This window comes from Dendropsophus ebraccatus, chromosome 5 (assembly GCF_027789765.1).
Source record: "Dendropsophus ebraccatus isolate aDenEbr1 chromosome 5, aDenEbr1.pat, whole genome shotgun sequence".
Lineage (NCBI taxonomy): Eukaryota > Metazoa > Chordata > Amphibia > Anura > Hylidae > Dendropsophus > Dendropsophus ebraccatus.
Genome location: NC_091458.1, coordinates 16,537,927 through 16,682,105, shown reverse-complemented (window position 1 = coordinate 16,682,105; position 144,179 = coordinate 16,537,927). Strand labels below are relative to the sequence as shown.

The window sequence follows — 144,179 nt, the reverse complement described above, 5'->3', positions numbered from 1 at the left end:
CTCCTTACTGGGATGAAGTGTTTCATGTTAATACTGAGGTGGTGGAATGGATGTGACATAATCCACGGACATGTTGGGTCCTCCAGAGGGAGGGACACTCTTTGTAGCCGTTGTCGGCTAGATGAGCATCTTGCACCACCACGTACTCAGTATTCCCTAACAGGATATATATGATTGTGGCTATTATTATCTGCCAGGATTATGGCCTCTATGATTCACCTGAGCGGTAGGTTTGGCTCCTGTCACTGATACGGTGCTTGGCTCTGTACACATTATATGTGGGTGAATTATCGGCTGGATTGTGTGCTGAGTCTGAGTAAACACAAATCCCCGGACATTTCCGCAGCAAACTCTGTCACTTATCGGATGTGATAAATCTACGTTCCCATACAATATAACCCCAGCTCACTAGATGAGACGAGAGCCATAAATCTGAATATATTCCAGACACTACATCCAACCATTGTGCAATCTGTGCTAGACATCACGTCCATGGCAGTGCTAGGTGTGCAGAGACTGTGCCAGGGCATCTCTGTGCTATACCCATATAGATGCCCTGTTGTATGGGGTCCGTACACAGTACCATGTTATAGTGTCATCCTTTCCTGGAATCAGTATCGTCTGACCACCAGTGGAGTATGTCATGTTTTTTATTACATTCAGGATATGTTTACACCTATGTAATCTGCTGTAGATTTTATTCTGCAGATTCGAATCTGCAATATTTTATTCTTTTTTACTTAGGATTTGATGGTGCGGATTTTATACTGTACAGCCGTAGAAGATTGTCAGCACAAAGAGCCCCCCTCTCCGTTTATTTAGTCCATCTTATATTATTTATTAAGAACCTTTTACATGGGATGATTATCGGCCAGGAACATAACAAGACCTACCAGGTTTAGTAGGTAAGGATAGTGACATAGGAGAAGGTTTGGTAGGTAAGGATAGTGACATAGGAGAAGGGTTGGTAGGTAAGGATAGTGATATAGGAGAAGGGTTGGTAGGTAAGGATAGTGATATAGAAGAAGGTTTGGTAGGTAAGGATAGTGATATAGGAGAAGGGTTGGTAGGTAAGAATAGTGATATAGGAGAAGGGTTGGTAGGTAAGGATAGTGACATAGGAGAAGGTTTGGTAGGTAAGGTTAGTGACATAGGAGAAGGTTTGGTGGGTAAGGATAGTGACTTAGGAGAAGGTTTGGTAGGTAAGGATAGTGATATAGGAGAAGGTTTGGTAGGTAAGGATAGTGACATAGGAGAAGGTTTGGTAGGTAGGGATAGTGACATAGGAGAAGGTTTGGTAGGTAAGGATAGTGACATAGGAGAAGGTTTGGTAGGTAAGGTTAGTGACATAGGAGAAGGTTTGGTGGGTAAGGATAGTGACTTAGGAGAAGGTTTGGTAGGTAAGGATAGTGACATAGGAGAAGGTTTGGTAGATAGGGATAGTGATATAGGAGAAGGTTTGGTAGGTAAGGATAGTGACATAGGAGAAGGTTTGGTAGGTAAGGATAGTGATATAGGAGTAGGTTTGGTAGGTAAAGTTAGTGACATAGGAGAAGGTTTGGTAGGTAAGGATAGTGACATAGGAGAAGGTTTGGTAGGTAAAGTTAGTGACATAGGAGAAGGTTTGGTGGGTAAGGATAGTGACATAGGAGAAGGTTTGGTAGGTAAGGATAGTGACATAGGAGAAGGTTTGGTAGGTAAGGATAGTGATATAGGAGTAGGTTTGGTAGGTAATAATAGCAATGTAATAGAAGGTTAGGTAGGTAAGAATAGCGACATAGAGTAAGGTTTGGTAGATTTATTTCTTGCTAACCTTTTCCATAAATGGACAGTTTTACAAAAAAAATGCAGTCTTTGCTTTCAGACTTTAGAGCATCGTCATTTCAAGTTGACCCCATTTGTTCCCTACATGGGGGCTGAGGGAGGTAATAACATCACCAATCCCAATCTCTGTGTCTGAACATGCCTAGAGATTCTTCAGAACCCGGACACTCTCATGATGTGGAACAGATGTGACTCACCCGGAGCTCATGACCTCGGTGCACCAGAAAGACGTTTAACGTAATGTTTCGAGTTCTGTCCTGTCTGTTCCGAGAAATGCGACGACCCAAAACCAAGTAGATGATCGGTGTTTAATGGGGAATTAGTACTGGCATCTAACACTATTATTCATAGCTGTCATGTTTGTTTTACCTTATCAGTGTTTCTTTACGGATTATGGGATATATATTAGGCTGGGTTTACACACAGAATATTTCAGTCAGTATTTGGTCAGTATTTTGCAACCTCAACCAGGAGTGGATTGAAAACACAGAAAGGATCTGTTCACACAATGGTGAAATTTATTGGATGGCCGACATATAATGGCTAACTCACTGACATTGAGAAACACATGATGGTGTCTCTGCAGTATTTTTGCATATTTGATTTCCCAGGGGGCAATGTTCCTAGATTCACTGATGTTGAGAAACATGTGATGGTGTCTCTGTGGTGTTTTGGTTGATCTCCCTGAGCTCAACCATCACTGCTTCCTTTGATAACTAGTTGCCCCTGCTAATGGTCCGCCAGGCATCCACTTTATTGGGTCAATCATACTCAGTCATAACATGATCTGTCTCATTAGTACTGGCAGTTGGTTTTCACTTTACATGCAAGCAAAGGGGATTGTGGGAAAATGTCTGTACTGTTGCATGGCAACCACAGGGACACTAAGAGAGGAAACCAGGAAGTGAATAGATACATGGGAATAAAAAAATAGAACAGGGATGTAAGTTACTTTACTAAAAACAGCACATTTGTTCTCCTTTAATATAAATGTATGTGGATCTGATTGTTCCTTCTTTGTTTCGTGGCAACACCCCTTTAAGTGTTTGCGGCTGCTATCTGTATGGAATTAAGATATAGCAGTTTTATACCTCCCCTGACCTTTTGTAGTGTCCCGGTACGGGTGGTCCACTAAGCTTTAATCCACCTGGGTTAAGTATCTCTGTCAGGTATCGCACTAAAGGGGATGAAGGTGTTGTTCTGTGTTTCCCCACTAGGTGTCACTCTCTGTCTCTTGTTAAAGTCCTTTGTATGTGCACAGTTGAAGGAGAGCAATGGGTTAAACTTTGGTGTCATGTGTTATGTTATTATTCAATCACAGATTTGTTTCCCTCTCTTTTTCATATATTACACTACTTCTCTCTCCAGTCTCCAGCATCCCCACCAATCAGAGAGTGCCTTAGGTACCCCTATAAAAGGAAGGTTAGTTCCTGTGGGGAGGTCCTTAGATCTTCAGTTAGTGGTGTGGAGGGACACACAAGAAGGGGTAGCCATCCTCCGAGGAAGCCCTTGTCCACGTCGCGGACCCCTCTCCTGAATTCTCCTAGGAACTGACCCCCAGCATGACAAATAGCAACCAGCTGAGGTATCTTGCCGATTGTGCTCTGCTCTTCTGGGAATCCTTGGAAAGTCTGCTTTGCCCAGTTGTAAGGCCTGGGGCTCTCGCTGAACTAGTTGGGCAGAAGGCGGTCAGACAGCAGTCTGTCTATACATAAGTACGGGTAATGGAGAGCAAGCAAAACTAAGGGTCAGTTCTCATGTTGACATGTTTCTTATACAGTTTTTTGACACCAAAGCCAGGAGCAGGTAATAAATGGACGGCTTTTATAAAGAAAAAAAGGTAAAAATTTAATTAATAAACATGCTGTTGGTCTTTAAAGGAGAAGAAAGGCAAAAATTGTTATTAAAGTATTGAATTGCCCCCCTAAAGTTATACAAATCACCAATATACACTTTTCACAGGAAATGCTTATAAAGTGCTTTTTCCCTGCACTTACTATCGCATCAAGACTTCACTTCCTGGATAAAATGGTGATGTCACTTCCTGGATAAAATGGTGATGTCACTTCCTGGATAACACGGTGATGTCACTTCCTGGATAACACGGTGATGTCACTTCCTGGATAACATGGTGATGTCACTTCCTGGATAAAAATGGTGATGTCACTTCCTGGATAACATGGTGATGTCACTTCCTGGATAAAATGGTGATGTCACGACCCGACTCCCAGAGCTGTGCGGGCTGTGGCTGCTGGAGAGGATGATGGCAGGGGGACACTAAGGGACACAGGGTGCTGGAGGAACACTGAGCATCCCCCTGCCATCATCCTCTCCAGCAGCCACAGCCCGCACAGCTCTGGGAGTCGGGTAGTGACATTACCATGTTATCCAGGAAGTGACGCCACCATGTTATCCAGGAAGTGACATCACCATGTTATCCAGGAAGTGACATCACCATTTTATCCCGGAAGTGACATCACCATTTTATCCAGGAAGTGACATCACCATGTTATCCAGGAAGTGACATCACCATGTTATCCAGGAAGTGAAGCCTTGATGCAGTAGTAAGTGCAGGGAAAGAGCACTTTATAAGCATTTCCTGTAATAAGTGTATATTGGGGATTTGTATAACTTTTGAGGGGCAATACAATACATTAATAAAATTTTTTGCTTGGCTTCTAAATAAAGATACACCCCTTGCAATGTTCACATCAGAACCCCGGCCACACCTTACCCAGTAATAAAACAAAAGCTGCATGTAATGTTGAATGTGAACATTTTTTATTGTGCTTCACAGATAAAATAAATATTAAAATACAAATTTTTACTTTCAAACAAATACAATATAAAATATTATCACTTCATACCGGTTACAAAAAATAAATTTAAATTTAAAAAAATTCTATGGAAACAATAATTTAAAGTTTCAAATGTTTTCTCAGATTGTTGGCCTTGGTATTGCTACATTTTATCCAGCTGTTGTTTTTCAGTAGACGGGTGACTCTCTTCTTAGAGGAGCTGAATTCATATTGGCGATGTCCATCAAAGAGGTAAAGGAATTCTAAACATGAAAAATGTAATATTAATATTCAGTTTTTTATATTTTTTTTTTAAAAAAGAACTATCCCTTAAATGCACAAGTTATGTCCTTTAGTACCCTAAACATTACAATTTTCCTTTTTATTTCAGCTTCCTTATGGCACAGGTATTCTGTAGTACTAGTTTGGAGTATGTGAATTGCTATGATGATAATTGTTAGAATGACAAAAAAAAAATTCAAAAAATTGTTTGTTTTTCTTACCGTCTTTCTGGAAAGCCGCTTGAATCTTGGTTAGACCTGGAAAGTTGTCCACAATTTTTTTAGGGAAACCACTGTCCATGCGCTGTGTCTTTTCATCAAAACTGCGGATAGAATTTTAGGATCACCGTTAATATGATATGAACTCTTTAACAGTACAGATTAAAAATGTGAGGCGGGGGCTGTAAGGTAATTTTGTGGACAATTTCATTTTTCTTAGTATTGTTTATTTAATTTTATGTAAGTAAACGGATGTTTTGGGAGAGATGTTACCTCCAATATTGATCGTTCACAAAGAAATAAGTTTTTCTGGAATTTTCGTCATGGACGGCAGCATCAATTCTTCTGACGGTCCGTGGAAAACCCAGATTGTATATACTCTTAGGAGAATCTTTTGTGACTTCATAACCACTAATGACCCAGTATTTGGCACCTAGAAAATAATTAGATTGTTTTGTTATTATTAAGTATCTATTATCTATATCCTGTCCATTATCTATCTATCTATCTATCTATCTATCTATCTATCTATCTATCTATCTCCTATCTATCTATCTATCTATCTATCTATCTATCCATCTATCTACTGTACCTATCTCCTATCTATCTATCTATCTATCTATCTCCTATCTATCTATCTATCCATCTATCTACTGTACCTATCTCCTATCTATCTATCTATCTATCTATCTATCTATCTATCTATCTATCTATCTATCTATCTATCTATCTCTCTATCTATCTATCTATCTATCTATCTATCTATCTATCTATCCATCTATCTACTGTACCTATCTATCTATCTATCTATCTATCTATCTATCTATCTATCTATCTATCTTATTTCTATCTATCTCCTATCTATCTATCTATCTATCTATCTCTCTATCTATCTATCTATCTATCTATCTATCTTATTTCTATCTATCTCCTATCTATCTATCTATCTATCTATCTATCTATCTATCTGTCTGTCTATCCATCTATCTACTCTACCTATCTCCTATCTATCTATCTTATTTCTATCTATCTCCTATCTATCTATCTATCTATCTATCTATCTATCTATCTATCTCCTATCTATCTAACTATCTATCTATCTATCTATCTATCTATTATCTCCTATCTATCTATCTATCTATCTATCTATCTATCTATCTATCTATCTATTATCTCCTATCTATCTATCTATCTATCTATCTATCTATCTCCCTATCTCCTATCTATCTATCTATCTATCTATCTATCTATCTATCTCTCTATCTATCTATCTATCTCCTATCTATCTATCTATCTATCTATCTATCTATCTATCTCCTATCTATCTATCTATCTATCTATCTCCTATCTATCTATCTATCTATCTATCTATCTATCTATCTATCTATCTATCTCCTATCTATCTATCTATCTCCTATCTATCTCCTATCTATCTATCTCCTATCTATCTATCTATCTATCTATCTATCTATCTATCTATCTATCCATTATCTATCTATCTATCTATCTATCTATCTATCTATCTATCTATCTCCTATCTATCTATCTATCTATCTATCTATCCATTATCTATCTATCTATCTATCTATCTATCTCCTATCTATTTATTCAATAATTCCCCATCTACCCACGTAACATATATCTATCAATGTAAACTAGAATATTATTAATCTAAAATAGGTAAAAGTTAATGACTATAAAATAATTCCAACCTTTGAAGACAAGAACTTGGTCCCTGTCCTGGAACTCATAGGCGGCCTGGATGTGATTCGGCAGAGATGGCCAGAAGACTTTGATTAAATGATGTTCGACTTCAGTGTTTTGGGAAATTTGGCGCCAGAAACCACTGTGAAATAGAAGCATACATTAAAGCATTGCATGTACCCGGGGATAGTTCTCTTTATAAATGTTGCAGGCTTGGTTAAGCTAAGTCTATAGACATCAATTTTACTTACTTTTCTTTAAAAAATAAGATTTCTCCGCGCAGAGTTGTCACAGCGTCAAAAGTGATGTTGGGCAGACAGGTGGATGGGGTACTCGGCTCAACTGGCTTCACGGGGTCATTTGGCTCCACTGGGGTGGTTCTGGCTCCTGTATCAATGTAACAATTAAGTTGTTAATTTAATCCTCTCTAAATACAACAACTACATTTTTATAAATTTTGCAAAAAAAATTTTAATTTTGCAAATTTAGTTGTTATCCTTGTACACACAAGACATGCAATACTATCAATAAAGCATGATTTGTGCATTGTGCAAGTATACTAGGAGGGGATGAAAGGAGATTTATACGCCAATGATAGTCACATACTACTTTTCTTACCATAGAGTGATTGGATTCCATTGACATCATCTTCAGGAAGGCGGAATTCACTGGGCTCAATGAAATGGTAGGTGGGATACATCAGAGCACTGGGATCCCTGGAGTGGAAAAGGCCGAGGGAATGGCCAAACTCATGAGCAGCCACAAGGAATAAGTTATAACCTGTAAAGAAAGCGATTTCATTAATAAAGATTCAGCTTCACTGACAGAAATTGAAAATTTGCAATTATTTGTAAAAAACAATAGTGACTGTAAATATTGGAGAGATCATGACAAGTGTGACCAAAGCATCCTGCCCCCAAACATAGCTGAAGAATGTAGTAATCTGAGACTCGTTGCTCATGGCAACATCACCATTTAACATCTATGGTTGTTAGGCCGCATCTCCTTAGCAACCTGTTTATCTGAAATCTAGATTCGCATTTACAGCAGTAATTCGCCCCCATTATATTTATGATGGAACACAGGACCTACCATTTGAGCCACTTGTCCATGTTTCATCTTCATCAAAATGGGCATCTCCACCGATTCCACTGGAAGGGGCAAAGGCATGAGCAAGAGTTCCATGTGGGCCGTCAAATGGGTAGTAGTCATTATGGACTGTGGAAGAGGATAATCACATCTTATTATATTGTTCTGTGCTTTATTAATTCGCACTAATACATGGGATACGTTCGGGTTCCTACCTTGGGCAGCAAAGGAGATCTCAATGTCAGAAGTTCCACTGTAGATTCGGGTAAAAGTCAAAGGGGTCACATCGCTCCAAACCTTAAATGCCCTCTGAATGGCGTAGTCTACGTCAGTGCTGCGCATATCGGGTGTGTAATTCAGTATTCTAGAAGAAGAGGGAAGAGAGCATGAGATCATTCATGCCTAAATGTTGGCTTGACCAGAGGAAGCCATCAAGTCCTTCAGCATTACCTGTAAGTCAGGTCTTTCTTGTTCCATCCATTGTTACCGGGGAAGGTGGCGTATTCACCGACATCAACAAACCCGCACCGAGGTTGGTGCATCAGTTCCATGGTGTCCGCATCCAGTTTTCCTGTCACTGTTAGACCGAGAGATTCCTGCATTTCCTTGATTTTTACAATAAATGGATTTTCGCCTTTCATTCTTGACTGTCTTATTCCATTGGATTTAAGATTATAATATTTCTTCAGATATTCCTAAAGTGGAGATAATGGCAGAACATGAAAAAATGTAACCCAAAATTCCCAGTAAAGCAATAAAAAGACAAAAAAACAACCGCCCCAAAAAAAGAATAAAAACGGAAAAACAGTATAATTTTTTTCCACTCCGTGGAAGTGTTCCGTGTCACTGTAGCGCCACCACAGGATAAATGAAGCATTACAGTTTTAATTGACATACGAGTAGACTTAGTAGCCACGTCCACTTTAGCTGATAAACGGGTGACCCCCTTGTAAACACCAAAAATTTACCAATATTGTAGACAACTCCTATAGGGCCTATTACCAACAAAAAATAATAATAATCCTACTACAAGTAAATCAACTCATCAATTATGATAAAAAAGTAATGTCTAATAATGGATCATCTTTTTGCTTTCCAATATTTGTCATACTAGTAATAATGTAGAAGCCATAACATAGACCCCCCCACTAATACTACGTATAAAAAATTACATAAATTCCCTCTAATTCTATACAAAAGCAATAACATACACTCCTAGTAATTCTATTTACTTACAATTACCATAGAAAAGCAAAAGCATAAACTACAACTAATTCTATACAAAAGCAAAAACCACAATCTCCCATTAACAGTATATAAAAGCAATAACAAAATCTCCCACTATTACTATTTATAAGTCATAAAGTAAACTTCCGCTATTACTAATGTTTATAAAGAAAATAGCATAAACTCTCGCGAATGCTAATAACATAAACTCCCACTAATACTATGTAAACTCAAAAAGATAAACTCCTACTTATACTATAAAAAATTACATAATCTCCCATATAAAAGACAATAACGTACAATTACACTAATACTATATAAAAGACAAAATCATACTTTCCACTTATACTATATAAAAGACAATAACGTACAATTACACTAATACCATATAAAAGACAATAACGTACAATTACACTAATACTATATAAAAGACAATAACGTACAATTACGCTAATACTATATAAAAGACAAAACCATAATCCCCACTAATACTATATAAAAGTAATAATAATCCCCACTAACAGTATATAAAAGCAATAAAATATATATGTAATAGCATAAACTCTAATACTATATAAAAGTAACTATATAAAATCCCTCGATACCAGGTCATTCTATAATAACCGGCATGTAATATACTTACCTCAGCGAATTTGGCATCATTCTCCTCGTTGTCTCTGGGAGGTTCTGCTGGGAAAGCCGAGCTGTAGGCTACAGAGAGTAGCAGGACAAGCAGCACCTTCTTCATTGCTCGGTCTCCTTAGGTGTCTAGGGGTTATCACTTTCTCCTGGTCTGTGAGATCCTGAGTGCAGAGCCGCCCTTTATATACCGTACCTGGTGCCTCATCAAGACTACACAGAGTGACTCACTGTTTACGACTTCCTACAAAAACAGCAAAAACCTTCTAAGTTTTTTTCGCTGCCAACATGTTATGACAAAGTGCAAACTAAGTAAAGCCCGCACTTGTGCAACATTTTTTCATGATTAATGATCAGGAAGAGGTTTGGGAGAGAAGGGGGAAAAAAAGACACTTTAACACCGCAAAACAAATGGGAGAAACAACTGTTTATTTAAGAAAAAATGTAATGAAATTTTTTTTAAAAATGTGAATTTATATACATTTAAGGACAGGGAAAAAAATGATGTACCAAAAAGAAGTTGTTGGAAGGGAATGAAACTTTATAAGTGGGACTGTAATGATGATCTATGTGCGACTCCAATATTAGAGGAAAACTGAACAATGGAATGGAGGCTCTAGGACCCCATTGGGCACCTCTAGGCGGGATACAAGATGAGATACAGTTGGGCATGGAGTATACTAGATAAGATATAGTCAGGCATGTAGTATACAAGATGAGATACAGTGGGCATGGAGTATACTAGATAACATATAGTCAGGCATGTAGGATACAAGATGAGATACAGTGGGTATGGAGTATACAAGATAAGATACGGTTGGGCATGGAGTATACTAGATAAGATATAGTCAGGCATGGAGGATACAAGATGAGATGTGGTTGCACATGGAGGATACAAGATGAGATACAGTGGGCATGGAGTATACTAGATAACATATAGTCAGACATGGAGGATACAAGATGAGATACAGTGGGCATGGAGGATACAAGATGAGATACAGTTGGGCATGGAGCATACTAGATAAGATATAGTCAGGCATGGAGGATACAAGATGAGATGTGGTTGGGCATGGAGGATACAAGATGAGATGTGGTTGGGCATGGAGGATACAAGATGAGATATGGTTGGGCATGGATGATACAAGATGAGATATGGTTGGGCATGGAGGATACAAGATTAGATATGGTTGGGCATGGAGGATACAAGATGAGATATGGTTGGGCATGGAGGATACAAGATGAGATATGGTTGGGCATGGATGATGCAAGATGAGATATGGTTGGGCATGGATGATGCAAGATGAGATACAGCTGGGCATGGAGGATACAAGATACAATATGGTTTGGCTTGGAAGATACACAATGAAATATGATTGGGTATGGAGCATACGAGATAAGATATGGTTGGACATGGAGGATACAAGATAAGATAGGGTTGGGCGTGAAGGATACAAGGTGAGATATGGTTGGGCATAGAGGACAAAAGATGAGATATTGTTGGCCATGAAGGATACAAGATGAGATACAGTTGGGCATGGAGGATACAAGATGAGATACAGTTGGTCATGTAGAAAACAAGATGAGATATTGTTTGGCATGAAGGATACAAGAGGAGATACGGTTGGGCATGGAGGATACAAGATGAGATATGGTTGAGCTTGGAGGATACAAGATGAGATATGGTTGGGCATGGAGGATACAAGATGAGATATAGTTGGGCATGGTGTACATAAGATGAGATACAGTTGGGCATGGAGGATACAAGATGAGATACGGATGGGCATGGAGGATACAAGATGAGATATGGCTGGGCATGAAGGATACAAGATGAGATATGGTTGGGCATGGTGTACATAAGATGAGATATGGTTTGGCATGGTGTACATAAGATGAGATATGGTTTGGCATGGTGTACTTAAGATGAGATACAGTTGGGCATGGAGGATAGAAGATACAATATGGTTGGGCATGGAGGATACAAAATGAGATACAGTTGGGCATGGCGGATACAAGATGAGCTAAGGTTTGTCGGTCAATGGCCTCTCACTGAGAGGTAAACTAGCCAAATGTAGCCTCTGAGAGCCTTCATATAGGGCAGTGGCGGAAGTGCAAGACCCAGCATAGAATTGGAGCACATCTATAATGATTTACTTTAATTGTCGGGCAAGTTTTGCAGCGATTCAACATTTCTCTCTAGGGGAATTATTTTTTTCTTAATAGGTGTATTAGGGTAACCGTGTACACATATAGCAATTCCCTATTACACTACACCTGTATTCTCTGAAATATGTCGGAAGAATATTATTAAGGTGTTTTTTTAAGAGAAATTAATGCCATATTTTTGTAAAATTTTTGAACTTTTCTTTTATCAAGTTGTTTACTGAAATCTAAGCAAACTTACCCGTCCTCGAGGCTCCGTTGTGCCGCTCCCAGGACTTCGTCTGGAATCCGAGAACCTCATGTACCCGTCTCTTCCAGCTGCAATGTCACGGCCCGATTGAGCGATTCCCCGATCAGCCAGTATACTTTGTTTATTATTTTCCCCCTGCCTGCATTTTCTGAATTTTGTGGGACTTCTCTTTTAATATAAAGTTCAATACAAACCATACATTTTTGTGTTTTTTTTTTTGTTTTTTCACGTTACTTTATGGATACATGGCCTTACAGAGGATTTACTGGTCCTCAGTGACCTGTGAGGCCTTCATCAGCCTTTGATCAGGTCCTAAACAGAGAAAGTATTACATTAAGAATCACTCTGTGAGTTACATACTCACCTGTCCCCAATCCCCCACCAGTACCGTTCCAATTTTGCCAGTTCTGCTGCTGTTTCCACTTCTCCATTCTTACACCTGGAAAATACCATCTAAACCAATCCCTTTCCTATGTGTCAGGGTACAGAACATGAATCTCTAGGACTGACACTTCCGGACAAGCATAGGCAGGGGATCAGTGGTAGGTGAGTATAGTTTTTTCTTAGGTTTTACTGACACCATGTAAAAATGTTTCCGCTGCATTCATAATTATATTTACCTCCCGGGGCCAATCCTGGTACAGTGCAGAGACCTTCTGTAAACTGTTGCTGCTTCTATGTGGAGGGCGCTCCTCTGTACATGATATACATGAGCTACTCTAACTGTAGCTGGAAGGGCTTGGGAGCTGAGCTGTAATATCGCACACAGCAGACGTGGTGCCATTGTTTTTAAGACAGAAGCCACATTCCCTGAATCCAGTAAACTCATAAAGTATTAAGCAATTGCAGATTTTTTCTTTTTTTTGTGAATTGAAATAGAGCAGTGATCTCTAACATGTAGCTTTACAGCTGTTGCAAATGCATTTGTAGTTGTACTTTTGCAACAACCAAAAAGCAGCAGGTTGGCACTGGTGTAATTATAACATTACGGATCGTACCATCACTTTAGGCTATGAATATTTTTTAATGCATTTGTTTTTAATGATTTCATGTATTATCACATATTAGGCTGGGTTCACATTGTGTTTTTGCAGTCTGTTTTCTTCCATCTGCCTTATGCAAAGAAACAGATGAAAAAACTGATGTATTTGTGTGCATCAATTTAGATTTTTGGTCAACCAAGTTTTTGTGTACGTTAAAAATTTTTTTTGGGGGGCTAAACATAGTTTTATTGTTTGTTTTTTGTAGGTGGGTTATAAAGCATTAATCGACCCCTCTTATGCTGCGTTTACACGAAACGATAATTGGCCCAATCGTACGATTAACGATGTCGGAGTAACGTTTTTTTTTTTTCATAACGATCAGCGTTTAGACGGTACGATATATCGTACGGAAAATTCGTTTTGCGATCGCTTAAGCCTATCTCACACATTGGTTAAATCAGGCGAACGACTGTTCACACGGAACGATCTGAGAATTTTTTGCGAACGATCAACGACGATTTGAGAACATGTTCAAAGATCAAAATGAACGATTTCTCGCTCGTCGTTTAATCCTTCGCTGCGTTTACAGGTACGATTATCGTTCGAATTCGATCGTTATCGCGCAAATTCGCACGATAATCGTTACGTGTAAACGCAGCATTACAGATTCTCACAGCCTCTTGTATCATTAGGTTCATATTGTACCATAGATTGACCAATCTATAGGATATTTTGGTGACAATCACCCCGATCACTCTTCTTCTTCCGCTGATACAATAAACCATATCCTATGAGACACTTACACAATCCATATTACTCAGGCCTTTCGTCACCTTCCCCCTCCAGCTCTCCACAAGAAGCTATTTTAATTACGAAGTTTTCTTGCTGTAAACATTCCCCGTTTCCCAGTTCTCGTTTTTTTTGTAGACATCAGAATGAGAAGTCTCATTATTCATCCAATAGGAAGTGATGGGCGACAACCACAAAACTTTATTCTCATCTCTAATTTTTATCTATTTACAAATATGTCAGCTCTGTTCTTAGATTGTCTGTGGGTTGGATGTTATATTTACTATATTGTATTTTACTATATATAGTATTGTAGCTGATTTTATCTATGGAAATCTATATGTACACCGATCACCCATAACATTAAAACCATCTACGTAATGGTGGGTGGGTATGCATCCTGCAGCCAAAACAACTCTCACCTGTCAAAACAGGGACTCTACAAGATTTCTGGAGGAGTCCTGTTATACCGGGCACCAAGATCTTAACAGCAGTTGTTGTGTGTCCTCTTGGTTCCAAGGTGGATATGGTGACTATTCCTATCATATGGTCACTTTAAAGGGGTTGTTCACTCCCCAAAAAATTTCTTTCAAATCAACTGGTGACAGAAAGTGCCAGAGATTTGTCATTTACTTCTATTAAAAAAAAGCTTACATCTTCCAGTACTTATCAGCTGCTCTATGTCCTGCAGGAAGTGGTATTCATTCCAGTCTGGAGAGCAGGAGAGGTTTTCTATGGGGATTTGCTACTGCTCTGGACAGTTCCTGACATGGACAGAGGTGGCAGCAGAGAGCACTGTGTCAGACTGGAAAGAATACACCATTTCCTGCAGGACATACAGCAGCTGATAAGTACTAGAAGACTGGAGATTTTTAAATAGAAGTAAATTCCACATCTATATAACGTTGACACCAGTTGATTAGAAATATTTTTTTTGCCAGAATTCCCCTTTAACCCCTTAACCCCTAGACGACCCAGGGCGTATAGTTACGCCATGGAAGTCTGTCCCCAGACGACCTAGGGCGTAACTGTACGCCCTGGGTGTTTCTCCCGCTATGAAGCGTGCTCCGGAGCGGAGCGCGCTTCATAGCAGGTGGGGGCCGGCTGCAATCAGCAGCCGGGACCTCACGGTAATGACACGCTGCAGCGACCGCGGCGTTTAAGTGTAAGTGACAGGGGGAGTCCCCTGTCACTTACTGATCGGGACCCCCGCAGTGTGACTGCGGGGGTCCCGATTGGTAAAACGGACCGCCGGAGGTCTCTCACCTGCCTCCGTGCGGTCCGATCGGCGATCTGCTACACTAAGCCTGCACAGGCAGGCTCAATGAGCAGAGCGCCGATTACACTGATGAATGCTATGCCTATGGCATAGCATTCATCAGTGTACAAATCAAACTAATCTATGTAAAAGTCCCCCAAAGGGACTTCAAATGTGTAAAAAAAAAAAAAGTTAAAAACACTAACACACTACCCCAAAACCCCTCCCCCAATAAAAGTTGAAATCACCCCCCTTTCCCATTATATAAATAAAACATATAAAAATAAATAAACATATAAACATATAATATACCGTAGCGTGCGTAATTGTCCGATCTATTAAAATATAACAAGCGTCATTGCGACCGGTAAACGGCGTACACGAAAAGAGGGGGAAAAGTGCGCGGATTACCGATTTTATGTTACATTATATATAAAAAAAATTAATAAAAAGTGATCAAAACGTCTGATCTTCACAAATATGGTATTAATAAAAACTAGAGATCATGGCGGGAAAAATTACACCCCATACAGCCCCGTAGGTGAAAAAATAAAACCGTTATAAGCGTCACAATAGGCCCATTTTATTTATAATTAATTGCCAAAAAAAAGGATTTCATTTAAAAAAAATATATAACATTAGAGAATCTGTGTAACCTGCATATGGTTGTGTTCGTGCTGACCTATAGAATAATAGTGTCATGTCGCTGTTACCATATAGTGCATTACGTAGACACAGGAACCCCCCAAACGTTACCATATTGCATTCTTTTTTGCGATTTCACCTATTTATATCTTCATAAATAATATATTTGGGATTCCGTCATACATGTTATGGTAAAATGATAGACGCCATTACACAGTACAACTATTCCTGTAACAAATAAGCCCTTACATGGCCTGTAGATAGAAAACTGAGAGTGCTGGAGCTCTTAGAAGGGGAGGAGGAAAAAACGGAAACACTAAGATTAAAATTTGCGCGGTCCACTGGGTCATTTTGGGCCTGGTCCTCAAAGGGTTAAGGACAGAGCCAATTTCGATTTTTACGTTTTCGTTTTTTCCTCCTTGTGCATCAAAGGCCATAGCACTTGCATTTTTCCACCTAGAGACCCACATGAGCCCTTATTTTTTGCGTCACTAATTGTACTTTGCAATGACAGGCTGAATTTTTGCATAAAGTACACTGCGAAACCAGGAAAAAATTCAAAGTGTGGTGAAATTGAAAAAAAAAAAACGCATTTTGTTTATTTGGGGGAAATGTGTTTTTACGCCATTCGCCCTGGGGTAAAATTGACTTGTTATGCATATACGTCACTTAAAACCGCTCCATTCCCAGGCTTATAACGCTTTTATCCTTTGGTCTATGGGGCTGTGTCAGGTGTCATTTTTTGCGCCATGATGTGTTCTTTCTATCGGTACCTTGATTGCGCATATACGACTTTTTGATCGCTTTTTATTACAATTTTTCTGGATTTGATGCGACCAAAAATGCGCAATTTTGCACTTTGGGATTTTTTTGCGCTTACACCGTTTACCGTGCGAGATCAGGAATGTGATTAATTAATAGTTCGGGCGATTATGTGTGCGGTGATACTAAATATGTTTGTTTATTTATTTATTTGTTTACTTTTATTTATAACCTGGGAAAAGGGGGGTGATTCAGACTTTTATTAGGGGAGGGGGCTTTTTATTGACAACAACACTATATATTTTTTTTTACACATATACTAGAAGCCCCCCTGGGGTTAGGGTTATTCCCCCTGGGGTTAGGGTTATTCCCCCCTGTGGTTAGGGTTATTCCCCCCTGGGGTTAGGGTTATTCCCCCCTGGGGTTAGGGTTATTCCCCCCTGGGGTTGGGGTTATTCCCCCCTGGGGTAAGGGTTATTCTCCCCTGGGGTTAGGGTTATCCCCCCTGGGGTTAGGGTTATTCTCCCCTGGGGTTAGGGTTATTCCCCCCGGGGTTAGGGTTATTCCCCCTGGGGGACTTCTAGTATATACACTTTGATCTCTCATTGAGATCTCTGCAGCATAGATATGCTGCAGAGATCTATGAGATAGGCACTCGTTTACTTCCGGCTGCTGCAGCCGGAAGTAAACGAGTGCCGAGCCGGGGACGGTGCCATCTTGGAGCGTGCCCCGGACGGCTTCAGAAACGGAGATCGCTCCTCCCGGATAACATCTGCATCTGATTACTGTATTAGCGGGCACGGCGATCGGACCGTGCCCGCTAATATCTACGGACCTGGGCTACAAGCGGCACCAAGGGACCGCCGCGGTTCAGAGCGGGGTCGCCGTGCGGCCCCGCTCTGAATGCCCTTACCGGCAATAGGGCGTACCTATACGCCCTTTGTCGTTAAGGGGTTAAAGGAGAAGTCTGGCAAAAATTTTTTATTAAAGTATTGTATTGACCCCCAAAAGTTATACAAATTACCAATATACACTTATTACGGGAAATGCTTATAAAGTGCTTTTTTCCCTGCACTTACTACTGCATCAAGGCTTCACTTCCTAGATAACATGGTGATGTCACTTCCTAGATAACATGGTGATGTCACTTCCTAGATAACATGGTGATGTCACTTCCTGGATAACATGGTGAAGTCACTTCCTAGATAGAATGGTGATGTCACTTCCTAGATAACATGGTGATGTCACTTCCTGGATAACATGGTGAAGTCACTTCCTAGATAACATGGTGATGTCACTTCCTAGATAGAATGGTGATGTCACTTCCTAGATAACATGGTGATGTCACTTCCTGGATAACATGGTGAAGTCACTTCCTAGATAGAATGGTGATGTCACTTCCTAGATAACATGGTGATGTCACTTCCTGGATAACATGGTGAAGTCACTTCCTAGATAACATGGTGATGTCACTTCCTAGATAGAATGGTGATGTCACTTCCTAGATAACATGGTGACGTCACTTCCTGGATAACATGGTGATGTCACTTCCTGGATAACATTGTGAAGTCACTTCCTAGATAACATGGTGAAGTCACTTCCTAGATAGAATGGTGATGTCACTTCCTAGATAACATGGTGATGTCACTTCCTGGATAACATGGTGATGTCACTTCCTAGATAACATGGTGATGTCACTTCCTAGATAACATGGTGATGTCACTTCCTGGATAACATGGTGAAGTCACTTCCTAGATAGAATGGTGATGTCACTTCCTAGATAACATGGTGAAGTCACTTCCTAGATAAAATGGTCATGTCACTTTCTGGATAACATTGTGATGTCACCTCCTGGATAACATGTTGATGTCACTTCCTAGATACAATGGTGATGTCACTTCCTGGATAACATAGTGATGTCACTTCCTGGATAACATGGTGATGTCACTTCCTAGATACAATGGTGATGTCACTTCCTGGATAACATGGTGATGTCACTTCCTGGATAACATGGTGATGTCACGACCCGACTCTCAGAGCGGTGCGGGTTGTGGCTGCTGGAGAGGATGATGGCAGGGGGACACTGAGGGACACAGAGCACTGGATGGACACTAAGCATCCCTCTGCCATCATCCCCTTTAGCAACCACAGCCCGCACAGCGGGCTGAACTGTAGCCAATGAGAAGTTAACATGTGTATTCTTGTCCATTTTGAGCCCACCCTGAACTGTATAAGACCCCTCTGTATTTGCAATAAAGTGGTGCACCCTGCTGAGAGAGGAGCAATACCAACGCATGTGTCTGGTGTTAATTTTCTCACTGCCGGCCTCAGCTATTTAATTTGAACAGGAGTAGTCATTCGAAGAGGGGTGATAAAAGCCAAATCACCCTTTCAACATCACCATGTTATCCAGGAAGTGACATCACCATGTTATCCAGGAAGTGACATCACCATGTTATCCAGGAAGTGGCATCACCATGTTATCCAGGAAGTGACATCACCATGTTATCCAGGAAGTGGCATCACCATGTCATCCAGGAAGTGACATCACCATATTATCCAGGAAGTGACATCACCATTGTATCCAGGAAGTGACATCACCATGCTATCCAGGAAGTGAAGCCTTGATGCAGTAGTAAGTGCAGGTAAAAAAAGCACTTTATAAGCATTTCCCATAATAAGTGTATATTAGGGATTTGTATAACAAAACAATACTCTAATATATATTTTTGCCAGAATTCCCCTTTAAGCTTATGCCTGGGTATATCATTTAATTGTTATTACAGCAAGTTGTATACCTATGATACTTATGCACATATAGGAGCCTCCTATAAACAATCCAGAGTATATTTTGGTGACAATCACCCCGATCACTCTTCTTCTTCCGCTCATATAATAAACCATATCCTATGAGACACTTACACAATCCATATTACTCACGTCCTTTCATCACCTTCCCCCTCAACTTCTCCAGAAGATGCTATTTTAGTTATAAGGTTTGACTGTTGTAATGAATTATTGGCACGCAAAAGATCCTTAAAGGGGTACTCCGGCAAAGATATTTTTCTTTCAAATCAACTGGTGTCAGAAAGATATATAGATTTATATAGATTTGTAACTTACTTCTATTTAAAAACCTCCAGTCTTCCAGTACTCATCAGCTGCTGTATGTCCTGCAGGAAGTGGTATATTCTTTCCAGTCTTCAAACAAGAATCAGTTATTTAAAACAACCTTGATTCCTAAATGGGATCAGGACTTATGAAAGCAATTTCCCTTATCTGAGTGGCAATAAGCTCTTGATCTAATCTACAAATGCATTAGATGTGCCTCCCACCAAGAAGCGGTCTTTAAAACATTATGAAGATGATACTATCCTCCCTCCCGCCTCCATTTAATTTACCCTAACACATCTTTGTTGGGGAGGTTGTGGTAAAGGGGGCGCTCCAGCACATTCTATGGTACTGCTGGCAATCATACCGTTAAATCCAACCCTAATATTAATCTCGACCTACAACCAAAAATCACATGAATTTTCTTGAGTTTACAACAAGGATCATATAATCGCCCATTGGTTGATGGCAACTAAATTATCTATAACTTGGAAACAATCATTCCATGAAGTCATAACTACAATTAGTACGACTTGTAGGTATGAAATAATATTCCATATACAAATCCAATTCCCAATCTCTGAATACAACCAATGGAATCCCTGGATAAATAGTCGTCTATATTCGGCCCGATATGGTCGATTACTTGACAAAACATATTACTGTATGGACCAAAAATGTTTCCTTTTGTCTACCTCCCAAGGTCTATATAAAGTTTGACTAGATCTTCTAGAACCTACAATTACTTTGTATTTATTTTCTTCTTCTTAATGTTTACACTTTCTGTAATACCTTTTTTTGAAAATCTCAATAAAAATATTGAAATATAAAATCTCCAGTCTTCCAGTACTTATCAGCTGCTGTATGTCCTGCAGGAAGAGGTGTATTCTCTGCTCTCTGCTGCCACCTCTGTCCATATCAGGAACTGTCCAGAGCAGCAGCAAATCACCACAGAAAACCTCTCCTGCTCTGGACAGTTCCTGACATGGACAGAGGTGGCAGCAGAGATCACTGTGTCAGACTGGAAAGCATACACCACTTCATGCAGGACATACAGCAGCTGATAAGTACTGGAAGACTGGAAATTTTGAAGTAAATTGCAAACCTGTATAACATTCTGACACCAGTTGATTTGAAATAAAAAATATTTTCGCTGAAGTTCCCATGTGACAGCCACAAAAATGTTGCCTATGGCAAATCTGTATGTGTTAGAGTTATTATAAGCTCAGACAGAAAGTTATGTTTATGTTGCTTTCATGTTATCTTTAAACTTCCTAAAATTGCAGTCTAGGATCTTTGCTCTTGTTGTTTTTACCCCATTCACTGTGTACTGTAATGTATATAGCAGGTTTACAGGGACTATAAACATTTTTACAGCTTGTTAAAGGTTATGAAGGTGTCAAATGTATATCGTTATTGTTTTCAGATGAGCTGGTGTTGGAAAGTTATACACATTTGTAAATTACTTCTATTTCAAAATCTCCAGTCTTCCAGTACTTACCAGCTGCTGAATGTCCTGCAAGAAGTAGTGTATTTCAGTCTGACACAGTGCTCTCTGCTGCCACCTCTGTCCATGTCAACAACTGTCCAGAGTAGCAGCAAATCCTCATAGAAAACCCAGTTCCGACAAAATGCTAATTCTATTTCTTGACTACTTCTTTACCTGTTGTTTCAAAATATTTTTATAAATCTGGCTGAGTTTGATAGATTTAAAGCATGGCCACTTTCTTCTAGAGACAGCATTACTCTTGCCTCCAGTTTGGGTGCAGGTTTTGCAAGTTTCATTGAAGTGAATGGAGCTTAAATAGGATGTACCATCAGGTACATCCTCTTTAACCTAAACCCACTGATCGAACGCCGTTCTATGCACCGGTGCTCAAGCACTGGAGGCCGGCCAGGCCGCCCCCAGTGGGAGGGAATTCCCTCCCCTTTATGACGCGGCTCCATTCATTCTAACGGAGCCGCATCATACAGGGGAGGGAACTCCCTCCCACTCGGGTCGGCTCGGCCGGCCTCCAGTGCTTGAGCACTGGCCGGTTCCGGTGCATAGAACGGCGCCGTGCACGGGAACGGGCCTCGGTCCAAAAAAGGGACCGCGGCACCAGCTTCCCCGTGCCGGCGCCGTTCGGTCAGTGGGTTTAGGTTAAAGAGGATGTACCTGGTAGTACATCCTCTTTAATTGCCGACCACACCTAAACTGGAGACAAGAGTCCTGTTGTCTCTGGAAGAAAGTGGCCATGTTTTTCTAATACTGCCTCATAGTCTCCTCCATAGTGCACAGCTATTTCTCATTCTGTTATAGTAAGTGGGACCAGTGGAGGGTGGTTTTCCAGTTTCCCTCTATGCTGTAGCACTAAGCAGCGATTTGCTGCTAAGAAGCTAAAGGGAGGAGGAGTTTACACTACAGCAATGCAGACATATGGCAGTACAGATGCACTTTTTTTTGCACAAAGGACAGCTGTCCTTAGTTTTATGGTTGGTGACAGATGACAGGAAAGCCTTGACTGTCCTTAGTTTTATGGTTGGTGACAGATGACAGGGAAGCCTTGATTTACCTTTTAGGAGCCGTGTGAATCATCCTTAGCAGACAAACTAGCCCAGATTGCATTACACAGCTCAGGCTCAGACATGATGTGCCCCATCCCCGCTTGTCATCTGTCCTGATATAGCTGGATTTTATTAAGTCTTAAAGCGACTCTCTACCCACAATCTGACCCCCCCAAACCACTTGTCCCTTCGGATAGCTGCTTTTAATCCAAGATCTGTCCTGGGGTCTATTCGGCAGGTGATGCCGTTATTGTCCTAAAAAACAACTGTTAAACTTGCAGCCCCGTGCCCAACGGGAGTATCTGTGTCCTAACTTTGCACCACCCCTCCGTCCCTCCTCCCCATCCTCTTCATCATTAGGAATGCTCCAGGCAGATTGCCTCCTATTCCCCACCTATGTTAGCCCGGAACATGGGCTGAATCATTAGGCCACCTGTGCAGTGTTTAGCATGGAGAAAATGTTTCAGTGACATTCCTAATGATAAGGAGGGTGGGGAGGAGGGACAGAGGGGTGGTGCAGAGTTAGGGCACAGATACTCCTGTTTGGCATGGGCTGCAAGTTTAAAAGTTGTTTTTTAAAGAAATATCTGCATTACCTGCCAAACGGACCACAGGACAGATCTTGGAATAAAAGCAGCTATCCGAAGGTACAAGTGGTTTGGGGGGGACAGATTGTGGGTACAGAGTCGTTTTAAGCTTTAAGGGTGGTGAAAGATAGGAGGGAAGCCTTGATTTATCTTTCAAGAAAAGTGTAGCTTGCATTGTTACTTTGCTTATAACCAGTGGCGGTCTTTGGCACCAAGCACCGCAAGCGATCGCTTGGGGCCCCCAACATCCAGGGGGGCCCCCATGCCCTGCTCTTGTGCTCAAGACCGCTGGACAGGGCCACTGCCCCGCTCGCTGCGGCCATCTGAACTGTAACTATGAGCACTCGTAATGAGCACTCATAGTTACATGCAGCAGCACTGACAGGGTGAGAGACATTGGCTCCCTTCCTGTCAGTCACTCTTGTGGCCGCAGGAAGGGTTTTCCCTGCGGTCACAAGTGGCAGCTTTGTCCTTGTGGTGCCAGCGCTCCAGTGACATCACTGGAGCATCGGCGCCAGGACAAGGGGAGTGCGGCCTCTTGTGATCGCAGGGAAAACCCTTCCTGCGGCCGCAAGAGTGAAGAGAAGATGAGACGCCCGGACCCAGGTGAGTATAAGTGTTTGTTTTATTGTGTTATATACTATATGGGAGGGGGAGCACACAGGGGTCTGTTTAACTGGGGATGGCACATCGGGGGTCTATATAAATGGGGAGAGCACACAGGGGGGGCTATATAACAGGGAGAGCACACAGGGGGGCTATAGACTACTGGGACTTCACAGAGGGGTCTATATACTACTGGGGGCAGCACACAGGGGGTCTATATACTACTTGGGGCAGCAGAATGGGGTCTATACACAACTTTGAGAGCACACAGGAGGTCTATATCCAAGTGGGGGAGCACACAGGGGGGCTATATACTACTAGGGGAGAACACAGGGGTCTATATACTACTGGTGGGGCACACAGGGGGTCTATATACTACTGGGGGAACATACAGAGGGTCTATATACTACTTGTGAGGCACACAGGTGGTCTATATATAACTGGGGGAGCACACAGGGTTCTGTATACTACTGGGGCAGCACACAAGGGGTCTATATAATACTGGTGGGGCACACAAGGGGTCTATATACTACTGGGGGAACCACACAGGGGGTTTATATACTACTGGAGGAGCACACAGGGGTCTTTATCCAAGTGGGGAGCACACAGGAGGTCTATATCCAAGTGGGGGAGCACACAGGGGGCCTATATACTAGTGGGGGAGCACACAGGGGGTATATACAACTCGGGGCAGCACACAGGGGGTCTATATACAACTGGGGCAGCACACAGGAGGTCTATATACTTCTGGGGGAGCACACGGAGGGGCTATATAACTGGGGGAACACACAGGGGTCTATATACTACTGGGGGAAGCAAACAAGGGGTATATACTACTGGGGGCAGGACACAAGGGGCATATACTATTGGGGGCAGCACACAAGGAGTATATATTACTGGCGGTAGCACACAAGGGGTATATACTACTGGGGGCAACACACAGCAGTCTATTGTTTTGGAATGCGTGTCGAGGGGGGGCCCCAGACATAACTTCGCTTGGGGCCCCAGAAATGCCAAGACCGCCCCTGCTTATAACACACCCATTAACCTCTGTGGTAGTTTTTTTTTAGAATTCCAGATACTAAAACCAGACTGGACCTTAAACTTCATTAGTTTTTTAATCCTGAAGTCCCTGAAAGTAATGTTCCCCAAGAATGAGTGCGTGTGCTTGTCCCCATTATGATGTTTGCTGTAGGACCCCATCTTCTCTGTATTGACCCCTAGCTCAACTTACAGAAATGGGAGGGGGGGGGGTTCTACTACATTGAAAAAAATGTCCTGTGTACTTGATCCCAAATTATTAAAAAAAAAAAATATATAAGACTTTTATTATTAATAAATGAATAAAAGGAAATTTTAGAATTTTAAAAAATTGAAGAGCTTGTGGGAATTTATGTGCCAAATGATTTCCAGTTTCTTCTTTACATGGTGTGCACAATCCTGTGGTGTGATAAAAGGATGTAGACCGCACTCAAAACAATGAATCAAAAGCTATGGAGTGGTAATGTTAGCAAAAAACATCTGTTTGTATAAACGTGAGAACTACTGACCTTAAAATAGAGCTGTTATGGGGTCAGCGACCGAGAAATACAAGGAAAGTCATCATAACCATATCATGTGGGGTACCCCAAATGCACAATAAGCTTATGGGAGCACTCGCTGATGCTCATAGTCCCAGATCCAAACATTTAAAAATGATCCCAGTTTTCCATCATGGCATCTGGCCGGGAAACTACATCTCCCAGCATGCATTGCACCTCAGAGCCAACTGCCAGGAACCTGCCCCTGTCTTATAGTACCTGCCCACCACTGGCTGCTTACACACTATCTATCTATCTATCTATCTATCTATCTATCTGTCTATTATCTATCTCCTGTCTATAAATTATCCATCTATTTCCTTTTTATCTCTCTCTCTCTCTCTATCATCTATCTCATATCTCTCTCTCTATCATCTATCTATCTATCTATCTATCTATCTATTTATCTATTCATCTACATAGATAGATTACAGAAAGAGATGAAACAACAGTGTCTCCTTTCCCCTATACTACTCAGGAGATGCTGTTTCCCCGCCCATGGACAGGTGATCATTGTGTGATGTCAGTGGTGGGTGGGGTTACAAATGAGGTGTTACAGCTTGCCTGGCAACAGAGAAGTCAGATCCTGTGACCTCTGTCTCAGAAGGGAGGGGGAGGACAGAAGAAGGGAGACAGAGTGGACCAGGAAGTGAGGATTTTCTGCAGCTTCAGAGTGTGTGTCAGGATGTGCTGCAGACAAATTGACCAATTCATGTAACAGAAACCTATTACACAAAAGCTTAGATTATGGGTGGGGACTAAACAGGGTTAAATCTTTCTTACCCAGAGTTCCCCTTTAAAACAAAACCAAATGTAAAAGGATGTGTAAAGTTTTGAAAAACCTCTGACATGTCAAAGCGACATCCAACAGAAACCGCAGCACTCAGAATGAAGTCACTGCAGTGTTTATTTTCTGATGTGCACTCGCTTTACCACCAAGGGAACACAATGAACAATGTTTTGGCTCACTTTGGACTCTGATCACAGCCTGGTCTATCTATGAAGGGGGGGGGGGGAACAGTGTCTGACATATATTATATATCTGGTGTCCCACCACGGGTGTTCCTTATATGGCACCTGTTGCAAAGTTATCATCACTAGGTGCCAGTATTGCATTTGAACCTTGTTGTATGTTGCACAGCTGTAGCTAGTAAAGGGTTACTGTTATTACTGTACCACATGGTCTGTGCTGTCCTATAGGAGATATTCTTTTTTTTTCTACCTATCCCTGCTCTTCACACACACAGACACAGCCCCTGGGGAAGTGGTTAGTTAGTCCAGTGTTAGCTTGTTGGTTCAAGACACATGTGTATTAAGAGTTCAGAGACTTTCCCTTCTAAGACTACCACTACAGATACTATGCAGTGTTAGACCCCAAAAAGAGGACAAGTCAGAGATCACCCCAACCCATGCCTTAAACCTCTTGAAACAGTGCAGGGCAGTATCCTTGGACAGAGGAACTGACCCACATAGAGCAAAGCAACCATAATGAAGATCTAAGTACTCTTATCTCGCAGCGCAGGTGAAACCGGGAAACCCTCGGACACTTAGCTTTGCCCAGGAAACCTAGTCTGGGGCTTGTGTCACCCTAGTAGGATGGGTACCCCCACACTGTAGGGCAGAAAGTGGTTAGTAGAGTATCCTACTCTCAAATATTCTTATCTCAAGTGTCTCTCAAGTTCCGTCAGAGCACACTATTACCCTGGGTTGGGGCTCTCACGACAAACTCCTCTACTCTTCTGTTCACTGCTCAACACTAAGCTACACCAGCACCGCTATTCTACCTCAGCACTTAAAGTGTCTCCCAGCACAGATCCAGTGAACACAAGTCTGTACCCAAGAAGTTATCCAGCATATCCTGTATCACAAGAGATTATCAGTAAAGCCATTTTATTTATTCTACTGGGACTTAGTGATCATTGCACCAGCACCGATACACTCCTTGGGCTACTCCCCTTTCTGTGGGTGACGGTACCGACAGTCCGGGTGGGTCATGTCTCCACTCCAGACCACTGTGACAAGAGCCCAAGGGACCCCCCACAACCCGGCAGGTCACTTTCAGGGGGGTACAGCCAGCCACCACTTAAAGTAGGTATACCCCACCAAACCTGTGTGCTGAACCAGCACTGGTGTCACAACAGTACCATCGCCGGCTAAGCTGTACTATACCACCGACCAACCACCATAGAAGTAGCGTCACCTGGGACAACCATGCAGGTGACCAGTTGAGCACCACATATACACTTGTATGTTCCTGCTCCTCCCTATCATTCTTCAAACACAGAGAAAGCCATGAGTAAGGTCTAAAGTTGGCCGTAACGTTGGCCATTGTGTTTCTTATGTTCTTTGGTGGTGTAGAGCGCACACTGGGTAACAAACATACTTCATTTCACGTGTCGTGGCTTCTTTTGTGTATCGACTTTGGGAGTTGTCTATCGTACCTCTGATCACCGATCTTTATTATTTAACCAGAGTGTCGGCCATATTCTGTTATACGTCATAACGCCAAGTCAGAAGTCATTTGTGGAGATCCAGGTGCTTATTCCCCCTCCGAACCTACATCGGAGCTCAGTTGAGTGCTGTGTCCACTTGTGTCTGCTCAGAAAGGTTATAAAAAGTTTATGGACTTCCAGTAAATCCCTACACCTCTCCGAGCAGACATCGTGAACTTTAGTGGTTTCGCCTTAAGTGTTTTCATGTATATATATCTGCTTTAGGTTACGGGGTTCTTCGCAGTGAATGTATTTCCTCCGGATATATCTGCTTTAGGTTACCGGGTTTGCATCGATATCCTAATTTCCAATCTTTCATGACGACTCGTTGCGTTTGCATTCTTCCTTGTTCCGGCTGAAGGACGTGTTTGTGTTGTGTCATTTACTGTATATACATTGAGAAGCCCCAAGGCTGCCTTCTGACAGGATCCTCTCTGCTCAACCCTGGAGGGATTTCCTAAACAAGTCGAATACCTCAAAGCGAGGGCTGGATAATGTTACCGGCAATGAGTCTCAGCTGTGAGCTAAGTGGGAATTTTCCCTACTGAAAGGTTTACAGACATTTCATACTGGTCATTGCCAAACACAACAGAGCCCGCTCTGCCGGGCTTCACAAGTCAATGGGCACATTGCTGCAGATTCATCAGGGGAAAGCACTGACAGCTCGAAATTAGGTTATACAGCAAAATTAAGTTATTCTTTCTATATTCTGTTACTCATTCCAACCCCACTTTTCGGAAATTCTGGAAATATCTAAAGGGCCACAATGCAAAATCTTATACAGTGCTCCCACCTACCATGTACCCCTTATAATACTGGTGTTGCCGAGAAGTCTTTGGGCCTCTTTCATTCCTGGAAATACCCAACTCAGTTTCAATCATTTTAAAAAATATTGTTCTTAGATTTTCCATTTTACTATGTATATTATAGAATAATCCTGATATCTTGCAGTTTTCCTTCTGGCCACTAAGCCTAATAATAAGCTGACACTTGCTGCTTTGTAGAGAGAAACATAGAGAGGGTTATAATAAAAGGTGACCGCAGTATGTAGATAAGACAGGATCCGATTATTCACATGGTGATGGTCACAGCACCCCTCCTCCCTGCACAATGGCCTCTGCACAGGTCATAGAAATCCCCCTTAGAAGTCCCTTCAGTCTGTTGTTTCTTGTGTTCATGTAGCTGCTGTAAAGCACATCTCTAAATGCTGTTGTCACACTACTGCAGGTAGAGAATGGTCAGGGAAAAGACAAGGAGGACACAGACAGTAAGCTCTGAACTTGTCCCAGCTCACTGTCCCTGCCTTCTTGCCTTGGACAGCCCTTGGTGACTGCGGACAACTGGGCGACAGTCCTTAACTTGCAATATGTGAAAAACACAGAACAAAGACAAACTAACATATAAGGAGTAGTCAACAGGCCGGGGCCAAACCAAATGAGGAGCAAAGTACTAAATCAAAATCCAGAGAATAGTCAGATAAACAAGAGCTGAGCCTTTCCCTTCTTCCTCATGTAACATAAATAAAGGTTTCCATCATTACCCTCCTTTTCTTTCTTCCTCCTGTAACATATATAAAGTATAAAGGTTTCCGTCATGTCCTCCCTTTTCCTTCTTCCTCCTGTAACATATATAAAGGTTTCCATCATGTCCTCCCTTTCCCTTCTTCCTCCTGTAACATATATAAAGGTTTCCATCATGTCCCCCCTTTCCCTTCTTCCTCCTGTAACATATATAAAGGTTTCCATCATGTCCCTCCTTTCCCTTCTTCATCCTGTAACATATATAAAGGTTTCCATCATGTCCCTACTTTCCCTTCTTCCTCCTGTAACATATATAAAGGTTTCCATCATGTCCCTCCTTTCCCTTCTTCCTCCTGTAACATATATAAAGGTTTCCATCATGTCCCTCCTTTCTCCTCTTTTCTTCTGTAACATATATAAAGTTTTCCATCATGTCCCTTCTTTCCCTTCTTCCTCCTGTAACATATATAAAGGTTTCCATCATGCCCCCCTTTCTCTTCTTCTTCCTGTAACATATATAAAGGTTTCTGTCAGGAACTTACCTTGTCCGGCTCCAGCGGCGTCTTCTTCCAGCTCGGCTCCGGCTGACGGCTCAGGAGCGCGCCGCTGCTCCGCCCGCCGGAGCCGAGTGACGTCACGGAGACCCGACGGCGTCCCTAGCAACCGGGGACGCCGTGGTGTCACGTGATCGTCAGCCGGCCGGCCGGTACGCAGCTGAGGTGTCTTGCACTCAGGCTGAGTGACAGGTCGCCCGGCCACTCAGCCTGCAGTGCACCAGCTGCAGTGAAACTGGACTCAGGAGGCCGGACCAATCAGCCTTTGGTCCGGGCTCCTGGTCCAGTATAAAGTGTCAGTATTGCCAGCAGGTTATCGCTGGCTATTAGTTCTTCTAGTCCCAGCTCCCCTGCTCCGTCCCAGCGTTCCCTGCCCTATATCCCATTCTGCTTGTCTTCTCGTGTTCTTGACCCTCCGCCTGACCTGTGACTATTCTTTGCTTGCCGATTCTGTACTGCGTTGCCCGTGTGGTTTGACCTGGCTTGTTGACTACTCTTTATTGTGTTTTGTCCGTCTGTCGTGTTTTGTGTTCCACGTATTCAGTCCAGGGAACGTCTTCGTGGTTGTCCGCGACCGCCTAGGGTCGACTGAGGCAATTAGGCAGGGACAGTGGGTGGGATTAGATCAGGGCCCACTGTCTGGTTGTGTTTGCCGTTGCTGACAGTTTCCATCATGTCCCTTTTTTCCCTTCTTCCTCCTGTAACATATATAAAGGTTTCCATCATGTCCCCCCTTTCCCTTCTTCTTCCTGTAACATATATAAAGGTTTTCATCATTTTCCTTCTTCCTCCTGTAACATATATAAAGGTTTTCATCATTTCCCTTCTTCCTCCTGTAACATATATAAAGGTTTCCATCATGTCCTTCCTTTCCCTTCTTCCTCCTGTAACATATATAGATGTTTCTGTCATGTTCCCCCTTTCCCTTCTTCCTCCTGTAACATATATAAAGGTTTCCATCATGTCCTCCCTTTCCCTTCTTCCTCCTGTAACATTTATAAAGGTTTCCATCATGTCCTCCCTTTCCCTTCTTCCTCCTGTAACATATATAAAGGTTTCCATCATGTCCTCCCTTTCCCTTTTTATACCTCACACCCACCACCATTTTTGTAGCCCGTCTTTGGACCAATTCTATTTTATCAATATCTTTCCGTAGGTGACACTGGACACAGTATTCCACATGTGATGTCACTAGAGCCTCAAATAGTTAAAGCAAGGACTGGGTGCACAACATCAATATACAGAAATAGCCTAAAGATACAGATAAAACAAGGAAAAAGTGTACGTCACAATGACAATACTGGCACACGGATGATGGCACACTGAACTCCATGGGAATGCATGGTGTGACAATTCCCAGGACAGCACTGAGGCCCTAGGGGGGTGTAGCTTCATTTGTTTTGGGATTCTGCCCTGGGAATTGTCGTCACACCATACATTCCCATAGAGGACTAGTCACGTCCCCCCCCCCCCCCCCCCCATATAGATTGTCCTCTTTGTCATTGGGGATCCTCCACCTGACCCAGCCAGGAAGTTCTCCTATATTTCTAACTTTTTCTAAGGAGTTATAAAGCTGTATGCATAGTGGTGACATACCCCGGCCAGCGATGTGGTGCAGAAACATTGCTTAGTGGGAACAGGCTCCATCTGATGGACATGGTGGCACCAGGACGGTTTAGCTCACATTTTGTAGGGATGCACAAAGTGCACCTTCACTTTGCAACCACTGGGCGGTACATATCCATGAAATAATCATTGATAGCCAGGGGATAAGTTAAAGAAGGTATCTATGGCTGGTTTCACACTGCGTTTTTGCAATCCGTTTTTTGCAAAAAACGGATGAAAAAAAACGGATGCATTTGTGTGTTTTTCCATTGACTTCCATTGTAAAAAAAACGGATCAAAACGGATCCGTTTTTTTGGACGGACACAAAAACGTAGCTGACACTACTTTTGTGTCCGTTAAAAAAAAACGGATCTGTTTTGATCCGGTTTTTTTTTACAATCGAAGTCAATGGAAAAACGGATCAAAACGGATGCACACAAATGCATCCATTTTTTTCATCCGTTTTTTGCAAAAAACGGATAGAAAAAATGGATTGCAGAAACGCAGTGTGAACCCAGCCGAATCTTCTCAGGTTATGTTCCTAGGAATCCTTTCTTCTTCTAGTTGTCTCCATATAAGGTGACATTGGGAGATATCATCATAACTATTGCAGCCATTGAAGTAAAACCAGTCACTGGGAACCACAGGGAAGTTTCATCACCTTTCCCTTTTCCGTCGATTTCATAGTAATGTGTAAGAAAGCTTCTATACAATGCAGTTACATCACATCCCCTTATTGTTCTCCGCATTGATTCATTAATATACATGCAACATAGGAAATGATTATAATGGTGAGAAGAGTCTGAACAGTTCTTCTTCTTATTGGACTGATCTACCAGATTAACGCAATAATGGATGCCCCAATGGTCCTCCAAAACACAGCCCTAATGGGACCCACTATAGTCATATTTAGTATGGATTGATAGAGTCACTTCCACCAGTGGACCCAATAAAGCTTAGCCTGGTGCTCGCTCTTATGGTGCCCAAGACAGTGGATTTGAAGATGCCTTCCTACCTTCTTATTTTTGATGGTTGACCTGGCTTGGTAGGCACAGTTTTGGGATGAGTTGGGATTGGCTACCATGTGTGTTATGGCCACAAGGTTGAGTCACTATTGCCAGGTTGGGATATCACAAAATGAAAAGATGATATAGAAAGGATCCAAAGACTAAAAAGGGGTATGAAGTAAAAACTGACCTGGCCTGGAATGGCTGTGCTGGAGCAGCAGGGGATTTATTGCATAAGAAATGGGCATTTGGTGATGTTTACAGGGTGGTCATATACATACTGTAAATTATATCAACCTCTATCGATATCATACCAGCCCCTACAAAGGTCATCTAATCAGCCCTTACCAGTGGGGTAGTGGGTATTGTAGGCATTCATAACTGTATAGGGGACAATAAGGGCCTACATAAGTTGTATCGACCCTAGGCTCTGTCCATGTGTTGTGTTTTTGTTGGTATAATGGTGATTTTTTTTCAGCTGCAGACTTCCGAAACTCTGTTAAAACCAAAATGTTTTAACAGCACCATAGCAAAAACTCATGTCACATGCCATGACTCACAGGTGACATCTTTTCTGACCTTTCTAATAACTGCTGCCCATTCCCCCTCCACCTTACTCTCAGGTACATTATACTGCCTTAATTACCTCCTCCTCCTCCTTGTGCTCTGGCTGGAAGCGAAAGGACCTTTGATGACATCATCAAAGGTTCTTAAGCATCAGACGTTCTTAAGCTTTAAGTCCTTAGGCTGCTGATGGGAAATCTCTAATTATGCTGCAATTTGTGCAAAATCAGGGTAAAACACTATAACTTTACACAAATTGTGGCAAAATTTTAAACTGTGCCTGTTGTCCCCTCTGTTCTGGTCAGCGCCTCACTAGAGATGATTCTATGTCTCTCCGGACAGTATGGACCCCATAGCAGGTGTCTTGACTGCTTTGTCAGAGAGTATCCTACACAGGACACTGGCACATCTGGCATTCCCAGAATTGCCAGATGGGGAGTCTTTTCCTGGTGTGACCCTTGTTTGAGGAGTTTAGAGGAGGAAGAAAATCCAATCTACTGGCCCACCTATGAATCATAGAGCTTCTACACATGCCAGAGCCATAAATGTAGGCCATGTTGCTCCTTAGGTTATTATGTTTCTTTTATCCAAGAGGCAGTGTACGTATATAAGGTCATAGAGGGCAGCAAAGGTCCATTCACCTGTATAGTTGCTGCGTGATCTCTACAAACAGCCAAGTGCACAAGCCTTGGATTTGCCGACTGGTCACAGCTGCTTACTTGGGGCGTCCTTCATTTTGGCTTTTAGCAAAAAAAATTCATCAATTACAGGAATAATATTACTACAAGGGGATGATTGATAGCAATTTCAATCAAACTTTATTGCAACATAGACCACACACAGATAATGCAATACATTTATATTTAAAAAAAAAGCCTGAGGCCTTAGTAGAGCGATGGGCCTTACAGGGCCTGCTAGGAATGTAGGGGAACGTAGTGAAATGCTATAAGCTTATGTAAAGAACATAGTTGATACTTGTCTATTTTCATGTGTGCCAATGTAATATACGGTAAAAGGGCGTGAATGAAAAGATCCTATAGAACGTAGGTTATAAAACCCATGGGGGGAGATTTATCAAACATGGTGGAAAGTGAAACTGGCTCAATTGCCCCTAGCAACCAATCAGATTTCTCCTTTCATTCCTCACAGACTCTTTGGAAAATGAAAGGTGGAATCTGATTGGTTGCTAGGGTCAACTGAGACAGTTTCACTTTACACCATATTTGATAAATCTCCCACATGGTGTCTATAATAATGGAGCCCAGTCATTCATTTAATGGGCCAGAAGTGCATGATGGATTGGAGTAGAGGAGCTTGATGAGAGTGCAGTGTCCTACTATGTGTTATCTATGCTTTGTTGTGGGTGTCGGACAGATCATCCTCATATCACAACTTTATTGTTGTGAACTTCAATGTATTTGCATAATTGCAGTCTGTTTTATTACACATGAGACCATAGCCCAGAAGAGATCACAGCTGTCTTTAGCCAATAGGTTCTTCATTTGGCATTCAGAGTACCAGTGGTGATGAGGGCCATGTCTTCATAGTTGCCAACAGTCCCGGTTTTGCTGGGACTGTCCCGATTCTGAGGAGAGAGCCCCGGCAAAACCATGTCCCGTGTATGTCCCAGGAAGCTCCACCCCCTGTCACGGAAGCCCCATCCCCTTCCAGCGCGAGTGCTGTCACTCATGCAGAGCAGGGAGAGGGGTCCGTGGGAGACTAGAGGAACCATACTAATGAGGTAAGTATAGCCTTTTTTTTGTTTTAATTACAAATGAAGGGACAAGAGGATGCTAAACGGGGTACTGGTATGATGATGAAGGGACAGTAGGAGGATAAAGGGGTAAGTAGTATGATGATGGAGGGGCAGGAGGATGAGAGGGGTAGTACTATGATAATGGAAGGGCAGGAGGATGATGAAGGGCGTAGTAGTATGATGATGGAAGGGCAGGAGGATGAAAGGGGTAGTAGTAAGATGATGGAGGGTCAGATGGATGAAGCGGGTAGTAGTATGATGATAGAGGAGCAGTTGGATGAAGGGGGTAGTAGTATGATGATAGAGAAGCAGTTGGATAAAGGGGGTAGAAGTATGATGATATGGGGTGCAGCTGCATCATATGGGCACAAACTACTACTACAGTCAGTCAGTCAGTAGAATGCTATCTTTGAATCTCAGCCTGCTCTGAATGGGGTGTGTAATATACTGGTGGGGACCTGATACTGGGGTGTGTAATATACTGGGGACCTGATACTGGGGTGTGTAATATACTGGGGACCTAATACTGGGGTGTGTAATACACTGGGGACTTAATACTGGGGTGTGTAATATACTGGTGGGGACCTGATACTGGGGTGTGTAATATACTGGGGACCTGATACTGGGGTGTGTAATATACTGGGGACTTAATACTGGGGTGTGTAATATACTGGGGACCTAATGCTGGGGTGTGTAATACACTAGGGACCTAATACTGGGGTGTCTAATGCTCCTTTTGTGTTGTTCTGACGTAAATTCTAACTGGAAAATTTTGAACCCACACCCATGATAGGCCCACCAAGACCACACCCACAGTAAGCCACACCCCTTTTTACCGCTAAAGTGTCCCTGGAAAAAAATTTCAAATGTTGGCAACTATGTGTCTTCTACATATTCCTCATGTTCAGGCTGGGTTTTGCAAACCATTTTTTCATCCATTTTTGCAGAAAAACAGGTGGAAAAAGGGATGCATTTGTGTGCATCTGTTTTGATCAGTTTTTCCATTGACTTCCATTATAAAAGGAAGGATCAAAACGCATTCGTTTTTCTTAAACGTACACAAAAATTAGGTCAGCTACGTTTTTGTGTATGTTTTAAAAAACGAATGCGTTTTGATCTGTTTTTTCTTTTATAATGGAAGTCAATAGAAAAATGGATGCCCGCAAATTCATCCATTTTTTAAAAAAAAACATTGCAAAAATGTGGTGTGAACCCCGGCTTACCAAGAAGGTTATACATCTTGGGGGACATCTATGAAGACTGGCGTACAAGTATGCCAATCTTAATCAAAGCCCAATTTACTATGAGGCACACACCTATTAGTAAATTCAACCGACCCCTGGTGCAGGCATTGTGAAACAAATCACCTGCTCGGGAACAGGTGTAGATTTATACCATGATTTATTCCTGCCATCCCTCCTCCTACTCCCCGCCTTCCGCACCACCTGCCATTAACTAGTTAGTGGGGATCCCTTTCCTTCACTGGCACAGCCAATAAGCAGCCTTGATCCTTCCCCTTTAAGGCATTGTTCCACAGTTAGTATTATCACTGTCTTGGTAACATCACCTTTAACCTAATTACTCTTAGCAGACAGCTCTTCTATATGGCACTTATACATGCGACGCTCCAGGGTTTGGCTCTCACTATCTAATCATCCAAACTACTAGTCTCTATTGTATTCTTAACTACAATAATCTCAACATAAAATGGCCACCAGGTGGAAGCAGAATATACAGCATATATGCAGGGGCGGATTAACTTTACCATAGGCCCCGGGCTGTTCACCAAGCCTGGGCCCCCCCACCCCACTGTAAGTATGGCAGCACTAGCCTGGCGTTCATAGTACAGGACAGATAATGTCATGATGTCCTATTTGTGCAAAATTGCCATAAAAAACAGTGTTTTTTTGCAAATCATGGCGGAAGTGTAGCCAGGAGACAGTACACCAGTGAAAGTATAAGTCTTTTTGGGTGGTCATGGGCCCCTTAGGAGCTCAGGGCCCCGGGCTGCCGCCCGAAACGCCCCTATTATAATCCGCTACTGCATATATGTTACGCAAAGCAAACAGGAGACGGGAGTACAAAATGCAAACATACCAAATCGCAGCAACAACAAAAGTGCAATATAGAGATATTTATCCAAAAACGTACACAGTAAGGGTATGTTCACACTGAGTAAAATAGACGTAATTCCACGGTGGAATTACACCTGTCTCCTTGTTATATCTTCTCAATGGGAGAGAGCACACTACTATGAGCGGAGAGCGGCGGCAGCAGAGGAGCGCACGCCCTCTCATTCACTCATGAGAGGTCCCCCACAGTATTTGCTCAATGTGAACATACCCTTAGCCACTGCATGGTCAGACTCATTGTCTAACATTGCCTCTTTAGGCCATGTTCACATGGCGGAAGACACCGGCCATTCTGTGACCCGGCCAGGTCCAGGACCCGGCCAGATCCGGGATGATCTTCACTTCTGATGAATTGGGATGCGGACGCATCCGTGCGCGCCCACATGCCAATTCGCTGCTGCACACAATGGAGCATGCAGCCTGAGACGCACGCTCCATTGTGTGAAATGACATGTCTTCTGTGGCCACTATGCATAGAAACATAAAAGATTGTCGGCAGAAAAAGACCACTGGGTCCATCTAGTCAGCCCTATTAGTATTTCCATTCTTCTTATCCTAGGATAGATGTATGTTTATCCCAGGCAGGTTTAAACTCTGTTTATGATTTGAATATGATTTGAAATTCAATGAATAGCGGGCGCTATTTACTCCGGCCAGGATTCCCTCTAGCTGCAGCACTACATAAGTAAAGTATTAATCACGACCGTGTTGCAAATCGGCAACAACAGCCGTGATTAATACTTTACTCACGTTGTGTGAACATGGGCTTATTCAGGATATCACTGGATGGATTTTTGAGCACTAGAGGGTTATTGCGGTATGAGAAAATTTTGTTGAAATAAGATTTTTACCTCAAGATATAAAACTTACTAATATAGTTTTATCAGTCATTGTTCTGACTTTAGCACGTTTTAGCTTGACTTTAATTGTATAGTACTTTCATTTTCAATATGGTGTTGTCTCCAGCTCCCGATGCTTGGATGCTGACCATGAATGATAAGAGAGCAATATAATAGTATGCAATAACGCTAAATGTGTGGCTCCAGGTATGTCAGCGCCACCTACTGGTAATAAAGAAATATATCAGGAATGCACACATCTAGCTATACTATTCTATATTATACATGGCGTTCTCTTAGAATGATGAAAATCTATGGATGATCTATAGGTGCAAAAAGACTATGGGGGAGATTTATCAAACATGGTGTAAAGTGGAACTGGCTCAGTTGCCCCTAGCAACCAATCAGATTCCACCTTTCATTTTCCAAAGAGTCTGTGAGGGATGAAAGGTGGAATCTGATTGGTTGCTAGGGGCAACGGGGCCTGTTTCACGTTACACCATGTTTGATAAATCTCCCCCAATTGTAATCATACAACAGGACCAAGTATCTGAAATAATAAGCGTCCATACTATACAACCAGCACCGCCACCACCTCAGCCCCTGCTAGCAGGCATAAAATCAAGATAAATCAGGCATGTAAGGAGGCCACACCTCCTCCCCGCCTTGCCACACCCCCTTCCCATCAGGCGAGCAGGGCATACTTTGGGGAAAAGAGGCAACACTCTTGTGCGAACAGTTTGGTTCATGCTTTACCCTTCTCCTGAAGTAAACCAGGTGCAACTTCCCCCCAAAGTGTATTTACAGCATGCTGCCATGTGCTGAATAATGCCTCAGCCAGAGGAGCTGCTGGGGAATGAATGCTGCAGCTTTAATGTCTGCTGAGCAATAGTCTGCTGTATACTGAAATGTTCTGCAGCAGCTCTGGATGGAGAAACTGACAGGAGGGCTGTGATAAAGAGCTAAGGAAAAGCAATGCATTCTGGGAATTGTAGGACTGAGCAACAACTCAATAGTAGTAGTGGTAGGAAAGATGATAGCATACCCACAAAACAAATGGATTTTTTTAGAACCAGGCCAGACAGCTAAGCTATGCTATATGGTTTCTATTTCTATTCTTTTTTACCTGACATCAGAGTTTCCCTTTAAGTCAAACGGAGAAGCGTTTACATGCATAAATATGCTTATTTAGATGCAAAAATCGCAGCAGATTCCACACCCACAACTATCACTGTGACGTAATAATGGTGAACATTTGGGGTCCTTGGGGTTCAGTAATTCTTTATTAAAAGGGGCTTTAAAAAAATACAATTTCAAATAATTTTTTAGGGAGAAGTGAATGACTAGATGAGGATTTTGTCTATAGGACTTGCAACCATTAGACAAAGTGGAGGACTGCTATAAAGAGTGTCTCTCACTCTGGAGGACCCGGAGTGTCTGTGCCTATTCTTTTTCACGTGTAATACTTCCTTTTCCCTGTGGGGGCACTGCAGGGAAATAACATACTTGATGCTCACAGATGATATTTGTTACTAATATAATTGTTTAAATAATAATATTAATAATTGTATTAATAATAAAAAAAAACAGAAACCAACAATATAGAAAATAAAAAGTTTATTATTATTATTATAATTATTATTATATCAATATTAAAAAAAAACTGAAAATATGTAAACGATATATATTTAAACTGCTATAAATATATTGCTACATCCAGCTGCAGAGTTGTCCTGATAATGAACAGTATACAGCGTACGGGTCCACCGATGGCTTTCACAGTAGATGTCTGCACGGGATACGTCACATGTGAACGGTTGCGTGATGCGTAGCTGACACTACAATATACAACACATGTTCCTAACATCCGAACCAGCTGTTACTTTTGAGAATTTGCTGGATTCTCCTGGACTCCATGTTATATTCATACTGAACCGATTCCTGGAAGAAGTAGAGAAGTCCTGGAAGAAGAAAAAAAAAAAAGTGAAGTTTTTATGTAAAACTTTTTAAAGAATTTTTGGTGATTTTTTTTTTTAATCTATATTTTATCTATATTTTAAAATTATTTTGAAAAATTGCAGTTTCCATTATGGCCAGTAAGCCTAAAACTTCATTTGTTTGTTACCGAGCTCCGAATTCTCTACTTTATTTTACATAACCATGATGGCTCCCTGCAACCACAACTACTGTAGTTTATTCCATAGGAATGGATTAATATATTAAATAAATCTGTGTACAGTAAGCTCCCCCTAGTGGAAGGAACTAGTATTAAAAAAAAATATTTAAAGTGTCCCTCTTACCTAAGTTTTGATTGGTCAGAGTCTGGGTGTTCTGACCTCCACTGATGGCTAGATATAGCAAGGAGGAGCACTTGGCTAAGCACCTGTCTCATCTCATCTTTCCATATCGCCATAGACTTACAATCCTGCAGTGAGCCAGGAGAGAAGCACTTAGCCAATCTCTTCTCCCAGCTCTACCTAGTGATCGGTTGCGATCTGCACACCCAGACATATTAAAAGTTTTTTTTAAAGCTACAGGGCCACTTTATATCTGACCCTTTAATGCCCTTGGCTCCTTTGATGTACCAGACAGTTACTAAAAAATTGTTGTTGTTATATTCCAATTTATGTTAATATCTGACCTAGACAATAATATCACTTTATTCTTCAGTTTTACTTTTTCAAACATTTTTTGCATTACCAGAAAAAAAAACTAGCTTAGTGACCCATATTGGTAGCTATATTTACCTTTGTAATAAAATAATGCATCAATCTTTGGTCTCATTCCTGGGAAATCTTTGGCGATGAACTTTGGAAATCCACTGTCCATGGCTTGTCTGTCTTCATCATAGCTGAAAGAGAAGAGTCATACCAGATTTAAATTATAGCCAAGAAACATATGTAAAAAAAAAAGTTGGAATTAGTTCACAACTGTGTATTACTTAGTATGCTGTATTATTATAGTATGATATATGTACAGAAGCTTATAGATGAGTCCCTCCTTACCCTTCCCCTGGCTCATCAAATGTGGCCAAAGCAATGAAAAAACATTATTCTCCATACTCTGTCAGGACTTGTTAAGGTTATATGTGTCTATATGTGGTCATCAATGCTTTGGATAAGAGTTTAAGCCAGTTGCTGGTTTTGGTAGCATGTCTTGATAATGTATTGGATTTGTATTATAAGAAATTTGCAGAAGGGTAAGCGTGGACACAACATATCCATTCACCACTCCCAGATCACATGGCTTCTTCTTACCTATAATACTTATTGTGCACAAAGAAGAACGTTTTGCCCAGGTGCTCAACATGAACGGCAGCGTCAATTTTTTTAACATTTTTGGGAAGTCCTAGTTTGGTGATGCTCTTGGGTCCTCGGGGTAAATCAAAGCCATCAAGAGTCCAATATTTGTTTCCTGGATTTAAAAAAAAAAAAACAAAAAAAAGCCATTATGAACTCATAAATCGCATTATGATATTGTAAATAAAAATTTTTAAAAATTATCATTTCAGATAATCTGATAAAAATAAAAAAATTACCTTTGAAAACAAGAACTTCCCCGGTGTATGGATTCTCATAGGCAGCTTCAATGTCATTTGGTAAACCTGGCCAAAGTGTCTGGATGAAGAGTAAGTCGGATTCACCTCCTCGAGGATGTTTGCGAAGTACAAACCTAAGAAATATATGGAAGATTTAGCCATATAAAATAGATTTTATATAGATAAAATATACATTACGGGAGATTTATCAAACAAGGTGTAAAGTGAAACTGGCTCAGTTGCCCCTAGCAACCAATCAGATTCCACCTTTCATTTTCCAAAGAGTCTGTGAGGAATGAGAGGTGGAATCTGATTGGTTGCTAGGGGCAACTGAGCCAGTTTCACTTTACACCATGTTTGATAAATCTCCCCCTATATCTCTATACATCTACATTATAGCTACATATACACCAGCCAGACCACTGCTTGTAGAGCAGAGAGGTGGTTGGTATTTAAGACAGTAAGCTGTCAACAATGAGAGGTTGAATTGCATAAAAATGCATAAAATCATTAAACAAGAATAAAAAAATATTAAAACAGATGATGTAAAAGAAAGCTTTGCCATATCTTACCTGTTTAGAAAAAAGAAAAGTTCTCCTCTAAGAGTGGTCACAGCATCGAAGACAATGTTGGGGTCACATTCAGAGGGTGTGGTGGGGCCAGTTGGCTGGACGGGATTTGATGTTTTTCCTAAAAATATATAACGACGTATTAATAATCTATAAAGGAAAGGTAGTTGTACTCATAATATACATTTCATCATACATATCAGCCTCCTTACCATAGAGAGATTGGATGGCATCAATGTCGTCTTGGGGAAGTCGGAAATGATCAGGGTCGGTGTTTGGGTAATTGGGATACATGAGGGCTCCCTGGTCTGAAGAGTGATGAAGTCCCAGAGCATGACCGAATTCTTGAGCTGCCACCAGGAACAGATTGTATTCTAGAGAGAAAAGAGGATATGAGTATTGCTGAAACATGGCCACAATAAAGTATTTTTCCCAATGGTGAATGGAGTCAATTCATTATCAACTAAAAAAAACTTAGCCCTGAAATGTTGACATACTGCCAGGATTTGAATTTAAATTTGCCTTTCAAGAACAGTGTGGATCATATGCAGCAGGTAGACTGGTTCTAGGTAAACAGTCTGCACTTTCTTAGGCTCTCTCGCTTTCCTGCTCGTAGCACATGCAAGACCTTACACCCAATTTTTTGTATTCTGTCCTGATCTACTTGTTACTAGGGACAGATTTACCCTTACAACAGACAGTGGACAGCAGATTGCAGGAAATAGAGACACCTAGTGGCCACAACTTTAGAGGTTTTTCTTTGGGACAAAGAGTCACTTTTGGTAAATGAGGTGACACATATATTAGCAACCACTTTGGCTAGGGAAGTTGTTTAAAGCGACATTGACCATATAAGTCATATAAATTTGGTAGTGCTTGAAATGTTACAAGTCTCTATAAATCAGACCCATAACTTACGTTGGCTGTTGGTGGTAAATGTCTCATCATCGTCAAAGTGAGTGTCACCCCCAATGTGAGGCCCAGGCTGGAAAGCATGAGCTAAAACTCCATTAGGTCCATCAAATGGGCTGTTATCACTGTGATCTAGAAAAAAAAGACGTAAATTAGTACTCGGGATCATAACACAGAGAGATCACTGTCCGTCGTACTAATAATTGTTTATTTTTACCTCCAGTAACAAATTTGATTTCGATATCACAATCGCCTTTGTAGACCCTGGTGAAGGTCAGTGGGGCCACGTCGCTCCAGACTTTGAATGCTCTCTTGATGGAGGACTCCACATCAGCTTGTGGCATGTCCGGTGTGAAATTCACAATTCTTGGGTGAAAAAAAATATAGATGAATATAAAGCAGCTACAAAGAGTGTCCCTCACTTTGGAGGACTCAGTTTTACAATAATAGTCTATAAATTTCAATGAGAACCGTGTAATGCTTCATATGACCTGTGGGGGAGCTGCAGGGAAATTGAAAACCTCCTACGAGTTCCTCCCACAGATTACAGCTGCTCACATATAGGAAATGCTTACTTGTAGGTGATCTCGTTTTTCTGCCAGGCGGCACTTTTGGGGACTGTTTCATAGGCGCCAATGTCATGAACGCCACACCGAGGTTTCTCCATCATTTCTATGGTCTTCTTGTCCAGTTTTCCTGTCACTTCCAGACCAAAGAACAGTTGCATTTCTTGAAGCTTCTTAGTAAGTGGATTATAATGCTTACTCCGTCCCACTGGTCGTCCAGTAGTTTTCAGATCATAGAAGCGCTCCAGATATTTCTAATTAATTAAAAAACACAAAATATTTGGTACTTTAATATTATAAAGCATAGGACTAAAGGGGAAACTATACAATCAACTGGTAGCAGAAAGTTATACATCTGTTAGAAACCTCAAGCTGCTGTATGCCCTGCAGGAAGTGGTGTATTCTCTCCAGCCTGACACAGTGCTCTCTGCTGCCACCTCTGTCCATGTCAGGAACTGTCCAGAGCAGGAGAGGTTTTCTATGGGGATTTGCTGCTGCTCTGGACAGTTCCTGACATGGACAGAGGTGGCAGCAGAGAGCACTGTGTCAGACTGGAAAGAATACACCACTCCCTGCAGGACATACAGCAGCTAATGAGTACTGGAAGAGTTTTTTTAGTAGAGGTAGTTGAAATGTCTGTATAATTTTCGGCTACCAGGTGATCTGGAATTTTTTTGTTAGATAGATAGGAGATAGATAGATAGATAGATAGATAGATAGATAGATAGGAGATAGATAGATAGATAGATAGATAGATAGATAGATAGATAGATAGGAGATAGATAGATAGATAGATAGATAGATAATAGATAGATAGATAGGAGATAGATAGATAGATAGGAGATAGATAGATAGATAGGAGATAGATAGATAGATAGATAGATAGATAGATAGATAGATAGATAGATAGATAGGAGATAGATAGATAGATAGATAATAGATAGATAGATAGGAGATAGATAGATAGATAGGAGATAGATGGAGAGATAGATGATAGATAGATAGCAGTTAGATAGATAGAACATAGATAGATAGATAGATAGATAGATAGATAGATAGATAGATAGATAGATGATTGATTGATAGATAGATAGTAGTTAGATAGATAGATAGATAGAACATAGATAGATAGATAGATAGAACATAGATAGATAGATAGATAGATAGATAGATAGATAGATAGATAGGAGACATGCATATTGAATACACACTTTTATGTGTTGTCCATTTACTATTTAGCATCTAAATCGAATCTCATATCAAAGATATTATATTAAAGATTATCTAAACCGCAACTACTTTCTTCCAAAAACAGCGCCTCCCCTGTCCTCAGGTTGTTTGTGATATTACAGCTGAAACTGTGACTCAGCTGCAACACCACGCTCAAGCTGAGGACATGGGAGGCGCTGTTTTTTTTTTTTGTAAAGAAAGTTTCCTTTACTGAAAGAGTAGTTGATGCTTGGAACAAACTTCAAGCAGATCTGGTAGGTAAATCCACAATCTGGATGGGATAAACATATAGCAGTCGGTCACATACTCACCTCGGCCAGCTTGGCATACTTCACCTCCAGATCCTCCTGAGAGGCGGCAGGGAAGGCAGCAGAGAGTGCAGCCCAGGAGAGCAGCAGGAGGACGGGGAGAGCCTGCTGCATTGTGCTGGAGCTTCTGGTAGGATACTTGTCAGGCATTGACTCTCGCCTTTATATAGTCCCTGGACGTCTCATAAGTCGTGAGTCATATCAGTCTTTCTTAATTGCTGCGGCGGCAGATGTGGCTGCGTTCCAGCAATGTGACACAATAGCAGTGATGTAATAATACACTGTGTATGACAGGAAAGCCTTCCAGGTATGTAAGTCAGACACGCTGGCTGAGGTTACTGGCCCCACTTGTGTATAATGGGGGGGGCATGGTAACGTGTAAAATCCAATCCCCCCCCCCCCCCCCACTACTGAGCCAACTTGAAGAGTCACTTGGGAAATCCCTCGGTTGGGCATCACCGCATTAAAATAATCACATGGTTTTCTCATTCACTGGGGAGTCATAAGGGGTAAATGAGTTTGTTATAGATGTAAAATAAGCGGAGGATCTGGAAAGATGCCGCTCGGGTGTGTGCAAAGAGAGTGTTTAAATGGGTACTGTCACTTTAAGAAAGTTTTGATAGCGCTGAAACCCCCGACCGAACACTAGATGTAGCCGGGTGCTGGATGTGTTGTCTGTGTGTTGCGTGTGATCAGGATGGAAAAGTCAATGGGACCTGTTGCGCACATAGAGGGGAGGAGAAGAAGCGCTCAGCAAGGTGCTTCTCCCTACTTATTTAAGTGAGGAGACCCCCACGACTATAGCCTTTGTATTGGAAACCTACAGCCTGCAGGCCTCTCCAGCTGTTGCAAAACTACAATCCCCATCATGCCTGGACAGCCTTTGGCTGCCCAGGCATGGTGGGAATTGTAGTTTTGCAACAGCTGGGGGGGAGGGGGTTCCCTATCCCTGCTTTACGACTTGTCAAAAACTTTTTGAAGTGACAGTAAAACTTAAAATTTGCAAGAAAATCCACCTTTTTTTTTTACAAAGTTCTATTCAATTAGGGGAAAAAAACACATAAAGGCTATGTTCACACAACGTCAATAATATTAAAAAGGCGGACGATTTTCATATTTAAAATAACATCCGTTTTTGCCCGGAGTTAACTGACTGCAATGCAATGCACTGAAGTCAACGGGAAGACGGGCGTCCAATGCGCACAGCGTATTGAATAACAGACGGTTTTGCCACGGGCGTCAAAATAATGAAAATGATCATTATTTTCGGACGTCTTTTGCAAACAGCGGACGTTTTTTATTTGTAGTTCACACAGTTTTCCTTTTGTCACCGTTCTGTCTCCATTTTTACTATTAAATTCAATAGAGTTTTTAATTAAGCCGCATCCAACGGCCAATTAGTAATCCGAACTAGAATAATGTGCAAACATCCGTCAATGCACTAATGGGAGGTCAGGCTGCTAAATAACGTCCGTTATTTTAGACTCAAAATGACGGACGTCATTTTAAACAGAGATTAAAAAACGTGTGAACATAGCCAAAAGAAGTGATTTTGAATTCATTGAACATGATTTAAATCTTGTTTTGATGATGAATTCACAGTGAAATCTTCATGAAATCCCATCTGCAATGTCTTAAAGGGGTTGTTCAGGCTTAGAAAAACATGGCCACTTTCTTCCAAAAACAGCACCAACTGCTCATTTTAAACGTGGGGTTTTCCAATTCAGTTATACTGAAGAGAATTAAGCTGAATTGCAATACCACACATAACCTGAGGACAGGGGTGGCACTGTTTTTGCAAGAAAGTTGCTGTGTCTTTTTCTAATCCTGGATAATCCCTTTAAAATGTTTCAGCTGAAATTTTTATTTTAAAAACGTTTTATGCAAAAAAAACGGATGAAAAAACTGATGCATTTGTGTACATCAGTTTTTCCATTCACTTCCATTATAAAAAACAGATCAAAACGGATGTTTTTTTTTATTATGGAAGTCAATTGGAAAATGGATTAAAACGGATGCACACAAATGCGTCAGTTTTTTCATCCTTTTTGTATCTGTTTTGCATAAAACGGATGAAAAAAAAACCTGCAAAAACGCAGTGTGAACCCAACCTGAGCCCCATCTATAGTTCCACCCACACAATGGCCGACTCTCCCTCTGGTCTCAGACAGCTACGTGTACTTATCTTAACCAAATAGTCTGGTAGTAATTCGTCCCACACACAATCACGATAAACAACTTCCTTCAGTGATAACAGTCTCCTACAATAATGGGGGCACAGGTCACAGTTACCCAACAGTAATCCACCATCTACACCCCCCAAAGAAGGCGGTAGGTTTACTACCTCCATTATGTACTGTTCCTGACTCTGACCCTAACTCCTTGCTCCAGTGCTGCATCTTTCCCACTTATGGTGAGGGTATAGAGGGCTTCTACACCACTGTAGGGTCACTAGTTCCTAAAAAAGTAAAATGTTGGTCTGGGCCCGGCCCAGAGACAGGAGTGGGGAGTATTTTTTGAACACTTTTCAAAAGAGCAGGGACTCCTGTTATTTTGATCGGAGTCCCTGCTACTAAGCAATGATGTGCAATGTACACACATGCAAGGTAATAACTCTTTACTCTGACCAGGACATGTAAAGTGTATGCCTCCTGCTTAATAGTTTCTATGGTGGTCTAGCGTAGGGTACTATGAAAACTATGCATAGAGTCCTTTTGACAGGAGACCCTGCTCTTCTACATCAAACAGCGTATTCTTAGCACATAGTGGGAGATTTATCAAACATGGTGTAAAGTGAAACTGGCTCAGTTACCCCTAGCAACCAATCGTATTCCACCTTTAATTCCTCACAGACTCTTTAGAAAATGAAAGATGGAATCTGATTGGTTGCTAGGGGCAACCGAGCCAGTTTCCCTTTACACCATGTTTGATAAATCTCCCCCATAGTTTCCATGGTGCCTTAGCACAGGGCAACATAGGAACTACATAGAGAGCAGGGACTCTTGTCATTTTGACAAGAGTCCCTGCTCTTCTACTGTAAACAGTCATGTGCTATGTTTAACCACTTGGCTCCTTACACTTCATGGGCCGAGGGCTTCTCACTGGATGGGCATCGAATCCAAAATGAAATTGACAGCCTGATTCTAGAGAAACCCCCAAAAAGAGTCTCTGGAGGTCTACCCACCTTTAATTCACTTCTGAAGAGAGCCATGCTCTGTATTCCCATAGATTGTAAATAGGGAAGGGGGCTCCAATCGGGACCAATAAACCTGGTGCCATCACAGTCCCGGTTACTCGTGTACACACTTCCTCTGCACGCGCTGCTTTATCATGAGTAATATTTTACAGAAATTTACAGACATGTTGCACAATTGTGCCTGAAAGGATCTGGCAATACTTTGTTATATCTGGTTGTCTATATACGACTGATAGACAGTCATCTTGGTAAAACATGGTGCCAATGGTCTTCTACGGTATGTACTTTGATAGGCCTCGGTCTGCAGTTTTGGTATAGTCATCGTATTAATGGAGTCCGTGCCTGGTGGGGGAGGATCGGGTGCACACATTGCACAGTAGTTGACAATATCAAAAAAAGAACGCAGAAAATAGTATAGCATAGAGTAAAGTGTGTGTATGGTCCAGCTCTATCCAAGAGTAGAGTAGCCACATGTCGCCACTCTCCCTATCAGTGATTAATGAGCTGTCCCGTGGATCCTGTGGATAGCTTTTCAGTCTATTTTGCCAAAATCCCATTTAGAGGGTTTGTCTACTTTCAAATATTTTTTTCTTTCAAATTGTCTTGTTTCAAAGAGTTATTTAAAAATCTCAACTCTTTACATACTTATAAGCTTCTTTATGTCCTGTAGGAAGTGGTGTATTCTTCCCAGTCTGACACAGCGCTCTCTGCTGCCACCTCTGTCCATGTCAGGAACTGTCAAGAGTAGCAGCAAATCCCCATAGAAAACCTTTCCTGCTCTGGACAGTTCCTGACATGGACAGAGGTGGCAGTAGAGAGCGCTGTGTCAGACTGGGTAGAATACACCACTTCCTGCAGGACATACAGCAGCATACAGCCCACCTGAGGCACCCCGGGCCACGGCATTAAATTTGGTGCCAAACCAAACTTTTTGTAAAGACGGGACAGCGCAGCAGCCAGTGATTTGCTGAGCAGGCTGTCACTTAATAGACAACAGTGACAGCCTGCTCAGCCAATCACTAGCCACAGAGAAAACACTAGAGTCCCATCTGAGGCAGTGATTGGCTGAGCGGGCGGAGACTGGAGAAGAAGGACATTGAGGAAGCGCAGTCAGGTAAGGGGGCCTTTACATAGAGAGATCTGACAGATCATTGAAGCCAAAGCCAGGAAGAAAGGAAAGAGTTAGGGGGAGATTTATCAAACATGGTGTAAAGTGAAACTGGCTTAGTTGCCCCTAGCAACCAATCAGATTCCACCTTTCATTTTCCAAAGAGTCTGTGAGGAATGAAAGGTGGAATCTGATTGGTTGCTAGGGGCAACTGAGCCAGTTTCACTTTACACCATGTTTGATAAATCTCCCCTTTTAGACTTCTCCTCTTTTTAAATCCATTCCTGGCTTTTGCTTCAAAAATCTGTCACCCTAAGTATAGAGTACAGCCTGCAATCGTTCAGCTGTTTTAGTGCAGTTCATTTAAGGTTCGGTTCGGACGAACCCAAACTTTGCCACAAAGCCTGGCGAGCCCGCTAAACCGAACTTATTAAAAGTTTATCTCTACTCTGGATCAACACAGTAGGATTATAGGTTGGATTTGCTGGTTCATACTGAACGATTTTTGGATTCTTCCCCAGCCCCCTGTCCATTCCATGTAGGACACATAGGTCGCCCTTATCCCCTCATAACCATGGCTATAGGATAGATCCAGTCTAGGCCCAGTTCTTCTCATTGACCCCATAGTACCAGCAGGACCTTCCACTGCGGCCGTTACCCCATTGGCCATTGGCAGAGCTCTCGGGACATGCGCAGTGACATTGTTGATGGGAAGCTAAACTTATATAGAAAATGTTATGTAATAATACATTGCCGGGATAAACTTAGATTTGGGAAGGTTTCCCAGAAAAGTTAAACAGGACAAACAACAAGGCAGCAAGTTTAACAAAATACATGACATTGGACTAGTCCTGGCGTGTGTAATAATGCTGCGGTTCATGATGATTTATGGCAGAGAACCTAATGTGGTATTAGTATGGGCTCTGCTACATGGAATGTATGGGCTCTGCTACATGGAATAGCCTCATACATCCCAGGTGTGCGGGGGCACCCGGTTAAATTCTTGAGTCTCTCATTGATGGGGTTTACTACCCGAGTCCAGCACTCCATAAATGAAAAAGTAACAAGTAAATTAACAAGCTCAACACTAAAAGGAACACAGTGGATGGCACTGCATAGAGCGCATGCTGTACTGTGGCTGGCACTGTATGTAGTGATATACTTTGACTGGCACTGTATGGAGTGATATACTTTGGCTGGCACTCTCTGTAGTAATATACTTTGGCTGGCACTGTACGTAATGATATACTTTGGCTGGCACTGTATGGAGTGATATACTTTGGCTGGCACTGTATGGAGTGATATACTTTGGCTGGCACTGTATGTAGTGATATACTTTGGCTGGCACCGTATGTTGGGATATACTTTGGCTGGCACCGTATGTAGGGATATACTTTGGCTGGCACCGTATGTAGGGATATACTTTGGCTGGCACTGTATGTAGTAATATACTTTGGCTGGCACTGTATGTACTGATATACTTTGGCTGGCACTGTATGTAGTGATATACTTTGGCTGGCACTGTGTGTAGTGATATACTTTGGCTGCCACTGTATGTAGGGATATACTTTGGCTGGCACTGTATGTAGGGATATACTTTGGCTGGCACTGTATGGAGTGATATACTTTGGCTGGCACTCTCTGCAGTGATATACTTTGGCTGGCACTGTATGTAGTGATATACTTTGGCTGGCACTGTATGTAGTAATATACTTTGGCTGGCACTGTATGTAGTGATATACTTTGGCTGGCACTGTATGTAGTGATATACTTTGGCTGGCACTGTGTGTAGTGATATACTTTGTCTGGCACTGTATGTAGGGATATACTTTGGCTGGCACTGTATGTAGGGATATACTTTGGCTGGCACTGTATGGAGTGATATACTTTGGCTGGCACTGTATGTAGTGATATACTTTGGCTGGCACTGTATGTAGTGATATACTTTGGCTGGCACTGTATGTAGTGATATACTTTGGCTGGCACTGTATGTAGTAATATACTTTGGCTGGCACTGTATGTAGTGATATACTTTGGCTGGCACTGTGTGTAGTGATATACTTTGGCTGGCACTGTATGTAGTGATATACTTTGGCTGGCACTGTATGTAGTGATATACTTTGGCTGGCACTGTATGTAGTGATATACTTTGGCTGGCACTGTATGTAGTGATATACTTTGGCTGGCACTGTATGTAGGGATATACTTTGGCTGGCACTGTATGTAGTGATATACTTTGGCTGGCACTGTATGTAGTGATATACTTTGGCTGGCACTGTATGGAGTGATATACTTTGTCTGGCACTCTCTGTAGTAATATACTTTGGCTGGCACTGTATGTAGTGATATACTTTGGCTGGCACTGTATGTAGTGATATACTTTGGCTGGCACCGTATGGAGTGATATACTTTGGCTGGCACCCTATGTAGTGATATACTTTGGCTGGCACTGTATGTAGTGATATACTTTGGCTGGCACTGTATGTAGTGATATACTTTGGCTGGCACTGTATGTAGTGATATACTTTGGCTGGCACTGTATGTAGTAATATACTTTGGCTGGCACTGTATGTAGTGATATACTTTGGCTGGCACTGTGTGTAGTGATATACTTTGGCTGGCACTGTATGGAGTGATATACTTTGGCTGGCACTGTGTGTAGTGATATACTTTGGCTGGCACTGTATGTAGTGATATACTTTGGCTGGCACTGTATGTAGTGATATACTTTGGCTGGCACTGTATGTAGTGATATACTTTGGCTGGCACTGTATGTAGTAATATACTTTGGCTGGCACTGTATGTAGTGATATACTTTGGCTGGCACTGTATGGAGTGATATACTTTGGCTGGCACTGTGTGTAGTGATATACTTTGGCTGGCACTGTATGTAGTGATATACTTTGGCTGGCACTGTATGTAGTGATATACTTTGGCTGGCACTGTATGGAGTGATATACTTTGGCTGGCACTGTGTGTAGTGATATACTTTGGCTGGCACTGTGTGTAGTGATATACTTTGGCTGGCACTGTATGTAGTGATATACTTTGGCTGGCACTGTATGTAGTGATATACTTTGGCTGGCACTGTACGTAGTGATATACTTCACACACAGTATTTTGGTCAGTTTTTTTTTCCATAAGGCCTCATGCACACGTTCAGTAGTTTTTTCTGGTCCTGAAACAACCCGTCAGAAATTACGGATTGGACATCCGTATTCCATCCGTATTTCCGTAATTCCATTTTTTTACTATTCATTGCTTTTCAATGCACTTCATCCGTATTTTTTTGCGGAAATACGGATGCCAACATGTTACAATTCGTAAACAATCCGTAACCAATTGATTTCAATGAGAGGATCCGCAAAAAAAATGGGTCCGCACCGGGTCCGCACTAGGACATGTTCTTTTTTTTTTTCAGGATAGATTTTCATCCATTTCTGCTACTGATCGTGTGAATAGCCCAATAGACATCAATGTGCACTAACTCGGATCCGTAAATTTGGATCTGTAAATTACGGAACGTGTGCATAAGGCCTAAAACTGGTATGCATAAAGAAAATCTAGTAGTAATTCCCATTCTGTAAAAATATATGGTCTTAAAGGGGGTATTTCCATCCTATCCTATTTCCAGTACCTATCAGCCGATGTATGTCCTGCAGGAAGTGGTGTATGCTCTTCAGTCTAACACAGTGTTCTCTGCTGCCACCTCTGTCCATGTCAGGAACTGTTCAGAGCAGCAGCAAATCCTTATAGGAAACCTCTCCTGTTCTGGACATACAGCAATACAGCAGCTGATAAGTACTGGACCACTTTCTGGGACCAGCTAATTTTGGGGGAAAAAATTGTGAACAATCCCTTTAAAATAACAGTTTTTGAGGTTGATATTATGGACCAATACTATGTATGCACATATAAACCTCATATACACTTCATATATACCTCAGCAGCAGGTGAGTACCATGAAGAAAAAAGCATTACAAGTCAATCAAAGGGTTTCTGCAGCAGCTGAGGTTACGTTAGTCAAAATTACCCCCCCCCCCCCCCTATACCTTGTATGAGCCACGTTTTACACAGTCCTAATAAATTCCATACATTACACTGGGTGTGCACATCCTCTTGTTATTCACTAGAATTCCGATATTTGGCTGAATACCTTGTGACACACGTTTTTGTGCCCGATACGGAGGTGACCACAAGCACGTCACATGGTCTGTCATTCCCTCTTCCTTTCAGGCCTGATTTATAGAGCCATTAAGGAAGCGGAACGTTCCAGTAGTAGAAGTGTGAGACCATGTTATAGCCTGGAGAGACAGAGGAGGACTCACATCCTTCATGTGTCAGGTGATGAGACGTCATCATCTACAAGACAACAAAGAGGAGATCCCACCCGGAGATAGCCGCATTCCTTCCAATCCTACAATTAGGTGTATGGGGCCCGCTTGTTACATGGCGGCGTGCAGCATCTCCCATAAACAGATGTTTGACCGTGTCATTCTACCAATTTTTTGCATTCCATGATAAAAATCATCTAACCCCAAGCTACACATACGTGAATAATAAGCCCTAATTCACAGCCCAGAGATATACCTTGATGCCAGTGGTGGGGGTCATTCACCTAGGTCAGACAATTTATTCCGATAGGGGAAGATAAGGCGTTGCCGGATGAAGGAAAAGAGGATAAATCCAAAATGTCCAGTTCTTCATATTTAAAAAAAAGTTGAAGGACCAGGTGGTGTCCCCACCATGCTTAGGCTGCGTTCACACTACGTATATTTCAGTCAGTATATTTCAGTCAGTATTGCAACCAAAACCAGGAGTGGATTAAAAAAACAGAAAGGTTCTGTTCACACAATGTTGAAATTGAGTGGATGGCCGCCATTTAATGGCAAATATTTGCTGTTATTTTAAAACAACGGCTATTATATTGAAATAATGGCCGTTATTTACCGTTATATGGCGGCCATCCACTCAATTTCAACATTGTGTGAACAGAGCCTTTCTGTGTTTTCAATCCACTCCTGGTTTTGGTTGCTATGAGGACCTGACTTGAGGACCAAATACTGCCTGAAGTATACAGTGTGTGAACCCAGCCTTAAAGTGTACCTGTTGTTATAACTTTCAAAATCTAAATCAACAGTAGATGTGATATGAAGCAAGTTTGCAATATACATTCATTATTAATTGACCGGAACTCCTGTGATTAGTCTGTTTTTTCAACCAGCACAAGTCAGAAAATCTGCCTTCAGGATACTGGACCTGGATACATGTAAGTATAGCTGTTATATAGCTGCCTTCAGGAGACTGGACCTGGATACATGTAAGTATAGCTGCCTTCAGGAGACTGGACCTGGATACAGTAAGTACAGCTGTTATATAGCTGCCTTCAGGAGACTGGACCTGGATACAGTAAGTATAGCTGTTATATAGCTGCCTTCAGGAGACTGGACCTGGATACATTAAGTATAGCTGTTATATAGTAGCCTTGAGGAGACTGGACCTGGATACATTAAGTATAGCTGTTATATAGCCACCTTCAGGAGACTGGACCTGGATACAGTAAGTATAGCTGTTATATAGCCGCTTTCAGAAGACTGGACCTGGATACAGTAAGTATAGCTGTTATATAGCAGCCTTCAGGAGACTGGACCTGGATACAGTAAGTATAACTGTGATATAGCGGCCTTCAGGAGACTGGACCTGGATACAGTAAGTATAGCTGTTATATAGCCACCTTCAGAAGACTGGACCTGGATACAGTAAATATAGCTGTTATATAGCTTTCTTCAGGAGACTGGACTTGGATACAGTAAGTATAGCTGTTATATAGCCGCCTTCAGGAGACTGGATACAGTAAGTATAGCTGTTATATAGCCACCTTCAGGAGACTGGACCTGGATACATTAAGTAAAGCTGTTATATAGTAGCCTTCAGGAGACTGGACCTGGATACAGTAAGTATAGCTGTTATATAGCCGCCTTCAGGAGACTGGACCTGGATATAGTAAGTATAGCTGTTATATAGCAGCCTTCAGGAGACTGGACCTGGATACAGTAAGTATAGCTGTTATATAGCAGCCTTCAGGGGACTGGACCTGGATACAGTAAGTATAGCTGTTATAAAGCTGCCTTCAGGAGACTGGACCTGGATATAGTAAGTATAGCTGTTATATAGCAGCCTTCAGGAGACTGGACCTGGATACAGTAGGTATAGCTGTTATATAGCTGCCTTCAGGAGACTGGACCTGGATACAGTAAGTATAGCTGTTATATAGCTGCCCTCAGGAGACTAGATCTGGATACAGTAGGTATAGCTGTTATATAGCGGCCTTCAGGAGACTGGACCTGGATACAGTAAGTATAGCTGTTATATAGCGGCCTTCAGGAGACTGGACCTGGAATTCTGGTAAGTTCAACTTTGTTTTACAGCCTGATAACAACAACAAGAAATTAATGAATGTACATTACAAACTTGCTTAATTTCATATCTACTGTTGATTTAGATTTTAAAAATTGTAATGACAGTGACACTTTAAAGATAGATGAGGGTATCACCATTCTCCCTTAGGTATTTCCATAACTCCAAGAAAGTTGAGTGGAAAAAGCCAAAGAAAATGTGTGGCTAATTCCTAATTCGATCTCTGCGCATGGCAAAGATACTTCACATGGCAGCATAGTCAGGGTTCACCATTCTTCCTATCTGTGGCTGTATTTTCGGCAAATCTTTTAAATATACTATAAGTATCTAAAGTAAGAAACCCGCAGACACCTTTTAGATGTCCTTTGACCCTCCTCCCTCACTTGGAGATGATCAGAGTTGGGACAGAAGAGGAAGCTGAATGTTTAGTGTTCAGCTTCATATTACAGGAACAACATTAAAGCCTGAACAGTTGAGTAGTGTATCCATGTTTTCCTGGCAACCTCAAGGCAGCATCCAACTTCTCCAGCTGCAGGGAGTCAAGTGCAGAGCGTTCAGGTTCAGAGAACATTGCCAAACCCAAAGAGCACTGCAAGTTCACTCAATGCTACAATGCTAAACCGCTAGATAGAAAGAACAGAACATTGATTTATTTTCTACCCAGGACCACCAGAGCTATAGACTTTAAGCTCCGATCTGCACTAGACCTCTAAGTATCTTACTAACAACCCCAGGAATATTTATGTTTAACTTATGTGGCGTTAAGTCTCCAAAACTCTATACGTTAATGTGCCCTGAACCACCAGGATTTTTACTAGAAATTCCTATAATATCCGTATTTACCCTTTCCTGCCCTAGACCACCAGAATTCTTACATAAAACACAGAAATATAGGCACTTACCTATTCACTGCCATACACCACCAGGAATACATTCATTAACCTCTTACATGCCCTGGAATACCAGGGATATATTCATTTACCTCTTACATACCCTAGACCACCAGGATTTTTGACAAAAAACACAGAAATATGGGCTGTTACCCATTCACTGCCCCAGACCACCAGGAATACATTCAATTACCTCTTACATGCCCTAGACCACCAGGATTCTTATTAAAACCCCAGAAATATGGGCACTTACACCTTTTCCTGCCCTAGACCACCAGGGATACATTTATTAACCTTTTATGTGCATTGGACTAGTAATCTTACCGAAAACCCCTTCATTACCCTGGCAAGACTGTGGGCATTTACCCTTTACCCTTTCATTTCCCTAGACCACTAGAGATGTTGGCATACTACTTGTGTTCATCTTATACCCATTTCCCTAGACCACTAGAGATGTTGGCATACTACTTGTGTTCATCTTATACCCATTTCCCTAGACCACTAGGGATGTTGGCATACTACTTGTGTTCATCTTATACCCATTTCCCTAGACCACTAGGGATGTTGGCATACTACTTGTGTTCATCTTATACCCATTTCCCTAGAAATGTAGAGAAATGTATTGGGTCAGCCAGAATCTATCATCCTTTGTCCCTGGTTTTCTTTCCAGTGAAATCTCTATCAGGTTGTATCAATTATTGGATGCACATTGTATGTGATATCATAGCAGATAAGGGAAACAACAGTATCTATGATTGTGCTGGCGGACACCCAATTCTGGAGGACTGCTTACATAAGAGAGAGGATGATTTCCGGACGGCACTCCTCTCAGCCCGTACCTGTATATACTACGTCCGTCCCTATGAGTCATCCATGCAGGCAATAGGTGATATTAGGGAGCTTTGTTTTGGACTTGGCACGGCTTCTTCTTCTGACTATAACATGTGTGAGCTGAGGTTTTATATGCTTAAGGCTTCACGTAGATCTGCGACTGTCTGGAATAGTCGTAAATAACATGCCGGTTGTGACGGTGCAGATGTCATACTGTGTCAGGCACAGAAAGTATATTACTGGTATTGGGTGGGCGATCGTGTTCATACTGGTTGTGAAGAATAGAATAGTTATTGCAGACCAGTACAATGACATCATGATTGATAATATATTGCCACCAATAGACTATCAAGCAGATGTGACCACTGGGTCACCGATCACGAGTGTGAACATTCTAAGGGGTTAAAAGGTTAGTGGTCTAGGGCAATGAAAGGGTAGGTGCCCCAATTCATGGGGGTTGTAGTTAAATTCTTGGTGGTCTAGGGCAGTTGAGAAGTTGCTTTATGTCCTGCAGGAAGTGGTGTATTCTTTCCAGTCTGATGCACTTCTCTCTGCTGCCACTTCTGTCCATGTCAGGAACTGTCCAGAGCAGTAGCAAATCCCCATAGAAAACCTCTCCTGCTCTGGACAATTCCTGACCTGGACAGATGTGGCAGCAGAGAGCACTGTGTCAGACTGGAAAGAATACACCACTTCATGTAGGACATACAGCAGATGATAAGTACTGGAAGACTGGAGATTTTTACATAGAAGTTATTTACAAATGTATATACATTTTTGATACTAGTTGATTTTAAAGATAAAAAGTCATGTGTGTCTTTGGTGGTCAGATAAGTGGTTAACATCTGTAACCTGACATCCATTGTTTACTCACCCATACAAGTTTTCAACATTTATTAGACACGTTTCCCTCCTCTTGTCTATGTGTTGTGCACAGTATTACTCACATAACCACTTAAAAAATATACAAGATACACAGTGTAAACAGATGTGGCGCTGTGACTGGTAAGCGTTCTCACAATTGTGGAGGTCACAGAGTAGATACCTAAGCCACATATCCCATTATAGTGCCGTATATCACAGCTTCTAGAGAAGAATACATCCTGTGGACTGGTAGGGACTCCATGTGTCAAGGTTCATGCACATGACATTCCTGTGAGCTTAATGGGCATTGTTGTTAAGAATACATAATGGTAAATCTATGCAATTTACTTCATGTATTTTTTTGTATGTTTTCTATAGGAAATACGGTCCTATACATTCGGCCACTAGGTGTCTCACTTACTGGGAAACTGCTGTCGAGGCTCCATCACTAAGGCCATTTGGTCTTTAGTAACAGCAAAAAAAAAAGACAAAATACAGGAAGTCATGTCAATTGTCCCAGTGAAGATGAATCCTGACTAGTCAGCTGCCGTGCACTTCTGCAGGTGAGTAAAACTAACCGATCTAAGGTCTTGCCAAAATGGACAACACACATAATGCATTAACTGTATATTTGCTGATTTGCTGTTTTTTTATTTTTTTATATGTCATGACAGGAACACTTTAAAGAAGAGGTCCGGGGTCGGCCCTTTTTTTTTTTTTCCCCCGAGGTGGCCAAATACAACAACATGCACCTACCTCCTCGTCTCCAGCGATCCACTTTGGATTCTGGTCCCTTGGCCGCTGACTGACTGAGCAGTCCTGACACATCACGATTCAGGTCCCCGCTCAGATCAGGGGACTGGGAAATGAAGCGGAGGAAAGTGGACCCAAGTTCTGGAGCCGGAAAGGTATGTGCATGTTGTTATGTTCAGCCACCTTCACCATAGCTCTTTTTTTTTTTTTTTTTTTAAAAGGCTAACCCTGGACCTCTCCTTTAAGCACAGCAAAGTCAGGCTGAAAAACAAGGAAAAAAAACATAGGCCTACCCTTTTGGTTCTAGTTCACATGCCTGGCTGGTTTGAAGGGCCCAATGCTTATTTGAACGACCTAATGTATCTTACAAGAGTGATGGGTGGCTTTTGTCGACCATATTTGTTAAAATTCTGATGTTTGTGGAGAGGAGGAGCTTAGCACAGCCTTACTCCGCCCATGAGGAACAGGGTTGAGCCCATTTAAGCTAAGGCTGCTCAGTCTCAATAATTAAAAATGTTAAGCAACAAGTATGGACTTTTTTGCTTTAGAATTAAAACTCTATACGGGATATAGATGTTTAGGTGACAATATTAGGTGAATTTGTATATTTACAGCATTTGCACCATAGTCCTTATGCGACTTATTGTAGCATTTAGGATGGTGTCTATGGGAGATGAGGTCATGAGCCGGCAAACCTCAAGGATTAGACAATCACCATGTCTATGAAATATCCTTGTGCGTATAGAAAACAGATTTTGTTTGTTCTATTGTTAGAATCAGAGAGGTTTGCGTCCATATGTCGATTTTATCCAGCTTCCCATTGATTATTTGCATAAGAATAAACAGTCTTTTCTAGGGCAACAAATTTGGGAAATTCCCCGGTCGGTGTCTTCTGTCACTGGTGCTGGGAAGTGCCGTCAGTGAGTAGCATCTGTGCAGCATCTGAGTGTTAGGGGACTATGTGCAGCCAACCCCTTTGCCAGTCTTGGGACTCTCCAAAGAGAATGGAAAATTGGATTCATTCATGCAAGTTGACATGGGTCGATGGAAACCTGAAAGACTGTAAACATTAGTAAGCAGGAAGAGGGATTGTGATATGACGAGAATTGACTTTGCTAAGATGCAGGGTAAAAATCCCTGTCTCGTAATTAGCATCTGGCAGACATCACGCGGACATGTGGCTCATACAACTGTTATATTACCGCGCCAATAACAGCTGTAACTACTGCAGGAAAAACATTCTGAAGACTTTACTAGTGCTTAATATAGAGCAACCAATATCTTTCCCTTTTTATAGACCCCTTTTGCTTTAACCAACTCCATACTGAACACCACAAAATCCCACCACTACCACCACCACCACCTACACCTGCAACCATCATAGACACATTCCTACCCAATCTAAACTATCATTACCGTAATCTAAAGGGTAATTACCATGAGTCTACGATTACATAGTTGACATTTTTGGCTTTTCTCATATGGATTTTCAATGTTCTACTTGAGATTTTGAGGCAACAATATTCAATGGGAAGCACCACTGAGATAAAGGCACCTATTAACGCCTTAGGTTTATCAATGCTTCCCACAAGATATACAACCCCCATAGGTGCTGTACAACACTGATAAAGTGCCAAAGGTCTTTAAAAATAAGACACCAAACCAAGCCTAGCACTGTCCAAGCATTTATTTGTTTCTCTTCCTATGATTAAGGAGTCCTGCACCATTTACAGGTCCCAAACATGTGCTCTGTTGCACCAGTGAAACACCAATGGTTTTCTTGAGGTTCTGAGACGTTAGTGGTTTACACGGTTTACGTAAGCTTCTAAGGCAGCAGTGACCTTCTTGAGATTCTGAAACATAAATGGTCTACATAAGTTTCTGAGACATCAATGGTCCACTTTAACTCTTGAGGCACCAATGGTGCACTTGATCTTCTGAGACACCAATTGTTTACATGAGCTTCTAAGACTTCAATGGTCAGCTTAAACTTTTGAGACACCAATGGTCTACTTGAACTCCTCAGACACCAATGGTCCACTTGAACTTTTGAGGCACCAATGGTGCATTTGATCCTCTGAGACACCAATTTTTTTTTACATGAGCTTCTAAGACTCCAATGGTCTACTTGAACTTCTGAAACACCAATAGTCCAATTGAACTTTTGAGACAGCAATGGTGCACTAGATCTTCTGAGAAACCAATTGTTTACTTGAGCTTCTAAGACTCCAATGGTCCGCTTGAACTTTTGTGACATCAATGGTCTACTTGAGCTTCTGAGACACCAATGGTCTACTTGAGATTTTGAAACACTGATAGTCTAGTTGAGCTTTTGAGACACTGATAGTCTACTTGAACTTTTGAGACACCAGTGGTATACGTAAGGTTTTGAGATACCAATAATCTACCTTAGGTTCTAAGACTTCAATAGACTGAGGTTCTGAGACACCAGTGGTGTACTTGAAATTTTGAGACACCGAAGATCTACCTGAGTTTTTTAATATACATTAATGGTCTACTTAAGGTTCGAAGACATCAGTAGTCTGTTTGAGGTTATGAGACACCTTCTATGTACCACCAAGAATTTCCGTAGTGATATAAGAAAGATTAAGGTTCCCTTGCCGTAAGCAAGTGCCCATCTACTAACGTGATAGGTTAGAATGTAGTCACCTTGTCTAGTCTTGACTTGCCAACACTTTTGTTGATCTCACGTCTGTCCTCAATGAGTGACAGTCTCTCTCGTGAAGTAGTAAATTTCCTTGATAATAAAATCTTTAGTAGATTATGTAATGAACATGGATAATAACCCAAGTTATTGATCACAAAGGTCCTAGTGAAGTGACTAATACCCTCTTATCATTGACTTTTACCCAGTGATCATTAACAGGTTTTCCACCCTATGAATAGTACATCCACTCCTCTATAATGTGTGTGTGTGTGTGTAAGTGAAAGGAAACGTAAGAATGTTTGCACAGTAAATCCCTGCAGTTTACTGGATAAACATTGAACTTAAAGAGAAGAATTACTGCTCAATTATCTTTATAGACTTGTCATTGCTTTCTCTACAGTAGTAGATTCCGGAACGCTGCTGAAGTTCACGCAGGGAGCTCTATTGACTTAGTAAGGAGTGCTAATTAATGTGTTTCCATCTAAATAGACATAAGTAGTGCTAAATGATGTGTTCTTCCAAGTGCCCCCCATCTATATAGACATAAGGAGTGCTAAATGATGTGTTCTTCCAAGTGCCCCCCATCTATATAGACATAAGAAGTGCTAAATGATGTGTTCTTCCAAGTGCCCCCCATCTATATAGACATAAGGAGTGCTAAATGATGTGTTCTTCCAAGTGCCCCCCATCTATATAGACATAAGGAGTGCTAAATGATGTGTTCTTCCAAGTGCCCCCCATCTATATAAACATAAGGAGTGCTAAATGATGTGTTCTTCCAAGTGCCCCCTTCTATATAGACATAAGGAGTGCTAAACGATGTGTTCTTCCAAGTGCCCCCCATCTATATAGACATACAGAGTGCTAAATGATGTGTTCTTCCAAGTGCCCCCCATCTATATAGACATACAGAGTGCTAAATGATGTGTTCTTCCAAGTGCCCCCCATCTATATAAACATAAGGAGTGCTAAATGATGTGTTCTTCAAAGTGCCCCCCATCTATATAGACATAAGGAGTGCTAAATGATGTGTTCTTCCAAGTGCCCCCTTCTATATAGACATAAGGAGTGCTAAATGATGTGTTCTTCCAAGTGCCCCCCATCTATATAGACATAAGGAGTGCTAAATGATGTGTTCTTCCAAGTGCCCCCCATCTATATAGACAAAAGGAGTGCTAAACGATGTGTTCTTCCAAGTGCCCCCCATCTATATAGACATAAGGAGTGCTAAATGATGTGTTCTTCCAAGTGCCCCCCATCTATATAGACATAAGGAGTGCTAAATGATGTGTTCTTCCAAGTGCCCCCTTCTATATAGACATAAGGAGTGCTAAACGATGTGTTCTTCCAAGTGCCCCCCATCTATATAAACATAAGGAGTGCTAAATGATGTGTTCTTCCAAGTGCCCCCCATCTATATAGACATAAGGAGTGCTAAATGATGTTTTCTTCCAAGTGCCCCCCATCTATATAGACATAAGGAGTGCTAAATGATGTGTTCTTCCAAGTGCCCCCCATCTATATAGACATAAGGAGTGCTAAATGATGTGTTCTTCCAAGTGCCCCCATCTATATAGACATAAGGAGTGCTAAATGATGTGTTCTTCCAAGTGCCCCCCATCTATATAAACATAAGGAGTGCTAAATGATGTGTTCTTCCAAGTGCCCCCCATCTATATAGACATAAGGAGTGCTAAATGTTGTGTTCTTCCAAGTGCCCCCCATCTATATAGACATACAGAGTGCTAAATGATGTGTTCTTCCAAGTGCCCCCCATCTATATAGACATACAGAGTGCTAAATGATGTGTTCTTCCAAGTGCCCCCTTCTATATAGACATAGCTCGAATAAAGGCTTCTGCACATTTTTTTTTTTTAATTTGTATAGCGCACACAGACTCCGCAGCGCTTCACCTATCTGTATATTTTTGGGTGTGGAAGTAAACCGGAGTACCCAGAGGAAACCCACGCAAACACGGAGAATTGATCTTATTTATTCAATACATTCCCCTGCAGGTCCTATGTGTGTACACCTCCCCTTACATGTGGTGCAATGAATGAGTACCGCATAATTTTAATAATAGAAAAAAAATTCAGACTATTTTTAGATACCCCCCCCCCATATCTATAGGGGTACATGCCACACAGTATATGGGCATAGCCTTGCAGGTACTTTGATGCAATCTATTTGGGTAAGGTGTAAATTACTTTACTGGGAGAGATGCTGTTTTTGGCTAATGGAGGGGGAGTCCCTATCTATCACATCCATGGAACTCAATATATGCAAATAGTGTATATAAGGGTTATCTAGTCTGGTTAGATTGCACGTAATGTTGTGCAATAGTCTAAACCACAAAATTAAAAACCAATGATGTAACACATCCTCTGACCAACTTCTGAGGATCAGCATCTGGTTACACGTTACCCTCGCATATCCTAATGCAGAAAACATGCACCATTGATTTCCCTGGTAAATGACGGCTGCAGGTTACCCAACATTCATCTTCTAGGCCAAACCAGTTTAGGCCTGACCACATATCTGATGACCCAATCTGCCAGCTATTGGTCCAGACCATCACACCCATGGTCACACAGTAACTACAGGAACTTGCTAAAATGTTAGGCCCATGTGAATTTAGCCTTAAAGGGAAGAAGAAAGAAGCATCTAACCTGTTCATATGTCCCTATAGCGTACGGGGTGCTGAGAGTGAGGGTAAGTTTCTTACATTTATGCTCAGTGCAGTTTTCGTGATGTTTTGGTGCACTGGGGGTGAGACTACCGCCCACTGTGCACTGATTCCTCCCAGCCAGCCCACCCTCCAGCAAAGCAGGCCGGTCGGGGGAAGCACGCCGGCCAGGGTGGATTAGTGTACTGGGGGCAGTAGCTCCATCCCAGTGTACCAAAATGCAAAAAGAAACTTAGATTCTTCTAACCTGCTGATAATTTCCCTTTAAGGTCTCTATAAACCTCTCTAGAAACCTGCATTAGTTGGCCGTGTGCTCCCTAAAAGATTATGTCAGTGGAGATAGGGTTTGGGCATGATGGAAATCCTAGGAGAGATAAGCCACAGTCAGAAGGGCTGCAGTTTACCCCTCCGCTTAGAAAGCACAGCAGTTGGAAATTATTACTATGGGGGCACAGCAAGGGGAAATTATTACTATGGGGGTACAGCACAGGGGACATTTTTACTATGGGGGTCACAGCACAGGGGAGCATTACTACTATGGGGGCACAGCAGAGGGAATTACCGTATTTTTTCGCTTTATAAGACACACTTTTTTCCCCCCTTAAGTGGAGTGAAAAACTCAATGCGTCTTATAAAGCCAACATGCCGGGCCCAAATGCCGGCATGCAGCTGTAGACGCTCTCACTAGTGTGGGGGAAGGTTCTCTCCCTCGTTCCTCCCTCCCTCATTCCTCCCGATGCTGCTCTCAAGCCGTCCACCCGTCCGCCCGCCGCCGCTGCTCTCCCTCAACGGCCCATCCCCATCGCACCCGCATAGGGGCTCCTCATTCTGTAGGGGCTGAGCTGCAGTTAAATATCATCACCACAATACAATGAATGGAGACAAACTCCCTTCATTGTGTAGTATGGCACTGAACAGCTTTTTTCCATTTTTCCTGCTCTAAAACCTGGGTGCGTCTTATCATCAGGTACGTCTTATAAAACGAAAAATACACAGGGACATTATTACTATGGGGGCACTGCAGGGAGACATTTTTGCTATGGGGGCACAGCAGGGGAACATGATTACTAGAGACACAGCAAAGGGGGTACTGTTACTATATAGGGGCACAGCAGGAGTCATTATTAATATATGGAGGCACAGCAGGAGGCATTATTACTATATGGGGGCACAGCAGGGGACATTATTACTATATGGAGGCACAGCAGGAGGCATTATTATTATATGGGGGCACAGCAGGGGACTTTATTACTATATGGAGGCACAGCAGGAGGGATTATTACTATTGGGGCAAAGCATTGGGGGCATTATTACTATATGGAGGGCACAGCAGGGGGCATTATTACTATATGGAGGCACAGCAGGAGATCCTACATGCATGGGGCAACCCATATACCTATTCCCTTTACTGCGCATTACTCCAAAAAGTGGAATTACTACAGTTTGGGAGCCTGTAGGTGGGAAAAAGGGTAGAAAGTTGCTGGCACAATGTGGATCCTAAGATGTTTGTCTGGTAGGTTCTGAGGAGAGGAATTGTAGCTTCAAGAAATAATTATGGTGGTCCGGGCCAGATGGAGAGGAAAAGGGAAAGCGATGTCTTAATCAAAGAAGACGTCACCTGCGAGTCACTGAATACCTGAATTTTATGCAGAACATTATTTGGTAGGGATACCCCTATGTGAAAACGGTTGGAAAAAACTGCCCAATGCTATAATACACACACTGCTTCTTCCTAATATATCCCACCCACCCAACTTCACATAACAGCGCCGGGGAAACCATTGTAGCCAGGCGCCTTCCTATGTACCCCAGGACTTCCATGTAAGCGGTATGGCTGTATACATTTAGGAAGACTTATGTCACTGTCTTCTAGTAAGAGTCGCATTGTTGCCCATAGAAACCAATCACAGCTCACATAGCAACCAATCACAGCTCACATAGCAACCAATGACAGCTCACATAGCAACCAATCACAGCTCACATAGCAACCAATCACAGCTCACATACCAACCAATCACAGCTCACATACCAACCAATCACAGCTCACATACCAACCAATCACAGCTCACATACCAACCAATCACAATCACAGTACAGCTTTATATTTTACCAGAGAAATAAGAGAAATGAAAGTTTAGCTGTGATTGGTTGCTATGTGAGTTGTGATTGGTTGCTATGGACAACAATGCAAATCTTACTAGAAGACAGCGCCATAAGTCTCCCCCATCGCCTGTAGCAGTGCCATGTATTATAACAATTGCATAATAACCCCTTACAGAATACATTTGGATAAAAAAAAAATATATATATATATATATATATATATATATATATAGATATATATAGATATATATATAATTAAAACAAACTATAAATATTTAGTATAGCTGCGTCTCTGGCCCTGGGGGCTTGGTTCAGTAACAATGGGGATGCCAGAACACTAGGCTGCTCTTCCCTGTCTTGGCACTGGCTCCACTCCAGTCTGACACACTGCTCTCTGCTGCCACCTCTGTCCATGTCAGGAACTGTCCAGAGCAGGAGAGGTTTTCTATGGGGATTTGCTGCTGCTCTGGACAGTTCCTGACATGGACAGAGGTGGCAGCAGAGAGCACTGTGTCAGACTGGAAAGCATACACCACTTCCTGCAGGACATACAGCAGCGGATAAGTACTGGAAGACTGGAGGTGTTTAAATAGAAGAAAATTACAAATCTATATAACTTTCTGAAAGAAGTTGATGTGAAAGGAAAATAAATTGCAAGAGTCCCCCTTTAATTTAACATGGAAAAGTCGATCAATAAATTGGGAAGGGGGGGGGGCTGCTGTAGGGGGCGCTCAAGCTGCGATCATTGTTTGAGCAAGTGATACCTGGAAGAATTGGAAAACGCTGCTGTAGGGATCACATGAAGCGATACAATAGTGACCTCTGGTGGTCAAACAGAGGAACTAACACTTCTTCTGCTTCATCTGTTTTGCTGTGTAGATCTTCCTGCATAAAGAACACAGGAGAATGGACCCCGGCTTTGGTTGGTTAAGATTTTATAGGATAGAAATACTAGCAGATGTAAAACCTCTGCAGCAAATAAAGATCCCCCCGATGTCCCTGTGACTCTGTGGTTCACATTCATATGCGATCATTTACCCTCATATATACAGGGACTTTTTTGCGGCCCTTCAGCACACTTGTCGTTGTTACTTTTTAGCTTAGTTTAATGGCGATTAGAAAAACATGGCTGCAAAAACAGCGCCACTTCTGTCCTCAGGTTGTGTGCGGTTATTACAACTCATCCTCATTTACTTCAATGGAACAGAGCTGCAATATCCAAACTGAGGGCATGATCCTGGAAAATGTGTAAATTTCCTATTGTTTTAAAAAATGTTGGTAATAATTTTTCTAATTTTCCATTTTACTTGCAGTTTCTATTATCACCACTAGGTCACTAGGACTAGGTCTTTGTTGAGTCGTTTTCTATGGGATTGGTTGTAAAGCGTGTCACTAAGTGCTGTTAAAAAGCAACTGAGGAAAGCATAATATTGAACTAAAAATAAAATTAAAAAAATTACAGTAATAAAATAAAAATAAAATAAAATTTCAGTGTATTGTCAGATACTAAAATTTGTTCTTTTATTCTAATCTGTTTCTATTTTCTTACTAAATTTTTTTATTTCCCTTTTTGTACATTGTTATGGGGGCAGCCATCTTGCCTGGGCTGTTCTTAACAGCATTTAGTGATATGCTTTACTGCAAGACTCATAGAGATACACAACAATAGACTCTGTCCCCTTGAGATGAATGTGAAGCATTACTGAGCGTGCTCTATGACCTGTAAAGAAGTCATTCCACAGGTAGCTGTTGTCTCCTGTATCTACTGGTGTCACATGATGCTGCAATGCTGTACCTGCTGTACAGGTCACGTTACAGCAGCCTCCTCTTATCACCACAGACACAACAGAAAGTCTAAGCTTAGGGGCCTCTTCCACGGAGCTATAATCGGCTGAATCGGAGCGATAATCATCCAAATTGGCCCAATTCGGCCGATTATCGCTCGGTGGAATAGAGAGAACGATCAGCCGATGATCGTGTCATCGGCTGATCGTTCATTTAGGTTCAGACCTAAAATCATCGTTCGCCACCAGCGAATGGCTTCTCCTTCTCCTGGTCCCACACGCAGCAGCTTTGGAGCGGAGCTGTCTGAACTGACAGACCGCTCAGCCAATCACTGGGCGGGACCGTTGTGGCCAGTGATTGGCTGAGCGGTCTGTCAGTTCTGACAGCCCCGCTCCAAAGCTTCTGCGCGTGGGACCAGGAGAAGGAGAAGACCTGCAGCCCGGACAGGTAATGTATGGTGCAAGGGCTGCAAGGACATCGATAACGATGTCCCTGAAGCCCTTGCTTAACGATCATTGGGGCCATAGAACAGGCCCAGTAAACGAGCGCCGATCTAGCAGATCAGCGCTCGTTTACATCGTTGATCGGGCCCTAATCGGCCCGTGGAATGAGACCCTTAGTTTTAACCCCAGTGGTGAAAATGAAAATTGCAAGATCTCAAGATTATTTTCTAATATAGATCGAAAAATGGAAAATTAGAAAAAATGTCACCAAAAATTCTTTAAAAATATATTTAACATAAAAAGAGTGGAAGGTAGGGCCCTGATACATGGGGGATTTTTCAGATGATTGTTCTATATGTTAAAAAAAAAGTTTGTCGGCCAGTCTCCACGCCTGAACCCAACAAAAAATCTTTGGAGGAGATGAAACTCATATTACTCAGTGACAGCCCCGAAACCTCAAAACTGTGAAGATGTGTGGAGGAGGGGGACACAATCCCTGCTGCAGTGTCTGCAAACCTGGTCAGGACCCCAGGAAACGTCCGACCTCTGTAACTGCAGAGATGTGATTATCTGGAATGCTCTGTAGATTCTGTCTCTCACAGGTGAAGTTACAGAGAAACATTACATCTCTCCATTCTGTGTAGGTGAAAGGCAGCGTATACTTATTTTCACCACTGTAGGTAGGTAGATTGATCGATCGATCGATCGATCGATAGAAGATAGATGGATAGATAGATAGATAATGGATAGATAGATAGATAGATAGATAGGATAGATAGATAGATAGATAGATAGATAGATAGATAGATAGATAGATAGATAAAGAAGCAAATTGAGCAGCACAGCAGTAGATGTCGGCGGTGCCAGCGGAGGGTCCTGACCAAGGATTCCAACGATATATATAGTGGTAAACTCCACAGCACTGAGGTTCAAGTTGAACAAAAAGGTGAATTTATTTGTGCATAAGTACAGCAATCCAAACGCAACGTTTCGGTGGCTTCACGCCGCCATTTTCAAGCGTGTTCAAAGTAACATATGACCCGATACAATGTAACCCTTTGTATGAAATTTAAACAAGGACTTGTATCTACTTTTGAAGCGGCTAACATGCCGAACATTTCAAGCTGATTGAAGCTTTTAATCACTGGGATGTCAGAATGAAGCACTAATTCTTGCCGAGGGTGGTTTTTTTTTAAGCCTTCTGTGACTGAACAAGCACTTATTCTTTACTATGTAACACTAGGGGTTAAGTGGGAGTTCTTTGTGATTCCATAAACACAGATGTATGCACTTGTATAATTTTGAATCACCAATGAAATTTGAGCACTGATGTATAAATTTTGTGAACATGTTACTTTGAACACGCTTGAAAATGGCGGCGTGAAGCCACCGAAACGTTGCGTTTGGATTGCTGTACTTATGCACAAATAAATTCACCTTTTTGTTCAACTTGAACCTGAGTGCTGTGGAGTTTACCACTATAGATAGATAGATAGATAGATAGATAGATAGATAGATAGATAGATAGATAGATAGGAGATAGATAGATAGATAGGAGATAGATAGATAGATAGATAGATAGATAGATAGATAGATAGATAGATAGATAGATAGATAGGAGATAGATAGATAGGAGATAGATAGATAGGAGATAGATAGATAGATAGGAGATAGATAGATAGATATAGATAGGAGATAGATAGATAGATAGATAGATAGATAGATAGATAGATAGGAGATAGATAGATAGATAGATAGATAGATAGATAGATAGATAGGAGATAGATAGATAGATAGATAGGAGATAGATAGATAGATAGAAGATAGATAGATAGATAGATAGATAGATAGATAGATAGATAGATAGAAGATAGATAGATAGATAGATAGATAGATAGATAGATAGGAGATAGATAGATAGATAGATAGATAGATAGATAGATAGATAGGAGATAGATAGATAGGAGATAGATAGATAGATAGATAGATAGATAGATAGATAGGAGATAGATAGATAGATAGATAGATAGATAGGAGATAGATAGGAGATAGATAGATAGATAGATAGATAGATAGATAGATAGATAGATAGATAGATAGGAGATAGATAGATAGGAGATAGATAGATAGATAGATAGATAGATAGATAGATAGATAGATAGATAGATAGCAGAATACAGGGAGCTGCACTATGCTATTGTCTGGATCACATTCCTATATATCAGATAGTAGTTTATTCTTAGATTTCCCCTGACTCGGGCACGGTACGCGGCAGCAGACGCTGAGTCATTCCTGCTGAGGATTAGGTGTTTTGCTCAGTCAGCTTTCCCCGCTCCGGGTTATAGAAGGACACCGCAGGAGATAGATAGATAGATAGATAGATAGATAGATAGATAGATAGGAGATAGATAGATAGATAGATAGATAGGAGATAGATAGATAGATAGATAGATAGATAGATAGATAGATAGATAGATAGGAGATAGATAGATAGATAGATAGATAGATAGATAGATAGATAGGAGATAGATAGATAGGAGATAGATAGATAGATAGATAGATAGATAGATAGATAGATAGATAGGAGATAGATAGATAGATAGATAGATAGATAGATAGATAGATAGATAGGAGATAGATAGATAGGAGATAGATAGATAGATAGATAGATAGATAGATAGATAGATAGATAGGAGATAGATAGGAGATAGATAGATAGGAGATAGATAGGAGATAGATAGATAGGAGATAGATAGATAGATAGATAGATGATAGATAGATAGATAGATAGATAGATAGGAGATAGATAGATAGATAGATAGATAGGAGATAGATAGATAGATAGATAGATAGATAGATAGATAGATGGCAGAATACAGGGAGTTGCACTATACTATTGTCTGGATCACATTCCTATATATCAGATAGTAGTTTTTTCTTAGATTTCCCCTGACTCGGGCACGGTACGCGGCAGCAGACGCTGAGTCATTCCTGCTGAGGATTGGGTGTTTTGCTCAGTCAGCTTTCCCCGCTCCGGGTTATAGAAGGACACCGCAGGACTCGCTGCCAACCAGGAATCGTATTTCGGTGTTTTGCTTTCATCAGGACTTGGCGGAGGACACAGGATACAAAGGGTCGGTAATGTCTTCTAAGCATTTTTTTTTTTTTTTTTCGCCTCAAGAATTTACAAGAAAACATCAAAACCACGACATCTTTATTTTCCAATTGCAACAATACAAACACATTAAGAGCGAACATGCAAGTCATTGAAGTAGACGTGCTGCCTGCCCACATCTTGTGGGACGCAACAACATCCACATCGGTGTCATCACAAGATTCTATTGAATTGTTACTGGATCAACTCTAAGAAAGTTCCCTTTAGTATGACATGAGACTTTTTATAAAAAATAAAGTGGATACCATATTAGCGGATGGATGATGGATTCCATTCTAAAGTATCCATCACAGCCATCGACTTCATGGATACCTTGGGTAGTCCTAGTGATGTCACTATGGACACTATCACTAGATCTTAGTGACCTTCTTCCTCCTCTCCTCCTGAAGACCCTGCAGCGTGGTGGTAATTCTGACAGCCACCAAAACACCCATTCCATTCCAAAACTTTCCAATTGGCTGTCAGTTGTACCACTGCTCTGCATGGAGCTCAGGAGGAGGAGCCAACCCGCCTACCCTGGAGAAGCTTTGATGATATCACTGTCATATATGGACAATTACCATATATGGTCTGACCATATATGGAAGCATTCCATACATGGGCAGTGACATCATCAGAACGTCCTCAGGGCTTCCTTCTTGGAGCAGGGAATATATCCCACTCTGTTTCTATACATGGATATATAAAAAAAATCTACAAAGAAGCAGCTTTGTGACCTATAAACCATAAACTGCACAAAACAAGATACAATAAATACCTAAAAAAATAGATCATCCAAAATAAAACAGTAGTCAATTATAGGGGGTCATAAAATACTTTGGTCATGGCGTGTTCTCTGCCAGCAGTAACATAGGTAGCAAGGGCTCTGCCCTATTATTTATCAGATTGCCATAGGGGACATGGACATGCATACGAGGGACATTACACATAAGCTATGGGAAGATAGAACTTTGTTTCGGAGGCTTTGATCTTATCGATCAACAGGAATGTGAAATACCTTGACATGTTGTAGACACTTGGCAAAAATTTTAATCGGTCAGGGTCTGAGTGTTCAGGAAGAGCCAGAGATGTGCACTTAATGCATTCTCTCACGGCTCTATGCCATGTAACCAAGATGGACTAGTGTAAGTCTATGGAACCATCTCGGTCGCAACCCCTTCCATCAGCTGATCAGTAGAGGTGCTAGGACCACCACAGGTCACCAATATAAAAGTCATGGGAGAAACCTTTATTTTGGACACTCTATTGGCAATTGTGTAATATTTACTCCAGAACTATGGTTACTCTTTACCCCATATTGTCCTGCTCTAAACATGTTGGCCCACTGTACCAAGCAGTTTACGTTTTGGACTCCATAAATAACCAACATCATAGAAAAGAAAGAGCGAGTAATAAAGGTCTGTAGTGTCAGTAAATGGTACTAACTGGAGACACGCGTAATAGCTATCGAAAGTCCTGAACCCTAGAAAGGACTGGCACTAGATATTACACATGGCTCCTCACAGGCTGCCATGGTGGAAAACAGTGGTTACGCCCAGGATTAGCACCAGAGGATGGAGTTGGTCTTCATTAATCGGGTCACCTTCTTACTCCAGGTGCTGTACTCAAATTGAAGGGGTCCATTGAAGAAGTAGATATAACCTAGAATAGATGGGAGAATATGTGAATAATATAACTAGGGCTCATACCAGGCACGTTCTTCTCTTACCACCATGAAGAACTAAACATACAATGATCCTACAGATGACACTGTGGATAGATGATCAGTGTCTAATCAGAGGGTTCCAACCACTGGGTACAAACTTAACTACTATTATCAGACCCATAGATATCTGACCATAACTCCAGGAGGACACAGGACCTAGTTCTCGTAAACCATGGGAGTCCCAGTGGCCAGTCCTTCAGTAATCAGACAATAATCTCCGATGCTGGATCATTCGTGAAGAACATGTTGACATGGTCAAACCTCCATTCTTAAAGTATTTCTGTCCTAGAGACATGTCAATATTTTTGATTGGACCAGGTGTAGGTGTTCAGACCCCCACCGAGAAGAGAACGTGTTTGGCATGCTTCTCTCCAGGCTTGTTCTAGCAATCAATGGTCAATCAAAAAACTTTTGACATGTCTCTACGAACAATAAGTAAAAAACTATAAAATTCTCTAAAAGAAACATTATCATTAAAATTAAAATGGTGGCTCTATATTTACCATTTCTTCGATAGGCGGCATCCACCTTTTCCCCGATACCTAAAAAGTCATCAGCAATCATCCTGGGGAACCCTTTATCCATACTCATACTTTCTTCATCATAGCTGGAACAGAAAAGGGGATTTTTTCACATATATTTAAAAAAACTGAAAGTTTGCTCTTGGCAGCCGTCCCTCCTTCCCTCGCTCCTTCTTGAATTTTGTCCAAGCACAACTTATAATTGCACGCCAGGCTAAGATGGTATTTCCTGTGCATACAGCCCTGGCCGCAGAAGCTGATGGATTTAGTTTATACTTGTTTTTATAGTTATTATTAGCAGAGCTAGCAAAAACAATATTTTTTCTAAATACTCCGACCCCCTCTAACTCTGGATATTCCAAAAAGCAGAAAGGTGGATGGACTGCTGCCATCATTAGGGAGTTAGATTAATATTCACTTTTTTAAGACTGTGATGAGTAGATGTTTTAAATTGATACATTATGTTAAATCAAACATATTTCAATTATATACTTTTTTTTTTTTTAAGTCCTGTTTGAGAGACTCAGACTTACCAATCACACATAGAGTTACTTTTTTTGTCCTTTTGCCCTTGGTTACAACCCGCCTAAGGACATCTACTAAGGTGGGTCACACATGTCTAGTTTATAGAGACTCTGTCAGTAGGTTTATGGTGTCCTATATAAGGGTAGCATAAAGTAGTGACAGAGAAGCTGAATAGAATGATGTATCACTTACATTGTTCTGTGCAGCTGATCCAGAGATATCCTCCTGAATGACATGTGCATGAGCCCAGTAGTCCTGGATATTCATGAGAAGCAGAAAACTCCACCCACCAGCTGCTGATTGGCAGTTATCTATCCATGCTGTGTATAGGCAGTCAACTGTCAATCAGCAGCTGGAGGGCGGGGAGAGGTGTGTGGTAAGAAGCCTATTCTCCTGCATATTAGGAGAACGGCTGAACAAAATGATGTAAGTAATACACCGATCTGTTTAGCATTCATATCACTAGTTTATGCTGCAGTTACCTGATAGTATTGGCAGTTGGTCTTCATTGCAGGTGCAAGCAAGGGAGGTTGTGGGAAAGTGTGTACACTGTTGCGTGGCAACAGCAGGGTCACAGTTCAGAAAGGAAACCAGGAAGTGGTCAGATCCATGGGGCAGAAATACAGTACAGGGAGGTAAGCTACTTTACTTAAACGCAGTACATTTTTACTCCGTTGTAGTATACATCTGTTTTACCTATTTTGCTTTGTGGGACAACCTTCTTCGATTAAGGCCCTTTTTAAAAGAACAAGTGTTTAATTACCCTGCAGCGCCACCTCAGGGGACATGACATATTACACTGAAGGGATGCGCAGTGTTCTAAAGCTACTTTCAGTAGAGGACATCAAACATATTGACCCTCAATTAACTCACAGTTTGTACAATTCCTATTATTATTTGGGATGAGTAGTTGTATCACAGCTAATGATGGGGGTTATCTTACCTCCAGTACTTGTCCCCAGTGAAGAAATACGTTTTTCCAGTTGCGTCATTATGAACAGCTGCGTCTATAGATTTCAAAATTTTTGGAAAACCAAGTTCCCATAATTTTTTGGGATAGTCCTCCAATATATCATATCCATTCAGGGCCCAGAACTTTTTCCCTGAAAAGAGATTAAAATATTATAAGTGCAATTACCGTTTAATTATTATGTTTCCGTTGATGAGCTAAAATTAAGATTTCATCTTAATATTCTGAAAAATTTTCTGTAAAAAAATCTGGTTTCTGCATATTTCATTTTACCAGTAAAAGTTTTGTGGAAATGATGAATTCTTTGACATAAAATAAACCAATAAAATTTAGAGGTTTCTTGAAATAACTATAACAGCCAATCAGACGCCACCATAGGTGTTATCAAATTTAAAAAGCAATTACTAAGGGCATGCGTGTTTTAGACAGTTCTGTGAGAACCTATAAGAGAGGCCCAACTTGTTTGGGTTTATCAACTTTCCTAGTAGGTGGTAGAAGTTGTAGGAGGCCCCTCCCCTGAGGAACTGCATTATTACCAAATAAAGATCAAATCAATGGTTATAGAAAGGGGTTATCTGACTCAGATTACACAAACCTTTGGGGTCATGTGATCACATGAAAGATTGAAAACAGATGACATAAAAAAATTTTTTTACATCAACCAAATTTGCCAATATTTAGAATGCCAAAATGGGAACACCTAAAGTGTACCTGTCATTTTAAAAGATTTTGGAAACACATTTCAGGTTTTGATCAGGGTAGGGGGGGGCTGTTCAGATCCCAAGGATCGTTAGAATAAGATGGGAGTGGGTGGAGTTTAAAAATATTTAGGCTATGTTCACACTACGTATATTTCAGTCAGTATTGTTGTCCTCATATTGCAACCAAAACCAGGAGTGGAAACACAGAAAGGATCTGTTCACACAAGGTTGAAATTGAGTGGATGGCCGCCATATAACAGTAAATAACGGCCATTATTTCAATAAAACAGCCGTCGTTTTAAAATACCAGCAAATATTTGCCATTAAATGGCGGCCATCCACTCAATTTCTACATTGTGTGAACAGATCCTTTCTGTGTTTTTAATCGACTCCTGGTTTTGGTTGCAATATTGACTGAAATATACGTAGTGTGAACCCAGCCTTAAACATAATTTAAAATAATAGCAACGTTCCTACAAACCTCTAAAAATGTAAACCAGATCCTTCTGTGGATTTTCATAAGCAGCATCAATTTTGTTTGGAAGTTCGGGCCAGAAAGCTTTAGTCACGGTCAGTTCTGTATCTGTCATCTGTGGATGAACCCTCCAGAAGAATCTGGATAAAGAAGACAGAGTCAAATTTATAGATTTTACACTAAATCGGTATGTAGAAGAAGGGGTACTCTGGCAAAAATAATTTTCTTAAAAAGCAACTGGTTTCAGAAAGTTATACAGATTTGTAATTTGCTTCTTTTTAAAAATCTTTAGCCTTCCAGTACTTATCAGTAGAGATGAGTGGACCGTCGGACTTTTGGTCCGACGGCATCGGCGCTCTCTCGGCATGCCTTTGATCCTGGCAGCGTAGTTGCAATCCCGCGAGTATGCGGCCAGGATATTCCAGGGAATTCAACAGCGGTTCCCTGGAATATCCTGGCCGCATATTCCCGGGAGCGCAACGATGCAGCCGGGATCAAAGGCATGATGAGAGAGTGAACTGCTGAGAGTGAAAAGTCAGAACAGTTCGCTCATCTCTATTTATCAGCTGCTGTATGTCTTGCAGAAAGTGATGTAATATTTTCAGGCTGACACGGTGCTCTCTGCTGCCCTCTCTGTCCATGACAGGAACTGTGCAGAAGAGTAGCAAATCCTTTGGACAGTTCCTGACATAGAGAGAGGTGGCAGCCTAAAAAGAACACACCACTTCCTGCAGGACACACAGCAGCTGATAAGTACTGGGAGACTGGAGACTATAGAAGTAAATTACAAATTTATATAACTTTCTAATGCCAGTTAATTTGAAAGGAAAAAAAATTGCCGAAGTACCCCTTTAACATTTGGCTTGGCCTAGTTCCTGATCATTCTATCTTATGGAGCGAGTCCTGAGCAGAACTCTCCATAATATTCAGGCTCTAATAGGCCACAGACAGCCATTGTCTTGTCAAATGTTCTATAATATGAGAGACGGCCTCCAAGAGGCTGGACAAGGGAAGCCACTGCAAGCCAGACCTGTTCCCTGTAGTGGCCCCTATAGGAGACATTTAGTATTACAAATGTTATACTTGTTAGCGGCTCATTGCTCTGACCATACCAGAGTATATGGACATGACGGGGGTCCTTATACTAATCTATTCATGGCTGAATATTGGGTTCTACCAACCTGTCTTTGAAGATAAACCTTTCTCCTCTGAGTTCGGTGATGGCATCAATCTCTAAGTCTGGGTCGCACTTTTCGGGTGTTTTGGGGTGTTTCGGGTTTGGGTCTCTGTTACCAGGCCCTAAAATCAAAGTAAAGATTCTTAGTTAACTGTTTAAGATCAAAAAATTGCTTCTTAAAAGGGAATCTAGAAATGTCCCGATTATACCATTGTATTCCAAGGCCTCATTGAGATAACTATAATAAGGCCGCCTTATAGCGTCTGTATTACAGCCATGGCAGGCAGGTCAAATCACCCAAACTAATAGCATTAGAGATCCCTACAATGTTATTAATGCAGGTTATCAGGTCAGGATGTGAAAGCAGAACAGCCGTCGATATAAGGCCTACAACCGTTCTGCTAAGCTTATAGTATTAGGAAGAGAACATAAGCTATTATAGTTACCATATAGCTCTTGAATTCCTTGCACATCATCATCAGGAAGAATAAAGCCGGTGGTTTCTGCATAACTATAAACTGGATACATCAAGGACCCCGGGTCTCTGGAATGGTCAAGGCCCAAAGCGTGGCCAAATTCATGAGCAGCGACAATGAACAGGTTGTATCCTGCAAAACAGCAACACTCACTTTTAGGTATTGGGCCAATAAAAAGGAAATGTTTTTCTATGATGTTAATAAATATGGAATTCTCCAACTTTTTTCTTAGTTTCCCATTACATATCTGCCTCAAGCTAATCTGACCAAAACTACTAGTACCATAAGGAATACATGAGTGATCTCCATAGCTGTTGTGAAACCACAAGGCCTAGCCATGGAGCCAAAGTTTTAAGACCACAGACTTAGGGCAAGACCAGCACTCTTATGTAGGGTCTTTACAAGGCTCAATCAATTGTGGGGTCAGGTTGCACCATTCGTGTAGCCTATTAACTTCATCCCAGTTCCCCTATTCATTCCCGATTAAACAATCAAATCTGTTTTGAATTTCAAAAAATTTTTTAGATTTCAGTGAATTGCTTGAAATGCCAACAGAATGGATAATGCTAACCCTACAAACATGAACCCTAAGTTTTGGTTAGTAGATTTAGGCTTAGTAACCTAGGGTTAAGGTTATGCTGTCTTGGCATTAAAGAACTTAGATACAGTTGGTTACAGTTCTAGGAGACCTCATGGTAATCGGGGCTCTTTTGATGAATTTAGACCAAACCGAATCCAATAGATAAATCGAGTGGTATTTGACTGGGGAAAAAATTTCTGAAAATTTGTTCATCTTTATTTAAGAGTAGACTTATCCCACTGAGTAGCAGCTCCATATATTGAGGTTCTGTACAACATCCATTAGATTCTAGAACTGATCTAGAACTCACCTTTATAGTCATTGGTGAATATTTCATCATCATCAAAGTGAGTGTCTCCTCCAATCTTTTCTCCAGGGGGGAAAGCATGAGCGAGCAAACCATTAGGGCCGTCAAATGGGTAGTAGTCACCATGTTCTAGAGAGAAAGAGAACATCAGCATCGACACTAAAGTTAAAATAAAAATAAGTAGGATTTTTGGAGGTTCCTACAGAGGTGATGGGGAGGACCTTCACAAATAGGACTATCTGACTTTAAGTCCACTTTTCAGCACAAGGCCGTCTATGGTTATCTACATAATGGGAGAATGGAGGAAATTGGGCTTGGGCACAGTACCAACAGGTATAGGTGTAATGATCCCATTGCCATACATTAGACCTACATATGAGAACATCAGTATACTACATCAGTGGGAACCCATCAACCCATCAGTATACTACACCTTAAAGGGAACCCATCAACTAGTGTGAACCACTAGTCATGGGAGTTATCACTGATGGTTCTCCTATCCCCACCAACCTTGATTGATAGCTCTCTCTATATACCCAGAGAGATCTAATTAGGATGGCTGGTGGTCTGGAAGGCACCAATACCCACCACCATGGAATCCCCAAAGGGTGGAGTACTCCTAGGTCACATCGGTGTCTTTGGTGTGTCCTGTGGGTCTTACCCCCCATGAGAATTACCTCAAACTGCCACAAAGGGCACATGGCTGTGACTATGGCACGGTGTACTCATAACTGGTAAGGTATGAGCTGTGGGTAATATAGAAGCTAAAATTTCACCATGTTTGGCTAAGTGGGCATCTGTTCTCAATGGAGAGCGATGGCAGTGATTTTTATCCTCAAGAACAGCTGATATCCAACATTCCTAATCTCTTTCCCTCCTACACCACAATTGGGGAACACATTACACATGTTCAACCAACACATGTCTAGGGTTTATGGCCAGTTTAAAAGGTGAAAATATATATTTCCAGGTGACCATGAGGCAAAAGTGACCTTCCCATAACCTGAGAATGGCTGCCAATTGCCTTACCTTTTTTTCCAAAGGAAACCATGATGTCAGCAGTGCCGGACCGCAGCCTGGTGAAGTTCAATGGAGTGACATCACTCCATACTTTTAGTGCCTTCTTAATTGCTCGGTCCACGTCTGCATGTGGTAAATCTGGGGTGTAGTTAACAATTCTAGAAGAAAAAGAAAAATATGTTACGAGACAGGAAAAATTCAAACATGGAATCAAAATTCTACATCACAAGATGAGCTAAGATATTACGCAACACCTCAAGAAAGTGGCTAAGAGGGATATAAGAGGTCTCATGGCCCTCAGAATAGAAGGAAGTTCTCTCATTGGGTATAGCAGTTATAGTCAGTGAACTTTACGTTTGCCAATTCTATAATCCCTATCATTAGTTTCTTTACGTTGTATCTCCTATTCGCTATCGATACATCTAAATTTTCCAGTTTGTACTTGGTCTTGGTTAAAGTTCTTCACGTGAATTAGTTTTTCCATTGTAGGCTAACATGGGGGATGGCATGGCATGATGGCTGCCAAGGTGTCTTAAGCTCAAAGGATTTACAAGTTATTCCCTATGCATAGAATAGGAGATATCTAGCTGATCCATAGGGGACTGACCACAGGGACCCCGACTGATCATGAGAACAGAGGTCAGTTGTCTCCCCAAGTAAATGAAGCGACAACAAGCATGCTCGTCCAACAATCCATTTACTGTCTACAAGACTTGTGAACAAGGGCAATCCCATCACTCCGGCCAATATTTAGAAGTCCCATAGAGAATGAATGTAGTGGTGGGCGAACATGCAGACTGGAGCTTCATGATCTTAAGTTGTCCAAGAGACCAGACCATCGGATAACCCCTTTATGCCAGATTTGGAGACTTGTACCATCATATTAATCAGATTTATGTAAAAATAAGTTGAAATGGAAAAAACTTTTAGAATCTAATATACAATGGAGTTAAAGGGGTACTCTAGCGGGGGGGGACACTTTTTTTGCTGGGACCGGGGAGAAGGTGGCCGAGGGAAAAGACGTCCACTCGCCTCCGCAGTTCCAGCGGCGGGTCCCGCATCGCGGCGCTCCGGTGCCTGGTTCCCGGCCGCTACCGGGTGTCTGACGAGGGCCCGAGACGATACGTCTCAGGTCCGCTCAGCCACTCAGTGACAGAGGGGGGATCTGAGCGGACTTGAAACGGATCCCGCCACCGTCACTGAGTGGCTGAGCAGACCTGAGACGTCACGTCAGACACCCTGAAGCGGCCGGGAACCGGGCACCGGAGCGCTGCGATGCAGGACCCGCCACTGGAACTGGGGAGGTGAGTGGAGGTCTTTTCCCTCGGCCACCTCCTCCCCGATCCCAGCAAAAAAGTGCCCCCCCGCTGGAGTACCCCTTTAACAATACAGACACCTTTGGAGAACAACACAATCAGGTGGTTGGAATCCAACATATCCAATACTTGCATCAAGTGACATCTAGGATATGTAGACTACTATATGGGTAAAATGGCTTTCAAAAATCTGATATATCATAATGCTAACAATGAAGGGTTGAATAGAAAACCAATGTAGTTATACAGATACCTGTAGGTGAGGTTGTTTCGGGGCCATTTAAGTTTCCTTGGGAAAAAGTTGTATTCTCCTATATCTGGAACTCCACATCTCGGCTGCTTCATAATATCCAGAGTTTCTTCATCTAGTTTGCCAGTCACATCCAGACCAAAGAAGGCTTGCATCTCCTTTAGTTGGGCCGTCACCCTATTAACGCCGCTCTTTCTTAGGATCCCAATGGGGTTGGATGCAGAGCTGTACAACGTGCTTAGATATTTCTACAGACAAAATAAAACAGACAAATGGTAAAAAATTAACACCTTCTATGTTCTACTTGATCCCACCACTCTCCAGACCACCCGTAACAAGAGGTCCTGATGCCCTGTTACTACTTTCTACCACCTTGATTGTTAACATTATAGAGCTTTTGAAGACTATGAAAATTTTCAACACCAAATAAGAAGCAGATATCAGCCTGGACCTCCTTTGATTCTACGAAAAGAATGTGGAATCTGGAAAATGATTGTTGGCTACTGACAGTATCTTTCGATATCAAACATTTTCCAATATCAAACTTTTATAACGTACCCACTGGAGATATAATACACAGGTTGTCTATCTCTAGAACAAGGTGCCCCCACCCCACCCGGCCAAGTTGCAGTGGCAAGGATTCTGAAAACACATGAGTGAGGGGCCCTTGGCTCTAGAGATGGTGTGAGTTAAAGATAAGCGATCCTTGACCACACTTGGGTTCGTCCAAACCCAAATGTGCGGCATTTGATTACCGGTGGCTGGAGAAATTGGATGCATCCTTAGTAAGTCCTGGAAATAATGGATGCAGCTTATGGTAGCCTTAGAGCTGCATCCACCTTCTTTAGCCACCAGTAATTAAATGCCGCACACTTGGGTTTGGACGAACCCAATCGCGCTCAAGGTTCGTTCATTTCTAGTGTAGATCCCAGAGTCCTGGATGTGTGTGAGATGCAAATTATTGTTGTTAATAGGGGTTGACAATTTCAGGATATTGGTAATTATCTGATGATTGGGGGTCCCACTTTTGAGACCCCCATATTTTAGGAGAATAGGGGTCCAAAGCATATTTAGCCTGAATAAAGAGATAGAGAAAGAGTAGAGAAAGTCCCATTGGGGTCCAGCTCTCTAGTGTATAACTACCATAAATATACAATACTAAAATGATAAAAAATAAATACAAACAGTACAATAACTATAAACCACAGAACTTTATAGAACTATAAAATCTTTTTTTAATAAAATAGACTGTAAAAGAACTATACATGCCTGTGCAAGGCGAAGATCTTTCTCCGTGACTTCATCGCTGTCCTCCACAGGAATAGGGATGGAAAAACAAAGGCTGAGACCGGCCAGCAGCCAGACGGACGCTGAGATTGCAGGTGACATGTTGGGTTCCTTATGAGGCTCTGCTGGCTGCTGGCTGCCTATAAGCCCCTTATATAGTGTAAGAGCCGTGAGTCACTCCATTGAGACGTGCTAAAACTTCTAACCAGTGAATGGTAAATATGATTACTCCCAAATCCCCCCAGAAGACATCCTGGTTTGTGGTGAGGAACAGAAAAACTTCTCCATCTGTGCCCTGCGAGCAGGAGATCAGAGAGTAAACATGCCCTCAGCAGATTTATGTGTGGGAAGTACTGGCTTGCACAAAGTGCCGCACCATGCTGGATTTTACTCATTACTTTGCAAAATAAACTTTTTACTCTGTACAACTTCAAAGAAAAAAAAACGCAGAGGAAGAAATGATTGTGGACGGACGGCCGTGAGCCGGAATCTTGTCCAGGCAGCAAGTTGTCCTGAGTTAATGGGAAGTCAGAGATGAGGAGGATAGATAAGGTGTTAATTCTATATAATAGATGGGCAGCAGATGGATAAAACCATGATGGGCCCTAACTGATGGCCAACACGTTTCGAACCATGAAGTTATAATCCTTAGTAGAGATGAGCGCAACTTGAGCATGTTTGACTTGGATAGTTTGCTATTTGAATACCGGTGGCTGAAAAAGTTGGATGCAGCCTTAGGGAGTCCTGGAAAACATGGATATAGCCTATGGCATGAGTGGGTCATCTCTTCTTTTTTGCTATCAGATGTCCAGCAGTCCAGAGGGAAGGTAATCAAAGGGAAAACCTGTAGGCTGTCAGGAACTCTTAGTTCAATGCCAGTCTTGGTTGCTATTACAACGGCACAAGAGTTTCCAAAGGGAAGGGGCTACGCAGTTGTTGAAGACAGTAAACTTACTCAGGGACACAGCTTGGCTAGTTTTTCTCCTGATGATATGTGGGGTATCTATAAGAGCATGCTTGAGTCTGTCTGAACCCAGAGGTCTCGGCATTTGATTACCAGTGGCTGAAGAAGTTGGATGCTGCTGTAGGCCATAGGCCTGTGGCTGCATCCAACGTCTCCAGCAGCTGCAGGTCAGATGCCAAGCGTTCTGATTCGACGAGTTCTCTTATGACTAGTGACATCACTATGGTATCACTACTTGAAATCACAGTGTGCATAGTCCCTGTACTTTAATATTAATATGTGCATTATTCAGTTAAAGTCTTATTAAAGTATTGTATTGCCCCCCAAAAGTTATACAAATCTCCAATATACACTTATTAAGGGAAATGCTTATAAAGAGCTTTTTTCCCCTGCACTTACTACTGTATCAAGGCCTCACTTCCTGGATAACATGGTGATGTCACTTCCTGGATAACATGGTGATGTCACTTCCTGGATAACATGGTGAGCTCACTTCCTGGATAACATGGTGATGTCACCTCCTGGATAACATGGGGATGTCACTTCCTGGATAACATGGTGATGTCACTTCCTGGATAACATGGTGATGTCACTTCCTGGATAATATGTTGATGTCACTCCCAGACTCCCAGAGCTGTGCGGGCTGTGGCTGCTGGAGAGGATGATGGCAGGGGGACACTGAGGGACACAGGGCACTGGAGGGACACTGAGCATTCCCCTGCCATCATCCTCTCCAGCAGCCACAGCCCGCACAGCTCTGGGAGTCGGGTTGTGACATCACCATTTTATCCAGGAAGTGACATCACCATGTTATCCAGAAAGTGACATCACCATGTTATCCAGGAAGTGACATCACCATGTTATCCAGGAAGTGACATCACCATGTTATTCAGGAAGTGACATCACCATGTTATCCAGGAAGTGACATCACCATGTTATCCAGAAAGTGGCATCACCATGTTATCCAGGAAGTGACATCACCATGTTATCCAGGAAGTGACATCACCATGTTTTCCAGGAAGTGACATCACCATGTTATCCAGGAAGTGACATCACCATGTTATCCAGGAAGTGAAGCCTTAATGCAGCAGTAAGTGCGGGAAAAAAGCACTTTATAAGTATTTCCCATAATAAGTGTATATTGGGGATTTGTAAAACTTTGGGGGGGGGGGCATTACAATACTTTAATAAAAATTTTCGCTGGACTTCTCCTTTAAGGTAACATCACTCTGTGTATTTCCCCTTTACTGTGACATTACTATGGGTAATATCCTTGTGTTTTGACATCATTGTGGGCATCATCCCTGTAATATAACATCAATTAGTGTAGTATTTGAGTGTTGAGACATCTATACTGTTCTATCACTCTACCCATTACCAATGTACAACATAAAGCATAGATATGAGACCAACATATAAAAAACCCAATATAGGCTGATGGGTGGAGTTCAGGTGAACAGGTCTATGTAAGCAATGAGCGGGATGTGATGCCTGCAGGACCACCACTGCCCTTTCCTTGCATCAGCCAGATTGTCTTACTCAGAAAATACAGGTTTTCTTTAGCCCCATATAAAAACATACATAAGCATTAGGAAATCCCCATGAGCAGTTCCACGATGAAGCGGAAGGAGCCTCAACCACATCCCGATTACTAACATCTCTATAATAACAGTAATATCTCTATCTCCATCTACTCGGAACATTATATATTGGGATTCAAGAGAAATCTATATAAAATGGAAATCTCCTTTGTAGGTCGCTCAAGGACAAAGAAGGACAAAGATGATGAAACAGAGAAAAATGACTTTATTAGGATACCCCACCCTAACCCTTTACCAGTAACCAGGCTTCATGTCTGGGCACAACGTTATACCAGGTACATCCTGTGGGGGTGTCTATGTTGGGATTGGCTTGGCATGACATCACTCAGTTTATGCAAAAAATGACAAAGTTAGGAATTTTTGTTTTAGTCCAGAACTAACACTGTTCTTCCCAAAATTTTACAAAACTTCTTTAGGACCAACAGCCAATATATTTTTTTTCATACAGAACGCTAAATCCCTTGTGTCTAAAAGTGTGTTAGTGTTCAAGTACCAATAGGGGGAGCTCATGAGGTCATCGCATACAGATCTGTAACTGAGTTCAATGAATGTAAAGGTACGCAGTAAGTTCCCTATGGCCAAAATGGTGGAGCCCAATAGGGATGTCATGTTGGATTATGGTAGTTAGCAACAGAGGTGAAAATCGTCTAGGTTGCTGACAGCAGGTAAGGGCACAGGCCCTGGACAGGCCTAGTTGTGACGGAGGAATGATTGTGGTGATGATGGTGCACTGTGCCCACACGATGAAGGTGAACCACTTTGTGACCTGGTAAAGCCCAAGGCTCATAACACCAAATGGTCATACAAGGGGGAAGAGCTTTCTCGGCCACCAATCCCCTCCGTAGATTGCCCAGCCTTCCCACTGGTTCCCATTCCATCAAGGTGATTAAATGTGAAGTCCTACTAGGCTGTCTATCTGAACCCTGACCTGTCTTATCATTGCTTAAGCATCCACTGTGTGCCTCAACTCTCAGTGAACACCCATCGGGCTTGTTGTTCTGTGTGCAGCTGTTCAGTGATCTTTTATGCATCGCCGCTTACAGTACGTCATCCAATGGCCAATTTAGGCAAATCACCCCAAAACAAATTTCAGGATATTGACTCATTTCTAGTCTGCACAAGGCGCAAAAATAGAGACCTAACCCCATGCTATCTCTTCCTTTTGTTTCCATCACTTAGATGCTACGTACGCTATTGACCATGGCATCTAAGAGGCTAAACAGCTAGGTTCAGAGTCAATCTAAGAAGTTCTCCTGGTATCTTGCTGGTATCTTGTTGGACTTTACTGTGTAAGAGCCTATGTCCTCCAAATGATCTTCATGTTTTTTGATGGGCCAACCCAACCCAACGATTTACCAAAAATTTGGAAAATTTTAGACAATTAAAAAGTGCAAAGTCTATGGGTAATGATAAGAAGCATGTCTCCATCCTATACAACCTGCTTTGGGCTCTGTAGATTGAACTCATTTGACTCCTATAAACCACAGGCATGACGTACTTGGTACGCTGTTATCTCAGTCAATGTGATATGTGCTACTCCTCAGGTTTCCGTAGCCGATTTTTGTGATAAATGCCTCCATTTCCATTTCGCATACTTCTTGGTGGGACGACAACAACGTGACCTCTCACTAAGGCCTCAGAAATGTGTTGACGTCGCTGCTCAGGTTACTGGAGGAATGTGAATGTGTAGCTAAGCCCGTAACAAACACATTCCTCTCAAATCAGCAAACAGCCCCAGGACACGGAGTTTTATCTGTTTTGGAAAAGTGATCACATTGACTGAGATTGAGCAAGAACTGGGAAGAAGAAGAAGAAGCTGTCTGCTCCATATATTGGTGGTGATAACATTTCCGGGACAATAAGGGCTCTTTTATGTCTATTGGGTTATTCATCAAACCGCATGCCGACAAGACTACATTCGGGTCATTCCTGTTATATACTGGTTTCTTGAAGGACTCAAAATCATGGCTACCTGTGCTTTTGAGTCCCTTAAAGAAAACAGTATACGTGTAGATGTAGACCAAAAGTGGTCAGTAGTAGATGATGCTTGCCGGATCTGCATTTGACTTCTGGTGGCTGGAGACTTTGGATGTAGCCCTAGAGTTGCCAGGAAAACATGGATACAGCCTATGGCCTATGGCTGTATCCATGTTTTTCCAGGACTCCTTAAGGCTACATCCAACTTCTCCAGCCACAGGGAATCAAATGCTGAGCATTCGGCAAGTTCACTTATCAGCAGTAGATGACATTGCAGCCACTGAAATCAATGGATCAAGTTAAAGTACACTATGGTCTGTCAGCACAACATTTGGCTTGTTTTCCAACTTATATCACGAAAATAACAGATAAACAAGGCCTAATAGGTGACGATGAAAGAAAAAACACCACCATCCCCCCCCCCCCCCAAGAAAAAAACAAAAACAAAGCATATGAACATAAATGCATAAGAAAGAGGCAAATGCCTTGAATAGACCACCCTTCAGGGGTCTCCACCACTTCATCTCCACATTATATAGTCTACTCCAAACATTCTTCTTTAGAGGTCAACTCAAAATTTTTGGAGGGTGACAGCTATGGCATTATTTGGCCAATGCTATTAGGTATTAAGTGTCCCGGACTAGATTAAAGGGAGTACACACGTATCAAATACCCTGTGGCCTCCATAACCTTGGGGACCTAGTGGTCTTTAACACCCACCCTCCCAGTTGGGCATTTGATCTCCATACATATTAGAAAAAGTCAACTTAAATGGGTTATCCAGTGCTACAAAAACATGGCCACTTTCCCCCCCTACTGTTTCCCCCTACAGTTCAGGTGCGGTTTGCAATTAAGCTCCATTTACTTCAATGGAACAGAGTCTCAGAACCCCACCCAAACTGGAGACAACAGTAGGGGGGGAAAGTGGCCATGTTTTTGTAGCGCTGGATAACCCCTTTAACCAGGGCCGTTTCTGCAGTCTCTGCCGCCTGTCTCTGCAATGCTGTACAGATCACTTTACAGCAGCCTCATCTGATCACCACAGACACAACAGGAAGTCTCAGCTTAGTTCTAACCCCAGTGGTGAGAATGAAAACTGCAAGATCCCAAGATTATTTTATACTATAGATAGAAAAATGGTAATTTAAAAAAAACTTCACCAAAAATTCTAAGAAAATATGTTTAACATAAAAACATTATTGAGTCATTTTCTAATGACACTGTCCCTTTAAGGTATCCCACACTAAAAGTGCCCCCTACAGCCCAGACACTTCATACCAAGAAGATGGGTACATTGGCATAAACCAGTACCAAGAGGGAGCCATGCTTTCTGTTTCACTTCTGTGGCCCCCAGACTTTATCCTCTGAGCAAATACCCCCAGGAACATGGAATAAAGTAGAGCAATATTATACTTTATTATAAATAGTATTGATGTATACATCTCTTTCATTTGCTATGTGGCTTCACTATGATGTAATTCTCAACACAAGACAAAGAATTTTTCTCTGACATCGGTAACATGGCGGATCCTTGGGTCGTATTCAATCTGGGTTTCTCCATGATAAAAATACATGTTCCCTGTATGAGAGAAGTTCAGCATTAATAGTGTTATCTCTATCCCTCTATATATCATATTCCTAGAAATAATAAAACATCTATATAATAATATAAACTTCTAGTTTGGAGGTAAAGAATTACAGAACGGTAGCTTCTAACAAGCAATATGGCTGCTAGGGTGCTGTATACCTGTGTACCATAGAGGTAAAAAAGAATTCCCACAATTATTTTATTTAATTTTTTTGCCCATAAAATAGACACTCACCCCCACTATTCCCACTGTGCCATCTGCTTCATCCCAGCTCTACAACGACACATTTCATTACTACATCTGGGTCATGTGACCAGCCACCATCTTGACTTTCTGACTGATAACTGCTTTTCAAGTCTACCCATATAATCATCATCAGTAACTCTTATGGGAGTTTCTGTCTCCCCACATGTGGATAGCTTTTATGGAACAGTCCATGCAGCTGTATCATACAGGAAGTTTCCAGGGGGGGGGGTCACCATGAGATCACATGACCCAAGTGAAGGAAAGGATGCAAGGAATGTTGAGACAGAAAGGAAAAACTAAAGGGGGTAATACTGAAATATATATATATATATATATATATATATATATATATATATATATATATAAATATATAGACTAGCTGCATAAAGAATAAAAAAAACTTTCTCCCATCCAAGTGTATCACGTACCGTTCTCATGCATATAAGCTGCGTCCACCTTATTTCCCACACCAGAGAACTGTGATTCCAGCAGCATAGGAAATCCATGGTCCATCTGTCTTGTTTGTTCATCGTAACTAAGGAAATATGGTATCATCAGTATATAGTATGATAAATATAAAGTGGGCATGCCTCAATGTGACCATTAGAGATGAGCGAATCTCAAGCATGCTCGGGTTCATCCCAACCCGAACGCTCTGCATTTGACTACCAGGGGCTAAAGAAGTTGGATACAGCCCTTGCCTGGACAGCATGGATATAGCCTATGGCCATGGACTGTATCCAAGTTTTCCAGGCAGCCTTAGGGCCTTGGGGTTGTCCAGGCTTACAAAAACATGACCACTTTCTACCAGACAACAGCGCCTCTGCTATCCTCAGTGTGGGAGTGGTTGCGCAGCTTAGTACCATTCAATTGAATGGAGCTGAACTGCAATACCACACGCAACCTGAGGACAGGGGGTGCTGTAACTATTCTTTCTCTAGTCCTAGATAACCCCTTTATATTCCATTATATTATGTTAACTGTACTAGTGAGAGTTCACTACTGCTATTCTATTTGAGACAGTTGCTATGGAGGTGTATCACAGCCTGATCCAGAGGAATGGATCAGGCAATCTTGGTTGCTCAGGCTGGAAAGTTTTGGGTGGAGTTCCATTAAAAGATCTGTGGCCTGTGCACTCATTGTGGATAGATCAACGATTGTCAAGGTATAACTGTCAGCTGAATGGCCATTAAAGGGGTAGCTCACCAATTTATTTATTTTTTCACATCAACCGGTCCCAGCAAGTGCCAGAAATTTGTAATTTACTTCTATTAAAATATGTCCAGTCTTCTAGTACTTATCAGCTGCTGTATGTCCTGCAGGAAGTGCTGTATTCTTTCCAGTCTGACACAGTGCTCTCTGCTGCCACCTCTGTCCATATCAGGAACTGTCCAGAGCAGCAGTATCCCCATAGAAAACCGCTCCTGCTCTGCACAGTTCCTGACATGGACATAGGTGGCAGCAGGGAGCACTGTGTCTGAGATTTTTTGGTGATCTACCCCTTTAACCAGATGATCATTCGCTCAATGGTCGCTCGACCGTCCGCCTACTCATGTGTATGACCACTGTATATATTACCTCCAGCACTGGTCTCCAGTGAAAAAGAAGGTTTTTCCTTTCTCCCCATCATGGAGGGCAGCATCTATTCTCATCACCGTCTCAGGGAAGCCGAAGTCACTGATATTTCCAGAATCTTTAACTTTTGGGTAAAATCCATTGACAGACCAGACCTGTCTCCCTGAAAGCAGGTCATGGTTATAGTAAGTATATAAGCTGTCTATGACAGTCCATGGCTGGTTTAAAGGGGTTGTTCAGGATTCCTTTCTCTCCAGAAACAACACCATATTTGTCCACGAGCGGTGTATGGTAACGCAGCTCAGTCCTGTTCACCTGACCTGTAATACCAGACACAACCTGTGGACATGAGGGGCACTGTTTCTGGGGGAAAAAAAAAACAGCCAACTTTTTTATTGTAACCCTAGAGAACCCCCTTAATTATCATGGTGTAAATCTATACTCACCTTTAAATAACAAAATGGTGTTTTGTCCTGGAGAACTGTAGGCGGCATCTATGAAGTCCGGAACTTCTTCCCACAGTGAAGTTGCCAAGATGGCTTTATGTACAGGCAGGTTTGGGTGGTGATACCACACGTGTCTACCATAAAGATAAGCACAATGAAGCCATACTAGAATGGAAACATACAAAGCTAATCACATGGCTGGGGATTCTCCCTGCCTCTTGTCCCTACAGCGCCCCTACAGGTAAAACTAAGCATTACACATTTTAAATCAATGGGCAGCTACTGATTCTATAACCCTATAGCTAGGTCCCCTTCAGAATCCCTCATTCTGCTATGTCAACATACCCTAAAGGTACAAGCCATTAACTTACATTAGTTGCACCTTTAAAAGGTTGAATATTATTCTCTGTTCATAAGTCTGTTTGGAGTTTTCCTGTAGCCTGATCCAGAGTAATAGATCAGGCAGTCTGTACTGTTCATGCCTGGATGGTTTGGGTGGAGTTTTGTTAGTCAGTTAAAAGCCCCATGGCCTGTGCGCGTTATAGCTTATGCTGTGTTTAGTCTGTCCTAAGGTTTCTAGTATCTCTTGGGAAGGTTTAGTTTGTCAGGTGTTAGTTTAGAGTTATATAAGGTCAGTTTGTGGCATCATTATCAACCCGTTTGCATCATCATCTGTTCCATTTATTTTGTGACTGCCTGTTGGCTATCCTTTTCTGTCCTAATATAAGTCCTGGGGGGATCTGAGCCACATTTTAGATCAAGGGAAGGTAACAGGTGAAGGTTCTTTTAAGTCAACTAATCCCAGCAAGGGCAAAAGATTCGTAATTTACTTCTGTTTAAAAAATCTTAACTCTTCCAGTACTTATCAGCTGCTGTATGTCCAGCAGGAAGTGGTGTATTCTTTCCAGTCTTACACAGTGCTCTCTGCTGCCACTACTGTCCATGTCAGGAACTGTCCAGAGCAGTACCAAATCCCCATAAAAAAAACCTCTCCTGCTCTCCAGACTGGAGAGAATACACCACTTCCTGCAGGACATACAGCAGCTGATAAGTACTAGAAGACTTGAGATTTTTTAAATAGAATAAAATTACAAATCTTTGGTACTTGCTAGGATCATTTGATTTAAAAGAAAACGTTTTGGTGAACTACCACTTTAAGCCCAGTTCTGTTGACTATTGGCTGGCTAGCATCTTTACAACTTCCCGTTCTATCAACCGCAGATTGCTTTAGATTACTGTGCTGAAAATAAGAATAGAAAGACTACAAAATACAATCTGTTATACCTGTCTTTGAAGATAATAACACCTCCTTTCCATTGTACCATGGCATCGATGGGCACCTCCTGGCTGCAGATTGTGGGAGTTACAACACTTGAGGGTCTAGGACCTGAAACCAAGGAACATATAGGTACTAGTAATTATGCATCCTCTGTAATAAGGATATCCCATTATGTAACAGGGGTGTCACCTTAAAAAAATCATTTTTAAAGGGAACCATTCACCCCGTGGCCCCCGGCAGAAACTGACATACAGTGACATAAAGGTCAATATACTTACCACATCGCTCCCGGTCCCGTCCCGGATCCCGTTCTTCTTCTCCCGCCCATTATGGTAATAAGCTGAGATGAGTCCAACGTCCATAGGAAACGACGGACGAGTCCAACTTATTCATGAGGTCCTCTTCTCGTCGCCGCCCATCCACGCCTCCTGGAACTTGATTGACGTCTTCAGTCTTCTGACGAATTCCCGCGCAGGCGCCGTTGCGATGGTCTCGTCACCTCTTCTGCGCCTGCGCGGTAAACAGGATACGTGTTCGAGACAATCGGCGCACGCGCAGTAAACGGTGAAGCTGCGGAGCGGCTTCAATTGTGAACTGCGCATGCGCCGAAAACGACTGTCACAGCGCCTGCGCGGGATCCGGCGAGAAGAAAGAAGACGAGGAGGAAGAGGACCCAGCGTCAATCAAGTGTCGGAGGCGGGGAGAAGGCTGGACTTCGGACCCGGCGGTGCTCATTACCATAATGGGCGCGAGAAGAAGAATCAGCGATTTCTTTGTGTCAACAACGGGATCTGGGACGGGACCGGGAGCGATGTGGTAAGTATATTGACCTTTATGTCACTGTATGTCAGTTTCTGCCGGGGCCACAGGGTGAATGGTTCCCTTTAAATTTGGAAATTTTGAGTTAAAGGGGTACTCCAGCGAAATTCAACTTGTGTCAAAAAAGCAGCTTGTGTCAGAAAATTATAAAGATTTGCAATTTACTTCTATTTAAATTAGATTTTTGCCGGAGTACCAAGAATTCATCCGTCGGTTTGGAGAAACTGACACAGCCATGTAGTATAGCAATTATATGCAATGCTTCATTTCCCCTGTGGGGGCGCTGCATTGAAATTAAACACTCGATGCTACACAGTTTGCAGTTGATCACTGAGGTCAAGGTAGAGGAACACGTTGTCATCAGCTTATTGTTAAGGGGGTCCTTAAAGGGATCATCCAAAATGGAGAACCCTTTTCTAGCACAGGTGTTGAGCCACATATATGGGCTAAATGAGCTATATACGAGAAAACAGGCACTTTAGATGCATCACACTGAAGTATTTAAAGCGACTATGTACCCACAATCTGACCCCGCCCAAACCACTTGTACCTTCGGATAGCTGCTTTTAATCCAAGATCTGTCCTGGGGTCCGTTCGGCAGGGGATGCAGTTATTGTCCTAAAAACAACTTTTAATCCTGCAGCGCTGTGTCTAATGGCCGGGGCTTACATTTGTATATGCATTAGGCTGGCACGCCCTCTCTGTCCTTCCTCCCCACCCTCCTCATCATTAGGAATGATCCAGGAACATTTACTGCTGTTTGAGCTTTGCACAGGTGTATTAATGATCCAGTCCATGTTCATTATACACACAGGTGGGGAATAGGAAGCAATCTGCCTGGAGCATTCCTAATGATGAGGAGGGTGGGGAGGAAGGACAGAGAGGGTGTGCCAGCCTAATGCATATACAAATGTAAGCCCCGGCCGTTAGACACAGAGCTGCCGGATTAAGGGTGCCTTCACACCTAGCGACTCGCAGCGTAAATTACGCTGCGAGTCAGGTAGGTCCTGGCAGATCACTTTCACTACATACATGCAGCGGTCGCTCAGACCGCTGGGTGTATGTAGTGAAAGTGATCTGCCAGGACCTACCTGACTGCGAGTCGGTAGATGTGAAGGCACCCTAAAAGTTGTTTTTATGACAATAACTGCATCCCCTGCCGAACAGACCCCAGGACAGATCTTGGATTAAAAGCAGCTATCCGAAGGTACAAGGGGTTTGGGGGGGGGTCAGATTGTGGGTACAGAGTAGCTTTAATATGTCCCCCTTGTATCTCATAAATGCTCTAAATTCAGAAAACCATGTTTCCCATTCATTTTAAACAAGTGTGTGTGTGTGTGTGTGTGTGTGTGTGTGTGTGTGTGTGTGTAGAAAAAAGGCATCCATAAATGTGAACGTAGCAATGCAAATCACGCTACAAATGACAAATGTTCAATATGTCCCCCTTGGTTTTCAACAGCTCTTTACATTTCTATACATATATATAGTCGATATATATTTGTTTATTGTCAGACAATAAAACTCAGCTGAATTTTAGATACTTACATCTATGGAGAAGAGAGGGATGAGTAGTAGTGGAAAACAATAAAGAACAGATAGGAAAAACTTAGTCTAGGTGATTATACATTATGCTCCAACATCATAATAATCAAACCCAATATGCTCTATACTATTCTTTGGAAAAATTAAAAGATATATATAATACCACGTATAACTAACGGCCGTTGTAATATGGTAAAACAAATGGACACATATTCCAATAGGATCCTGCACACAAGAACAATGGTAACACATACTATATACATGGCCTTTACCATACAGTTCCTGTATTCCCAGGACATCATCTGCAGGAAGGGTGAAGTTCTCCGAGCTATAGTAAGTGTAGATAGGATACATCAGAGCAGACGGGCTGCTGGAGTGGGCCAGCCCCAGAGAGTGTCCTAATTCATGTACAGCCACTGAGAATAGGTTGTAGTCTAAGGAGAAGAAGAAACGTTACATAAGAAGTATAAGCTCTTCAGAGGAATGAATATTATATAGATATGTTAGGGGTGACCCAACAGGAAGCAGGTAAAGTTTCATCAGGAGACAGGTGGACAAGGGTGAGAAGGCCCCTGTTCTCTGTACATAGTGGGGTACAGTGTTCAGCAATGTTCGGAACACCCACAAAGAATGAATGGAGTGGCGGTCGAGCCTCCACACTGTTACTACCTCTGTTAACCTCCATTCTGGTGATTGGTAGGTAAAGTGTAATTATAGGTAAATGTAACATCATTAAATCTTTCACCATCCAAAACCAAATCAACCCTTAACAACCCTACAGGACTATAGATATGAGAGGAGTTAACCATGCAAAAATGTATCAATGATCATCAGTTATAGGAAGTGTTCCTCAAAACATCCTTAACTACTCAGGGATGCTTCCAGGCCCGGACTGACAATATTGCAGAACTGGCAAATTCCCGGTGGGCCGTTTAGTTTGTCAATCACTGTGTGTTTACTCTGTTATTTTCGATGGATGTAAATGAGCAATTCTTAACATTCCACTTTTATCTTCCTTCTATTGTTAAAACTGTGTTTTATGTATATAAAAAAGAGGAGGCGGGGGGGGACTTAATCTTGTATGAGGGCTGGTGGAGCTGCATTAAAGACCCAGTCGGGCTCTGGATGCTTCTATAATGTATAAGCGGAGGTGGAGATGTAGCAGTCACTCCCAGGCCCTAATGTCTGGCCTCACCCATAGGCCCCCCCACCATATAAGTCCCCAGACATAAGACCTGGACATTAAAGGGGTACTCCGGCGCGGCCGTATTTTTCAGATCTTGCCGGGGAGGGGGTGGTTAGGGGCGGCGGAGGTCACTTACCTCCCCGGTTCCAGCGCCGGGTCCCGGATTGCGGCGCCCCATACCCGCGTTCCGCGGCCGCTTCCTGGTCTGAGCTGCCGCACGAGACGTGACGTCTCAAGGCAGCTCAGCCATTCGGCGGCCGTAGCGGAGTCCCACCATCGGCCGCTGAATGGCTGAGCTGCCTTCAGAAGTCACGTCTCGTACGGCAGCTCAGACCAGGAAGCGGCCGCTGGATGCGGGTATGGGGCGCCGCAATCCGGGAGGTAAGTGACCTCCGTCGCCCATAACCCCCCCTCCCCGGTCAGATCTGAAAAATATGTCCGCGCCGGAGTACCCCTTTAAGTTGGAATTAAATCGACAGAAATTAACCCTTTACCGTCCAAGTCAGCCGTCCATCTTTCTTCATCATCAAAATGGACATCTCCGCCCTCCAGCTCTCCAGGCGGAAAGGCGTGAGCCAGAACTCCTCTAGGGCCATCGAAAGGGAAGAAATCTCCATGTTCTAGAGATGAACACAGCACATCCTTCCATTATCACTCTACAATTATAAGAAGTGTTCTTCAAATTTCCCTGCCCCATCGGAGTTCACCTCTGGCAGCAAAGACGACCATCAGGTCAGCGTGTCCGCTATGGAGCCGTATAAACTGGAGGGGGGTCACTGCGCTCCACACGTTAAAGGCGTCCTGTATGTTCTGATCCACATCGGCTGGTGGCAGATCCGGGCTGTAGTTCACTATTCTAAAGTCGTGTTATATGGGAGGATTTGGGATGAAGAGTTCATACACCATGGGGGAGATTTATCAAACATGGTGTAAAGTGAAGCTGGCTCAGTTGCCCCTAGCAACCAATCAGATTCCATCTTTCATTTTTCAAAGAGTCTGTGAGGAATGAAAGGTGGAATCTGATTGGTTGCTAGGGGCAACTGAGACAGTTTCACTTTACACCATGTTTAATAAATCTTCCCCATATATCTATCTATATATTTCATACAACATTATAATAGAAAAGACACCTTGATAAATCGCTCAGAAAATGCAGGAAAATTATTTTACCTGTATGTTATAATAGTGGACACCCACTTTAAATCCTTCTCAATGACGGCATACTGGGCAACATCCGGAACCCCACACCTGGGCTCATCCATGGTATTGTCGTTCTCGTAGTGTCCCCGGTTCAGATCGACATCCCTCTTCTGTATAGCCTCCATGTATCCTCCGTATTTCTTGTATCTCTACATATAGTATTGGGTTGTCCAGTATCAGAAAATTATTTTTAAATAAATTAAATTATAATAAAGTGTACATGTCATGATAGGCCGCTTCCGGATCAGCAACGAGATCTTCTGTTTATCCGGAAGTTCAGGTCCCCATTGAAACCATAATGCGAATTGGATCCAATGGGGGTCACGCGCATTATGGTCTCATTACGCGACCCTATTCATGGAGACCCAACTTCTGGATTGAAAGAGGATCTCACCACTGATCAAGAATTGACCTTTGTAAAAGGGTTTTTAAAGGGGTATTCCATTCAGACATAACTTTTGATATCCATGGTGAGACTAACAATTCATTCCATACTTGTTATTATCTATTCAGTCTCCTTCCCCCAGTTCTGAGCTGCTGCTTTCTGCTAAAGACACAAAAATCTGTGTGTGAGCCTTTCTCTCTGTCTCTCCCTCGTCCCCCCTCCCTTCTGTGACGGCTGATGTAAACAAGTCCCTGGCAGGCTTTATCTGCAACATTGTAACTTCTCTGTAATGCTGAGAGGGCTAATCTGAGGTTAAGTTGCTGATGATCTCACTGTGATTATCTATCCCAGCATTACAAAGAAGCTACAATGTTGCAGATAAAGCCTGCCAGGGACTTGTTTACATCAGCTGTCTCAGAAGGGAGGGGGAGGAGGGGGGGGAGAGAAAGGCTCACACACAGATTTCTGTGTCTTCAGCAGAAAGCAGCAGCTGAGAACTAGGGAAAGGAGACTGAACAGATAATAACAAGTATGGAAGGAATTGTTAGTCTCCCCATGGGCAGCAACATATGAAAAGTTATGTTTAAATGGTATATCCCTTTAATCTGGAAGATTTGTAAACTACCTGGATAACCAATGATCTAGTTCAGAACTGTGTGATTCCTCATTTTCCCTGCTGAGGCGCTGCAGAGAAATTAAGCACTTGCTGCTGGGATTACAACTGATTGCTAAGGGTCCAGATACTTAGTGAGTCGCTTATTATTGGGGGACTCTTTTAACAAAAAAAAAGAGTCCAATATGGAGACCCCCTTTCATGAATCTTTGGTTATAGAAATATTTTGCTGAAATGGTCACAAACCTGTCCATCCTGTAGATCAGACGCTGGAAGGATCTCGCTATCCGGCGGTGAATCCCTCATGATCGGTAAGGCATTTGTTATACTAAGAAGCAGCCATCTCAGGGACACTAGGAAGACTCTCATAGTGGGACCACGGCTCTACTGTTTGTCAGTGATGACCGGTAGATTTATATTTATAGCTACATGAAGGGAGACAATTTCTTATCAGACAATGACATTCTTGATGGTTGAGCTAAAACGGATTTAATCAGAATTTGTAAAACAGCTGAATGGTGAATTTCTATGATATTGGTCACCAAAAAAAATGAAAAAATAAAAAACCTTTCACATCAACTGGTGCCAGAAAGTGCCAGAGATTTGTAATTTAATTCTATTAAAAAATCTCAAGTCTTCCAGTACTTATCAGCTGCTGTATGTCCTGCAGGAAGTGCTGTATTCTTTCCAGTCTGACACAGTGCTCTCTGCTGCCACCTCTCTCCATGTCAGGAACTGTCCAGAGCAGGAAAGGTTTTCTATGGGGATTTGCTACTTCTCTGGACAGTTCCTGACATGGACAGAGGTGGCAGCAGAGAGTGTTGTGTCAGACTGGAAAGAATACAGCACTTCCTGCAGGACATACAGCAGCTGATAATTACTGGGAGACTGGAGATTTTTAAATAGAAGTAAATTACAAATCTATATAACTTTCTGACACTGGTTGATTTGAAGCATTTTTTATTCTCTGGGACATGCCTATAAAATTTTTTATTTACATCCTGCCCTATGGGTTGGGAGGAATAAGTGGCTGTGATCTGATATCAATGAGAGGTGGAGGCAGCGGCACCCCCTGCAGGTATCAATGATATATGATTCGCACAACAAAAACAAAGGGAAAAAAATCCCCTTTATTAGGTTTCTGTGGGTGGAAAAGTGAAAATCAAACCATGAAAGAAAACTTCCCGACTTCGCTTATGTTGACCGAGCACAGACAACAGGAATCTGACGGACGGTTTACAAGGGAATGACTGTGTTATTTGTGTTAGGAAATTCCCCTTATATACAATCTATCACACCCACACGGTTTCTGTAGACATAGGGGGAGATTTATCAAACATGGTGTAAAGTGAAACTGGCTCAGTTGCCCCTAGCAACCAATCAGATTCCTCCTTTCATTTTCCAAAGAGTCTGTGAGGAATGAAAGGTGGAATCTGATTGGTTGCTAGGGGCAACTGAGCCAGTTTCACTTTACACCATGTTTGAGATAGATATATATATATATATATATATATATATATACTGTATGTATATATATATTTATATATATATATATATATATATACCACACATCACTATAATAGAAAAGACGCCTTGATAAATTCCTCTTAAAATGCAGGAAAAAATGTATATGTATGTATGTTATAATAGTGGATGCCCACTTTAAATCCTTCTCAATGACGGCATACTGGGCAACATCCGGAACCCCACATCTGGGCATATCCCTTCTAGATGGGACCCCCCCCCCCCCCTTTGAGATGAGGATAGCAGGGATGAAGCTATATGGTGTGCTAAGTCCCAATGGTGATACTCCAAGACGGATAGGAAGATAACAATGGAGCCAAAGCTTTGGCTCTGCAGGCATGCTGGGATTTGTGGTTTTGCACCTGTGGCACAGAGGATCTGGAGCATCAAGACTTTGAGTGTTGGATATTGACTTATCTAGGGCTCATGCATAGGGTTCCATTACAGCTTGGTTCTAGCTCCATAGGTCCACGTAGAGGTCTATACGGCCATATTGTACCTCCATATGCGCCTGATTTCATATAAAAGGATAGGGAATTGTAACGCCCGGAGTAGTGGATCCACTGGACCGGCACCAGCGATGGCACAAACCTCACCAGGGAGCGGAGTCTAAGGGGCCGCTGGTTTTCACCAGAGCCCGCCGCAAGGCGGGATGGACTTGCTGCGGCAGGCGACCCCCAGGTCGCTACCCCTGGCTTGGTTGCTGGTGTCGGCAGGCGAGGCGTGGCAGGAGCAGTAGGCAGGAGATGGTAGTGACAGAGGTCTGTAGTCGTGACCGCAGGAGACAGGCTGAAGACAGGAGCAATAGAGTAACGGGGAAGCAGGAACCAGGAACAAGGACTAGGGACCGGGTAGTGGACAGGAATCAGGAACAAGGACTAGGGACCAGGTAGCGGACAGGAATCAGGAACAACAGGGAGCTGGGCCAAACGCTATGGGAAGCATGTAGAGGCTCCAACACAGGGAACAAGGCAAGCTGGGATTTATAGGGGAGTGATTAGGTGCAACTACCAATTAGGAGCGCACTACCCCTTTAAATCTGAGACAGCCGGCGCACGTGCGCCCTAGGAGGCGGGGACGCGCGCGCCGGCCGGCACAGCGGGAGACAGGAGCGTGGAGAGGTGAGGCGCCCCCCGGGGCCGAGGTGATAGCAGCGCCGGGTCCCCGACTATGGACACCGGCTGCTGCATGGGGCAGGAAGCGGTCGCGGCGGCGGCCCGGAACGCGGGACGCCGCCGCGGCTGTGACAGGAATCCAATGGGACACAATTATATGGAATCCATTGGAAACAACGTTGTTTGTCCCAGCGATTAGGAAACTAATGACAAACTGGACAGGCCAACCTCCGCGTGGATGGATAAACAGATGAGAAGTATGGCGCCCAGTGATCCATACTGTGCTGAGTGAAATTTGATGCCAAACCTAGGACATCGAACAACGTCTACACAAAATATCAGAAGGTGCTTGCACATCATCGGGCTACTAGCCAGACGTCCAACTACAAGTAGTCTATCATGATAAAGAGCAATGGAGGCTGAAATAGAGGTCTGTCCTCTTGTCTGTCATAGATCCAATAGACATGTCTCCCATCGAGCACATCTAGGATAGGGGACAACAAGCTGACTGGTGTGATACAACCTCTGGGACCCCAAAATGGGGCCAAAACAATCCTGGAATCATTGAGAGCGGGGGGTCCCAGCAGACAGACCCCAATCTATCAGTTTGTTGTTCCCTATTGGGTATTGAGTTGAGATGGAAATACCCCTTTAAGATGGTCACACCCATAAGTATAGAAAGGTATATTAGTCTACAATCTAGTCTAAGGGTCCTATTCCACAGGCCAATGGGGGCCTGATCAATAATGTAAACGAGCGCCTATAATAATAATAATATTAATAATAACAACAATGCTTTTATTTGTATAGCGCACACAGATTCCGCAGCACTTTACATAGTTTTTGCCTATCTGCTAGATTGGCGCTTGTTTACTGGGCATATTCCACGGCCCGATAATCATTTAGCGAGGGCTGCAGGGACATCGTCACATAACCTTGCAGCCCTTGTTTAAACACCATACTTTAGCTATGCATGTTGCAGGGCTTCTCATGCGCTCCTTCTTCCTCCAGGTCCCGCGTGCAGCAGCAGCTTTGGAGCAGCCTGTCTGAGCTGACAGACCGCTCAGCCAATCACTGGTCGCAGCGGTCCCGGCCAGTGATTGGCCATGCAGTCTGTCAGCTCAGTCAGGTCGCTCCGAAGCTGCTGCTGTGCAGGGGACCGTCAGGCAGAAGGAGCGCAGGAGAAGACCTGCAGCATGGATAGGTAAAGTATGATGCCCACCGCTATTCCACACAGCGATGCGCGGTCGGTGCCCGATGATTTTAGGTTTGCACCTAAATAAACGATCAGCCGATGACACGATCATCAGCTGATCGTTGTCTCTATTCCACGGAGTGATAATCGGCCGAATCGGTTTTTAAATAGAAGTAAATTTATAAAACCAGTTAATATGAAAGAAAAAGATTTTTTTGCCGGAGTTCCCCTTTAAGAGAAATGACTTCCCATTTATACTCTGCGAGTTGTTGACATATAAACCTGAATCTGTATATTGTTCTCATATTTAAAGGTGGGCTCTTGCCCTTTAAATACTTTAAGAAAGAGCCTTTTATAGATATATTTGTGCTGACAGCCTCCTCCCAGCGGCCAGTGTGCAGTCTATGCTCAGGAATAGGCTATCATTTATAGTTATATATAGGTATTTGGTTCACCGTCCCCTGGATCACAGCCATCAGACCTGCCAGAGAGGTGGCAAGTTTTATAAACAAGTTTAGTGATAGTAGTTGTTGTGATGTATATATATGCATATTGTGATGTATAATATATATATATATATATATATATATATACACTACCGTTCAAAAGTTTGGGGTCACCCAAACAATTTTGTGTTTTCCATGAAAAGTCACACTTCTTCACCACCATACGTTGTGAAATGAATAGAAAATAGAGTCAAGACATTGACAAGGTTAGAAATACTGATTTGTATGTGAAATAACATTGTTCTTACATCACACTTTGCTTTCGTCAGAGAATCCACCTTTTGCAGCAATTCCAGCATTGCACACCTTTGGCATTCTAGCTATTAATCTGTTGAGGTAAGCTGGAGAAATTGCCCCCCACGCTTCTAGAAGCAGCTCCCACAAGTTGGATTGGTTGGATGGGCACTTCTGGCGTACCATACGGTCCAGCTGCTCCCACAACAGCTCAATGGGGTGGTGATCTGGTGACTGCGCTGGCCACTCCATTACCTATGATAGAATACCAGCTGCTGCTTCTGCTGGAAATAGTTCTTGCACAATTTGGAGGTGTGTTTAGGGTCATTGTCCTGTTGTAGGATGAAATTGGCTCCAACCAAGCGCCGTCCACTGGGTATGGCATGGCGGTGCAGAGTGATAGCCTTCCTTATTCAGAATCCCTTTTACCCTGTACAAATCTCCCACCTTACCAGCACCAACCCCAGACCATCACATTACCTCCACCATGCTAACAGATGGCATCAGGCATTCTTCCAGCATCTTCTCATTTCTTCTGCGTCTCACAAACGTTCTTCTTTGTGATCCAAACACCTCAAACTTGGATTCATCCGTCCACAACACTTTTTTCCAGTCTTCCTCTGACCAATGTCTGTGTTCTTTTGCTCATCTTAGGGCTCGTTCCCACTGAGCAAAAGCAGCTGAATTTTTGCGCTGAATCAGCGCTGAAATTTCAGCCGTTAGGCTACGTTCACACAGAGCAAAAGGAGCGGATTACGCAAGGAAATATTTCCGCCTGAAATCAACTGATGCTGAATTCCGAGCAGAATGTAAGCAGAATCCCTGCGTATTCTGCTAGGAAAGTGTTCAGCTCGTAATCAGCTCTTGACAAATTCAGCGCGGAATACTCGAGGAATCCGCGCTGAATCCGCATGCATTCAGCGCTGAAATTCAGCGAGTATTTGGTGAGTAAACTAGACTATACCAGAACATATACTAGAATCCTCCTCCCCCCCCCCTTTTCCCCATTTCCGCGCTGATTCAGCGAGTAATTTCTGCTTGTATTACGCTTGTATTTCGCGCTAAATACACGCTGAAACAGAAAATCAGAGCCCCATTGATTTGTATAGGCTTCCGCTAGCGGAAGAATGAACATGTTCATTCTTCTGGCGGAAAGCGGATTAGTTCAGTGCGGAAATTCCACTGTGTGAACTGCAGAGCAGAATTTCAGCGCAGAAATTCAGCTGCTTTTGCTCAGTGGGAACGAGCCCTTAAAATAAGTGCAGAGCTAATTTCCATTGTGTTGAATGGAAATTCTGCTCTGCAGTTCACACAGTGGAATTTCCGCACTGAACTAATCCGCTTTCCGCCAGAAGAATGAACATTCCGCTAGCGGAAGCCTATACAAATCAATGGGGCTCTGATTTTCTGTTTCAGCGCGGAATACGCGCGTATTCAAGCTTAATACAAGCGGAAATTACTCGCTGAATCAGCGCGGAAATGGGGAAAAGGGGGGGGGGAGAAAGATTCTAGTATATGTTCTGGTATAGTCTAGTTTACTCACCAAATACTCGCTGAATTTCAGCGCTGAATGCATGCGGATTCAGCGCGGATTCCTCGAGTATTCCGCGCTGAATTTGTCAAGAGCTGATTACGAGCTGAACACTTTCCTAGCAGAATACGCAGGGATTCTGCTTACATTCTGCTTATATTCTGCTCGGAATTCAGCGTCAGTTGATTGCAGGCGGAAATATTTCCTTGCGTAATCCGCTCCTTTTGCTCTGTGTGAACGTAGCCTTAATCTTTTTCTTTTATTGGCCAGTCTCAGATATGGCTTTTTCTTTGCCACTCTGCCCTGAAGCCCAAAATCCCGCAGCCGCCTCTTCACTGTAGATGTTGACCCTGGTGTTTTGCGGGTACTATTTAATGAAGATGCCAGTTGGGGACCTGTGAGGCGTCTGTTTCTTAAACTAGAGACTCTAATGTGCTTATCTTCTTGCTTAGTTGTGCAACGCAGCCTTCCGCTTCTTTTTCTACTCTGGTTAGAGCCTGTTTGTGCTGTCCTCTGAAGGGAGTAGTACACATGCAGCGAGCCGGGGTAATGGGAAGAGAGTGAGGGGAGTGAGGAGAGGATGATGGTGATGGTAGTCTCTCCTGAGTGTGCCGCTGAGCTCCTCTGTGAGGGGACGCACTGAGGGCTGCAGGGGGAGAGTGTGCTATACCTGCAGGATGGCTGGAACTTGTCACGGTCACAGGTGGGCACGAGGGCTTCTGCAGGTACAGGGGGACTCTCTGGCGCTTCCCTGGTATCTCTCTCTCTTCTGTGGCTGCTGCAGCGGTTTCTGTAGGGGGGCTGCACCCGTGTGTAAGGTGGTCGGTGGTGTGGACCTGTAGTTCCCCCGGGGCCAACCCCAAAATACTGCTGCCTGGTAATATGGCCCTTGATGGTGGTGTGGTGCAGGTGGACCAGACAACAGGGAGTCAAGGAGGGAGGCAGTGTAACAACTCCTTTACTGTAAGACTTGCAGGTGTTATACAGTCCTTTAGCATACAGTGGTGAATACTGGCGGCTTTGACAGGGTTACTGTACTGATGGAGAGTCTGGTGGTGTGTGGAATGCTGATGGGCGCTGTGACCCTGTGGATCTCTTCCCCCAATGGTGCTTGAGTCTGTTATCCCTCTCAGTCTGCTAGGGAGCTTCCTGCTTCCGTTACTGGGCCGGGCCTTAGGCCACAACTTTCGGGTCCCAGAGGTATCCAGGGGTCCTAGTCAATCTTACCCCCCGAATTTCAGGAAGATGGGTACAGAGGCCTCAGTTATCTCTGCTACCCAGTATGCTCAAGTCCTTTTGCTTAGGGGTTTCTGCCCTTAGGATTCCCACTAGAGAAATACCTTGTATCTCTGTAAATACTTCTGAAGAACTCTCCTCTGGTTCAGTCTCTCCTCCTTTATCTCCTTCCCCTTCTTTAGTAACAAGCAGGCTTGACTGGCCTGCTTGCAGAACAACCACTAGCTGCACTGTATAGTGGCTGTACACACTGACTTGCCAGTGACTGCACACTGACTGAACTACACTGGACTGGACTCTACTTCCTGTCACAGCTAGGTCTTGTGAGGAGACTGCTCCTCCCCCTTCTAGCAACTTCCTATGGGATTAATACACTATCTCTACACTACCTAGAGCAGTTCCCACTAGGGACAGTAGATGTCGCTGTAGTGTGTTGTGTGCAGTGTAAAGCATGTAACCCATCTCTGCCTGCCAGTTACTGGTACAGAGAAATACACAGAATAGCTGCACATAAAACATGTTAACTCCTAGAATAGACAATAAACTGCTTGTAGACAGGTGCCATCCTCAGCCCAGCCACAGGAACCATGCTCTGGTATACTACACACACTGTTGTAGGAAATCTTCAATTTCTTAGCAATTTCTCGCATGGAATAGCCTTCATTTCTAAGAACAAGAATAGACTGCTGTGATGCTCCAGAAACACAATCTGCTCAAAGGAAGGTCAGTTTTGTAGCTTCTGTAACGAGCTAGACTGTTTTCAGATGTGTGAACATGATTGCACAAGGGTTTTCTAATCATCAATTAGTCTTCTGAGCCAATGAGCAAACACATTGTACCATTAGAAGACTGGAGTGATAGTTGCTGGAAATGGGCCTCTATACACCTATGTAGATATTGCACCAAAAACCAGACATTTCCAGCTAGAATAGTCATTTACCACATTAGCAATGTATAGAGTGTATTTGTTTAAAGTTAGGACTAGTTTAACGTTATCTTCATTGAAAAGTACAGTGCTTTTCCTTCAAAAATAAGGACATTTCATTGTGACCCCAAACTTTTGAACGATTTTTTTTTTATTCTTATATAAATATTTTCTTTAAATATCCAAGAGCCATGACGTTTGTATTAACCTTAGATGGGCAATGTAAAAAGTGAATTTGCTGGAAGCTGTACTTCCCCTATATACTGGACAAGCCTCAAATGTTCTAATACAAGAAGATAAATCCCAGAGATTCTATAACAATGCAAAAAACAACATACAAAGCGCACAATTTATTAACCTTGAGGACAATTTTAGTGCCTTGAGAACCAGAGCCCATTTTTGAAATCTGACCAGTCTCACTTTATGTGGTTATACGATTTTCGAGTGAAAATGGCCACATTTCATGAAAAATTGATAAAATTTGTGATTTTCTGACTTTTATTTTCTGCGGTTACCGTGCGGGTTTACTTATGTGATCATTTTATTGCCAGCGTTTTTATGCACACGGCAATACTAAATATGTGTATATTTTTATAAATTTTTCTACATTAATTATTGCATTGGGGGCTATGGGGATTTTATGTATTGTGTACTTTATTTATTTATTTATTTATTTATTTGTGTGTGTTTTATATTTGTTGTACTTTATTTTACTGTCCCACCATGGGGACATCACTATTTAATTGCCTGATTACAGGCGCATTACATTGCAATGCAGATTTGCATGGCTTTGTAATGTGCTTGTAAGGGTATGTGCACACTGAGGAAATTTGACGGAAAATCCGTCGTGGAATCCACTGCAGCGGACTGCGGCGGGCACGCGCGTCTCCGCCCGTGTCATAGACTCCATTCTATGCACCGGCGGAATGAACACATTTATTCATTGGGCAGATGAAGGAATCCGCCTGTGCCTAGAATGGAGTCTATGACAGGGGCAGAGACGCGCGCCCGCCGCAGTCCGCAAGCAGACACAAGCGGCGAATTCCGCAACAGATTTTCCGTCAAATTTCCTCAGTGTGCACATGTCCTAATAGGCAAAGCTTAACAGGCTCAGCCTAAGGGTACTATTACACGGAACGTTAATCGGCCAAATCGGCCCTATCCGGACGATTATTGTTCCGTGTAATAAACACAGCGATCAGCCGATGACAACGTCCTATGTCTGCCACCGACCGCGCACCGCTAAGTGTATTAGCTGACGATTTGCAAAGTGCATACATCACCTATCCATGGCCCAGGGCTCCTCTTGCGGTCCGCTTCTCCCCACACGGAGCGCTCAGCCAATCACTGGCCGGGACCGCCGCAGCCAGTGACTGGCTGAGCAGCCTGTCAGCTAAGACAGGCCGCTCTGAAGCTGGAGCGCGCGAGACCCGGGGAGAAGCAGACCGCAAGAGGAGCCCTGCAGCCTGGATAGGTAATGTATGTAGTTTAAGCAAGGGCTGCAAGGACATCGGTAACGATGCCCATGCAGCCCTTGTTAAACAATTATCGGGCCGTGTAATAGGCCCAGTAAGCGAGCGCCGATCTAGTTATTATCGGGCCCCCATCGGGCCATGTAATAGTACCCTTAGGTTGAGCCTGCTCAGTCACCGTAGCTATGACACAGGAGGCTTCAGGTAAGTCTTGACCTCTGTGTGGTCATGCATTTATGGGAAGACTTGGCAGGTGTTCTAATATGGAGGAAATTTTACCTCCAGTAAATTCTTTTTTTTTTTACAGATTTCTTCATCTCTTATTAAAATTGTGTATCAGCATGCAGCCCAGACAGTCATTCATTGATGAGATGTGGGATTGTGATAGCCGCACGCCCTTCCCTGGGGCCACAATAATAATAATAATAATCAGGATTGCTTGTCGACCAGTCATAGTGAATCAGCCGGGTATTACCGCTTTCCAGTGACTGATCCTATTTTTAGTCTGGAGTGGGAGGATAACTTGTCATTCATATCAGTTGTGCAATACGAGAGTAGCGACAGCTAGACGATATTTACTGAGCGAGCAAAAACACTGATAGAAAGTCCCAAGCTGATATATTCTTATTACTGCACAGGGCTCAGCTCAATAAGTAAGTGATTTATATACGGACACAACACAGGATTCTCAGGGTCCCTGGTTAAAGGGGTTCTTCATCAAAAATGTTTTTCTTTTAAATGAACTAGCGCCAGAAATTTATATAGATCTGTAATTTAATTCTATTCAAAAATCTCAAGTCTTCCAGTACTAATCAGCTGCTGTATGTCCTGTAGGAAGTGGTGTATTCTTTCCAGTCTGACACACTGCTCTCTACTGCCACCTCTGTCCATGTCAGGAACTGTCCAGAGCAGTTGCAAATCCCCATAGAAAACCTCCCCTACTCTCTGGAAAGACTGAAAAGAATTACATGATGAAGATTCATCATGTGATCAGCATTACCAGGCTTCATCAAGTGTTCAGACTTACTGACCTTCATCATGTGATCAGCATTACCAGGCTTCATCATCTGATAAGCATTACCAGGCTTCATCATGTGATCAGCATTACCAGGCTTCATCATGTGATCAGCATTACCAGGCTTCATCATGTGATAAGCATTACCAGGCTTCATCATGTGATCAGCATTACCAGGCTTCATCATGTGATAAGCATTACCAGGCTTCATCATGTGATCAGCATTACCAGGCTTCATCATGTGATAAGCATTACCAGGCTTCATCATGTGATCAGCATTACCAGGCTTCATCATGTGATAAGCATTACCAGGCTTCATCATGTCATCAGCATTACCAGGTTTCATCATGTCATCAGCATTACCAGGCTTCATCATGTGATCAGTATTACCAGGCTTCATCATGTGATCAGCATTACCGAGCTTCATCATGTGATCAGCATTACCAGGCTTCATCATTCCTTCAGCATTACCAGGCTTCATCATATATGTTTTTCTTGTCATAAATGACCTGATAAAGTCTGGTACTACTGATCACATTTATTATACAGTCTTGGGGTTTTGTTAGGAGGTTAAATGTTTTACCCATTTAGACACGGGATATGCCATGAATGTCCAATAGATTGCCAGACCCACCTCTAGGACCCGCACCTTGAGACCAAGGACCCCCAGTCCCCTTTTGTCTGCTTGGAGTTGATCAGGCAGCCACCCCTATAAGTGTTCCAGATGGGTACACCGCTTTAATATATATTTTTTTTCTTGCATATTTTTATATTTAGTGATATCCTTAGAAGGCGTCTTGCGCAGTTCCTGCCGTATTCTCGCTGCCGATCAGTCACACCATCTGTATTATTACCCAGCACCTGCCACTTAGTGGCTTTACAGCATTAACCATGAATATCTGACCACATCCCATTTACGTATATAAATGTAACAGCGGCTTGTGGCTGGATAACCTATTTACACTGCACTAAATACAGATGTGGGACGTAGATAGAGGACGCTGCATAGAGGTCACATTCTGTGTTAACCCATTACTGCATAGTTATAAATTAAGAATTATATTCATAAACTAATGGTCTCCAACCTGAGGCTATACAGCTGTGCTTTGCTGCAGAGTTATAAAATGTGACTCACATCGCCTTTCTTTGCTATTTGCAGAATCTCCTGTGTGTCCTACATCTCTGCAGCTTCAGACTGATCGTGTAGCCTCTTACTTGTATGAGCTGACAGGTAGAAAGCTATAGGAGACAGATTGAAGCTGCATCTTATAGGAATACACTGAGACTCTGGTAAGCTCAGGTAGATCACTGTTTGATCTGTTATATATGTATGACAAATTTACCCATGTTGGGCTTGTATTGCAACTATGCTTTAATATGAAGATAATAAGATAAGAATTGAAAACAAAAAAAGGAATACATTGAGACTAGAGATGAGCGAAACAGATTCGGGTTCGAGTCCATCCGAACCCGAACGATTGGCCTTTGATTAGCTGGGGCTGCTGAAGTTGGATAAAGCTCTAAGGTTGTCTGGAAAACATGGATACAGCCAATGACTATATCCATGTTTTCCATATAGCCTTAGGGCTTTATCCAACTTCAGCAGCCACCGCTAATCAAATGCCGAAAGTTCGGGTTCGGATGGACTCGAGCATGCTCGAGGTTCGCTCATCTCTAATTGAGACTCTATAGTGTGTGGGAGACAAAAGTTCTGTCTCTGAAGCTGCATCTCATAGGACTACATTGAGACTCTATAGTGTTATTTAGAGATAAAAGTAATGTCACTAAAGTTGCATCTCATAGGACTACATTGATACTCTATAGTGTTAGTTAGAGATAAAAGTAATGTCACTAAAGCTGCATCTCATAGGACTACTATGGTACCCTATGGTGTGAATTAGGGGACAGAAGCTTCCTGTCACTGAAGCTGCATCTCATAGGATTATACTGAGATTCTATTGTGTTAGTAATGGGACAGAAGTTCTGTCATTGATCTATCACTCACTTCACTTAAATAGGACCAGGTGTAGTAATGAGACTCCAACCCCTCTATCTCTTCAAATTCAAAGGCCTCAGGTGAAATGTAGGCTGCGTTATTAAACCATATCAGAGGGGTTGAAGTAATCAAGATGGCAGACAATCTATAAATGGCACAGCGACTGAAATAGATATATACAAGAGCCTCTACGTATTAATAGCTGATTCTGCACTATATATTCAAAAAATAAATTGTTGGACTACTTCTTTAATATCAAGCTATACAGTTGTACTGGATCAGTCAAACATCTGATCCAAATCTGGAGAAGTGTCAGTGTGAACAGATCCAAAAATGGACAGGAATTCCAGTAGCATATTACAAAGAATAGACAAGACCCTGCCTGACCTTGGCACTGATTTACAAGGTCATGAATGGTTTCTTATCATATCACAAGGCCGTGTGTAAGAGCTGCATCCGCTCTGCATTCTACCATATGTGTAGGCACCGGGCAGTGATTCAGCATACGGGAACAATTAACCTGAATGTCTTACAGCACTTACATTACAAGACGTAAGACGTAAAACCAAGGACATCAGGCGTCTTTCCAGGATTCATTGGTTTTCTCTTGTTTAGTTGAATCAGATCCTTTCCGCTATTATTATTATTGGATGCTGCTTAGATGTCATCACTCTCCTCCAGCTTCTATATCTACCCTATAGACACTGTATATGATTCCTACATGAGTGCTATAGTATTTCCATGTAGCGGGCGCAGTACAAAACCATGATATTAGGAGCCATGTATAGCCATACTGCTTCTCCAATGGCAAAGATCACAGAAACCTCAGATCTAAAAGGGAACTCCAACTATCCAATAAAAAAAATAAAGTGCACAAAAACCATATAGGAGCACTCACTGATCCTATACCGATTGTTTCACACCTTTCATACTTGCCTATGCTGCTTCTAGCCCCAGCTTTAAACGTTTTCAAATTATCCAAATTTTACATCATGACACCCGGCCGGGAAACAAAATCTCCCAGCATACATTGCACCTCAGAACCAACTGCCTGGTACCCACCCCTTTCTAGTAGAATCTGCCCATCACTGGCTCCATTTGCTTCTGCTTTGAACAGTAAACACAGTATCTATCCTTCTATCTATTCATCTACAAAGATAGATTGGAGAAGGGGAGAGAGAGAGTAAACAACAGTGTCTCCTTTCCCCTATACTACTCAGGAGAGGCTGCTGTTGGAAAAAAAAAAAAAAACAATAAAGAAAAGAATACAGCAACATTGCAAAAAGAAGACAAAAATCTGGTATGTGGGAAGAACAAAAAGAAAAAAATATATCTTTAGGGTGCGTTCACACCTACAGAATCTGCAGCAGATTTGATGCTGTGTTCAGTTATTTAAATGAAATCTGCTGCAGAAAATCGGCTGCAGATCCTGTAGGTGTGAACGCACCATTAAGGGGTAAAAGAGTTATCACACTTAAAATGGGAACCCCGGCAAAAAAAAAAAAAAAAAAAATCGAACAGATCAACTAGTGTCAGAAAGTTATATATAATTTTCATTTCAGGAACTCTCCAGAGCAGTAGCAAATCCCCACAGAAAACCTCTCCTGCTCTGGACAGTTCCTGACATGGACTGAGGTGGCAGCAGAGATCACTGTGTCAGATTGGAAAGAATACACCACTTCCTGCAGGACAAACAGCAGCTGATAAGTACTGGAAGACTTCAGAATTTTAAATAGAAGTAAATTACAAATCTATATAACTTTCTGTTTGAATTGATTTGACAGAAAATTATTTTTGCCCCTTTAAATGTCCTTGTCACTTTAAAAAAAGCTTTGACATCCAGACCCCGATCAAAACTCTTTTTTATGTTATAGAGACATTTTAAGGAGTTAAAGGAGAAGTCTGGCAACATTTTTTATTAAAGTATTGTATTGCCCTCCAAAAATAAAGTGTTTTTTTTTTCCCTGAACTTTCTACTGCATCAAGGCTTCACTTCCTGGATAACATGGTAAAGTCACTTCCTGGATAACATGGTGATGTCACTTCCTGGATAACATGGTGATGTCACTTCCTGGATAACGTGGTGATGTCACGACCCAACTCCCAGAGCTGTGCGGGCTGTGGCTGCTGGAGAGGATAATGGCAGAGGGACACAGGGAACTGGAGGGACACTGAGCATCCCTCTGCCATCTTCCTCTCCAGCAGCCACAGCCCGCACAGCTCTGGGAGACGGGTCGTGACATCACCATGTTATCCAGGAAGTGACATCACCATGTTATCCGGGAAGTGACATCACCATGTTATCCAGGAAGTGACATCACCATGTTATCCAGGAAGTGACATCACCATGTTATCCAGGAAGTGACATCACCATGTTATCCAGGAAGTGAGGCCTTGATGCAGTAGTAAGTGCAGGGAAAAAAAGCACTTTATAAGCATTTCCCATAAGTGTATATTGGAGATTTGTATAACTTTTGGGGGACAATACACTACTTTAATAACAATTTTCGCCAGACTTCTCCTTTAAGGAGCCTCCTGAGGTTTCACTATTATTACAATTGTAGTCTTTCTTCCAGGGAATGGACTCCAGGGACTCCGATCAGTTTATTTTCTTACATGGATATAGTGTCATTTACAAGAAGCCGGTGGCCTGGATACAGAAATACACTTCTCATCAGCCACCACAATAACCTCGGGTTTAGCCCCGGCTGATGGTTGCCTGTCCTCTACAGTAATAGTGTGGTATACCGTAGTGTCTGGGGTTACCATAACAGTGCCGATGACCGCACTCACTATGGTGGTGCCCCCATGGTTACAGATGCCCGGTGACATCCTGAGGATTGTTATTGTGCACTGGCCTCGGAATCCAAGAATAACAATGATCCGAAGGTCGTGGCATCCTCTGGAGACTAGAAGCTGGTCAATAAAATAGAAAGTACTTTTTTTCCTATATTGTTGCTTGGTGTGCAAGTTGTAATTTTAGGATGTCTGCAGATAAGGAGGAGACAGGGATCTTTCAACATGGCTGTCCTAGGCGGACAACTGATTGGTCATCTACACCAACGTTCCTCAACTCCAGTCCTCATGGCCAACAGGTGATGTCTTAAAGATTTCCTTAGTATTATCACAGGTGATATAATTATACTCATCAGGTATTATCACAGGTGATATCCTTATACTTAGTGCATCAGGTATTATCATAGGTGATATAACTATAGTCAGTGCATCAGGTATTAGCACAGGTGATATAATTATACTCATCAGGTATTATCACAGGTGATATAATTATACTCATCAGGTATTATCACAGGTGATATCCTTATACTCAGCACATCAGGTATTATCACAGGTGATATCCTTATACTCAGCGCATCAGGTATTATTACAGGTGATATAATTATATACTCAGTGCATCTGGTATTATCACAGGTTATATAATTATATACTTGGTACATCAGGTATTATCCCAGGTGATGTAATTATATACTCAGTGCATCAGGTATTGTCACAGGTGATATAATTCTCAGGTACTATCCTCACATCATGACCCATTGGTGGGCCATGAGAACTGGAGTTGGTGAACACTGATCTATCCCATAAAGCCCCATTCACACTTCCTTTATATTGTCCTCCGACATACATTGAGATAGTATCAAAAAGGTAGGCTTATTTATACGTGGATGGTCATTTGAATTTAAAGCGATTGTACCATTACTACAGTGAATCAAATTCCCACTACCACCTGATCGGCACTGCCGCATCAATTCTAATACGTCCCTCGGTATGAAAATCATCACCTTGTTCCTGAAATATCAACATTTCTGTAAGTATGCTAATGAGCTAGTTCAGCACACTGGAGAGGGCCCAGTGCCCCCATTTCCCCTCCAATTGATGGGTCCCCCTTAGGGGCCTAGCTAGGATACAAGGGGCTCCATAGCAAGGAACTGTACGGGTCCTTACACCCATGTGTATACTCACTTGACCCAAAGGAAGTGGTGGGAGCTTGATTTACAGTAGTGCTACAGTTCAGTTTAACGCCCACTAACACCCACTTTTACAACATTTTTTTGGGGTGTGTCAAAACAGACGGGTCCCTGCTGTGCAAGGCTTCCAGGTTCTTGGACGTGAGGTTATAGGCCGCCTTGTTTTTTTTGCGGTAGTTGCAATAACCCAACACAGCCAATATACAATGTACAGAGCATTCAGCTCCATTGTATATTCGGTACAGACTGGCAGAACTCCAGTATGCCAGAATCCGAACGTTCAGCATTTGAATACCGGTGTCTGAAGTTTGACGCAGCCCAAGTGAATCGGGGAAAACATGGATACAATAGGCCAGGGATGGGGAAACTCGGCCCTCCAGCTGTTGTAAAACTATTAGAGATGAGCGAACCAGGTTCGGGTTTGAGTCCATCCTAACCCGACCTTTCGGCATTTGATTAGCGGCGGCTGCTGAACTTTGATAAAGCTGTAAGGTTGTCTGGAAAACATGGATACAGCCAATGACTATATCCATGATTTCCACATAGCCTTAGGGCTTTATCCAACTTCAGCAGCCACCGCTAATCAAATGCCGAAAGTTCTGGTTCGGATGGACTCCAGCATGCCCGAGGTTCGCTCATCTCTAAAAACTATATTTCCCATCATGCATTGTCAGCTAAAGCTTCGGCTGTCGAGGCATGATGGGAATTGTAGTTGTGCAACAGCTGGAGAGCCAAGGTTCCCCATCCTTGCTATAGGCCAAAGGATGAATCCATGTTTTTCAGGACTCCCTAGGAGTTGCATCCAACTTCTTCAGCCAACAAATGCAGAAGGATCAGACTCCAAAATTGGTCAAGTTGCACTCATCTCTAATATACGGGCAGATGTTCAGCAAGGTGATAGATGTTGGAACTCAACACCATCATAATCACTGAAGGAAAAAAAACAAAATTTCCTAGCATTAAGTACTGTATGTTGATAAGTATGAGTAGAGCTACACCTGGTGGTGATGCATCATACAGGTCTAGTGGCCAGGGTTTTTGCCAGTGTGGCCTTAGGGGCCTATTCCACGAAGCGATAATCGGCCGATTATCGCTCCGTGGAATAGAGAGAACGATCAGCCGATGATCGTGTTGTCGGCTGATCGTTCATTTAGGTTCAGGCCTAAAATCATTGTTCGCCACCAGAGCATGAGTACGGTGGAATAGCGTTGACCGACGATTTCAGCAGCACCATACATTACCTGTCCAGGCTGCAGGTCTTCTCCTGGGGTCCCATGCGCAGCAGCTTCGGAGCGGGGCTGTCTGAACTGACAGACTGCTCAGCCAATCACTGGCCGGGAGAAGGAGAAGACCTGCAGCCCGGACAGGTAATGTATGGTGCAAGGTCTGCAAGTATATCAGTAATGATGTCCCTGCAGCCCTCGCTTAGCAATCGGGGACATGGAATAGGCCCAGTAAACGAGAGCCGATCTAGCAGATCGGCGCTCGTTTACATCGTTGATCGCCCCCCTCCCCCCCCCCCCCCATCGGCCTGTGGAATAGGACCCTTAGGCTCTTCTCAAATTACATCTTCGAAAACTCATACTTTGCTGGATATTTAATTAGTAAAAAAGTATTTTAAGTTAACATTTTTTTTAAATGTTAAACACACGCATCTTGTCAGTTTTAAAACCTTGATCACTTATTACCAATACTTTGCATTTAAAATAAGGGGGGGTTGGCTGCTAGAATGCAGGACAGGTGATAAGTGTGATCATGGGGTGGTGGTCGGACGGCTGGCATGGGGAAAATGCGGCACAGTTCACATGTTTTTTGGAGCAGACTGTTTTACCAACAAGACAAAGAAAAACAGGTCATTTCTAGTGTTGAGTTTTGATCAGTCCAGGTCTTAATGTTCAGACCTGCAGCCATCATGAGAACAAGCCGGGCTCAACACAAACTTTTCCTAGCTCTGTCACATGATCAGTCAGACTTTGTTCATTATTGCAAATGTCTAAAGCAGGGATGGGGAACCTGCGGTCCTCCAGCTGTTGCAAAACTACAATACCCATCATGTCTGGACAGCCGAAGGCTGTCCAGACATGATGGGGGTTGTAGTTTTGCAACAGCTGGATGGCCAAAGGTTCCCCATCCCTGGTCTAAGGGGACCCTAACAAGCACACATCTCCTCTTCTCCTGTCTGGATCTGGTTAATCATCTGATTGGCTACAGGATGTTCTAACTCCGCCCACTTTATAACTTTGCACATATTAAAAAGTTGAAATCTCATCTAATAGTTATACTAGTAGCGCTGAAGCTAAACGTTTTTACGCATACATTGATTAACAACTTACCTCCTTCTCCTGATATGCTGCTCTTTCTTCCATCGTTGACGACTTGTTGTCTAAGCTACCGACCACAACTCTGCTCTAAAAGCAGTGGTCGAATTGATATAGTGGAGATGTATAGAGTTATAGGGGGACATTTATGAAGTGGCGTATTTGGAATATTTATGCGCAGAGGGGTCAGATGTGAATACATTCATGTTATGCTAGTCATTGAGCGGCCAGTCCATCAACCGGTCCTGGCGCTTACTGCGGGCATGGGAAGAATTAAGTTAGTACTTAAATCCCCGTAGGATTTTATAAATCGCCGGACTTCTCCTTTAACATTTTCCCGCCAGAACACTGAGCCACCACTGGTGGTCGGTAGTCTAGATAACAAGTGGGTAACAATGGGAGGTAGAGTAGCCTATCAGGAGGAGGAGACAAGTTTGGTAAATAAATGTATAATCAAAAATATAACTTTTCAGGTCCTACAAGTAGAAGTAAATTAGATAAGATGGGACTATCCCTTTAAAAAAAAAAAAAAAAAAAAATCTAGTAAAGCAAAATACACAAAAACAAGTGGAAGGCAACAAGTCGGTAACAAACAAAACCTTTATTGTTGCATGGAAATTGAACATTTGGACAATTTACATGATGTAAGGGAGAAACAAAGCTAAAAAAAAAAAAATAAAGTAGTTAAGAGCAAGTGATAGGTATGATGTTTAATCTCCCTTATGGGACCCATACCAAGATTTCCATGTAAATCCGGGGAGGGGGGGGGGGGGGGGGGGTCACCGCTCTGTAGAGTAACCTAAGTTCTGACAAGGAACAATAAATAAATGACACTGGAAGAACACTTTGGCAAACTAGAAAAATCTGCTTTATGATGAGGAGCGGACCTACAGCCGCGGAGCTGGGAAAGAGGAGGCCGTCACAGCGCCGGGAGAAGAGGAAGGAGGACGATGAGGTTCCTATGCAAAAACGAATAATCCATTGCTATCCCCAGAAGCTTCTCACAGTTAATGTAAGGAGAAGGCCTATGGAGAATAGTAGCTTACAACCGATGCAAACCTACAAGTTGTAGTTTTGCCATGGAGTAACATAGTGAACATCTTTGCGTGCATCACAACAAAGATGGCCGCCCTCATGAACAATATTGTGGACAGTCATGTTCAGAGGGAGATTTGGATATGTCCCATACTGGGGGTAATAGTACCACTCCCCCCATCACTAGACGACTGAATAAGTTGACAGTAAAGCTGTATGAGACCAGAAATCAAGGTTGTCAGACTAAACAGCGCCCCCTCTCATACGTGGTTCGTATTTGTTATTGCAACTCAATCTTATTCACAATCAGACCAGATACAATGTATAAGGTACATTTGTAGAAGACCTCTTTAAGTGGAATTTTAACAGTAAGTGCTTAAAGGGGTATTCGGATTTTAAAAGTGAACGGTTTACAATCAATTCAGCTCTGCTGCTCCTTTAAAATCTTTTTCCTGCACACTTCAAAGGATCCCGTGCACAACAGGTGATACGATGGAGTATATGTGCACAACCCCTTTAAAAATATATATTGACTTGAGGGAAACAGCGCTGCAGCACCTGACATAACAAACATGGTGGCATTGCTGACAAATAAAAAAAGCCATCCCTCCACTCCTGGACTGTCCCTTTAAGGCTAAAGCCACATATTAACATAACTTGCGGGGGCCAAAGGTTCCTTAATCATGTAACATTACAACTAATGAAACTGTATGGGGTCTCGTTGTGCCCACAACCTGAGGGGATGGATTTCTGATCGCGGTCACATGACTCCATTTACCCTCATTAGCTGCAATGCGCCGTGATTCAAGGTGTCTGACTCGGTAATCTTTGGCGGTGTGACCCACGATGGAGCCAAACACCCGGACATCTATATTGCTATGCTTTAGGAGTTAGAATACAGATGTGACGTCTAATCCGTAGCAGTAGTAGTTTCTATCCATGACAACGTCCGGCGCACATTTTATGTATCTAAGCAACCTGGAGACAACAAAGCGCTGAAATACAGAAAAAACACTGTCATCTCTGGACCCGGATTAAGACGAGGGAGGCCAGGAAGACCCCAGAACAGAGTAACCGCTGCCATCTGACTGACGCAAGCTCTTCCCGATTCCAAGTGTAACAAGAAAACGTCAGTTCCATTAAAAACAAAAAAATAAAAATACAAAAGCAAAAAAAAAAAAAAAAAGGAAAAAGGAAAAAAAAAAAAACAACAACACATATTCCTCAGACACTTTGTGTTAGGGCCTCAGAAAGTTCTATTTCTTTTCCTTGTTCCAGAAGAAATTATGCTATAAGGATGTCTGGCGGACTTTATGCCACTCGACAAATTCATCGAGGAGGACGGGCCCTGCGGAGATCGAGAGAGAGAGAGATGGTGAGTGCAGCTCTGGAGTATAATTGAGGATGTAACTCAGGATCAGTAATGTAATGTATGTACACAGGGACCCCACCAGCAGAATAGTGAGTGCAGCTGTGGAGTATAATGCAGGATGTAACTCAGGATCAGTAATGAAATGTATGTACACTGTGACCTCACCTGCAGAATAGTGAGCGCAGCTCTGGGGTATAATACAGGATGTAACTCAGGATCAGTAATGTAATGTATGTACACAGGGACCCCACCAGCAGAATAGTGAGTGCAGCTCTGGGGTATAATACAGGATGTAACTCAGGATCAGTAATGTAATGTATGTACACAGTGACCCCACCAGCAGAATAGTGAGTGCAGCTCTGGGGTATAATACAGGATGTAACTCAGGATCAGTAATGTACTGCACATTCCATAAATACTCACAGGCTCCGTCTTCATCATAGTTACTAAGGTCGGCATTCACGGTGCGGCTGAATTCTAAAACGTTATACCACTGATCTTTGTTCATAACTTTGTATTTTGATTGCTGTTAAATACAAAAGAGGAAACGTCAGTGTTATTTCCTTCTGAAAAATCTCATTACAAGGATATTGGTTTCAGACACTGGCTGGTTACTAGGAAATAAGGTTTTTTGCTCACTTAGCAAATGCAAACCAGATAGTCACACATACAGCTTTGTTAAGAAATATTTAACCCAATTCCCATCTATAATCTAAGGGCTGTATTATGTTAGCGATGTCTGTGCAGCACTTTTTACTTGTCTGTAAATGCTTCCCCTGTGGCCAGTGATTGGCTGAGCATCCTGTCACTGAAGAGGCGGGACTAGAAGTGTCAGAGGCAGCTGTAGTGATTGGCTGATCGTTGTCTTTATTACATGGAACAGTATCTGCCTGAAGTAGTGGATAATTGCTCTGCGTAATAAGCCCTAAGCTTGTGTGTAATAGGTTCTTATCACATGAATTGGTCAGTTTGCCTGCAGCACATCCTGACCCACACCCTGAAGCTGCAGAAAATCCTCACTTTCTGGTCCACTCTGTCTCCACACCTCTGTCCTCCCCCTCCCATCTGAGACAGAGGTCACATAATCTGTCTCTTCTGTTGCCAGGCAAGTTGTAACACCTTATCTGTATCCCCACCCACCACTGACATGACACAGTGATCACCTGACCAAGAGGCGGAGAAACAACAGCCTCTACTAGAGTAGTATAGGGGAAAGGAAACACTGTTGTTTCATCTCTCCCCCTCTATAATTTATCTTTGTAAATGAATAGACAGACCAGAGGTAGGGAACCTTGGCTCTCCAGCTGTTGCAAAACTACAACTCCCATCATGCCTGGAAGCTAAAGCTTTGGCTAACCAGACATGAAGGGAGTTTTTGTTTTGCAACAGTTGGGGAGCCAAGGATCCCTACCCCTGATATAGACAGACAGATACTGTGTTTACTGAGAAAAGTAGAAGCAGATCGAACCAGTGGGGAACAGATACTACAAAACAGGCAGGTATCCTGCAGTTGGCTGTGTGTAATGCATGCTGGGAGGTGTACCATATTTTGCGCTTTACAAGACACACCCCTGATTTAGACAACTAAAATTTTTTTAATGTTAATAAACTTCCCTGGTGGTCTAATGCAGTGAAGGGGGCAAAGTTTATTGAATTGACAGGGCCACTTAAACACTATCCATGACAGTACATTATACCCACATGTACACAGCTCTTCTGTATACACAATACACAACCAGCTCTGCTGCATCAAAACACACACAGCACTGCTGCACTATACTCACTTAGCTCTGCTGCATCACACATTGCTGGGATACAAAAGCATACCCACAGACAAATACAGTGCTAATACACCAATATACAGACACGCCTCTCCTACATTATATACACCAACATATCTGACTTATTACATGACTGTGACATTCCTTAAGGTTCTGCAAGTCCTTTAGCTCCTGGTAAGTTCCCTGGAGGTTTTGCATGCAGGAATACGGAGGTGATGCACAAGAGGGATCGGTGGGTGCACCTACATTTAGGGGCATTTTTTTCCTGCTGTCCTGTGTATGTATACGAGGGGCGGCGCTGTCCTGTGTACGAATACAAGGGGCGGCGCTGTCCTGTGTACGAATACAAGGGGCGGCGCTGTCCTGTGTACGAATACAAGGGGCGGCGCTGTCCTGTGTACGAATACAAGGGGCGGCGCTGTCCTGTGTACGAATACAAGGGGCGGCGCTGTCCTGTGTACGAATACAAGGGGCGGCGCTGTCCTGTGTACGAATACAAGGGGCGGCGCTGTCCTGTGTACGAATACAAGGGGCGGCACTGTCCTGTGTACGAATACAAGGGGCGGCACTGTCCTGTGTACGAATACAAGGGGCGGCACTGTCCTGTGTACGAATACAAGGGGCGGCACTGTCCTGTGTACGAATACAAGGGGCGGCACTGTCCTGTGTACGAATACAAGGGGCGGCACTGTCCTGTGTACGAATACAAGGGGCGGCACTGTCCTGTGTACGAATACAAGGGGCGGCACTGTCCTGTGTACGAATACAAGGGGCGGCACTGTCCTGTGTACGAATACAAGGGGCGGCACTGTCCTGTGTACGAATACAAGGGGCGGCACTGTCCTGTGTACGAATACAAGGGGCGGCACTGTCCTGTGTACGAATACTAGGGGCGGCACTGTCCTGTGTACGAATACAAGGGGCGGCACTGTCCTGTGTACGAATACAAGGGGCGGCACTGTCCTGTGTACGAATACAAGGGGCGGCACTGTCCTGTGTACGTATACAAGGGGCGGCACTGTCCTGTGTACGTATACAAGGGGCGGCACTGTCCTGTGTACGTATACAAGGGGCGGCACTGTCCTGTGTACGTATACAAGGGGCGGCACTGTCCTGTGTACGTATACAAGGGGCGGCACTGTCCTGTGTACGTATACAAGGGGCGGCACTGTCCTGTGTACGTATACAAGGGGCGGCACTGTCCTGTGTACGAATACAAGGGGCGGCACTGTCCTGTGTACGTATACAAGGGGCGGCACTGTCCTGTGTACGTATACAAGGGGCGGCACTGTCCTGTGTACGTATACAAGGGGCGGCACTGTCCTGTGTACGTATACAAGGGGCGGCCCTGTCCTGTGTACGTATACAAGGGGCGGCCCTGTCCTGTGTACGTATACAAGGGGCGGCACTGTCCTGTGTACGTATACAAGGGGCGGCACTGTCCTGTGTACGTATACAAGGGGCGGCACTGTCCTGTGTACGTATACAAGGGGCGGCACTGTCCTGTGTACGTATACAAGGGGCGGCACTGTCCTGTGTACGTATACAAGGGGCGGCACTGTCCTTTGTACGTATACAAGGGGCGGCACTGTCCTGTGTACGTATACAAGGGGCGGCACTGTCCTGTGTACGTATACAAGGGGCGGCACTGTCCTGTGTACGTATACAAGGGGCGGCACTGTCCTGTGTACGTATACAAGGGGCGGCACTGTCCTGTGTACGTATACAAGGGGCGGCACTGTCCTGTGTACGTATACAAGGAGCGGCACTGTCCTGTGTACGTATACGAGGAGCAGGACTATATCTGCCCATTATATCACCAGTTTATGCCATTTTTATCTGTCCCTGCTTCCCCTATGCTCAGATGCAGGGTGGATGCAGATTGCACATCTCCTCTTCCCTCTTAACAGCTCGCGGGCCACCAGTCTGACACCTCTGAGATACCGTAAAGTGAAAATGCAGTCACTGCCCAGTTTTCTCCCTTACCTCTAGATACTGATAGAATACAGAAAACAACGGCCATGTTCTTCCTAGTAGTAGTGCCAACATGGATTTTGCTGTATCGATATCCAGACTCCGCTGGTCCTTATCCTACAATATAGGAGAAAGTTATTACATCATATAGGATTTGATATGTAAGGCTATCTTCACACTACACAAGTTCCTGCAGAAATAATGGCCGCTGTTACGACGGCCGCGATTTCTGCGGTCCTTACGTAGTGCTGCAGGCTAAGGAAATCCCGGCCGGAGAGTATACACATTGTATACACTCCGACTGGGCCCCCTAGCGGCATCGTACAAATCTGTCAGTTTTCTATGAATAGCGGCCGCAGAAAACCCTGTGTCAGTTCATACAATGGCGCGTGTGGCTCCGGCCGTACACTCCTTTGTGTGCTGTGGAGAGTTCTGATGCAGGCACGCACGGATGCGCCTGCATTAGAACTCAGCAGCGCCAAAGATCATCCGGCTGGTACTGCGGTACCGGCCGGGATGATCTTTTCTGAGACCGGCCATTCCCGGGTCACGGAACGGCCGGTCTCATACTACGTGTGACCATAGCCTAAAACATAAATGTAGAATAGTGTTCCAAAACCTGCAGCCCTCGGGCTGTAAAACTATAATTCCCATCAGGCCTGGAGCCAAGCTGTAGTTATGCATCAGATGGACAGCCTCTGGCTGGCGAGAACACTACTGTAGCGTACGAGAGCACTCCTTGGGGATAGGGTTCTCTTTATCACATCTGCCTATAGGATATAAGATACAGAAGCAACAAAACATACAAGTGATAATGTATATACTTACCCTAGCAAAATCAAATGCATATCTGTAAATATTCTTAAAGGCAGTGTTATCGTTCAGCTGAGCGCGCAGGAAGTCAAATTTACTCTGTAACTTCTCTGTACAGTCACATCTGAAACACAAGAAGCGCCACACCCTCAGGACCGAACCAGAATTATCTCACAGGGGACGGTTTCTACTCACGAACGCAAGCAGTGTCAAAATAATGGACAAGCATCTGAGTAAGTGATGAATAAAGGAGTACTCTGGCAATTCAAAGGGGCACTCTGGCGGAAAAAAAAAAAATCTTTCAAATCAACTGTTTCAGAAAGTTATATAGATTTGTAATTTACTTCTATTTAACAATCTCCAGTACTTATCAGCTGCTGTATGTCCTGCAGTAAGTGGTGTATTCTTTCCATCCTGACAGTGCTCTCTGCTGCCACCTCTGTCCATGTCAGGAACTGTCCAGAGCAGCAGCAAATTCCCACAGAAAACCTCTCCTGCTCTGGGCAGTTCCTGACATGGACAGAGGTGGCAGCAGAGAGCACTGTGTCAGGCTGTAAAGAAAAGACCACTTCCTGAAGGACATACAGCAGCTGTTAAAGGGGTAGTCCAGTAAAATATTTTTCTTTCAAATCAACTGAAAGTTATATAGATATGTAATTTACTATTAAAAAAATCTTCAGCTTTCCCATACTTATTAGCTGCTGTATGTCCTGCAGGAAAAGTTGCTTTATTTTCAGTCTGACACAGTGCTCTTTGCTGACACCTCTGGCCGAGACAGGAACTCTGTCTCGGTTTTCTATGAATCCCCAACCTCTCCTGCTCTGGACAGCTCCTGTCTCGGCCAGAGATGTCAGCAGAGAGCACTGTGTCAGACTGAAAATAAAACATTTCCTGCATGACATACAGCAGCTGATAAGTATGGTAAGACTTGAGATTTTTTAATAGAAGTTACAAATCAATATAACTTTCTCACATAAGTTGATTTGGAAGAAAAAGATTTTCACTGGACAACCCCTTTAACTACTGGAAGACTGAAGATTTCTTTTAAACCAAAGTAATTAACAAATCTGCATAAAAGAAAAAAACATTTTGCCGGAGTACCCCTTTAAGCTCTGTTTTCATAAATAAGGGGACCCCCTTTAACTACCGAGACAAGGAAAAGCTGCCATAGTTTGATATTTAGGGACAATCCATGCCAATGGTTTCGCACCAAACAAGAGTTCCTATTACAGAATGAACTTACTGTAGTGAGGTCATCCCTTTTAACCACTCCTCCTTGGTGAAGAAGCCCATGTTCTCTGCTTCCAGCTTCCATGCCAGAACTAACATTATTATCTGAGAGAGAGAGAGAGAGAGAGAGAGAGAGAGAGAGAGAGAGAGAGAGAGAACAATAGAGAAAATATTACAAAGAAGTTTTCATTTTACAGAAGGAATTCTGTGCAAACTTTACTGATAGTCAATCTCTCATCTAAACTGCTGACACTTGTATATAGACACATGGTACCTCTCATATATGCCTGTGCTTCCAGACCATAGAAATATGCTTTCATTTTCCTGTTTACAGTGTGAAGGAGGCATTGCTGAACCCCTGAAATCCCTCCTCATACCCCAGTAATGCCTTTCCCGTTCCCTGGGAACGCCCCTGACACTCTGTGCAGGAAAATAGCAGCATTTTTACATCATGGACCTATTTTTGTAAGAAGGTAGGTGTGTTTTTCTATTCTTGGAAAAGAATAGAGGTTATCTAGGATTAGAAAAAGCACAGCTACTTACTCGGAGAAACAGCACCCCCCACCACCACTAGGTAGTGTGTGGTATTACAATTCACCACCATTCACTTAAAGCGTCTCTGTACCCACAATCTGTCCCCCCCAAACCCCTTGTACCTTCGGATAGCTGCTTTTAATCCAAGATCTGTCCTGGGGTCCGTTCGGCAGGGGATGCAGTTATTGTCATAAAAACAACTTTTAGGGTGCCTTCACACCTAGCGACTCGCAGCGTAATGTCGGGTAGGTCCTGGCAGATCACTTTTACTATATACACCCAGCGGTCTGAGCGACCGCTGCATGTATGTAGTGAAAGTGATCTGCCAGGACCTACCCGACTCGCAGCGTAATTTACGCTGCGAGTCGCTAGGTGTGAAGGCACCCTTAATCCGGCAGCGCTGTGTCTAACGGCCGGGGCTTACATTTGTATATGCATTAGGCTGGCACACCCTCTCTGTCCTTCCTCCCCACCCTCCTCATCATTAGGAATGCTCCAGGCAGATTTCTTCCTATTCCCCACCTGTGTGTATAATGAACATGGGCTGGATCGTTAATACACCTGTGCAAAGCTCAAACAGCAGTAAATGTTCCTGGATCATTCCTAATGCTGAGGAGGGCGGGAAGGAAAGGTGGTGCCAGCCTAATGCATATACAAATGTAAGCCCCGGCCATTAGACACAGCGCTGCCGGATTAAAAGTTGTTTTTATGGCAATAACTGCATCCCCTGCCGAACGGACCCCAGGACAGATCTTGGATTAAAAGCAGCTATCCGAAGGTACAAGTGGTTTGGGGGGGTCAGATTGTGGGTACAGAGTCGCTTTAAATGAAACTGAACTGCAATATCACACCCAAGCTGAGGAAAGGAGAGGCGCTGTTTATAGAAGAAAGAGGCCATTTTTGTAAGCTTGGACAACCACTTTAACCAACCATAGATCAGAGTACATAGAAAGTCTGGCTAGCCTATAACTGCAAGGATGTTCCTGAACACTCTTGGTAAGTGTGCAGTAGTATAGAAAGCACACAGCTACAAGAGAAGCCGGGAAAATCTTCATTGTTTACTCCCAGGGAATAATAGTTATGGTCATGTGACAGGCACAAAGGTGCGCAGTTTGTTACAGTATCAGTGCAGTCATGTAATAAACCGTCCTGTAAATCTGGGTTCACACTACGTTTTTTTAAATCTGTTTTTTTTTTTTTATCCTTTTTTTTTAAAAAAACGGATGAAAAATGAATGAAAAAAACAGATGTGTGTCTTATCCATTTTGATCAGTTTTCATTAAATATCATTGTAAAAAAAAAAAGGATCAGTTTTTTTTTTTTAAATGAACACAAAAACGCAGTAGACCTCATTTTTGTGTCCGTTAAAAAAAAAATGGAGCCTTTTTTTAATAGAATTCAATGGAAAAATGGATAAAAACGGATGCACACACGTATCAGTTTTTCATCCATTTTTTTGCAAAAAAGGGATTGCAAAGACGTAGTGTGAACCCAGCCGTACAGACAGCTTCTTATCCCCTCAAGTAAACAAAATAACTACGAGAGGAAAGCAAACAGAGGTCTTGAAAACTGAGAAAGTAAATTGGAAAATTAAATGACTGTCATTACACTTACATTTTCTGGTTCCACACCAATGTCTTCACAGAACTTTTCCATCGCTTCTGGACCGACAATCTCATCTGGACCTAAAGAAGAGAAGACAGGTCTGTAACACTGTAAAACACTATTAGCTCCATCTAATAGGACCCTAAGATTGTGGGCCAAAGGACAGTGATGGATTATTGGTGTTGCTTAGAGATAAGCGAACCTTTCAGCACGTTTGGATTTGTCGGAACCGGAACGTGCGGCCTTTGAATACCATTGGCTGAAGAAGTTGGATGCAACCCTAGGGAGTCCGGAAAAACAGGGAAACGGCCTTAAGCTATATCCATGTTTTCCAGGACTCCCTAGGGCTGCATTCAACTTCTTCAGCCAATGGTATTCAAATGCTGCAAGCTTGCATCCACATGAACCCGAGATCATTCGAGGTTCAATCATCTCTACTGTTGATAGATCTTCTTTATAGTTATTCAAGACCAGAGACCAAAGGTGAACTATACCCACAATGAACGAGGTGCTCACTGCATTTGGATAGTGGCTGCGCTTTTCCTTCTTTATGGGGCCACTGAACTCTGAAGCGTTTTACAGCCCCATACAGAGAGACAGGAGGACAAGCTGCAGGAATGCTGGGAGTTGTAGTTTTGGAACAGCTGGAAAGTCACAGGTTGGGAATCGTTACATGTGTTTCTAAAGGTCTTCCACTTACACCCCGGTATAGGGTGGCCACATTGCACTGAATGGTTTCCTTCATACTGACCTGCATACTCGTAAAACCAGGCCAGGCACTTCTTGCTAGAGAACAGATCTTCACTTATGACTCTACTGGGTGTCTGCGTCCTGCAATAGCTGCGAGAAAACAGATAAACAAGAACCCGGAGACGGGGTCATGAAGGAGAGCATTAAGGTCCTTTAACATACACTGATTTCTTGCCCACTGGCCGTTGCATCAGCTAGATCAGCACTCCTATGCAGTGCCTTTTTATGGCACAAGAAATCAGGTGGCCGGGCTGTAGGAACAATCTATGTATCATTTGTGCAGCCATTGAAACTGAAAGCACAAATATACATATCACAAAGCAGTGGCATACTTACCTAGTGTTCTGCTGCTTGTAATCTGGCATCCTTTTCTCCAGCTCTTTTGTCCAGCCGCTGTCTTCAGGACTTTACTCCTCTGGCTTCCAATCACTCTGGAGAAGAGGATGCCGGATTCAAGCAGCAGCGCACTGGGTAAGGGTCCTATTACACAAGCCGATGGAGGCCCGATCAATAATGTAAACGAGTGCCGATCTGCGCGCAGCAGCACCTTTGGTGCTGCCTGTCTGAGGTGACAGATGGCTCAGCCAATCAGTGGTGGCGGCGGTCCTGGCCAGTTATTGGCTGAGCGGTGTGTCAGCTCAGACAGGCCGCTCCGAAGCTGCTGCTGCGTGTGGGAACGGGAGGAAGACGGAGCACAGGAGAAGACCTGCAACATGCTTAGGTAAAGCATGGTGCTTGTGGAATCGCCGGTCGCCTGCCGCGCATCGCTATTCCACGCAGCGATGCGTGGTCAGTGCCCGATGATTTTAGGTTTGAACCTAAATAAACGATCAGCCAACGACATGTTATTGGCTAAAAATCTCCTGTTTACACAGGAAGATAAGTAGCAGAGGACGGGACATTTTAAAGGCCGCTCTGAATGATCAGCCGAGGATCGGGTGTTTTACCCGCTGTCATTATTATACGGGGCGATTACCGACTGTAGGAGTGTTACTCGTAATTTTCGGCCTGTGTAAATAACCCTTTAGCTAATCTGCTTGTACCTGGATATTCTACATTTCTTCAGGTTCACTTCATCAGATGCGGAGGATTTTCTCTTTTTCTTTACAGGCATATTGTCACAAGGTGATGAATGAATTATAATGGAAAACTGTCAGGACGTCTGCAAAAAAAAAAAAAAAAAAAAATTAAACAAAATTATATATATATATATATATATATATATATATATATATATATATATATATAATCATTAAATAGACCACAAAATAGTCTAAAATGCAGCAACTCCTGGCTAGAATAGGCGTTTCCATAGTAACAGACTACAAAGACATTCTCTGTAGTCTGATCCTGCAGTCTTCCTTGGGATGTGTATGTTCATGGTAGCTAGGCCAGACATGGCGGGCAGATAGAAGTATGGATGCAGAAGCAGGGTCCCCAGCAACACACCACCCACTGTACGCCTTCATTACATCAGAACCTTGCGGATGTGGTACTGCAGCTCAGTTTCACTGAAGTAAATGTAGCCAAGTTGTAATACAACTGAGGACAAGGGTCGCAATATTTTTGTAGAAAGCAGCCATTTTATATTTATATCTGGGTCTCACATGGGTGTAATACAGGCACTACTATCTGTGTAGTTTACTGAGTGTAAAATATTTTTTCATATCCTCAGTTGTGTAACCCATAGTGTGTCCTATAGTCTAAAAATACAGTATAAACCAGTACATGGCTTATATAGAGATGTTACCACAGGCTGATCGCTGCACGCCACCATGTCAGTCAGTCCCATAGACAGTGAATGGAGTGCCATAGCAGTACAGGAGACCGCCAGCCTATACACAATAGGCACTTGTGCTTAAAAAGAAATACTTACTGGAATAAAGTCATTTCCTGATGATATACTACATTTACTGGGAAGATAACCAACAATTAGATGGTATATAATTATACCTACACTGCTTTGGGATATGAGCACTCCAGAACACTACTATATACTATATATACAGATATCATTTACACAGAAAAACCATTGTAACATTGTAAAAATGATATCTTCGGGTCACTGTGTACATACATTACATTACGGATCCGGATCCTGAGTTACATCCTGTATTATACTCCAGAGCTGCACTCACTATTCTGCTGGTGGGGTCACTGTGTACATATATTACATTACTGATCCTAAGTAACATCCTGTATTATACCCCAGAGCTGCACTCACTATTCTGCTGGTGGGGTCACTGTGTACATACATTACATTATTTATTCTGTACTGTATTCTTACCAGATGGGTGGTCTCTCACGCTCTCCTGATCAGCTCTATGGATCCGCACATAAAAAAAGGAAAAAAAATAAAAATAATGACAAATCAACCACTACTATATTCCTGGTAAAGTACGGCCATTACTGTTGCCAAGGAAAATTGGTTACCCATAGCAACCAGCTTTCATTGGAGAAAATTTTAAAAAGTGAAAGGTGCAATTTGATAGGTTGCTATGGGCAACCACTATATATGAAAATACTATATATAGAGCCATGAATGTCCGCCACAACACTAAAGCCACCGGCCAATTATTGTGTAGGTCCCAATGACTCATCGAGGCCCGGACCCCATATCCCTGTATGCCCCCTGTGGTATCAGCAGCAGATCCTGTGAGGTGCGGACCCCATATCCCTGTATGCCCCCTGTGGTATCAGCAGCAGATCCTGTGAGGTGCGGACCCCATATCCCTGTATGCCCCCCTGTGGTATCAGCAGCAGATCCTGTGAGGTGCGGACCCCATATCCCTGTATGCCCCCTGTGGTATCAGCAGCAGATCCTGTGAGGTGCAGACCCCATATCCCTGTATGCCCCCTGTGGTATCAGCAGCATATCCTGTGAGGTGCGGACCCCATATCCCTGTATGCCCCCTGTGGTATCAGCAGATCCTGTGAGGTGCGGACCCCATATCCCTGTATGCCCCCTGTGGTATCAGCAGCAGATCCTCTGCAGTGTGAGGCCCGGACCCCATATCCCTGTATGCCCCCTGTGGTATCAGCAGCAGATCCTGTGAGGTGCGGACCTCATATCCCTGTATGCCCCCTGTGGTATCAGCAGCAGATCCTGTGAGGTGCAGACCCCATATCCCTGTATGCCCTCTGTGGTAACAGCAGCAGATCCTGTGAGGTGCGGACCCCATAACCCTGTATGCCCCCTGTGGTATCAGCAGCAGATCCTCTGCAGTGTGAGGTGCGGACCCCATATCCCTGTATGCCCCCTGTGGTATCAGCAGCAGATCCTGTGAGGTGCAGACCCCATATCCCTGTATGCCCTCTGTGGTAACAGCCGCATATCCTGTGAGGTGCGGACCCCATATCCCTGTATGCCCCCTGTGGTATCAGCAGATCCTGTGAGGTGCGGACCCCATAACCCTGTATGCCCCCTGTGGTATCAGCAGCAGATCCTGTGAGGTGCGGACCCCATAACCCTGTATGCCCCCTGTGGTATCAGCAGCAGATCCTGTGAGGTGCGGACCCCATATCCCTGTATGCCCCCCTGTGGTATCAGTAGCAGATCCTGTGAGGTGCGGACCCCATATCCCTGTATGCCCCCTGTGGTATCAGCAGCAGATCCTGTGAGGTGCGGACCCCATATCCCTGTATGCCCCCCTGTGGTATCAGCAGATCCTGTGAGGTGCGGACCCCATATCCCTGTATGCCCCCTGTGGTATCAGCAGCAGATCCTGTGCAGTGTGAGGTGCGGACCCCATATCCCTGTATGCCCCCTGTGGTATCAGCAGCAGATCCTGTGAGGTGCGGACCCCATATCCCTGTATGCCCCCTGTGGTAACAGCAGCAGATCCTGTGAGGTGCGGACCCCATATCCCTGTATGCCCCCTGTGGTATCAGCAGCATATCCTGTGAGGTGCAGACCCCATATCCCTGTATGCCCCCTGTGGTATCAGCAGCATATCCTGTGAGGTGCGGACCCCATATTCCTGTATGCCCCCCTGTGGTATCAACAGCAGATCCTGTGCAGTGTGAGGTGCGGACCCCATATCCCTGTATGCCCCCCTGTGGTATCAGCAGCAGATCCTGTGCAGTGTGAGGTGCGGACCCCATATCCCTGTATGCCCCCTGTGGTATCAGCAGCAGATCCTGTGAGGTGCGGACCCCATATCCCTCTATGCCCCCTGTGGTATCAGCAGCAGATCCTGTGAGGTGCGGACCCCATATCCCTGTATGCCCCCTGTGGTATCAGCAGCAGATCCTGTGAGGTGCGGACCCCATATCTCTGTATGCCCCCTGTGGTATCAGCAGATCCTGTGAGGTGCGGACCCCATATCTCAGTATGCACCCTGTGGTATCAGCAGCAGATCCTGTGAGGTGCGGACCCCATATCCCTGTATGCCCCCTGTGGTATCAGCAGATCCTGTGAGGTGCGGACCCCATATCCCTGTATGCCCCCTGTGGTATCAGCAGCAGATCCTGTGAGGCCCGGACCCCATATCCCTGTATGCCCCCTGTGGTATCAGCAGCAGATCCTGTGAGGTGCGGACCCCATATCTCTGTATGCCCCCTGTGGTATCAGCAGCAGATCCTGTGAGGTGCGGACCCCATATCTCTGTATGCCCCCTGTGGTATCAGCAGATCCTGTGAGGTGCGGACCCCATATCCCTGTATGCCCCCTGTGGTATCAGCAGCAGATCCTGTGAGGTGCGGACCCCATATCCCTGTATGCCCCCTGTGGTATCAGCAGCAGATCCTGTGAGGTGTGGACCCCATATCCCTGTATGCCCCCTGTGGTATCAGCAGCAGATCCTGTGAGGTGCGGACCCCATATCTCTGTATGCCCCCTGTGGTATCAGCAGCATATCCTATGAGGTGCGGACCCCATATCTCTGTATGCCCCCTGTACTATCAGCAGCAGATCCTGTGAGGTGCGGACCCCATATCCCTGTATGCCCCCCTGTGGTATCAGCAGCAGATCCTGTGAGGTGCGGACCCCATATCCCTGTATGCCCCCTGTGGTATCAGCAGCAGATCCTGTGAGGTGCGGACCCCATATCTCTGTATGCCCCCTGTGGTATCAGCAGCATATCCTGTGAGGTGCGGACCCCATATCCCTGTATGCCCCCTGTGGTATCAGCAGCAGATCCTGTGAGGTGCGGACCCCATATCCCTGTATGCCCCCTGTGGTAACAGCAGCAGATCCTGTGAGGTGCGGACCCCATATCCCTGTATGCCCCCTGTGGTAACAGCAGCAGATCCTGTGAGGTGCGGACCCCATATCCCTGTATGCCCCCTGTGGTATCAGCAGCATATCCTGTGAGGTGCGGACCCCATATCCCTGTATGCCCCCTGTGGTATCAGCAGCAGATCCTGTGAGGTGCGGACCCCATATCCCTGTATGCCCCCTGTGGTATCAGCAGCAGATCCTGTGAGGTGCGGACCCCATATCCCTGTATGCCCCCTGTGGTATCAGCAGCAGATCCTGTGAGGTGCGGCCTCCATGAAGGGGATTCGTTTCTCTGACACCTGCCACAGATGATTGATGGGACTGAGATCTGGGGAATCTGGAGGCCGAGTCACCACCTTCATCTCATCAGTCCTGTACAATGTCTGCAGTGCGGCCCATGAGGTATTATCTGCTGCCATGATGGGGAAGCCTTGGTGAGTACAATGGTCACATAGGTGGTCGGTGTCACAGTAACATCCACATGATGCCAGGACACAAGGTCTCAAGCTGAACGTTGCCCATCACACTGCCCCCGCCATCTTGTCTTGTTCCCATAATGCCTCCTGGTGCCATCTCTTCCCCAGGTAAGTGACGCACACGCACCCGGCCGTCCACATGATGTAACGTGATCCCTCAGACCAGACACCTTCCATTGCTCCAGTCCTGATAACCATTGTTGACACTTTTGGGGGTGGTCAGGGGTCACATGACCGCTCTGCGGGGCCCCATACATATCCTATATGACCTGACTCCATTCTATCATAGTCAGCAGGAAGTTTTTCAGCAGTTTGCCCTACAGCTTCTCTCCTGTGGGATTGGATCAGACTCCTGATAGACATGAGCCTTGTGACCCCATGTCCCTGGTCGTCCTTCCTCAGACATTTTAGGACGGTACTAACCCCTACATACTGACCAGGACCCCGCCCCACCCCCAAGACCAGCTGTACAGGTGTTTGACCCCGGCGTCTAAACATCACTATTGCCCCAGTCAGATCCATAGATTATATTAAAGTATACATTATATAGGAGTATATAGTGTCAGGTCTCTATATACAGTACAGATTATATAGGAGTATATAGTGTCAGGTCTCTATATACAGTATACATTATATAGGAGTATATAGTGTCAGGTCTCTATATACAGTATACATTATATAGGAGTATATAGTGTCAGGTCTCTATATACAGTATACATTATATAGGAGTATATAGTGTCAGGTCTCTCAATACGGTATACATTATATAGGAGTATATAGTGCCAGGTCTCTTTATACAGTACAGATTATATAGGAGTATATAGTGTCAGGTCTCTATATACGGTATACATTATATAGGAGTATATAGTGTCAGGTCTCTATATACAGTATACATTATATAGGAGTATATAGTGCCAGGTCTCTATATACAGTACAGATTATATAGGAGTATATAGTGTCAGGTCTCTATATACAGTACAGATTATATAGGAGTATATAGTGTCAGGTCTCTATATACACAATATATAATCATTTAGGAGTATATAGTGTCAGGTCTCTATATACGGTATACATTATATAGGAGTATATAGTGTCAGGTCTCTATATACAGTATACATTATATAGGAGTATATAGTGTCAGGTCTCTATATACAGTATACATTATATAGGAGTATATAATGCCAGGTCTCTATATACAGTATACATTATATAGGAGTATATACTGTCAGGTCTCTATATACAGGATATATAGATAATAAAGGAGTCCCTATATACTGTATACATTATATAGGAGTATACATGTCTATATACAGTATATATTATATAAGAGTATATAGTGTCAGATCTCTATATACAGATTATATAGGAGTATATAGTGTCAGATCTCTATTTACAGATTATATAGGAGTATATAGTGTCAGATCTCTATTTACAGATTATATAGGAGTATATAGTGTTAGATCTCTATATACAGATTATATAGGTGTCAGGTCTCTATATACAGGATATATAGATTATATAGGAGTATACAGTGTCCTGTCCCTTATAGATTATTCAGGATATATAGATTATATAGGAGTGTACAGTGTCAGGTCTCTATATACAGATTACATAGGAGTATATAGTGTCAGATCTCTATATACAGATTACATAGGAGTATATAGTGTCAGATCTCTATATACAGATTACATAGGAGTATATAGTGTCAGATCTCTATATACAGATTATATAGGAGTATATAGTGTCAGATCTCTATATACAGATTACATAGGAGTATATAGTGTCAGATCTCTATATACAGATTACATAGGAGTATATAGTGTCAGATCTCTATATACAGATTATATAGGAGTATATAGTGTCAGATCTCTATATACAGATTATATAGGAGTATATAGTGTCAGGTCTCTATATACAGATTATATAGGAGTATATAGTGTCAGGTCTCTATATACATTATATACAGATTATATAGGAGTATATAGTGTCAGATCTCTATATACAGATTACATAGGTGTCAGGTCTCTATATACAGGACATATAGATTATATAGGAGTATATAGTGTCAGATCTCTATATACAGATTATATAGGTGTCAGGTCTCTATATACAGGATATATAGGAGTATATAGGTGTCAGGTCTCTATATACAGGATATATAGGTGTCAGGTCTCTATATACAGGATATATAGGAGTATATAGGTGTCAGGTCTCTATATACAGGATATATAGGAGTATATAGGTGTCAGGTATCTATATACAGGATATATAGATTATATAGGAGTATACAGTGTCGGCTCTCTTATAGATTATACAGGAGTATATACACACAGCACACAGAGGAGTGTATAATCCGCACACAGAGGAGGCCTATGGGGGGCGCAGGTGGGGTACAGACAGGTGTATAGCGCTCAGCAGGCAGTGGCGCAGTACATGACGTCCCGGTGACAGCCCGGTGCCGGTCAGTGCTCCCCCCGGGGTAGGCGAGTGCTCCGTGTCCCCGGTCTGTGCCGCCCCCTCCCGGTCCCCCGGCCATTGTTACCTCTCGCCTCCGGTCCTGCTGCAGCCCAGGCGGGAGCGCACTGATTCACTGGCCGGCCGTGTAATGAGAGCAGCGCCTGCTGATGACGTCACACCGTGCGCCGGCCAATCAGCGCCGCCGGGGGCCACAGGGGCTGAGAGTAGTCACCGCGCTGTCACCTCCCCCGCCTGCTGGTGGCGCTGCTGACTACATGGAGCCCTACCTGGCCTCCAGCTGTCAGGAATAGAGTCCTCTCTGACTGTCATATATATAGACTGCCTCCTCATATATGGCTATGGCTACATTTTTAGGACCCTACTACAGCCCCAGCATCCTCACATGGACTACTACTCAACTGGTGGTCGTTTAAAGGGTTTATTTTAAATATCTGATGGGATCCAACCACTAGACCCCCCCCCCCCCAGTCACCACAATGGGGGACACAGTCCCTTCTCCCCCCAATGAATGAGGTGTTAGTGGGTATGCTTCACCATCCGCCATTCATTTCTTATGAGACTTTACAACTTGGCCCATCTATTCCTCCCCTGAAAGAAATGATCCGTCAGTGGAGGGCCACGGGGCATCCTATTCAATAAATAAGACAGGCGCGGGACTGCGCCTCCCCTCTGGCCGCCCATCTAACCCCTCACTCCCCTCCAGTCTATCCATAACTCTGCTGCCCGACTAATCCACCTCTCCCCTCTGCCCATCACTGGCTCCCATTGCCCAACATATTCATGTTACATCGTTGACCATGACGTACATGGCCGTCCACAACCTGTCCCCCCCGTATATCTCTGATCTGATACCCCGCTACCGTCCCTCACACCCTCTGATCCTCTGATCTCCCCCACAGAGCTGCCCTCAGGAGAATGGACCTGGATTTCATGTCAGTATAGCTTTGTTTTAAAGCAGGATAACTAAAAAAATATTAATGTAAATTTTAAACATCTACTGTTGATTTAGGTATTAAATGTTATAACGACGGGGAAACTACATGGTAAGAGAAGGCCACTTAAAATATGCTGTTTTCCCGATCCGGAGTTTCATCCTATATTATCCTCCAGAGCTGCACTCACTATTCTGCTGGTGGGGTCACTGTGTACATACATTACATTACTGATCCTGAGTTACATCCTGTATTATACTCCAGAGCTGCATTTACTATTCTGCTGGTGGGGTCACTGTGTACATACATTACATTACTGATCCATCCTGTATTATACCCCAGAGCTGCACTCACTATTCTGCTGGTGGGGTCACTGTGTACATACATTAAATTACTGATCCATCCTGTATTATACCCCAGAGCTGGTGCCATATCCATTGCAGGGAAAATTACCGCTATATACTAAGATATAACACTGAACTTTCTTTCTTCCTTATCTCTTGAGCATTGACAGCAGTGACTTTTTGTTTTGTGGTTTGATGCCAGTACAGTGTAGCTTACAGACAGGAGTAGAGTCTGGATCAGAAGGCAGCATGTGCTCAGTGGTGATCTCTGTTAGGCTGGGTTCACACTGCGTTTTTGCAATCCTGGCCAGACCTGACGAAGCGCGTGACCGCGTGAAAACGTTTGTCTGATTGCACCTGCTCCTCCACCTTCCCTGCAGTGTTCACTACCCGGACCAATAAAGCGAATTCACGGCAACTTTGTGGTGAGTGACCGCCTCTATTTTTCTAACCGCTACATAACTACTATAATACTGCCCCCCTTATACAAGAATATAACTACTATAATACTGCTCCTATATACAAGAATATAACTACTATGATGTGCAGCACTCTGTTTCTTCCCTGAGCCACATTTTGTTTCTCTCTTTTCTCCGTGTTTTGCACTCCTCCTGGTGAGACCCACATGACCGCAATTAGCAGGAGACACCTGAGTGCACATGGTTTTAATCCCTCCTGTTTTTTTCCCATTCTGTTTGCTGCAGCTATGGTGAGCGCAATACCTTATCCAGACTTGTGCTGCTTGGGGGCGACCTTCTCCGCCGGCGGTGCTGGCCGGGTTCTGGTGTGGTGTTTTTGGGTCTGGTCCTGTGGCATGGGGGTCGCAGGGCCGTCCCATGGCCCCCGTTCCCTGGCTGTGCACGCCTGCGGGGTTGGTGGCCACTGACTGGCACGGTGTGGACTTAGTGTAGGGACCCATGTGTATCAGATACCGGCACGAGGTACATGGGGCAGTATGGCTTGATCAATTCATACACAAAATTCTGATGTGTTTTATATTTAGCCAAGCGGCACTAGTATCAGCCATAGGTGTGATGTGCAGCACTCTGTTTCTTCCCTGAGCCATAACTACTATAATACTGCTCCTATATACAGGAATATAACTACTATAATACTGCTCCCTATATACAAGAATATAACTACTATAATACTGCTCCCTATACACAGGGATATAACTACTATAATACTGCTCCTATATACAGGAATATAACTACTATAATACTGCTCCTATATACAGGAATATAACTACTATAATACTACCCCCTATATACAGGAATATAACTACTATAATACTGCCCCTATATACAAGAATATAACTACTATAATACTGCTCCTATATACAGGAATATAACTACTATAATACTGCTCCTATATACAAGAATATAATTACTATAATACTGCTCCTATATACAGGGATATAACTACTATAATACTGCTCCTATATACTGGGATATAACTACTATAATACTGCTCCTATATACAAGAATATAACTACTATAATGTAGTGGGGAGAGAAAAGCGTCCGGCACTAGCTGATAATGGGAACACTGAGTAAGGATATACAGGACAGGGGATACGCGGCTGTAAGCGATAGTGTCCTAACCACTGAGTTGCGGTGCAGAGGCTAAGCAAAGGGGAGCAAATAACAATGTAGAGAAATAGAGTCTCGCACTCACCAACTTCAAAGATGCAGGTGGTTTATTTCAGACACATCGGAGCTAGTGCAGCAGGGAGAGGGAAGGTGGAAAGGCAGGTGCGTTCACAGAGGAGCAACAATGTTTCACGGCCACTAAGGCGCTTCGTCGGGCTAGGAACCTGTTCCTAGCCCGACGAAGCGCCTTAGTGGGCGTGAAACATTGTTGCTCCTCTGTGAACGCACCTGCCTTTCCACCTTCCCTCTCCCTGCTGCACTAGCTCCGATGTGTCTGAAATAAACCACCTGCATCTTTGAAGTTGGTGAGTGCGAGACTCTATTTCTCTACATCAGGGGTGGGGAACCTCCGGCCCGCGGGCCGCATCCGGCCCCTGACACCTCCGGATGTGGCCCGCGGCTCCCCTGTGACATGCGCCGCTCTGGAGGAGAAGGAGCCGACACACACGGCATCCTCCTGTGTCTGTGACAGCTGCCAGGAGGATGCTGTGAGTGCCGGCTCCTTCCCCTCAGAGCGGTGCACATCTTCTGACTCCTGCCCTCCTGTGACGTGCGCCGCGCTGGTGAGGCAGGAGCTGGCACAGACACAGGAAGATGTGTTGTATGCCGGCACCTGCCTCACCAGCGCGGCGCAGAGCTGCGCACATCTTCTGACTCCTGCGGGCCGCGCGCGATGACGTCATTTTATCACGCGCCGCCTGCAGGAGAAGACCGGCACGGAAGAGAGGAGGGAGAAGAGGACCTGGACAGCGTGGGAGCGGAGGAAAGGTGAGTGGGATGTTTATTTTTTTCATTTGGGGCAGGCACTGGGGGTTAACTAGGCCACCAGGGACATGACTGGGGGGGGGGGGGGGTTAACTAGGCTACCAGGGACATGACTGGGGGGTTAACTAGGCCACAAGGGACATGAATGGGGGGTTAACTAGGCCACCAGGGACATGACTGGGGGGTTAACTAGGCTACCAGGGACATGACTGGGGGGTTAACTAGGCTACCAGGGACATGACTGGGGGGGGTTAACTAGGCCACCAGGGACATGACTGAGGAGTTAACTAGGCTACCAGGGACATGACTGGGGGGTTAACTAGGCTACCAGGGACATGACTGGGGGGGTTAACTAGGCCACCAGGGACATGACTGAGGAGTTAACTAGGCTACCAGGGACATGACTGAGGAGTTAACTAGGCCACCAGGGACATGACTGAGGAGTTAACTAGGCCAGTGATTTTCAACCTTTTTGAGCCGCGGCACACTTTTTATACTTAAAAAATCCAGGGGCACACCATCAACCAAAATGGCACAAAAGGACACTAAAACAGTACATATTATACATATAGTTAATAATATAGATTCTAAATGAATTTATACTCACTCAGTGTGAAACCTGGGCCTGTTTTCTTCTCCCCCTGTGCTTCTCTCCTGTGCTTCTCTCCACCATACTTCTCTCCCCTACTTCTCTCCTGTGCTTCTCTCCACCATACTTCTCCCCCCTACTTCTCTCCTGTTCTTCTCTCCACCATACTTCTCCCCTCTGCTTCTCTCCTGTGCTTCTCTCCCCCATGCTTCTCCCCTGTGCTTCTCTCCACCATGCTTCTCTCCCCCCGCTTCTCTCCACCAAACTTCTCTCCCCCCGCTTCTCTCCACCAAACTTCTCTCCCCCCTGCTTCTCTCCGCTGTTTCTCTCCCCCATCCCCATGTCTCTCTCCCCCCTGCTTCTCTCCCCTGTTTCTCCCCCATCCCCAGGTTTCTCTCCCCCATTGTTTTCTCCTGTTTCACAGGGGCACCATAGTTTGGGGAACTTTCCCCGCGGCACACCAGACCATGTGTCGCAGCACACTAGTGTGCCACGGCACACTGGTTGAAAATCACTGAACTAGGCCACCAGGGACATGACTGAGGAGTTAACTAGGCTACCAGGGACATGACTGGGGGGGTTAACTAGGCCACAAGGGACATGACTGAGGAGTTAACTAGGCTACCAGGGACATGACTGAGGGGTTAACTAGGCCACCAGGGACATGACTGAGGAGTTAACTAGGCCACCAGGGACATGACTGAGGAGTTAACTAGGCTACCAGGGACATGACTGGGGGGGTTAAATAGGCCACCAGGGACATGGCTGGGGGGTTAACTAGGCTACCAGGGGCATCACTAAGGATTCAAATCAGGTACAAGGGGCATCACAGAGGGTTAACTACAATAGCAGGGGCATTAGGGGAACAATACTTTGCCTTGTTCGGGTGCTGCAAACCCCCGCTACTAACTGCCGCGCACGGTATAACATTGAGTGCGGCCCTCGAATGATTTTATTAAGGCCCGACCGGCCCTCGACATGGAAAAGGTTCCCCACCCCTGCTCTACATTGTTATAACTACTATAATACTGCTCCCTATATACAGGAATATAACTACTATAATACTGCCCCCTATACACAAGGTTTATGATATAGGTAAATAACTGCAGTCATAGGACACAAATCATCCAAATAATTTTATATATAAAAAAACAAAATTAATTGTAAATACATATTTTTTGTATTTTTAACCATTCGCTTACAGCTAGAGGTCACATGACATTTGATCACCCCATTACTGTTACAGTTTTGGGTCTGGTCCTGTGGCATGGGGGTTGCAGAGCCGTTCCATGGCCCCCGTTCCCTGACTGTGCATGCCTGCGGGGGTGGTGGTCGCTGACTGGCACAGTGTGGACTTAGTGTAGGGACCCATGTGTATCAGATACCTGCACGCGGTACATGGGGCAGTATGGCTTGATCAATTCACATACAGAATTCTGATGTTTTTTATGCAGCCGAGAGGTACTAGTATCAGCCATAGGTGTGAGGTGCGGCACTCTTTTTCTTCCCTCAACCATAACTACTATAATACTGCTCCTATATACAAGAATATAACTACTCTAATACTGCTCCTATATACCAGAATATAACTACTATAATACTGCTCCTATATACAAGAATATAACTACTATAATACTGCTCCTATATACAGGAATATAACTACTATAATACTGCTCCTATATACAGGAATATAACTACTATAATACTGTCTCCTCTATACAGGAATATAACTACTATAATACTGCTCCCTATATACAGGAATATAACTACTATAATACTGCTCCTATATACAAGAATATAACTACTATAATACTGCTCCTATATACAGGGATATAACTACTATAATACTGCTCCTATATACAGGAATATAACTACTATAATACTGCTCCTATATACAGGGATATAACTACTATAATACTGCTCCTATATACAGGAATATAACTACTATAATACTGCTCCTATATACAGGAATATAACTACTATAATACTGCTTCTATATACAAGAATATAACTACTATAATACTGCTCCTATATACAGGAATATAACTACTATAATACTGCTCCTATATACAGGAATATAACTACTATAATACTGCTCCTATATACAGGAATATAACTACTATAATACTGCTCCTATATACAAGAATATAACTACTATAATACTGCGCCCTATATACAGGAATATAACTACTATAATACTGCTCCTATATACAGGAATATAACTGCTATAATACTGCTCCTATATACAGGAATATAACTACTATAATACTGCTCCTATATACAGGAATATAACTACTATAATACTATCCCCTATATACAGGAATATACTACTATAATACTGCTCCTATATACAAGAATATAACTACTATAATACTGCTCCTATATACAGGAATATAACTACTATAATACTGCTCCTATATACAGGAATATAACTACTATAATACTGCTCCTATATACAGGAATATAACTACTATAATACTGCTCCTCTATACAGGAATATAACTACTATAATACTGCTCCTATATACAGGAATATAACTACTATAATACTGCTCCTATATACAAGAGTATAACTACTATTATGGGTAAGGTAGAGAAAAAGTCGACCGGCACCAACCGATAAAACGCACTTCGGTACGTGTATACAGAGGACGGGAGAGCGCCACTGTCCCAGATGTATCCTATCCACACAAGTCGCAGTGCAGAGACAAGAAAGCCAAGTAAACAATGGAAACAAAGAGACAGAGAATCTCGCACTCACCGACTTCACAGATGCTGGTGGTTTATTTGCGGGTACATCAGAACCAAGTGCTGCGGGGAGAGGGGAGATGGAAATGCAGGTGTGTTCACAGGAGCAACAATGTTTCGCGCCTGCTACGGCGCTTCGTCTGGCTAGGAACAGCGTGTGCGTGAGGGGAAGGTGCATAAGTACAAATGAAACAATAAAGTTGCAAAACAGAACAATAAAGTTACAATGCAGGTGATAATAAAAATAACGTTACAACAGGGTATTGTAATCATTTCTCTCGTTAAGGCCGCAAGGCCCAGTGGCATCTAGCCTCATAATCCAGAGAGTTTCTCTTTTTAACAAGAACTTGAGTCTATCTTCGCCTGTGGCTGGAAAATTAACTCTCTCTAAGCCGATGAAACGTAACAGCTTAGTGTCACCGGCGTGGACCGTACGGACGTGATCTATCAATCTAGGGACACCTTTGCCCGTGCGAACAGAATACTGATGTTCCTTGAATCTCGTCCACAAGGGGCGTTTGGTTTTGCC

The 144,179-nt window shown here is 43.1% G+C and overlaps 5 protein-coding genes and 2 long non-coding RNA genes across 11 annotated transcripts; 2 read left to right on the top strand and 5 right to left on the bottom strand.

The window, feature by feature from the left end:
• Positions 1-4,588: 4,588 nt before the first annotated feature.
• On the bottom strand, positions 4,589-10,025 carry LOC138793405 (matrix metalloproteinase-18-like). The gene is made up of 10 exons (XM_069971968.1): positions 9,786-10,025; positions 8,366-8,610; positions 8,131-8,279; positions 7,919-8,044; positions 7,445-7,606; positions 7,078-7,213; positions 6,835-6,968; positions 5,396-5,555; positions 5,126-5,226; positions 4,589-4,885 (listed from the first exon to the last, which is right to left on the bottom strand). Exons 1-10 carry the CDS (start codon positions 9,888-9,890, stop codon positions 4,743-4,745), a joined length of 1,461 nt encoding a protein of 486 aa, XP_069828069.1. The 5' UTR covers positions 9,891-10,025; the 3' UTR covers positions 4,589-4,742.
• A 29,106-nt stretch (positions 10,026-39,131) lies between these two features.
• Positions 39,132-44,790, bottom strand: LOC138793404 (matrix metalloproteinase-18-like). Its single transcript, XM_069971967.1, has 10 exons — positions 44,656-44,790; positions 43,124-43,368; positions 42,766-42,914; positions 42,555-42,680; positions 41,849-42,010; positions 41,640-41,757; positions 41,068-41,201; positions 40,787-40,943; positions 40,277-40,380; positions 39,132-39,490 (listed from the first exon to the last, which is right to left on the bottom strand). The coding sequence occupies exons 1-10, from the start codon at positions 44,764-44,766 to the stop codon at positions 39,390-39,392; spliced, it is 1,407 nt and encodes a 468-aa protein (XP_069828068.1). The 5' UTR covers positions 44,767-44,790; the 3' UTR covers positions 39,132-39,389.
• Positions 44,791-48,715: 3,925 nt separating this feature from the next.
• LOC138793403 (uncharacterized) lies at positions 48,716-59,171 on the top strand. The gene is made up of 3 exons (XR_011363254.1): positions 48,716-48,962; positions 58,337-58,521; positions 58,633-59,171. It is a non-coding gene; the product is annotated as an uncharacterized lncRNA (long non-coding RNA).
• A 13,471-nt stretch (positions 59,172-72,642) lies between these two features.
• LOC138792311 (collagenase 3-like) lies at positions 72,643-82,989 on the bottom strand. Its single transcript, XM_069969586.1, has 10 exons — positions 82,864-82,989; positions 81,598-81,842; positions 80,038-80,186; positions 79,012-79,137; positions 78,092-78,253; positions 77,650-77,767; positions 76,475-76,608; positions 75,266-75,425; positions 73,780-73,883; positions 72,643-73,212 (listed from the first exon to the last, which is right to left on the bottom strand). The coding sequence occupies exons 1-10, from the start codon at positions 82,981-82,983 to the stop codon at positions 73,112-73,114; spliced, it is 1,419 nt and encodes a 472-aa protein (XP_069825687.1). The 5' UTR covers positions 82,984-82,989; the 3' UTR covers positions 72,643-73,111.
• Positions 74,843-113,978, top strand: LOC138792313 (uncharacterized). The gene is made up of 3 exons (XR_011363118.1): positions 74,843-74,957; positions 110,216-110,346; positions 113,629-113,978. It is a non-coding gene; the product is annotated as an uncharacterized lncRNA (long non-coding RNA).
• Positions 88,857-99,641, bottom strand: LOC138792312 (collagenase 3-like). Of its 4 annotated transcripts, none has more exons than XM_069969589.1 (11): positions 99,606-99,641; positions 98,550-98,728; positions 97,276-97,454; positions 96,813-96,961; positions 96,600-96,725; positions 95,192-95,353; positions 92,564-92,666; positions 91,280-91,413; positions 90,837-90,996; positions 89,687-89,793; positions 88,857-89,002 (listed from the first exon to the last, which is right to left on the bottom strand). In XM_069969589.1, exons 2-11 carry the CDS (start codon positions 98,670-98,672, stop codon positions 88,905-88,907), a joined length of 1,341 nt encoding a protein of 446 aa, XP_069825690.1. In that variant the 5' UTR covers positions 98,673-98,728; positions 99,606-99,641; the 3' UTR covers positions 88,857-88,904. The 4 variants fall into 4 exon arrangements, with proteins under 4 accessions (XP_069825690.1, XP_069825688.1, XP_069825689.1 ...); XM_069969587.1 differs by having other exon boundaries at positions 99,472-99,632; XM_069969588.1 differs by having other exon boundaries at positions 99,493-99,632.
• Positions 113,979-117,942: 3,964 nt separating the features above from the next.
• On the bottom strand, positions 117,943-143,785 carry DCUN1D5 (defective in cullin neddylation 1 domain containing 5). Of its 2 annotated transcripts, none has more exons than XM_069971966.1 (10): positions 143,664-143,785; positions 130,735-130,769; positions 129,491-129,609; positions 128,449-128,537; positions 127,707-127,777; positions 125,572-125,663; positions 124,344-124,452; positions 123,528-123,632; positions 120,184-120,286; positions 117,943-119,736 (listed from the first exon to the last, which is right to left on the bottom strand). In XM_069971966.1, the coding sequence occupies exons 3-10, from the start codon at positions 129,559-129,561 to the stop codon at positions 119,678-119,680; spliced, it is 699 nt and encodes a 232-aa protein (XP_069828067.1). In that variant the 5' UTR covers positions 129,562-129,609; positions 130,735-130,769; positions 143,664-143,785; the 3' UTR covers positions 117,943-119,677. The 2 variants fall into 2 exon arrangements, with proteins under 2 accessions (XP_069828067.1, XP_069828066.1); XM_069971965.1 differs by lacking the exon at positions 143,664-143,785 and adding an exon at positions 136,687-136,758.
• Positions 143,786-144,179: the final 394 nt, after the last annotated feature.

Excerpts from the sequence above, each read along its gene's own strand:
- LOC138793405 (XM_069971968.1), bottom strand. The coding sequence starts at position 9,890 with ATGAAGAAGGTGCTGCTTGTCCTGCTACTCTCTGTAGCCTACAGCTCG. Across the intron at positions 7,214-7,444 it reads TGGAATCCAATCACTCTATG|GAGCCAGAACCACCCCAGTG; the intron begins GTAAGAAAAGTA and ends ACATTGATACAG. Across the intron at positions 4,886-5,125 it reads AGCGGCTTTCCAGAAAGACG|AATTCCTTTACCTCTTTGAT; the intron begins GTAAGAAAAACA and ends TTTCATGTTTAG.
- LOC138793404 (XM_069971967.1), bottom strand. The coding sequence starts at position 44,766 with ATGCAGCAGGCTCTCCCCGTCCTCCTGCTGCTCTCCTGGGCTGCACTC. Across the intron at positions 40,944-41,067 it reads GGAAGTTCTTGTTTTCAAAG|GAAACAAATATTGGACTCTT; the intron begins GTAATTTTTTTA and ends TTTTAAATCCAG. Across the intron at positions 40,381-40,786 it reads GTGCACAATAAGTATTATAG|CTATGATGAAGACAGACAAG; the intron begins GTAAGAAGAAGC and ends CTTCTCTTTCAG.
- LOC138792311 (XM_069969586.1), bottom strand. The coding sequence starts at position 82,983 with ATGTCACCTGCAATCTCAGCGTCCGTCTGGCTGCTGGCCGGTCTCAGC. Across the intron at positions 77,768-78,091 it reads AGGAATTCAAGAGCTATATG|GGCCTGGTAACAGAGACCCA; the intron begins GTAACTATAATA and ends CTTTGATTTTAG. Across the intron at positions 75,426-76,474 it reads TCTGGTTTACATTTTTAGAG|GGAAAAAGTTCTGGGCCCTG; the intron begins GTTTGTAGGAAC and ends ATCTCTTTTCAG.
- LOC138792312 (XM_069969589.1), bottom strand. The coding sequence starts at position 98,672 with ATGAGAGTCTTCCTAGTGTCCCTGAGATGGCTGCTTCTTAGTATAACA. Across the intron at positions 96,962-97,275 it reads TCCACTATTATAACATACAG|AATAGTGAACTACAGCCCGG; the intron begins GTAAAATAATTT and ends ACACGACTTTAG. Across the intron at positions 92,667-95,191 it reads GGGAATACAGGAACTGTATG|GTCCTAGACCCTCAAGTGTT; the intron begins GTAAAGGCCATG and ends CCTTGGTTTCAG.
- DCUN1D5 (XM_069971966.1), bottom strand. The coding sequence starts at position 129,561 with ATGCCTGTAAAGAAAAAGAGAAAATCCTCCGCATCTGATGAAGTGAAC. Across the intron at positions 128,538-129,490 it reads AAGAAATGTAGAATATCCAG|CTATTGCAGGACGCAGACAC; the intron begins GTACAAGCAGAT and ends GTTTTCTCGCAG. Across the intron at positions 120,287-123,527 it reads TATTCTATCAGTATCTAGAG|CAATCAAAATACAAAGTTAT; the intron begins GTAAGGGAGAAA and ends TGTATTTAACAG.